The sequence below is a fragment of the Miscanthus floridulus genome, chromosome 10 (assembly GCF_019320115.1).
Source record: "Miscanthus floridulus cultivar M001 chromosome 10, ASM1932011v1, whole genome shotgun sequence".
In the NCBI taxonomy this organism is placed as follows: domain Eukaryota; kingdom Viridiplantae; phylum Streptophyta; class Magnoliopsida; order Poales; family Poaceae; genus Miscanthus; species Miscanthus floridulus.
In genome coordinates this window covers 21,824,920-21,969,098 of record NC_089589.1, presented here as the reverse complement: position 1 = coordinate 21,969,098, position 144,179 = coordinate 21,824,920, and the positions used below count along the sequence as shown (strand labels likewise).

At 43.6% G+C, this 144,179-nt stretch overlaps 3 pseudogenes; all 3 read right to left on the bottom strand.

The window, feature by feature from the left end:
* Positions 1 to 42,922: 42,922 nt before the first annotated feature.
* On the bottom strand, positions 42,923 to 49,439 carry LOC136488175 (uncharacterized; annotated as a pseudogene).
* A 5,415-nt stretch (positions 49,440 to 54,854) lies between these two features.
* Positions 54,855 to 59,417, bottom strand: LOC136488174 (uncharacterized; annotated as a pseudogene).
* Positions 59,418 to 62,988: 3,571 nt separating this feature from the next.
* LOC136485946 (uncharacterized) lies at positions 62,989 to 66,092 on the bottom strand (annotated as a pseudogene).
* Between the last annotated feature and the right edge of the window lie 78,087 nt (positions 66,093 to 144,179).

Genomic DNA, 144,179 nt, shown 5'->3' with positions numbered 1-144,179 from the left:
AAATAGCTCATCACTGCCGGTTTTGCTTGCAAATCGACAGTGATGGTGAACATCACTGTCGGGTCATCCCCCAAACTGGCAGTGATGTTGTGTAGTGGTTAGATTTAACTTAGGTGTTAAGTAGGATAAGTTTCCGTTTTCTTTCGAACTCCTACTGATGCAACTATTAAGACCCCTCAACTTAGCCCCCGAGACCCGTGTTCGAGTCCTAGGCAGCCCAATTTTTTTTGGTTTAATTTTATTATTTATTAAGCGGTCTAAAGGTCAAAAATCTAAAATAAATGTGTTGCATCCCTGAATCGAACCGAAGCCTACAAGTTCTAGAGCAGCGGACAAACCATTGAGCTATCGCCTGATTTCCGAATGTTTGAAGGAATTTATTTCTTTGAGTGATTATCTGTCCCTGCTTTGCGCGTAGGCCCCTTCAACTCCCCGGCCACGCTGGTCGCGCGGTTCCCATGAAGAGCCGCTGATTTAATTACCAAACGCTGGTCCATTGGCTGCTCGCGTCAGTTACCAAACGTAGGCGCGCTCCCAACGCAGGCGCAATGGTGGTTCAATGGCGTTTCCCAACGCAGGTGCGCTCCGTTTTCGAGGGGAGAGCCCTTCAGTTCCCCATGAAGAGACGCCACGATTACACGTCCATTGGCTGCTCGCGCCGGTTCCCAAATGTAGGCGCGCTCAACACAGGCGCAATGGCGGTTCAATGCCGTTTCCCAACGTAGACGCGTGCTCTGTTTCTGAGGGGGTGCGAGTTATTGCACCGTGATCAGTTCCACACCGACACACCTATATAAGCTAGGCCCCCATGCACACAGTCGGCCGCCACACCACCACGCGTCAAGAAAGCCAAGCACCGCCCTTCCCATGCACACCTCGCCCCGGCCCTCGATGTACCGCTGCCACGCACAATGCCTCGACGCTTGAAGACAACATGGATGAAGCTCAACCTATCGTCCTCATGTTGCCCCCCGACTCCACCGACAACGTCGTCCGAATCGGACCTCGAGGTGAACCTCAAGGACGATTCGGACCGAGAGACCACATCGGAGGAGGAACCGGAACCTCTTTCGGTGGAGGAGGTCGTCTTCAATTCGTTGGAGACGGCACGGAAGGAGGAGGATGACCGACACCTTGACGCCATCGCATAGAAGGAGTCCGACGACTGCATCCTGAAGCGCGTCGTCGAGATCTCCATGGAGGATGAGTGCCGCCGCGAGGAGGAGGAGCACTGCCACTAGGAGGAGACCGAGCGGCGTCTCGCGATGGACGCGGAACGGCGGCACCGGCGCAGGGCTGAGCGAAAGAAGCGCGAAGAGGAGCGCCATCGCCGGCAGCCGGGGGATGACGCATGCGGCAGCACCGACAGTAATTAGTAGCATAGTGATTAATCAATGCCTTTAGGTCGATGTAATAATTTACTGGTGCTGAAAAAACCATGTCATCGAATCCTTTGTTTGATCATCATCACTTGAATTGGGTTGATACTTTGCATTGCATGACCTCTCATTTTATTTGCTTATATATTGGATGTTGCATTTTGTATGACCTTGTTTTGCTTACGTCGTTGTCACGAAGACCGTAGTATATGATATGCTACGTACCGGAGATCGAGGGGGCAACATGACTGTTGCTCTTCTAGATAATACCGTGTTGCAGCATGTCTATCATCTGTCACATCACTGCTGGGCCATTCTTTAAACCGGCAGTGATTTCCATGTAGTGGTTACAGCATAAGTAACTTATCTTTTCTACTTCTTTTGAATACCTCCTACTGGCTCAACGGTTAAGACCCCGCAACTTAGCCCCCAATACCCGTGTTCGAACCTAGGGCGGCCCAATTTTTTTGGTTTAATTTTATAATTTATTAAGCGGTCTAAAGGTCAAAAAGATAAAATAAATAAATTATGACACACATCCTATACTAACGCAGCGGTTAAGTGTCTGAACTCTATGGCCCGAGACCCGAGCTCAAACCCGAGGGCTGGCACAATTTTTTTTAATTTTTTATATATCACTGCCGGTTTTCAAAATAAACCGACAGTGATAACATGCATCACTATTGGTTTCCTCTCATCACTGCCGGTTTCTTGAAACCGATAGTGATGTTTATATACATTAAAAAAATTCTTTCATATACTGAATATATAGAAGCATATGTATTCCTATGTCGAAATGGCTTGAAATTTTTTTGGCAAGCGTGTACACCCAAATTAAGATCCCACACATGATCTTAGGTTTTTCAAATCATTTTTTATTAATTATATTTTTCTGTGTGCTGAATGAGACAAAAGAGGGTGAATTTCATCTTGGACCCAACAGATTTTTTCATCCACCTCCACAAAATTCTTATCTGTAGGGCACATTAGAGCCTGCGTAAAAGTTTGGCACCATTCCGGATCTTTTCGTGGGTAGACTCAGTTCAACCTATAATTAAACGGTCTCGTCATGCGAAAATTCAATTAAACCTCAAAAAGTAGCAAACCTTCTCCGAAAAATCCCAAACTTGGTGTTTCCTTCACACGTGGCACATGCAAGCCTAAGAAAAAGTTTGAGACAAATATGACACCGGAATGCCTATGAACCACAGAAACCTTGATAACCTATATGTGTAGTCATGGTTCGATGAAAGGGCACATGTACCTCTGTGAAGCATGTATACTCCGCCTATGTCGACATGGCTTGAAATTTTTTTGGCAAGCATGTACACCCAAATTAAGACCCCACACAGGATCTTAGGTTTTTTTGTTCATTTTTTTATTTATTATATTTTTCTCTATGCCAAATGATACAAAAGAGGGTGAATTTCATCTTGGACCCAATAGATTTTTTCATCCACCTCCACAAAATTCTTATTCCTAGGACACATTAGAGCCTGTGTAAAAGTTTGGCACCATTCCAGATCTTTTAGTGGGTTGACTCGGTTCAACCTATAATTAAACAGTGTCGTCGCGCGAAAATTCAATTAAACCTCAGAAAGTAGCAAACCATCTCCAGAAAATCCCAAACTTTGTGTTTCCTTCACACGTGGCACGTGCAAGCCTAAGAATAAGTTTGAGACAAATACGACACCGGAATGTTACACGAATTACTTGCATGACAATAATTAAACACACAAAGCCGTACATATTAAAATTTGAACCCAATTAAACTACGACCTTGAAAACCTAGCTAAATAAACATTAATTACTATCAGAATCACTGCCGGGATCGATCGGGCCATGCACACTAACATGCCTTTGTAGCCATATATGGTAATTGATGTCACGGATTATGTATCCGCTTGTATCGATGAAGTCCAATGCCCATATGAGTGCACTGTCTCATGCCTCACAATACCAAAAGAATGGTCGGCCATAGATGTAACCTACTGAACGACCACTGCCCCTATTAGTAATCCTTATGCAGTACTAGCGTCCTTCTATAGTGAGCTGGCCGAGGTTTCCATTGCAGAAGTCCCAATCGTACCTGAGTTGCTCCATAGCTTGGTCTAGAACAGCCCACAAGCCACATGCAGCATAGGTAAGGTCCTGTAGCTCAATCTGCATATGGAGGAAAAGAAAAAAAATTAGAGAATGTTATTACAATATTAAACAACAAATAACCACGACTCAGGTATAATTGACCATTTTACCACATCCGCATGGTTGTACCTCGCAAACCATTCGCTTGCTTGCGGGACGGGGATATCACCAGCATTCAAAGCAAGTGCCTTGAAGTGCGAGAAATCAGGCACATCATAGCAAATACATCGAAGTGCCTCTAAACAAATGCGCACGGTTGTTAATTGGGCGCTTATCACGTCCGTGCTCTATATTCCGGTCTCGTGGATATGGTTCCGATGATTTGAACCCCTCATAGGGATGAAAAAACTGAGTTCACACGTCCATAGCCGACCACTTGCATTAGATGCTGTGTTCTCGACGATGTCCGAGATAAAGAACCAGCTAAGTGTTGTTCGCAGCCAATCTATTGGGGATATAGTCTGCGACATATATGCATGCAACAATGATATTAAACTAATTACAGTTATTTGTTAGCATCAAAAAACAAAAGATGTTGGAAAATATTTCATACAATAGCTAGAATAGGGAACCATGGAATGGCCACATTAGGAGCGAATGACTCATCGCCAGGGTGGAAACCTGGTTTTTGTGGTGGGGGAGGTCCGTTGTTCATACCACCTGATCGATAAAATGCAAAAAAAAATGAACATAAAATACATGCACAAAAAATTCTTCCAAGTAAAATGTGGCAACATAATTAAATATAGATCGAATGCAAGGAATAAGAATATATATAAATGTAGAATGCAAAGAAACATGAATATAAATATAGATCAAATGAATATAGATAGAATATTGGAGAAGACAACATATCAATACCATTGAAAAATGCAAGAGCCATGACCAAATCACGTAGAGAGAGAGTGGATGTCTTGAGAAGTGAGAGTGAAAAGTGAGAAATGAGACTGAGAGAGTTCGTGGGTGGGTGGGATCGATGTATGTGGCCGACAGTTTGTTTTATATAGGGGGTATGGACATCACTGCCTGTTTTTAAATAGAACCGATAGTGAAGGTGCATATATGTAAAGGATACATTTATTTAGATACTACAGTTGGAAAGTTTTAATAACAACGATATATTTATTTAGATAGTAATGAAATACATCAAAAAATTACAAAAAAATTAGAAATAAGTTACATATACGATAACAAAGACCTTACACTAAAATTCCATATACAATAACAAAGACCTATTTGCGTACAGGTCAATGTTACCATCAATGTGTATCAACACATTATAATCTAACCACGTCAGTAGCAATCTTCTAGCACCAACTAGGGTCAAACAACAGCAACGAGGTGGTCTATGAGCTATACCGGTTGGAGATGATAAGGTGGCATTGATGAATCAATGCCTCTGCAGGCCATGGCCTTTTTCTCGGTACAGTCTAGAGCACATCGGATTTAGCTCGGCACCTCACCGATGAACCAATGCCGCTTCGGGGCAGGAAATTGCCCAGAGCACACTAGGTCTCTCTGGACATACAGTCCAGAGCGCACCACAGCGGATGGCTCTGTGAACCTCATGGCATCTCCAATCTTCGGCGTTGCTCTATCTTCAGTAGCATTCTTCTAGTACCTCATGTGTGCACCATTTTGGTAGACTACGATACATAACGATATCTGTGGTTTGTTGTGAGAGGAAAACATTGTATCATGGCTGATAAGGCCTAGCTGAAACAAACATGCATGGAGAGGCTAGCTCCTGGCCGAGGGCCATTTTATAGGGGCCAACAGTCGTGGTATATTTTTATTTCTGAACTAAAGTTGTCGGGGTAGGTGGGAGCAGTGTTCCAACGGTTGTGGTCATGGGAGCACTGTTGGCATGTGAGGAGCATCTACACATCACTGTCGGTTTTAGTTTAAAAAACGACAGTGAATTGGTCCTTCTATGTCGGTTTGAGCAACCGACTGTGATTGAAGATATCACTGCCGGTTTTAAACCCAAAACGGGCAGTGAAGGGCCCTGCCGCCAACTTTAGGTAAAAAAATATAAAAAACAGTGTCGGTTTGGAGCCTGCCATCGTAGCCTTTTGTAAAAAAAATAAAAAAGCTTGGCCCGCCTGGGTTTCAAGCGCGGGTCTCAGAGTACAGAGTGCGCGGCCTTAACCGTTGAGCTAGAACAGGGAGTTCACTTAGTTTGCTTTTCTTTATTTATTTATTAATATAAATAATGCAGTTAGTTTATATTCTAAAATAACACAAATTTTTTTGTCTTGATTATTTAATTCTATGATAATGAATTAATGGTCTATAATTATTAAATAATAGTGTTTGTGAACATCATCTTAATATTTGATTACATAGTTAATAATTAAATTGTAGAGATGCGCACAAAATATAAATTAAATATTCAGTGCGAATTACTGATACAACATCTGCATAATGATTACATAGTTAACAATAATCTAACTATCTTTAGGTGCATCAACAATGAGGGCCTCATTGTGATCAATTCGTACGTAAGCAGGTTCGTCACCCTCTTGAAGTATAGGTAGGGGTACGTTCGCCCCGAATGGAGGCATTTCCTGATAGCCCCTGTAGTCTTCTTCGTCCGTCACTCCATCGACACCGACCATCTTTCTTTTCCCTTCTAGGACTACTTTTAGCCTTCCATTTGTCTTGTTGTCCCTTGGATAGAAGACTTGCATAACATCTCTTGCAAGGACAAAGGGGTCGTCTCTATATGCGGTCTTAGTGAGATCAACGGTAGTGAACCCTTCGCTGTCAGTGTTGATTTCCTCGAGCCGGACCCACTAGTAGCAAAAAAGAGCTACCTTCAATGGACTGTAGGCTAGCTCCCATATCTCCTCTATGAAACCATAGTATGTCGCCTGCATGTTGCCGTTTTCGTCGTGAGCATCAAAACGAACACCACAATTTTGGTATGTGCTCTTTCCATCTTGCTTTTTTGTGTAAAATGTGAATCCATTGATCTCATACCCTTGGTACTTAAGATATGTACTCGAAGGTCCCTTGGCTATGGCATCCAGTTGATTACCCAACTTTATTCCAAGCAAGCGACGTCGCAACCAGCTGACAAATTCCTCCTTATGTTTTTTATCCAGCCAAGCCTGTGACTTGCTCGGATACAGAGTTTGCAGCGATTGCCTGTGCTCGTCAATGTATGGCATCACACCCTTGGCTTGCTAGAGAATAGCGAACTGTGCCTGTCTAAAAGAAACAAGGTCATCTACTGTAACAGATTTGTCCCCGACCGTTCCTTTGCCACGTAGTCTTCCCTCGTGACGAGATTCTGGAACTCCGACCCTTTTGATGTCTAGATAATATGTGTAGAACTCAACGGCCTCCTCCGTTGACCATCCTTCAACCATGCCCCCTTCTGGCCTGAATCTGTTCCTAACATACCTCCTAAAAACTTTCATCAATCTTTTGAAAGGGAACATCTGATGCAGGTACATTGGGCCAAGGGCTCTAATTTGGTCAACAAGATGAATGAGCAGATGCAATGAGATATCAAAGTAAGTCGGCGGGAAATGCATCTCAAGCCTAATGAGAGTTTCGGCTATGTCCCGCTGCAGCTCTCTAGCGTGGACACATCAATGACCTTTTTTGAGATCGCGTTGAAGAACAAGCAAAGCTTTATGATTGGGGCACGGACCTTTGGGGGAGGATACCACGCAGGGCAACAGGGAGCAGCTGAGTCATAATGACATGACAGTCATGGACCTTCATAGGGCCATAGTTGAACTTGAGTTCTCTCATGTTCACTAGCCTCTTCGGGTTCGCACAGTAGCCCGTCGGGACTTTGAGTTCATTGAAGAAAGAAATAAGCGCACGCTTTTCTTCCTTCTTCAATGTCCATGACGCAACCGGAAGTTTGAACTGGCCATTCTCTAGCTCCACGGGATGCAGCTCCTTCCTGATTCCCAAGTGTTGCATGTCTAGGCGTGTGGCTAGTGAATCCTTCGATGTCCCCCCGGTGTCCATCAAGGTGTTAAGAGTGTTAGCGCACACGTTTTTAGTGATGTGCATGGGATCAAGACAGTGGCGTACACTCAGAAATGCCCAGTAAGGTAGTTTCCAAAAAACCGATTTTTTCTTCCAAATGCTCCCATCAGGCGCTGCTACTGCATTGTCCCCCTTCCCCAAGACAACCTCTAGTTTGTTGAGTTCTCGAAGTATCGCATGCCCGTCTCGATATTTTGGAGCTAAGCGTTTCTCAATAGTACCATTGAAATCTTTTCTGTTCCTGCGGTAAGGGTGATCCTTAGGTAGGAACCTACGGTGTCCCATATAAACTATCTTTGAGTTATTTGGCAAATTTACCGCATCGGTGTCGTCCAAGCACTCGACACATCCAGTATAGCCTTTTGTTTTCTCTTTGGACAACGAACCTCGACCTGACAGGTCAGTGATTGTAGCGATAAGTACTCCCTTGATCGTGACATGTTCCTTTTTATACTCGTCCCAAACATCCGGCACACCCTTTTCAAACATTTCCACTAGTTCATCGATCAATGGTTCCAGAAACACATCGATGTCATTCCCAGGCTGTCTTGGCCCTTGGATCAGTAGTGGCATCTGGATGTACGACCGCTTCATACAGACCCAAGGTGGAAGGTTGTATATACAGAGCGTCACTGGCCAGGTGCTATGATTGCTTCTAACCTGGTCGAAAAGATTCATCCCATCTGTGCTCAAAGCAAACCAAAGGTGCCTTACCTCTCCACCGATGTCCTTATAGAACATAGTATTGACAGTCCTCCAGTCATGCCCATCGGCGGGGTGCCTCATCATTGTATCTTTCTTACGCTCTTCGCCATGCCAGCGCAATAGCTTGGCTGACTTTGCACATGCAAACAACCTATGCACCCGGGGAGCTATAGAGAAATACCAAACGACCTTTACGGGACCTCCTCTGGTCTTGGTACCCTCATCTGATGGCCCTTCCTTATACCGTGGAGTTTCACACTTGGGGCACTTGTCTAAGTCTTTGTATTTTTCTCTACGGTACAATATGCAATCATTGGAACACGCGTGGATTTTTTCAACCTCGAGGCCGATGGGGCAGATCATTTGCTTGGCCAAGTATGTCTTTTCTAGCAACTCGTTTTTTTCTGGGAGCATTGTCCTTATTATACCTAACAACTGATCGAAGCCTTTATCGCTCAATCCGTTTGTCGATTTGAACTCTAACAGCATGATGTCGGCTTCCAGTTTGCTCATTGGATAATTCCTATACAATGGTGTTTTGCCATCGTGTCTCATTTTCTCTAGCTTTCTCAGCTGTCTTTCACTAAGACATCCGGTCTCTACATTACGTAGCAGCTGAGAAATGCCATCGTTATCCTCGGTGTCGTCAGCTAGCGTGTTCCTAAACACATTATTAACTGTGGCCATAGGTTCCGTGTTGACACCGGGTTCCTCATCAACATTGTGGATGGCTACGTCAGGCATGTCCACATCATCATCGTTTTCCTGTAGAACATTCACACCAACCTCGACATGCATAGTCCATATCGTATAGTTTGGCATGAACCCCCTGGTAATCAAGTGTGATCGTATAGATTCAATTTGACGAAAGTTCCTATGATTCTTGCAATCTTTGCATGGGCAGAAGACAGGGTTCCCATTCCCAGCATGGGCTTTGGCATCAGTGATAAATTGGCTGACGCCATGCATGTACCACTTGTCCGTTCGGGACAGATGCATCCACTCTCGATCCATCTCTGCACAAAAAAATAATGAGACAGTAATTACAAAGAATTAATAAGAAATCGAGCTTCATGAAAAATAATTGTAGCTCGAAAGTACCATTTTTGGAAAACATTATTGTACACTAATTATTGAAAAATTGAAATTGGTAGCCCCGACCCTGTAAATTGAAAATCGTAGTAAAAAACAATTATTGCACAATATTGAAGAACAACTATTCTACTCTACTTATAAGAACTAAATATAGCATCACATACTAACAATGATGATCTTGACCACCATGGAATAATTAGCTAGGAATTTAAATGTGTTCACAGACACCAACCTTTTGGATGATGGATTCACCACAATTTGAGCCTTGCACAAATGTCCAATTGGAAAAGTGCTCTCTAGAATGAGAATCAAGCAATGTAGCCATCAAAACGAAGCTAATTAAGCAACAAAATCAAAGGAGCGGATGTTTGTTACTAACCTTAAAGCAAAAAGATCAAGCCATTCTTCGAAATCCAAGCACTAGCTTCATGGTGAAGAGCAGCCGCAACAATGGAGCGAAGGGCCCAAAAGCGTGCCTCTGTTCTCGGGGTGGAAGAGGACGGCTGCAGCCTTTTTATGCTGTAGGCTTGTCACCATCGGCTCTTGGCTAGAACCAACAGTGATAGAGCACAATCACTGCCGGTTTGTCGCTTGAACCGGCAGTGATGAGTGCCCACCAAAACACTGCCGGTTCAAATCACAAACCGCAGTGATGTGGTCCTTCACTGCCGGTTTTAGCCCAGCCCCAATCATTTTTTCATTTTCAAGCTCATAACCGGCAGTGAAAGTACATCACTGCCGGTTCTCACAAATCTGGCAGTGATGATGCTCGCAGTGATGTGCAAATCTGGCGTAGTGAAAGAAGCGTTGCTACAAATCCTTTCTATAGTCACTACTATAGAAAAACATAATCAAGGTAGGAAAAAGTGATTAACCGGTATATCGATACATCAAATTTACAGTTAATCATTGCCTTATCTCTAGGAATATCGATATGTCCATAGGGTGCAAAAATGATCTGCAGTCCAAGAATATCGATATATCCATAGGGTACACCACTATCCAACTCCTCATGGCACCCTCCATGCCGACCGATGCTGATCCGACGGATGTAAGCCTCTCGATGCTCGTACGAGAGGACAAGCTGGAGGTTGTGTCCCATTCCTAGGAACAAGCTGAAGACACATTTCTGTTGGCCCTTAGACTAGGTTGTTAGGATCGATGTGTGTACCTCTGTGTAACCGTAGATCCGGGGAAGACCTCATCCTTGTCTTCTCCGTAGATGTACAACAGCGGGTAGACACCGGTGCCGCGGTAGCTCCGGCTCGATGGAGTCCGTGATGGTGGTGATCCAGTGGCACTGTGGAGACCCAGTCCAGTGGCACCGGCGGTGTCCCTGCATAGGCGACGATAGTGGTGGTGGGGCACATCCCATCGCTGGCAGCACGCTTTAGGATCGGATTAGGGTTATCTTTAGGTGGGTGTGGTGGCTCCGTTCAACCTCGTTCACTGAGCCCAGTCCCCACTCCTCTATTTATGTGCTATGCGACAGGGGCCCGCCAACCAGTTAGGGTTGGGCTCCCCCGATCAGGGAGCAGAGGCAAGGGCCCAATAGGCCGTTGGGCCTATTGGTGGAGATCAACTAACATTCTCCCCCTTGATCTCATTCCATCTTTCACTTTCATATCATTTACTTTTATTCATTCCATTACAGATTAGCTCATAGAGCATGTCTAATCGTCATGGTCCATTGCCGATAGACTTAACAGCTACAACTCACTACTCTGTTCTGAAATAGATACTTATCTCTAGGCCTTCTTTTGTCCAGGAATATTTTAGGCTTTCCCTTAAACCCAAGCTAGCTACATGTTCTCTGAACATGTTGGGTGGTAAGCCTTTTGTAAGCGGATCCGCGAGTATCCTTTCTGTTCTTATATGCTCAAGACTTATGACTTGATCCCGGACTTTATCTTTCACAACATAATACTCTATGTCAATGTGTTTGGCAGCACCACTTGACTTATGTTATGAGCATCCTGTACTGCCAGATTATAATCGCAGTATAACTTTAGTGGTCTATAGATGTCGTCAACCACCTTCAAACCGAGTATGAACTTCGTTAGTTAGTTCACCTGCCCGTTGCCTCATAACACGCTACAAACTGTCATACATTGTGGACGATGTAGTGACAGTTTACTTTGAGCTTTCTATGAAATAGCTCCCATTTGCGAGATGATAGAAAATCCACGTCTGGATATGCATTCACTCTCGCATAATCAGAATCTGAATATCCCACCATGTGAAGTGAATCAGATCTTCTATATGTCATCATGAGGCCTTTCGTTCCTTGCAAATAATGCAAGACTTTCTTTACTAATTTCAGTGTTCTATTCCAGAATTGCTCTGGAATCTACCTAGTAAAACCCGGTAACAAATGCCAAATCAGGGCGTGTACATACTTGAGCATGTTGCAAGCTTCCGACAGCTGAAGCATATGGAACCACTTTCACTTTATCAATTGAGCTCATATTGGTTCCTGGGGCATTGAAAATCCCCATATCTATCGCCTTTGACTATAGGAGCAGGTGAGGAACTACATTTGTGCATACTGAATTTCTTTAAGATCTTTTCCATGTATGCCTTTTGTGACAGTCCTTATACCCTTTTTCTTCTATCTCGGTGAGTCTCGATCCCTAGGACGAACGAGGCTTCGCCAAGATCTTTCATATCAAATTTCTTTGTCTCCAGTAGTAGACTGACATCACTACTAGCAAGTAAGATATCATCTACATACAGGACAAGGAAGATAAACTTCCCATTCTTAAACTTTGTATTGACACAATTGTCCTCTACATTATCTTTACTTTGTATAGACACAATTGTCCTCTACATTCTCTTTAAAACCCAAAATCCTTTATTGTCTGATCAAACTTCAAGTACTAGTGTCTTGAAGCTTGTTTTAATCCATGAATGGATTTCTTTAGACGGCATCCCGTTCATTCTTTTCCTTCCATAACAAAACCTTTTGGTTGTGCCATGTAAACATTTTTCTCCAAGTCTCTGTTGAGAAATGTCGTCTTTACATCCATATGATGTAATTCTTAATCGTAATGTGCCACTAATGCCATTATGATTCTGAAGGAAACTTTACATGAGACTAGAGAAAAGGTCTCATTGTAATCAATCCATTCTCTTTGCATAAAGCCTTTTGCCACAAGTCACACTTTATATGTCTTTATATTCCCTTAAGAGTCATGTTTAGTCTTGTAGACCCATTTACAGCCTACTGTTTTGACTCCTTTAGGAATTATTTCCAAATCCCAAACTTTATTGACATTTATTGATTTCATTTCATCTTCCATGGCCTCAAGCCACTTTGATGAATGATCATTTCTCATGGCTTCTTCAAATGAGGTGGGATCATCCTCCATTTGAAATTCCTCAGTGTTGTACACTTCATAATCAGCAGGAATAGCTGATTTTCTAACTCTTTAAAACCTTCTAGGGGCCTCCACTTTTGGCACATCTTCTGTTTGAGGCTGTTGTTGCTCCCCCTCATGTGTTGTAATAGGTTCTATAGGATCCTGAAGAATAGGTTCCTCGTCGTCATTCATTGTTGCCACAGGTGGGATAACAACAGGTGCTGGCACCATAGTATCTAGTACTGTCGGTGCAGCGACAACAGGTAGTGAGAAAAATGGCTCATGAATCATTGGAGCGGGCGCATACACCCGCTTCATTTCAAGGTCAATTTCTCGAGCTACCATGCTCCCCCTCATCAATTCATCCTCTAGGAAGACAGTGTGTCTCGTTTCCACAAACTTTGTATGTCACTCTGGATAGTAGAAACGAAAACCTTTTGACTTTTCTTTGTAGCCAATGAAATGGCAACTTACTATTTTGGGATCTAGTTTACCAATATTTGGGTTAAATACTTTAGCCTCAGCAGGGCTCTCCCCCATACACGCAAGTGGTTTAGTGAGGGTACTCTTTCTGTCCACAACTCATACGGTGTTTTGGGCACCGACTTTCTTGATACTCTATTGAGAATATGAATGACGGTTTTAACGCCTCCATTCATAGGCTCAACTGTAAGGTGGAGTAACTTATCATACTGCCCACCATATCCATCAGGGTACGATTGATTCTTTTAGCTACTCTATTCTACTGAGGTTCACCCAGTGTAGAATACTGGGCTACTATGCCATTCTTTTAGGGTATGCCGACCGTAGTACTCCCTCATGGTCAGACCTGACTATCTCAATCTTTAATATCTTAAATTTATCCAATACTTCTTTTCTTTCTTTGATTGGATAAATATAGCCGTAATGGGAGTAATCATCTGTGAATGTTATGAACGAAACATAACCATCCACACTCTTTACAGGAAAGCCAACCACAGATGTCAGTGTGGATAATCTGTAAAATTCCTGTGCTTCGTTTGTCATCTTTCTTTACATACTTTCCTTTTATGCATTCTCTGCATTGTTCTTAATATGAGAGCTCTAATGGAGAAAGAATATCATTCTTAACTAGTCTTTCTATTCTCCCCCTCGAAATATGGCCTGAACGATAGTGCCATAATTTCGACAACACATCGTGAGCTCTCTTATGCCACCTTTTCAAGATTAACACTCTGTGACCAGCTGCTTTATCAGCTAAGTGGCATATGTCTTTGAAGAGCCAGTGAACTGACTCTTTATTCTATCGAGGTATTCTGTGACCGTGTCACACTCTGGGATTGAGCCCATAATTGCAGGTTCAATCATGTTCTTTATCACAGCCAAACAATTCTTGTTGGTAGTGACCCACTTTCTATGCACAAAAGTCATAGGACTATCTTTTAGGATTCAAAATCCCTCTCTTTAGTTGCTCAAGTGGCATCATTCTCTTTTGTCTCCCTCACCGGTGCCACAAACTCAGTGGAACACGGTGAGGTGACTACCCAGTCCACCTCAAACAAGATGAAAACCAGGTCAAATCTTTTCTTAACCTAAAATTAACACCATTTGCATGCCTTGATTCCAACGTTGGTCAAAATCAAAACATACAACTATTCTTATACACTAATTCTACATCACCGTTGGGCAGAAATAGAATTAATGCATAAATCTTTAACTTTCATAACTATTCTTACACACTAATTCTACATCACCGTTGGGCAGAAATAGAATTAATGCAAAATCATTAAAATTAACATCTGTTCTTATACACTAATTCTACATCACCGTTGGGCAGAAGTAGAATTAATGCATAAATCATTAAAATTATCAACTTTTCTTATACACTAATTCTACATCACCGTTGGGCAGAAGTAGAATTAATGCATAAATCATTATGATATTGTTATTAACAACGTTGGTCAGAAAATAACAACATCATAATCATGTCAAAACTCTTTTTCTCCAATTAAATACCACATTGGTTCAAAATAACTGGAGATACAATAATTTCTTTAGCAGCGGAATAACTTTCACTCAATTTCTTGAGTTTTACCCATAGGGAAAAATTACCTTTTCTATTTTCTTTTGAGCCATTCATTCATTTTCCAGGAAATAAAAACTTATTTACTGACAATTTCTCACTGTTCTTTGATTGGGCTGGAACTACCACAGTGGCCCGGCCCATCATTCTTTCTCACTCTCGCGCGTGTGCGCCGCGCGGACCCAGGCCGCAACCTGGGCCTGGGCCAGCAAAACAGCCCGGTGTGCCCTCGCCCGCCTGGGCCGAGAGTGGCCCGATCAACCGGCGCCGTTGGATCAGATCCGACGGCTGCTCGTGGTTCTCGGGTGAACAAAAACGGCGACCGGCGCCGCTCTCCTGAAACCCTATCTCATTCGCCCCTCCCTCTTCTCTCTCTTCGCCTCGTTCTTTCTTCTCAGTGCAGCGACCACCGAGCGGCGAACCGAGAGCGAGCAAGACGGAGCAGTGGAGCAGCGAGCCCCGGCGCCGTCGCCGGCCCCCTTGCCGGCGTGCGCGCTCCCCAGCGGGTGAGCGCACCACCGTCTAGCGGCCTAGCCATGGCACCCGAGCGAGCAGCGAGCGAGCGGGCATCCATGGCGCCGCCGCTGGCCCCCTCGCCAGCGTGCGCGCTCCCTAGCGGGTGAGCGCGCCGCCGTCGAGCGGCCTGGCCGCGGCCCCCTTTTGGCCTCGCTCTTCTTCTCCCACGCCGGCGAAGGGCCGGCTCGGTTCTTCTTCTCCCGCCGCACGGCGAGGTAGATCCGTCCCCCTTTTTTCCCCTTCTTTCCCGTCCCCTTTTCTCTTCTGGGATTAACCCGTGGTGGGGTTGGGGTCAAAATTAGGGTTAGGGTTTGGGATGGGGTTTCACTGTTCATCTTCATACGTCGGCGAGGCAGTAGCCCTTCCCTTCTTCCCCTTGTTCTTTTTGATTTGGATTGATCTTCTCTCTTTCTGTTTCATTGTTCATCCGAAATCGAGATCTAGGGTTAGGGTTTGGGTTTTCAATTGATTTCTTTTCTTTTCTTTGATTTCTTTTCTTTTCGGATTTAGGGTTCAGCTCTGTTCATCTTAAGGCTGAAACCTTTTCTTTTCCCCCTTTCTTTAACCCAGTTAGGGTTAGGGTTAGGGAATCAGATCCGAAAGGAAGTGTTCGGTTCTTTACTCTTCTTCTTCCCCGAGCTTTCTGTGCGGGTTAGGGTTAGGGTTCTTGAGATCCTTTTCCCATTTCTTTACTTCTTCTCTGATCCGAACACGGATCTGTTCTTTCTTGCCGTGTCAGTGCGGCACTTTTCCCGTGCGGTGGCGGTGGTGACCGGGGTTTCAGTGACCTCCGCCACCCCCGGTCCCTTTTCCGTTTCTTTTACCCGGTTAGGGTTAGGATTACATAGAGGCAACCGGCTCCGATACCATTGTTAGGAACGTGGATTCGTACCTCTGTGTAACTCGAAGATCCGAGTAGACTTCTTAGGGTTCCTCTGCTCGCCTTTGCACGACAGCTTCCTGGAAGCCGGTGCTCGGCACGGTGGTGAGGAGGCGAGGTAGCGATGCCGTGGAGATCCAGAGGGGACGGTGGTGGCCCTGCAGGCGCGACGGTGGTGGTGGCGGGCTCATCCCGTCGCTGGCAGCACGGCCTTTAGATCAGTTGAGGGTTTCTCTGTAGGTGGGTGGCGGCTCCGGTCAACCTTGTTGTCCGAGCCCTCACCCCCACCTTCCTTTTATGTGTGCTGTGCGACAGGGGCCCGCCAAATAGTTAGGGTTGGGCTCCCCCGATCAGTCATGGCCAATGGCTTGGGTCGACTGGGACATATATAGCAGGGAAGCCGGTGTGGCGGTGCTCGTGGCACGACTCTCCAACTCCTCGTAGCATTCGCACCAGCAAACCTTATGCTCAGTGTCGCAGTCTATTGCAACTACAAGCGAAGCTAGCTAGAGCCCGCCACACACAGGATGTTTCACTGTTGATGCGCAGCTCCATGGGGGTGCTATGGTCAATACTAGTGGACTTGTATGAGTAGCTAAACTATCCTACAATGCACAGTCATCGACGGGCAGGGAGTGCCATGAATATGGCGGGTTTGGCCCGTATTTGGGTGCCATCAACGCACGGCTGGCTTGGAGCGTTGACACCAGACAGAAAGGTTTGTGGCACACCATGTCCATGGCAAGAAGGGCTAGTGACCTGGTGTCACCAGTGCATTTTTTCGGGAACAATGGTGTCAACAGTGCTTGTGCACTAAATCTAGCTAGATAGAAGGCATAACACACATTCACACAGGATCTGAAAGAACCAAGTCCACTTACAGGAATGCCAACACCAAGGCATGGCCAGAATACAAATATGGATTACAAGGGGAACATAGAAAAGGGCTGGGCTTCAGAGGCGCTGTCACTTGTGACTATTGGGCAAGTGATGACCGGCTCGATGTGGCAAAAGGAAACGTCAACAACCCAAGGTCCTCCATCTAGGCCTCCTTCATCGTGTGGCCAGGAACATCCTGTCACACCCTATTTTAAGGATAAAATGGGATGCATAATCTTATGTGTGCCAAGAGATCAGTCACACACATAAGCCGACAAATTATAGATAGTATCATCACAAGTGTTTATTACATCTCGTATAATGAGACAGAGTCTTCACATAAATATAGCAGAAGTATAAAGGAAAAATCTCTCACGGAAGCTCCATATCACAGGGACGTCAACTGGTTGACCACAAGTCTAGTAATCCTCAGGAAAGTCGTCATTACCATAGCCATCTGTTACCCATCCGGGATTTTTATCCAAATAATGAAAATAAACAAGCGTAAGTTTGTGTCGTACTCAACAAGTGTAACATGGGGTTCATGAGGCTCAAAATGCTTGACACAGGTTTAACAACATTCAGTTTTTAGTTGTCACAATTTTAGCATAAGAGTAGCAACAAGTTGTTTTAATCCCATAGTAAACACATGATCAATGTAAACATGAATAATGAATAGCTTAAACGGATAATTCGTAGTGATCATCTATTCCATAAGGGGTCCAAGACCTCTTGTGACCATGAGCACAGCTGATATACCAGTTTTACACTCTGTAGAGGTTGTACACTTTCACTTTGAGTCATGATACCCATATGCCCGGGTTAATTACTCCCAAAACACTTCCAAGGTGATCAAGTAGGGTTCACTATGAAGCCTTTCAAAGGTTCGTCAAACAAGTTAGGACCATTAGATTCACTCGACAAATAGATATAGAGACCCCTTCCCGATGGCACAATGACGCGCTGCCTATACTCACAGGGCCAGATGCCGCACTATACCCGATTTGTCAATCCATTCTTACGCCATAAAGGTAACCACTAACAAGCTAGAAAACATCCTCCTACTGAGCTAAAGCCAGAGCCATGTAGCCCTCACAGTTGTACTGTAAGTTCCGGATGATCACTTACAGATAAGTCCTTAGGGAGAGGAATATGAAGCATTTAGAAAGTAGTTAAACAATCCAGCCCCCTATTTCCATGTTGCTAAAAATCCATATTTTAATATTTATTGCATATACCATTAGTCAAGTTATAAGATCATGGTTTAGTTGAGCACTAGCAAAGCTACCCAATCCATATCCCATAGGAGACAAGGTATAAGTCCAATTCTAGGGAATTCCTATCAAGGCGACACATGCAATATGAATTAAATGTATTAAAGTTGATAGCAAACAAGGATGATCCCGTGCTATACTTACCTTGAACAAATTGTTCTTGCTGATCCTGTTCATCAAAGAAGTACTCTTGATCACCCATGAATTGCTCACCGTCTATACTCGATAATCACAGCAACATACGAGCATCCAAAAGCAATCATGCATAGCAAACAATGACTATAGATTAGAACAGTACACCAACAGCATAAAATCAAGATGAAAAGTTTGTAAAATAAATTTATGTCTTGCTACGAACACACAGACGCGAAGATCACAAAAATCAGAGGTAAAACGAAGAAGTTATGAAGTAAACATGATTTCCTTTAATAAAATAATAAATTAAATCTATCCTCGAGTTTCAAAAGTTGAAAACATACCTAACAGTTGTATGAACATGTAGATTACACAATTATGAATCTAACGCAACTTGAACGGATCAAATCGGAGTTAAAACGAAGATTTTAGGGCTAAAACAAGATAAGTGGCAAAATTGTAAATAAATGAAACTAAATTTTGGATCTAACCGAAGAAACTACGTTTTCAAAAGAAAAAAACGTATTTTAGGAATACGCTTTGGACCGTGGGTTAACACATAAAACTTCAGGGGCTTGTTTGCAAAAAGGTCGGCCAAACCTGTATCAATGAATGTCGGCCGTTAGATCACGATCTAACGATCCAGAACAGATCGGGCGGGAAAAAAACAACGCCAGCTGACTGGTGGCAACAACGACGACGGCGCCATCGATGGAGTCGGGCGGCGCAAGTAGTTTATGGCCTACGGTCTACGAGGAAACAAACCGAGGGCAACGGGAGAAAGAGGAAGGGAGGGCAAACTCACCAAGGCGGTTTACCATGGTGCGGAGCGAACGAAGGCGGCGCAGCGCTCGGCGAGGCGGACGGCTCGACGGCGGCGCTAGGGTTTCACGGTGGCGCAGCTTGAGTGAAGGCGGCTGCTATTCTGGAACGGAATATGGACGAGGCACGGTGCGTCCACTATTTATGGTGGGGAAATACTTGGAGCACATGCCAAGAACCGAGGCATGGCGACGGCGGAGTCGGGCGGCGGTAGAGTCCGGTGCGGACTTGTCTCGGGGAGGAAGAAGGCGCCGCTAACGCGTGGGGCCGGACTGTCAGCGACACATGCGGGGGAGAAGGGAACGGCGCGGGGGCGACTGCTGCTGGGCTGGCCTGCGGGGTGGGCCATGGGGAAAGCGGGCCACGCGTGGATGGAGGTAAGGCCGAGCTGGGCTGCTTGGGCCAAATACCAGGGAAGGAGAGGGAGGGAATGAGTTCTCTTTTTTATCATTTCAAATCTTTTTCAAATCCATTTTCAAAACCATTTGAATTCTTTTGAAGTTTGGTTTCAACCACACAATAAAAATAATATGCAGCAATATGTATTCACAAACATGTAGCTAAATCTTATAATTGATTTTAATTTTAACAAAGTTATTATTTTTCAAAGTTTGCATGCTCACAAAATGCATTAATAAATTATTTTAAGCTATTTTAAAAGACATGCAGCCTTAGTGTATGTCAGTCTCAGGTTCCTAGCATCCTTGGCGATGGCACGACTGCGTGTGGTGGAGGCGATTAGGCAAGGCTTCTCAGGTTGGCGGTTGCTGGGGCACTTTACCGTGCATGCAGAGGCAATTTAGGCAGCGCTTAGAGAATCAAACTTAGTTTAACTTGTATACCACAAAGGTTAACGACGAGAGTATAATCACTACTCAATTAACCGTCACTGCCGGTTTTTGGAACAAGCAGCGGTGATAATAGGGTTCTCACTGTGGGTTTTGTTGTCTTAGCCATGATGGATAGTCCCAAAAAAACATGAGTTTCTCAAGATTCAAAGCAATAACCTCAACTCTCATATCCATGTAACCATCTCAGCTACACAACTACATGTGAAGATATAACTGTTTCTATTTGAACTTCATGTTTAAGAACCTGGTATTGCATATTCGATGCTACAAACGATTTTCAGTGCAAAAAAATTCAAGTACAATGTTATAGGTATCATCGTGTGCTATAACTTTAATGTAGATTTTGTATACATCTGAGATTGCGTAATATAAATGAGAACTTGTATTGAAAATCTTTATGTTAAACCATTTCAAACAACATATTAACTAAAATGTTTTGGATCTGATTGAACTTTATAATTTTGGTATAAGGTATGTCTTCATGTAATTTTACATGAAAATTTGTATATGATTTTTTCATGCAAGCGAATAGGTTTTTACTGCCATTTCCGTGGTAGAGATAAGGTAATAGCTGGGAATAAAACCATAATGATCAGTGCTGGCTGTAGCCAGGAACTGACAGTGGTATGTGCTTCTATAGTGGTGCCACTTACATTGGTGTTTATTTTTCTATTGATTTTATGTTTCTATTCAGGGTTGCCATCAGGACACTCCACTCATGTTTTGGGAAACTAAAAAGGACCTATTCGCTTGCATGAAAATGGGTGTTTGGGAAACACTAAAAAGGGTGTCTTCATAGACAATGGGTGTTTGGGAAACTAAAAAGGACCTGAAGGAATAATGCGCTAAGGCGTCTCAGTGAGCTGGAGAGGGGAAGGAACAACGCCCAAAGATAATCGTTCAGGAGCACATTACATGGCATGGCGAGGTGCAGCCTAGCATGTGGAAACACTGATCACTCGAACAATGCGCTAAGGCGTCTCAGTGAGCAGAGAATGGTGCAAAGACTAAATTGCTCATGGGCCGAGAAAATTTACATGCTAACTCCAAATAATATTTCAGAAATATAGTGTGCAGTAGAGGAAAAAAAATTACTATCAACCCCTCATCAACTTTCCCATAAACTTCGAGTCACTCTAACTGATGACACGGACAATGATATAATTTGACTCCAAACTATGTTGGTCTGGTGTGACTAACAGTATGGGAATACACGAATAATAACATGCTTTTATTAATTGCACAAGGTGTACATACAGCTGTTGACTAACATGATGCACGCTGGATAGGTGCAGGAGCTTCACCAAGCCACAATGATCGTCTTCAATTGGTTCTCCACCTCACCTCAGGGATGGCCAGGGGCCCCCTGGCAGCAAATAGATGCCTCAAAAATTGGGAAATCGTCTGCTAGCGTGGTAATCTTCAAATGCGCGCACCCATCTGCCGAGCATCGAAGGGACTACAGATTAGGGATTTGGCTCATGTTCAGAGCATGCTGCAGTTTCTAGGATGGGTGGGCTTTGTGTGGGTGTACAATGTTCAGTTTATTGATAGAAGCTGGTTGGGCATCATGTCCATCTATGGACCACTTTGGCAGCACTCCCTCTGGTCTGCCGCACGTGAGAAGCCGACGAGCACTATGAAATGGTGATTTCTATATCGTCTCCTCATGGGAAGAGCTCCATCCACTCCTCACATTTTACACTATTATCAGTGGGGAGTACAAAAAAACCCACTGTCCATGATTCGCTCCCTCTCCGTCCAGTTCGATGTCGCCCCTTGTCTGCCAGACTGACACCTCCACTGTCGCTGCTCCGAGATGCGCTGCCACTAGTAGAGAACATACTTTCGGTTGGATCGATTTTTTGCATTAGTCTCGGCCATATTTGGGCCCGGGACTAAACAGAGGATTAGTTTCGGTTAGAGCAACCAACCGGGACTAATGTCCCCTGCCCAACGGCTAAGCCGCAGGCTTATGCTGGAGGGGACCTCTAGTCCCGGTTGGTGGCTCAAACCGGAACTAAAGGTCATCCTCTAGTCCTAGTTGGAGCTGCTAGCCATGATTAAATCTTTAATCCCTGTTTGGTAATACCAACCGGGACTTTAGTCCTAGATTCGCAATCCCGGTTGGGAAACCGGGACTGAAGGGGTTTCCCAACCGGGACTGATGCTTAGTCCTGCACTAGTGTGCCTCTCTTCCTCCTCTCCCGCGCGCCGTGGTTCGCTCTTCTCCATGACACGTGACTAAGTAAGACCTAGAGGAGGGCCACCATGCTCGACATGTATAGCCTGGTGAGCTCGATTCATGGGAGAAATCCTGATTTGAAGGTGTATGAGCTATCTTGATTGAAAGGAGGAAAAGCTTGATTTGGGGCAGTTGAGATCTACTCATCCACCACGCACTCCCAAGCCACTGACTCCAACCAAGTCATGCTTTGAGCAGTGAGCACTGCCATCGCTTGGAACTAGAGCCATAAGAAGGTCTACCAAACACTTTATTCGTGAAACTAAAGTGGTCAGAAGTGAGAGCAGCTCTGAGTTGGAGCAACAGAGGTTTGAAGTGCTACAATTTTTTTTTCTCTGTTGTGTAATTTCCCTTTACCTCCTATTCTTAACATAAAATGACAGTTTCTTCCAAACATTTGTACAGCTCCTCCATCTTCCCTGTCCGTTCTTCTGGGGCTCGCACTTGTTACGAGATGTTCAAGCAAAGGAAGACACAATATATATGCGGTCATACTTTACCAGCACCTGTGCTACTTTTTCTTATTTTAATTTTATTTGGCATTCCCACTGAAAATTTCTGGCAGTTGTTTCATTTCTTTGTACGTATCCACTTACTCACAAATGTGAATACACTTGGCAGGAGACTCCATTTAGCCTGCTCCACGTACTTGTAGAATGAGAGGAGACAGTCTTGATGTATATATAGATTCATATTTCTGCATGTCTGCATTTACCACCAACATCCAAGAAACATTGCAATTCTACTTTTGTTAGAAGTCGAACTATCTTAGGTTTGGCCACTTTTATAATAAAATTACCAACATTTTTGACAACAAATAAAAAGGACTATCAATATTATGATAGCTATTAGGTATGATAAATATTGGCAGTTTTACACAAACATTATCAAACACAGGATGGTTTGTCATGAGACAAACTCTAGAATTATTGCAGTCTGAAGAACTGAAAAAGGTGGTACGTCATGGACACTGGAAAACTTGAAAATGAACGGAAACATCGAGTGAAAGGCATATTTACTGCTCATTCAACTCTCTCCTTATCAACAACTCAATGGTGCAGTGTTCGGCTGGATTATAAGCACAGTAACATTGACAAGTTGCAATCCTCCTCTCTTCCCACCTGAGCTCATTGTCTGGCGTATAGTAGAGAACAGACCTTTGATCCTCGGCCAAAATGGGCTCTAGTCCCGGAATTTTTTGCCCCCGGGACTAGAAATACCTTTAGTCCCGGTTGGTGGCTCCAACTGGGACTAAAGGTCCCTGCCCAACGGCTACTGCGCCAGACAGAGGTGGCAGGGACCTTTAGTCCCGGTTGGAGCCACCAACCGGGACTAAAGGTATACTTTTACTCCCGGTTGGTGGCTCCAACCGGGAGTAAAGGTCTACTCCCGGGCCGTGGCTGTGCCCGGGGTTGGAAAGTTACCTTTAGTCCCGGTTGGAGCCACCAACCGGGACTAAAGGTCCCCCCTTTATATTCCGGCCGTCTCCTTCCTCCCCGAGCCCGAGCTTAGCACATTTTGAAGCTCACTGCAGTAGTGTCCTTGCTTCCTCCCTCCCTCCATTGTTCCTCCATCCATTCTTCGATTCCTCCGTCGATTTCTTCGATTTCTCCGTCGATTCTTCAGTTGTAAAGGTTACCAATCTCATACTCTCATTTTTCACCATTGTCTTATCTCATTTTGTTCACTATATATATGGTTCTTTATTGTGGTTTTTTTCATTTGTAAGCAATTTGAGCTTAAAATCACTTCAAGCTTGCATATTTACATGAAAGAAGGTTAAAGTAGCTAGTTGAACTTGCGGACCGTGTTCATCTCGGCGACCATGTTCTCTGCCGAGCGGTAACGGACGTCAAGGAGGAGCTTTGATTCTACGAGGGAGAGCGGCAACGGTCGTGGAAGACCGTGTTCCCTTCCTCGTAGAATCGGAGCTCTTCTATGGCAAGTACGGTGCCGTCCGGTGGAGAAATGCTCGCCGAGATGATCACGTAAGCAAGTTCAACTAGTATGGATGGTTATTTATTCATATGTCCCGATATCGTCGCAGTAGTCTGTCAATCACCGTACTTTTTATTTTAACTTTTTATGAAATAAAAACTTAGAAAATAGTTAGAAAATTATAGAAAATCCGTACTAGTTGAACTTGCGGACCGTGTTCATCTCGGCGACCATGTTCTCTGTCGAGCGGTAACGGACATCAAGGAGGAGCTTTAATTCTACGAGGGAGAGCGGCAACGGTCGTGGGAGACCGTGTTCCCTTCCTCGTAGAATTGGAGCTCTTCCTTGACCAAGTACGGTGCCGTCCGGTGGAGAAATGCTCGCCGAGATGATCACGTAAGCAAGTTCAACTAGTACGGATGGTTATTTATTCACATGTCCCGATATCGTCGCAGTAGTCTATCAATCACCGTACTTTTTATTTTAACTTTTTATGAAATGAAAAACTTAGAAAATAGTTAGAAAATTATAGAAAATCCGTACTAGTTGAACTAGCGGACCGTGTTCATGTCGGCGAGCATGTTCTCTGCCGAATGGTAACGAACGTCAAGGAGGAGCTTTGATTCTACGAGGGAGAGCGACAACGGTCGTGGAAGACCGTGTTCCCTTCCTCGTAGAATCGGAGCTCTTCCTTGACCAAGTACGGTGCCGTCCGGTGGAGAAATGCTCGCCGAGATAATCACGTAAGCAAGTTCAACTAGTACGGATGGTTATTTATTCACATGTCCCGATATCGTCGCAGTAGTCTGTCAATCACCGTACTTTTTATTTTAACTTTTTATGAAATGAAAAACTTAGAAAATAGTTAGAAAATTATAGAAAATCCGTACTAGTTGAACTAGCGGACCGTGTTCATTTCGGCGAGCATGTTCTCTGCGGAGCGGTAACGGACGTCAAGGAGGAGCTTTGATTCTACGAGGGAGAGTGGCAATGGTCGTGGAAGACCGTGTTCCCTTCCTCGTAGAATTGGAGCTCTTCCGTGACCAAGTACGGTGCCGTCCTGTGGAGAAATGCTCGCCGAGATGATCACGTAAGCAAGGTCAACTAGTACGGATGGTTATTTATTCACACGTCCCGATATCGTCGCAGTAGTCTGTTATGTGTGTACACTCCCATTCTTCTGTTAATTTGCGGAAATATCATGTGAATTACTTACCTGCCGTAGTAAAAGACGAGAACACAATGACCATTAAAAATATCATTGTTTAGAGATCTAGATAATTTTATAGTTTCTTAATTTTATTTGTTTATAAAAGGAGAAATTTATAGTGTATTAAAAAATGAGTATAGAGAGTAGATGGCAACTGCTTCCGGGTCCTCGGCCTCTCATGGGTTTCCAAAGCGACTTAGGCCGGGCCTCCCTCTCATTCCATGCGGCAAGTGTCGTGATGAGACGAAGATTGTGATGGAGTACCGAGTGAAGAAGGAGGGTCCCAACAAGGATCGTATCTTCTACAAGTGTCCGGATCGCAATGTGAGTTATTTTATCGTATTTAATGATTATGGTTAGTTTATACCTATTTTCATGATGGTTGTGATTAAAGTTCTAATTTTTTGTTTTAATTTCAGTGGGATGGCAGTGGACGATGTTCAGGCTTCTACTGGGAGGAAGAGTATGTTAAACTCGTGCAAAAATATCTTGCACAACAGGCAGATACGACGGCTAATGAGGCAGTGATCCAGCCGAAGAAGCCCAAAGATGTTGCACAATCGGGGAATCTATCTATTTTAGTTGAGATTGGTCGTGAAATCCTAGTGCTACTAAAATGTATTTTAGCTTTAGTTCTTTTAGTGGTAGTTGGGATTGTCTACATTGTAGCGATGCTTTCATAAATTTGTATCTTTTGTGGTGGCACGCATGTTGTATAAATAATTAATTATCATCTAGGTTTTAATATGGTATTTATGTCATGTAATGCAGATGAGCCGTCATTGGATGTATAATGCTGATCGCCGCTCCCAAGAGTTCATTGACGGTGTGCATTCTTTGTTACGTGCGGCCGAGGCAAACAAACGCGACGGTTTCATGTGCTGCCCATGTGCCATATGTAAGAATACGGTGGAATATCCTTGCTCAAGGACTCTTCATTCACACTTGTTCAAGTCGGGTTTCATGCCAAACTATATTTGTTGGACAAAGCACGGAGAAACCGGTGTTGTAATGGAAGAAGGTGAAGAAGAACAATGGGACGACAATGATATTATTCCCGATGGTGCATGCTTCAATGATACTGCAATGGGAGAAGCTGAAGAAGAGGTAGCCGCAGAAGATGAGCCGGCTGATGATCTTTCTCAGGTCATTCGTGACGCACAAAGAGAATGTGAAAGTGAAAAGGAGAAGATCAAGTTCGAGCGGATGCTAGAAGATGACAAGAAATTGTTGTACCCAACTTGTGATGCAGGGCACAAAAAGTTGGGAACCACACTAGAATTGCTGCAATGGAAGGCAAAGAATGGTGTATCTGACAAGGGATTTGGAGAGTTACTAAAAATTCAAAAGAAGATGCTTCCGAAGGACAATGAATTGCCCGCCACTACCTACGAAGCAAAATAAGTTGTCTGTCCTATGGGGCTAGAAATAGAGAAGATACATGCATGTCCTAATGACTGCATCCTGTACCGTGGCAAAGAGTACGAGAAATTGGATGCATGCCCGATATGCCATGTGTCGCGGTATAAGATCAGGCGAGATGACCCTAGTGATGTTGAGGGCGAACGTCCGCAGAAGAAAATCCTTGCCAAGGTTATGTGGTATGCTCCTATAATACCACGCTTGAAACGTCTGTTCAGAAACAAAGAACATGCAAAATTGTTGCGATGGCACAAAGAAGACCGTAAGGTAGACAATATGTTGAGACACCCTGCTGATGGGTCCCAGTGGAGAGCAATTGATAGAGAATTCCCGGAGTTTGCAAATGACGCAAGAAACTTAAGGTTTGCTTTAAGTACAGATGATATCAATCCTTTTGGAGAGCAGAACAGTAGTCATAGCACTTGGCCTATTACTCTAAGTATCTACAACATTCCTCCTTGGTTATGCATGAAGCGGAAGTTCATTATGATGCCTGTGCTCATCCAAGGCCCGAAGCAACCTGGCAATGACATCGATGTGTACCTGAGACCACTTATTGACGAACTTCTCATTTTGTGGAATAAAGAAGGTGTATGTGTGTGGGATGAGTACAAACAGGAACACTTTGATCTGCGAGCATTGTTGTTCATAACAATCAATGATTGGCCTGCTCTAAGTAATCTTTCAGGACAGTCAAATAAGGGATATAATGCATGCACACACTGCTTCGGTGATATTAGAGGTGTATTCTTGAAAAAATGTCGAAAGGTCGTGTACCTTGGCCATCGTCGATTTCTTCCTGCAAATCACCCCGTAAGAAAGAAAGGCAAGCATTTTAAAGGGAAGGCAGACCACCTGACCAAGCCTCACAACCGAACCGGTGAGGATGTACTCGATATGGTCAATGATGTGAAAGTCGTCTTTGGAAAAGGACATGGAAGCCAACCTGTTCCGAATGACGCTAACGGTCATGCACCCATGTGGAAGAAGAAGTCCATATTTTGGGACCTACCCTATTGGCAAGTTCTAGAGGTCCGCAGCTCGATCGACGTGATGCACCTGACGAAGAATCTTTGTGTGAACCTGCTAGGCTTTATGGGTGTGTATGGAAAGCCTAAGGACACATTTGAAGCACGACAGGACCTGCGTTGTTTGAGAGAAAGAGACAACCTGCATCCAGAGAAGACAGATGATGGACGCCATTACTTACGTCCTGCTAGCTACACTCTAAGCAAAGAGGAGAAGGAAATCATGTTTGAATGCTTAAACAACATCAAGGTACCATCTGGATTCTCCTCGAATATAAAGGGTATTATAAATGTTGCAGAGAAGAAATTCTATAACTTAAAGTCCCATGACTGTCACGTTCTCATGACACAATTACTTCCAGTTGCATTAAGAGGAATTCTACCTCCAAATGTACGTCTAGCCACCATGAAGCTATGTGCATTCCTCAATGCAATTTCTCAGAAGGCAATTGATCCAACTGATCTAGCTAAACTACAGAATGATGTGGTTCAATGTCTCGTCAGCTTTGAGTTGGTGTTCCCTCCTTCCTTCTTTGATATTATGACACACCTCCTAGTTCACCTAGTCAAGGAGATTTTCACTCTCGGTCCTGTGTTCCTACACAACATGTTCCCCTTAGAGAGATTCATGGGAGTCCTGAAGAAATATGATCACAACCGTGCTCGTCCAGAAGGAAGCATCGCCAAGGGCTATGGAACAGAAGAGGTCATTGAGTTCTATGTTGACTTTATTCCCGACCTTGACTCGATTGGTGTTCCTGAATCGAGACATGAAGGGAGACTAAGCGGAAAGGGGGACACTAGGGAGGAAAACATATATTGGTACGGATGATGATTATTTCAATAAAGCGCACTACACAGTTCTACAGAACTCCTCTTTGGTAGATCCGTATATTGAGACACACAAGGATCTCTTACGATCCGAGTTTCCAGGGAAGACTGAAGCTTGGATTACGCGTAAGCACATGGAAACTTTCGGCGGTTGGTTGCGAAAAAAATGTCAAGGTGACGAGAGCATCCATGAGCAACTGTATTTATTGGCTATGCAACCATCATGGCATATCGTCACATACAAAGGGTACGAGATAAATGGGAACATATTCTACATAGTAGCCCAAGATAAAAGGAGTACCAACCAAAACAGTGGTGTCCGCATAGATGCCACAGACCTGAATGGGAATAAGCAGACATATTATGGACGCATAGATGAAATATGGGAACTAGAATATGCACCTACTTTGAAGATCCCATTGTTCAAGTGCCAATGGGTCAAGGTGACCGGAGGCGGGGTAACAGTAGACAACGAGTATGGAATGACAACAGTAGACCTTAGTAATATTGGGTACAAAGACGAACCATTCGTCCTTGCCAAGGATGTGAATCAGGTGTTCTATGTCAATGATATGTCTACCAAACCAAAAAGAGGAAAAAACGATAATGACTCAACCAAAGAGCCAAAGCGCCACATAGTTCTTTCAGGGAAAAGAGTCATCATGGGAATTGAGGACAAGTCGGACATGTCAGAAGATTATGAAAAGGATGACCGAATTCCGCCATTCAAAGTGAACAAAGACCCTAGCATCTTGGTAAATGATGAGGACACTCCATGGTTACGACGCGATCATAACCAAGGGACATACGTAAAGAAGAAGTTCACTGCTGTGCCCACTTGATGATATAGTGATTTAATGTAGTGTGTGTTTGAGATATTATGTAATAATTGTGAATTCAGATGTTTATTATGTCATGTTTCAAATTAAATCAATGTTTGATTTGGTGGGATTTCTCTCTCAAAAAGGTAAATTAGGATATTGAGTGATGAAAAATTAAAATATTAACGTTAAAATGATGTGAAAACAAATTTCCTGTCGAAAACCAATAGTTTTAATAATTTTAATTAAACACTACATTTTTGCATTAACGAAATAATAAATATTAGTTACATTATGTTTTATAATTGTAACAAAAAATAAAAAAAGTTAGGTTATAGATTTTTCCTATGTGCAATAAAGAAAAAGAAAATCCATATTTTTAACAAAATAATTTTATGCCTTTTATTTAATTTACTATGTATTTAACAAAAACTATTGCATTTCTATTGTATTTAACAAGACTATTGCTTAAAATAGGCGGGAAACGAAACTGCAGGCCACCTTTACTCCCGGGTGGGAAGCCCACCCGGGAGTAAAGGTGGGCTGCAGTTTCGTGGCCCGCCAAAAAAAACCCTTTACTCCCGGTGCGTGTTACCAACCGAGAGTAAAGGTATACCTTTACTCCCGGTTGGTAAGACGCACTGGGAGTAAAGGTACCTTTACTCCCGGTTGGTAATACGCACCGGGGGTAAAGGACCTTTACTCCCGGTGGGGTGATGGCACCGGGAGTAAAGGGGTATGGCCTATATATACCAGGGCCATCTTCTTCCTTGCATTCTTCGTCGATTCCTCTCCCCTGCGCCCACGCCACACTGAGGACGCCGCCGCCACCCCGCCCGACGCCGGTCGTCACCACCGCCTCGCGCGCGTCCGCGGTCCCCACGCCACCCCACGCGCCGACGACCTCGCTGCTGCTGCCCGCCCCGGCCCAACGCGCGCCAGCCGCTGCTTGGTAAGTTTTGGTAAGTTAATTTCGTCATTAGCGCCGGCGACCTCGCTGCTGATGCGATCTTGAATGTGTTTCGTCATTAGCGCCGACGACCTCGCTGCTGATGCGATCTTGAATGTGTTTCGTCATTAGCGCCGACGACCTCGCCAGCCGCTGCTTGGTGTTGTAAAAATGTGTACCGCGCGCCGACGACCTCGCTGTTGATGCGATCTTGAATGTGTTTCGTCATTAGCGCCGACGACCTCGCCAGCCGCTGCTTGGTGTTGTAAAAATGTGTACCGCGCGCCGATGACCTCGCTGCTCTGCTGCTGCTGATATGACCTCGCTGCTTGGATGTGTACTGTGTTGTAAAAATGTTAAGTTCGTCGTCCGCGAGTGTGCACAAGCAGCTGTTGTCGGCCACCAGGCCATTCCTTAACGACGACGACAAGTGTAGTCTTCGTCATTAGCGCGCGTAACCGATGCGTGTCATCCAGCGACACCAACGAAAACGGCAAATTAAGCGTACGACGATACAGTGGCTAGTCACCATTTATCTTTAAAAATAGTTACAGATATTACGATTGATGTTTCAAGTTACCACCATAAATCGATTTATAAAGACGGTTGGTATATCACCCTGAAATCGATTTGTAGACATAGTTGGTAATAATGTGACCGGTCTCAAAAAGAAATACAGTGCAATGAAGTTCATAACCCTTTCAAGTTAGATTAAGAACTTTCTATTGAAGTTGTTGAGCTAGAAGACATGTACAACCTTTACTTGATGATATTTTCAATTAAAATAGTATATGGCCCCAAAATTATGCTTTAAATTTTTTAGTTTTTCAAATTCAATTTTAAAATGTACATTCTTGCTGTGATACCGAATAGATCTGAAACGTAGAAATTTGTTCTCCTAAACTGAAAACATTTCTCTTTTGAAAGTAGAACATTGTTTCATGAATCTAGAACATTGCCCGTTGCTCAATACAAGAATTTTTTCTATCTTCATAGATCAATGTTTGTTAACGAAATTTTATCCAAATATATTCATGTAGGGTCTTTTTTTGAAGGATTTGTTGTAGGATATATAATGGTCAAATAGGAACTCAATTTGGATACCCAGTTTGTAAACTAAGCGTTTTTTAGTTTATAAAAAATATCACATGTGATGATGTAAGCAGTTTTGGTTGGACTTGCATGCATGGCTAAAGACAATTTGGGCCACAAGAAAGAAAAGTCCAAAAAGAAGATAAATTCTTATCATTTCGGAAATAGTAATGGTTATATTAGCAATAAGACACATATACTTACATTTCATAATGACTTATACTTACATTATCAGCATAGAATTTTCTCATATGATGAATGACTACATGGTTCACATGGTACATAGGATCACAACATCACGCACCGACACCGCCCCAGCCCACCTCACGTCGTCGTCGTCAGCACGCCGGCCCGCCTCACGTCGTCGTCGTCAGCACACCGGCCACCGCGTCGACACGTATATATACGTCATTTGTATTCATATGCATGTATATATACGTCGCGAAGCAGCGCCGCCCTCATTCGCCCATGCATTTCTATGTATACGGCGGAGCACCGCCGCCCTCGTTCACCCATGTGTGGCGAATTGCGTCCGTGACCGAGGGGCAAGATTTAATAATGCATATTGTTCATAGATTTTACGCATGTAAGCAAAGATTTGATGTACAATATATTGGTTTTGTTTTTTGAAGCTAGATGGCTGACCCGAGAAACATGGATGAGGAGGAGTTGATGATGAATTTGATCAACACTGGCACTCAAGTTGCCGGCGATGATGGTGCTAAAAATAACGTGCAAGAGGATGCAGATGACGGGAGTCAGTACTTAGCTCTTGAACAAAATGAGCAACAACATATTGGCCAAGTATATATTTTTTATTATTAGCTATATATATTATCATATGTCTTATGTGTGCTTATGACATTAAAAATAATGTTTATGTTTTGTAGCCCTCTGGATCGACATCAACAACTACAATGAAGAGTAAAAATGTTCGAGGTCCCAAAAAGCCATTGGAGGGCCGCTTCATCATCTCGGAGTTCAATGTGGATACAGGAGAACCGGGGGGGGGGGGCGAATAAAATGAAATTTGTGCACCACTGTGGTTACCTTGTACGGGACCGACTCCCGATTAGTACCTATGAGTGGAAGAAGAAGACCAATGCTCCTCATATCAGTTTTGTCTCCGATCGTGACAAGACGTTAATTTGGAAAGATGTCTTGGTACATTTCACGCTCCAAACAGATGGTTATGATGATATAATTGATGGTGATGAATTGAAGGAGCGAGTTAGGGATTGGGCAATGAAGAAGATGGCCACCCAGTTTCAGACTTGGAAGAAACACCTATACACGACGTATGTCAAGAAGAACATAGCACCAGATTTTACTATCCCAGGCCCGATCTCAAAGCAGAGGCCCTATTGGGATGAGTTTGTACAGTACAAGACTTTGGAAGAGGGTGTGAGTCGGGTGATAAAGAACCAACGTAATGCCCAACAGAAGACATACCACCATAACTTGGGATCAGGTGGCTACCCGACTGCCATTAAGAAGTGGAACAAAATGGAAGCAGACCTTCTTGCCAAGGGTATCAGACCAGAATCACTCGAGTGGGCAGAACGTGCAAAGAATTGGTTTTTTGCTCATGGGGGAACACTAGACCAGGAGACAGGGAAGTGCGTTTATGGCGCAAGACTGCAAGAAGCAGCAGAAAGATTGTTTTATGCTCAGAGAGCTACTGCTAGTGGTGCGTTCAGGCCCAACAGAGAGAAGGATGAGCTGACATACGCCATCAGGACTATTGAACATGGTGGCCGAACTAGAGGCAAAGGAAGTGTCTCGTGGGAGCATGGATTCCCTCAGGACAGACCTTCCTACAGAAGCCGCCAGAGAAAGAAGGAAGAAGAGGCACAGCGGCTCCAGAGGTTGGAGGAAGCGGTGCGTGAAGCACAGGAGCGGAAAAAAAACCTTGAAGCGAGAATGCAGGAGGAAATCAGAAGGCAAGTGCAAATAGCAGTGAGTGCAAGCAAGCAGGCATCAGAGCCAGGAATCAACATTAGCCAATCTGTTCAGTTGAAAAGTAGCTGCGCTTCCACGGAGATACCAAATCAAGGGGACACAGGACTGCGCTTCCCTGTGGATGACGTCACTGAACCTTGTACAACGTGTGAGCTACACATTCCGAAGGGGAATTCCACAATCAAGGTGGCTATCGGTCTTGTTAATCTTATCGACCGAACCAAGACACCAAGGATTCATGGGAATATAATCCAAGAAGGATATGCTACCATCTCGGTAGATAAAGCTAAAAAAGGTTTTAGTGATTTGCCTCTTGACATTCCTGGAGGTGATGGCGAGAAGACTCTAGGAGAAGCGGAGAAGACATTCATTCTATGGCGCAAGCGCTACATTATCATTCTAGGGATGTCGGCTCCACCTCCTCCTGAACTACCTCACCATAGGTACGTGCGGATGAAAACACTACATCATTAATTTGTATTGGCTTAAATAATTAACAATCTGCTCATAATAATATGTCATTCCTTTTTTTGTAGCAGATCCTCCCCCAACCTAAATCCAATTGTTCAATCGCCAGATCATCATAGTGCTCTGTACGATGACATTGTGTTGGAAGGCGAGGCTGCATCCACACCATCTCCAAGGAGGTCTCCAACGCCGCAGCCGCCACCTCCAAGGAGGTCTCCAACGCCGCTGCCAACACCTCCAAGGAGGTCTCCAATGCCTCCCCCGCCCCCGCCTACCAAGAAGCCTAGCAAGAGGCCAGCCCCTCAAACAAAGAACCAGTCCCCGTCTGCAAAGAAAGCCACCGTGAAACCAAGGGCTATTCCCAAAATAATATCTGAAGAGAAGGAAGAAGGAACTGATGCATATAAAAAAGATATGTCTAGATTCTATGACAAACTTAAAAAGAATCAAGAAGCAAGGAGAAACCCGGAGAAACCGTACTTCTTCGTAGCTCCAGATATTCTAAGAAAAAGGGTGGCTTCTTACCAGCAACAACAGCGGGAATCTCGTAAGCCGTCCAAATCAACGTTATCGGACTATGACCGCACTCTCACCAAGTCAATTGAGGCGGCACAGAAAAAGAAGCGGGCAGGGAAAGGAGTTGCCCAACTCGGACAACAAGCGCACCAATCAGTCCCCCTGCTAGTTGTTGGTAATGAATATGGTTCGAATTTAGGATTAATGCATCAGGCAAACATACCTCCTGATGTCGATTTGGATCACCTTGGTGAATTTATTGATGAGACTGGTCTCGACCTTTACCAGATGTTTGGTGATGGAAACATTGAGAGTGCGGCGGAGGTTGATATTTGGAAGAAAAAATTTGTACTAGGCCAGAGTCTATACAACCCTCAAGCCTTATCTGATCTGGGGACGCAAATGTACCTGCTAAACAAGTGGTACATGCAGGCGTCTACCGGTGGAGACTTCTGCGTTGGTGTCAGAATTAGAGACGAACATTGGTTCCGTGGCGATGATGTTATGTATGTTGACTTTGCAGAATTTCATCAACTATGCCACCTGACCTCTCTGGACAAAGTTATCATTAGCTGCTATTGCCTGTAAGTAATAATTCTTTCGATCTATTATTAAACTCATCATATGTGTGTATATGCATATAAATTTTCCTAACAAGTACTATATATATATGTAGATTTACAATGACAGAGCTCAAAAAGGATGGCTGCAATGAAATTGGTTTTGTTGATCCCCATATAATATTCAAAGACCCAATTACTCCAAAGACTAATTGGAAGTCTGAGTCAGAGAGTAACCTCATGAACTTCTTAGTGAACCAACGCCACAAGAAGGATATACTCTTTCCCTATAACTTCAAGTGAGTGTTAATAATATCGATCATCCTTAATGGCTCATATGTTGATTCTAGTTAATTAATGAGTGTTATGCGTTATATCCTATAAACACATGCAGCAATCACTGGATATTGATGAACATCGATCTGGTGAAAAGTCACTTGATAATCTATGACTCGATGAGAAAACCACAACAAGACTACCAAGATATGATAGATATTATCCAGAGGTAATTTCGGGATCTCTAGCAACTATATATACACACAAACATGATGATTAACTATATCTGATGACGTGGCAAATTTTTTATTGGGCAGTGTTTGGAAAACCTTTATTGAGAAGCAACACATGGAAAAATGCAAAGCGCCACTGAATGTAATCCCTTTGAAAGTAAGTCCCCTGAATCACATCATCTTTATTAATTAAACATATAGCTTTCACCGGATCACCAGATTGGATGACAAATCTTTTTCTCGTAAAGTGGTGTCTGAGGCAGGAACAGGGGAACAACTACTGTGGTTACTATGTTTGCAAGTTTATCAAGGTGGTCTCCCAAAGAACTCCTACAGACAGACTCAAAGTACGTTAAAAATACACTATATATTCATTTAATTATTATTATTGATTGTGTTACTATGTCTTTATATAAATATATGTACATATATTAATTTATTTTCCTTTAATTCAAACCTGTAGACTCGATGGTTGGAGGAAAAGGTCATACGGCAAGACCAAATCAAAGCAATTCAAGAGTCTATAGCCGGATTTTTTAATGAGCAGGTCATCGATTCCAAGGGCGAGTTCTACTTCGACCCAACACTGCCATGGAAGCCAAGCTAGAGGATGAGAGGAAACTTGTTATATCACAACAACTGTAATACAATCTTTTTGTAATATATGCACATGAAATAATATAATGTAAAGTACACATATGCATGCATGCATGTAAATATATATACGATGCATGCATGCATATATATATATATATTTTTTTTTTCTATGCTTGAATTGTGTGATTTAATACGTTCATTGTGCTTGAACCGAAACATACTATACGCGCGTATAAATGTATAATTAGCAGCGTACAATACGACTTCGAAAACAAAAAAATGAAAAGAAAAGAAAAAAGAAAAAAACCTTTAGTCCCGGTTCGTATTACCAACCGGGACTAAAGGTGCCGGCCATCGTGGCATGTCAGGAGGCACCTTTAGTCCCGGTTGGTGTTACCCACCGGGACTAAAGGTCCTCCTTTAGTCCCGGTTCCTGGCCCGGGACTAAAGGACCCCCTTTAGTCCCGGATGCTTGCTCCCGGGTGGGGAACCGGGACTAGAGGGGGTTCCCCACCGGGAGTAAAGCTCGGTTCTCTACCAGTGGTATATGCCTAGCAGGTTCTTAGCTGGACACTGTGATGTGATCAAGACTAAGATATTTTACAAGTTGGTAGGTTTTGTTGTGCCATGTGCGTTGTAGCCTATGAGCTGTAAGTTGGATGGTTGCATTGACAATGTTGGATCAACATAGCTTGTCTGAGCTACAGGTACCAGTGGGTAGTCAGTTTTGTCAGTTTTACTACTGAAGTTGTTTTTGGTCAAGTGCAGCACATGCATCTTATTTATGTGGTTCTCATGAAACTTTTCCATTGAAAAATCGATCCATTTTTTGATTTTCTTCTCCTCTTTAAGAAACTAACATTAATGCTTTTGGTGCAACTTTTTGGCGGGAACATGCATGGTCAGCATATAGCCGTGCGACAATTATTGTGGTCATGAAACTGGACATGTAGCTACTAGAGCAGCAATGTAAAAAAAATGAGTCAGATTATTATAACCACATAAGTCCAAAACGGATTGCACATTAAGTAATGTGTACATTTTATATTCTTTTAGCAAGGTCACATGCTCATATCTGTTTCGAGACCATGATAATTAGTTTTGATCTTCTTGCATTGTTTTCTCCATCTCTATTCATCCACATTCGAACCACCCACAGGCTGACAAATTTCTCGTGACCATGCATCCGACAGTATCTTCAACGTGAACCCCGAGATTGTCTGCCGGCATGGAGTATTTGAAGTAGACACCAAGTGTAGCCCTGTTAAATCCAGCCCAAATGTTGTCTATTTGAAGTCCAATTAGTTGCAGCCCAATTATTAGGCCTATCATTACCTGCTGGCGGCTGCCACCACATGCTGCATAGGACTCTTCGTCTTCGTCTGATCGGAGTTGGATCGCTCCAGCTTCAGGAATCATGAACCATGGATCTGCTGCGTCGAGATACAGCAGGCTGGATGTCCGATTAAAGTGACTCTCACGAGGCCAAGCATGCTAGCAGGACAAGATGGTGACTCGCAAGTAGCTGACGCCAATTGCAAGTTGCAGATCGAGTCATCTTATTTCCTTCAGCAGTATATGTTACTAAGTGCTAGAATTTTGAGCCCAGCAGGATTATAGCTGTAGGTTGTAATCTTTGCATGACTTATTGAAAGGAAGCTGGAGGACGCAGAGATACAGTGCCAGCTTCCCTATTGTTCTTATTAATTTTACTGCAGCAAGCCCATACTCACTAATCAATCAACAGGCAACCAGGTAATCATTGAATCAGTTGGTTCAGCTCTTACTGTTGTTCATATTGCACCAAGATGTCGAATTCCTTGCTCCACCCCTGTGTGCAAGGCTCCAGAGTCACATATGGGAGGGGGACATACAGGGTCAAGCACAACAGCTACAACACCGCATTCATTGCACACGAGATGTCATCCGAGGATAAGCCCTGAAGTGCACTCCAGTTGGCCCTCACAATAGGTATCTAGTGTCCACTTTCCTTTGGCCTTACATTTCCAATACACCTTGCATGAGCTTTCTTTACAACTATCCATATATGTCCTCTTTCTTTTGGGCAATACTACTATGCTAGTGTTGCTTGGGCAAGTTGTTGAGATAGAAGTGGAACTAGAGACTACTACCAGATATATATTGAGCTGGTGGTGAATATTTACTTTTTCTTATCACTGCTAATATATTGGCAATTGTTGGTATGCTCTTCTATTGCTATATATGCATTAACTTGTCCAGATGTAATGAAGGTTTGCTCATCGGCACGAGGTTGGACTAGCTTGTGTCTGCCAGCAGCAAGGACGATTTGGGAGTGTCACAGTTAAGATCAAGAAATGCTTGTCATCCCATCTCATCATTACCAGGCCCACCTGTACTGTGCTGATACCAAGGGACGAATGGACAAGCGATAGTCATACCGTCGTAGACGTGGCATGTTAATTACTGTTCAGTACCTTTCGTGGCACTGAGCACTTGCTTGACTCCATTGAGAAGATCTCTCTCCATATTTTTTTATTGTAAGCATGGGAGGAGGACAACATGTTTTGCACAGATTTGCTATCTTGTATACCTAGCACCGAACTAGCATCATTTTTCATTATTTTCATATAATAGCCTAATGGCAAATATGGACAAACACTACGGGAATCAGTGGCTTTGCCGAGTGCCAGGGGCACTCGGCAAAGGCTTTGCCGAGTGCTGCACTCGGCAAAGAACACTCGGCAAATAACCCGTCGGCAAAGGCGTCTTTGCCGAGTGTCTTTTGTCGGGCACTCGGCAAAGCCTTTGCCGAGTGCCGACACTCGGCAAAGTTGAATCCGAAAAAAAACCCGAAAAAATGGGAATTTTTACCCAAAAAAAATGGAATTTTTTTTTATCAATGGAGGCCCCCACCGGCCAGTACCCACCCATCTCCGACATTTTTCGCGTGAATTTCATGGCTACACGGCCGACGCGATTCGAACCCGAGACCTCCCGCTGTGCACGTACCTCCTCTACCACTACACCACATTCTCACTTGTGTCTGGATTCTGTTTTAGTTCCCAATATATTATACTAAACCGAGTGTAAATTGCATGTTTGAGGCCCTAAACGAAATCAAATAAAAAAGTTGTAAACTACAAAGTTTCATAACTTTTCGAGATCTACACTTTTAGTTTAGGAAGTTTTCCATCCGAGGTCGTTTACAAAATTTGAATTTTAAAATTTTGAAATTCAAACGCAGTTTTGCATGACAAGATGTTTTCAAATCAAAAAGTTGTCAACTACAATGTTTCATAACTTTTTGAGATCTACAGAGTTTATTTTGGTTGTTTTTTTATCCGAGGTCGTTTGAAAAGTTCGAATTTTAAAATTTTGAAATTCAAATGCAGTTTTGCATGACAAGATGTTTTCAAATCAAAAAGTTGCCAACTACAATGTTTCATAACTTTTCGATATCTACAGAGTTTATTTTGGTTGTTTTTTCATCCGAGGTCGTTTGAAAAGTTCGAATTTTAAATTTTTGAAATTCAAACACAATTTTGCATGACAAGATGATTTCAAATAAAAAAGTTGCCAATTACAAAGTTTCATAACTTTTCGAGATCTACAAAGTTTATTTTGGTTGTTTGGTCATCTGTTCATCCGACATGGTCGTTCTAACATTGTTCACAAATCTTATATATCTCTCTTGTAGTTTCATAAACTACAAGAGAGATATGTTAGATTTGTGAACAAATTTATTTTCACTTTGTCGTATGAAGAAAATACCAAAACAAACATTGTACATCTTGATGAGTTATACAACTTTGTAGTTGAAAACTTTTTCATTTGAATTAATTTACTGCTTCAAAATATGCTTTGAAATTTTCTTTGCCGAGTGTCAAAAAAATAACACTCGGCAAAGAAGCTCTTTGCCGAGTGTCAAAAAAAACACTCGGCAAAGAGCCTCTTTGCCGAGTGTTAAAAAAACACTCGGCAAAGAAGTTTTTTTTGCCAAGTGTAAATTGCATGTTTGAGGCCCTAAACGAATTCAAATAAAAAAGTTGTAAACTACAAAGTTTCATAACTTTTCGAGATCTACACTTTTAGTTTAGGAAGTTTTCCCATCCGAGGTCGTTTACAAAATTTTAATTTTAAAATTTTGAAATTCAAACGTAGTTTTGCATGACAAGATGATTTCAAATCAAAAAGTTGTCAATTACAAAGTTTCATAACTTTTCGAGATCTACAAAGTTTATTTTGGTTGTTTGGTCATTTGTTCATCCGACATGGTCGTTCTAACATTGTTCACAAATCTTATATATCTCTCTTGTAGTTTCATAAACTACAAGAGAAATATGTTAGATTTGTGAACAAATTTACTTTCACTTTGTCATATGAAGAAAAGACCAAAACAAACATTGTACATCTTGATGAGTTATACAACTTTATAGTTGAAAACATTTTCATTTGAATTAATTTACTGCTTCAAAATGTGCTTTGAAATTTTCTTTGCCGAGTGTCAAAAAAAATAACACTCGGCAAAGAAGCTCTTTGCTGAGTGTTAAAAAAACACTCGGCAAAGAGCCTCTTTGCCGAGTGTCAAAAAAAACACTCGGCAAAGGCGGCTTTGCCGAGTGCCTGAAAAACAACACTCGGCAAACCACCTGGCACTCGGCAAAGAGCCGGTCTCCGGTAGTGATAGCATCTTTTGTGTAGACATACGTGTATAGCATCCATGACTTGATGAACAGATTAATAAACTAGCAAGGACGACCCACCAAACAACCCTTAGCCTCGCGGTGTTGCATTCCCGGGTGATCGTAGTTAGCCAACTATCAGTGTTGCATTGCCGAGTGTTGTAATTTTAATGATCTGGTCATAAATTCATTTGACTATATATAACCTTTATTGGCAACATTACTCATTTAATCTATAGTCTGTTCCTAAAAAATTACAATCTTGAACTTTTATGGAAAAAATCCTAATGTAACCCATAGTATATATATGTATTTCAATTACCCATTGCAAAAAAATAAACTATGTTGAGATCTAAATACTACAAGAATTATGGACTAGAATGTAAAATATAGTAGATATATAATAGGAAGCACCGAGAAGGATCTAGAGACCAAGAGTAAAAAACTTTTCCCGTTCTGACTTCTTTGCCTCTAGCACCAGACCCTGAAAATCGTCCAAATATCTCTAGTTTATCTAGAATATAGTATGAGAGCATGCTAATGTTGCTGATCGCAACCCGTTTTTACTGGTTTACTTGCTTTTTGTGTCACTGGGAGCCGCAATTTGGGAGAAGCCATGTCTGTGGCAATTTGGCACGTCAGTGGCGAGGACCCGTTTGGTGGCTCAGCATGGACAGCCCTGGCATCAGTGGCTTGGCTGGTTTGCCAATTCCCGAGTGAGCATAAATCAGCTGGAGGTGCTTGCTCTGTTCCTGTTTTAGCTACTGCTGTGGCTGGCCATTTCCTAAGCGGCAAGCAGTGGCAGGCACGTTCAAGCCAACAACTGGATCCTCTGTTGTAGGAACCCTTCTTGGGTAGGTTTCTTCTTTTTCACTACTCTGTTAATCACCTTGAACTTGAACGTGAGCCATCAATAGACTACTATTTCTGGCACTGCTCAATATAATGTCTGACCGAAGTGCAAAAAAGAAATGTAATAGCATTGACAAGTCGTGTGAGATTTTTAGCAAGATAATATATAGACCAACCCAGGGTGACTGCTGAAATTTTAAAGTATGTTGTAGAACGTAATCCGGTGAAATTGTCAGGACCAGAAAATTGTGTGAGTTGGGCCCATCAAGCTAAATTAATTTTTTGGTTCACATGGGTGTGCGAATTTACTTCTTGCTATTGATAGAGAAAAAGAAAAAGGGAGTGGCACAGACAACCACTACTGGAAACTCGAATTCTTCTGTGTGTGCAAAAACCCACGGAAAAATGCGAATACCTACGGAAAAATATTTTCTGACGGTGTAACCCACAGAAATAGAATGACAGAAAAATTGATTTTTTCCGTGGGTTCACCGTCAGAAACAATTTTTCTGTGCGTCTCACATGCACTGAAAAATTGTGTTCGCCCAGATTAAAAATAATTTTTTCGTGTGTTAATCATCACAGAAAAAAGAAAAAACCGACAGAAAAACGATTTTTTCTGTGCGTTTGTCCCATCAGAGTTGCAGAGGTGCACTCATAGGAAAATTGTATTTTTCTGTCGGTTAAAGGTGAACGCACAGAAAATGTGGGGCGTTAACAGACCACCGACAGAATAAATACACTTACCCATGTAGCGAATTGGATACAATAATTATATAGAAACAATAGCAACAACATATTAAAATATGGACTATCCATAGAGTAATTTCATCACAACATAGTAATATAGCATACATATAAAGATCCAAATGTTTAGCACATTCATTCATAGCATCCGGGCTACATATAGATGAGGTCCAAATGGTCCGGCATCAATACATTCAAAAGCATTACCATCTCAACTCAGCAGTTCAAGTCTCAGCCAAGATGAATAAAATAGCAGCATGCATCATTGAGTCATATTATAGCTAAAACTAAAGCTAACAGATTAGAGCCACCTACTAGTTAATGTGCAAAAGCACAACTCTACAAAAGAAGAAACCACCACCACATCCATGTTTTGCAACTAAACACAACCATCACATTATCGATGCATGATCTCCATTGTTGTTAGAACCTTGATTGTTGCCAACGTTTGCAGCATGAAGATCCCCATTGGTGTGTCCAACATCATTAACATTATTGGCAGATTCTGAGGCAACATGAGAAGAACCAGTTGCCTAAATGTGAACAAAGTTACAACAGTAAGTGGAATTGTCTCCCAACAATATAACACTTTTAGCAAAGCCTCTAAATTTGATGTGAAGTCATTTGAATGTGGTACCATGAATTGGACAAGGTTTAAAGTGTTCAAACTACTGGTTTTCAAGGTGTGAAACATTACAAACCAACATAAGGCCACTTCCTCACTGCAATAGCCATGCAAATTCACTACAGTAGCTATACAACAATCAACATGAGGCCACTTCCTCACTGCTGCCCTGTGTGTTGCCATTCTGAATAGTACCCCACAAAATACAAATTTGTTTCTACTTCCTTTCCATCTTAAAATCTCTAAGTGATGGATCTGACATCTACATAACATGTTGATAGCGGAATGAAGATATACTCACAATTGCTTGCATAGCGGACAAGCGTCGTAACGCTTCTTCTGGTACAACCCTTCCTGAGTCCTGATAAAGTTTCTACAAGTGTATTGCAAGCACAGATATTTCAGATTCAAATCATTAGATAATTCACATATAATCACTATAACACAACATACCTTTGCCGACACTTTCTATTGTAGGCAAAGGGCACCTTTGCCGACAGATAACCTCCCGCGAAAAGTTTTGCCGACAGTTTAGAAACAATCGCGCTAGAAGCCGTCGGCGAAACTTTCGCCGACAGTTAATGGAATCCCCGACACTTTTTGTGTAGCCAAATGGTGCACCTACGCCGACAGTTGAAACCTTTGCCGACAGTTAACACCTATGCCGACAGTTAGAACATTTCCCGACAGTATGTGTGTTGGCGAAACCATTTCCAAGGTATTTGTGAATCATGCCCTGTCCGGCAACTAAACTGTTGGCAAAACTCTATTGTAGATATAGATATAAATACAATTTGAATAATTTGATAAATCCACTGTTGTTCATATAGCTAGAAGGCATCACATTGAGCAAATTCACTTGATTTTATAGAAATAATATATTAGATCTTCCATACATACACCAACTGGATATATATATATATAGGTCAAGTGATGATCATAGTACATAAAGCCATACATATACAGGTCCACGATATAGATTAGTCACTAGCAGACATATATAGACATATACTACAAGTCTTGTACTAACTGGTTATGGCTAAAGCTAAGAGATCAATAGATCATGACTTGGGCACAAAAGTGGCATTCAACGCTTCCATGTCTATAGTAGGTGCAACCAAAAGAACATAACTGCAATTCATGTCTTCCTGCAGCAATTCTCAGACACTTATTGCCACTCCAAAATACTTAAACACCAACTTGGTGCACATATGGTTGCTGCCACTCCAGCTCTCTGATCGAACCTCAAAAGGTTGCCAATCCAAAATACTTGCAACACCACATAGCTTAAGTACCTAACATGAAAAAAGGCAAAATGTTAGTGAAATGTGCTCTATATCATTAACTCTTGCTTTGTTATTGGGTGCAAATAGTGAATCAATATTACTGTACAATGGGCAGATATGCTATCAACTATTTGGTGACACGGGCCCATTATATAATTCCATTCAATCTAGTTAGCAATGACGTGCCAACTACAAGCAGCGAGCTAGGTACCAACAGCTTAACAATGGTATATAATTGTCATCTTGGATTCAACAAGGTCAACATTATTAGCAACAGCAAAGGAAGTAAGAATTCAATGGAGTAACGCAAGCTGCAACAACCTGATACTATCTCTATATAAAGTAGTTATAGCTTGAGTGGCTACTAAACTTACTGAATCAGCACCTCAGTGTATATAGCTTGGGTGGAAATCTCTAGCCTTTGGAGCCTTCTCCGGGACCAGCCTTCGCCTGAACCTGGACGCCAGCTGGTTGCAGCCTTCGCCTTTGTTGGCCGAGCCTCCGCCCTTGATCGGGCTCGAGTGCCTCCACTCCTGTTGTGGGAGCCTTCGCCGCCACCCGAAGGCCTTCGCCATGCCTGGCCCGGCAGGTAAGGCTCCTGCCTGTCCACCCTGCACATCATTCGACAATCACCCATTAAATTGCTTAATTCGATCGTGGTTCCGGCCCGTAGCCTCCGCGGCTCAAAACTATGTCCCAACAGTTTGGATCACATATATAAATCAAAATGTTCAAGTAAAATACCTTCAAGCTGTGATGGCCTTCCTGTGCCACCACCTTTTGAGTGCTGCGGTGACTTCTTGTCATCCCTCAACTAGTAGGAAACAAATATATTACTAATTAGCAAAATATAATGATCATTTTTTTCAAGAATATAGAGAGGTTAGACCATTACTCTGTCATGTGGCCATGCAATGCATCTCCCACAAGCCTCTAGAATGGTGGTGACCCCTTCATATGGACGAGGCAGTACAGCGTTCCTCACAAACACATGGTTAACAACCACTTCACCAAGAGCAGTACCTGCAACAATAGCCCTTGGGTTCTTTGTTTGAACGGCAGCCTTTGCCACAGCGACATCATAGGGCCTTACTACATTATATAGTGTCACATCTCTGCCACCATGAAGCATAAAATATATTTCAGAACACCATACAAAACTGATTCTAAAAATCTATTGCTGCTGACTCTAAATATATTTCTGCCACCGTGTTGCACCACCATTTTTTGCGGCAGTCTGTTGCTTTTTCAAAGTGAATGAATTATTTATGGACGTAGATGCCTTTCGTGAATAAAGTATGGATACATACTTCAAAAAACAAAGTGAGTATATTTACATACTTACACGTACAAGAAGAGAGGAAGCAGTATGTGCACGTACTTATTTAAATATGCATACTTTTACTTGGGCAGTTGAATTTATCAAGTATGTCCATATACCTAAATTCATAGTAGTATGCGTGCATACCTGTACTATTGTTTTTATTAGGATGTATGTCCACATACCGATAGGAAATTTATTAGGAAGTATGTCCACATACCGATAGGAAATTTATTAGGAAGTATGTCTGCATACCTGTACAAATGTTTCTATATACTGCTGCTAGAATCGGGAGGGGCTCAGGACAAGGACAAGGAAATTACCTCATTACGTTGCTCCTCTCAAAGGCCCACTCGTCTACTCAGAAAGTCGTCATCATCATGTTGTAATCAATATGGTTTTAAGTATTGCATTAACCAGTTAGTTTAAATAATTCTTGAAACTGACAGTAAGGTGATCAATCTTGTTGTAATCATTATTTTCATTACTACATTGGGCAGCAGCAAAAATCATTTAAAGTAATTATAATAACATAGACCATACAGATCTGGTACTCATTTCTGATTTCCTATCAGGTGGCTATACAGTGTTTAACCTTGCTTATTTTGTATCAGATTGGTCCATTCTCGACCATGCATGAAAAATCACTTCATTCATGAGCAAATAAGTAGAATACTATGGTCACCTCACAATGTCAGCATTCGTCTCTAGACCTGAAAACAATGTGACATAAAACAGGAAATCAATCCCGTTTCATCAGGGGCAGGAAGACTAGAAATACATTTGAGCTGCAGTTACATTCCTGTAGACTACCAAGTACGTAACAAGTGGTGAATAATTAGAACGCTTTGCGCCAAGTATTAAATGATAATTTCAGGCTTATAAGTTTACATCAGATAGCTGGTAGACATACCAGGACTGAGAATGACTTTGCCAAGTCCTGTATACTGCTCGGTGTAGCATTATTAACTCCCCCCCCCCCCCCCCCCCCCCCCTCCCCCTAAAACATATTCTGTAGCAAATGACTGCCATTTAAAATGGAGAGGATGCTCATGAAGAACAAATACTAAGACCCAAGTTCAAAGAACAGTAGACAATCATGTTAGCCTTCATATGAGCCCAAAGTAAAATCTTAATTGCACATTCAGTAAGAGTATGAAACATCAAAAGGAAAAATATCACATAACAAAATTATAGCCGCATAAGGAAATAGCAAGCAGACAATGTTGTACTTGCAATAGAAAACCATAAAGTAAATTCTTAACATTAAAGGTGAAGTACAGTTCTTCATGTCAAAGAAGTTTCTAGAGTCACTGCTATATCCTAAAGTCAAGTGCAAATGTTATTACGACATTGTACAATATTAGACAGAAAGAGCAAGGGGTCATACGAACATCTCATTAGCTAATTCACAATCAATAGTCTCCAATATTTCATTGCACAAACTAAACGAAGGGCAGAGAGGTACCATTTGAGCATGAGCTAATTTCTTCAGTAGCACCACATAAGCATCAAGTAAGCACTCTGCAGATAGCCACACTTCCTGAAGAAAAGAAAGAACAAGCAATTAAAAATCACAGACAAAGATAATTTTATTGCGAGATTTTTAATTGCTTGTCACAATGTAACACCAAAACTGCTATCATGATTAATCGAAAACATCACAATACATTTGCACAACGGCTCGCAGCATTGCTAGCTACAACATCACCGAGAGTAAGAGAACAGATATCATCCTTGAGTGTTAGTCCATTAGACCGCACAAATACCTGATCATCCCTGCAGCCGAAATGCAGCATGCTGTTTTCGAGCATCGTCAGAATCGGGATTGCGACACCAACCTTCACTGCTGCCACGGCTGCTGAGGCCAGTGCGTCGATCAAACCCCTCGCAAATGCGGCATCCCCTTTCCTCACCAGTGAGTCACCACGGGGAAGATCACGAGACAGCCCCAGCTTCGTCCGCAAGAAGGCGACACGAGCGGACGAGTCAATCCCCCCACCCCCACCCCACCCCACCCCACCCCTCTAGCTCCCCTACCTCGCCGCCGCCAAAGCAGACCGTCGAACGTCCGCGCGGCTGCCGGGAAGGTGGCGGTGGGGCCTTCTCCTCTGGGTCGAGGGAGGCGTGGCTGGATCTAGCCCAGGCAGCCGCACACGCAGCTCCAGCAGTGAAGGCATGGTGGCATGTGTTGGCTGCAGCGTCCGGCGAGGTAGGCGCGGCTGGATCTAGCGCACAGGCAAGCTCCGCACGTGTGGTGCCCCTGGCCACCTGCCCTAGTGGCGGACGGTGTGTGTGGTGGCCCTTTGGCACGGGGGATGTTGGAGGCGGCGGCGGCGGCGTTGGGAGCGGCGGCGGCGGTGTTGGGGGCATCAGCGTGGGGGCGGCGGACGTTTTGGGGCAGCGGGAGATCGGAATAGTGTGCTGCGGGTGGGAGAGTCTTTGCTTTGGCTTCTCAGCTGCCGGCCCACATGCGGAGTACTGCTTGGCCCACACCTGGACAGTAGCCCTACATAGGCTACGCCGACACTTACTAAGTGTAGAATTTTTTGCCGACACATTTCTTGCTAGTAGATAAACGCCGATAGTTAACTTGTAGTCTTACATCCTTATTGCCAACAGATAATTTGATGTTAAAAAGATATACATTTTCCAACACATAATGGGTAGTCAAAACCTGACTTTTGCCAACACATAATTGTAGGCAAATGTGTGTCATGGTGTAGTGAATATTAGTGAAGTATTTACAGGAGCAGTGCACATACTAGTACCAAGTCTACAAGAACTTTGTTTTGCTCTAGTGCATTGTCCTTTTCACGATTCTCATGCTCTATCCTTCCATTTGCACGACATAGCTGTTCCATTTCACGAGACAGGTTTTGCATAGTCATTGAATTTTATGGACGCACATTCTTTCCCTTCCGGCTGCCCTGACATCTGAAGACTTAACCGCACCATTTGCTATGGCAAGACGCCCATGCTTTCTCGGGCCACCACTAGACACATCATATAGCGCCTTTCCATTCAAATATTCCTGCTGCTCAACCTCATGCCCATCCACTTCCATGTCTGCAGCATCTCCATCCTCTTCGTTGCACATTCTATCCTCTTAACAGCAGCAAGGTTGTCATCCCACAAAGACCAGATCAAGGAAACATGTTCTACAGATGTACAGATAGCCAAAACGTGCTAACGAAGTATTCTGAAATTTCTGGACAGGAGCAAGATAGTCAATTAAATAAATCCTAACTAGAGTTCTAGATCACAGAAAATTATGTTCTTTAGCACTTTTGAAAGCTTAAGAAGTTCTCCACATCTTTCTAATTATAACAGGGTGAAAAAGCACAAAGAATCATTGCTGTGCAGATATGAACATAACCTGACAGGAAACTTCAGAAAATTGTAACTCCCAAACCCGATGACCTGAAGTCATGAAATTTTAGGACAGTGAAGATACTTGAATTATCTACAATTTTTGTATTAAGAAGTTCCACAAAATATGTGATTTAAATACTCGAAGTAGTATACACACTAGAACTGTACAAGCAGACATTTTCAGCACACATGTCAATTTTCATAATGAGACATCACATAAATACCATCCGTGTTTCTGCTTTGCGGCTACTGATTGGACCACATCTACCATTGCTATCTAGGCTTTTCAAGCCAGATTTCATCGCAGCAAAAGTATTAATAGGGTTGCTTTCTATGGTCCAAAGTTAGCTTCCTAAAAAATAGTAAATTTTCAAATGAGATATGAATATACTATAGGCTACTAAGTTCCTAAAAAGACATTAAAGAATATACACATGCATACCAATAGTTGTTGTGTATCTGTGAATGGTCTAGATCCTCCTCGGTTTTGAGCAATATCTTCATTACTTGAGCGAGATGTTTGCCCCTCTTACGTTTTACCTTGTAGTCATCTGAGCACCAATAAGCACAAAGAAGGAGTCACCCCTCATCATTCAACCACTCAAGCTTTCCTTGCTTGTATTGCTCATACTCAAGGTCAATATGGCACGCTACTGCATCTTTGATTTCTATGTGTTTTATTTCCCTGTAGTACTGCTTGACAGCATCCACACGGACTTGATACATCATGTCCTTCACCCTTTTCTTCAAAAGGCCTTCTAAAATACAGTCCGCATCTTGCTGATCTCCTGCTGCAACTTGGAACAAACGCTGCATGTGTACAGAACCATGAACATAGGTTTCCGATTCTATAGATTTCAGAAATTTCAAGTTTTAGATGTTGCTCAGAAATTTCAGATTGAACATCTTACCCAAAATTTGGAAACCACATTTTCTCCCCTTGTCATTCCCTTAGCACCAGGATTTTTATGGAAATAATCAGCCCAATCCAGAGCTGGGCGCTTGAATTCATCACCGTTCTCATCCACCTCCACAATCACACTTGGATATTCTCTTCTAAGTATGACCCCAAGCTGAGTAGTGTATTTGTAAGGTGGTGGGTAGTAAATATAACAGAATTGCCTATAAATAAATATTATACAGTAACAGGTCAGCACAAAAGGTTGGCTGCATGGATTATGTGCATATGCTAGTAAAAGAACATCATGTGCAGCTGCTAGTAGATAAAAAAAACTGCACACTTAACTGAGACAGTGATAGATTGCTATGCAAAGAAGAATCAAGCTAACAAATTACTAGCACCAAAGATCAGGAGCCAAAGAACCAAAATGTTCAGCATTGGAATAATCGAAAGTTGATGCTGCTGTAGCAAGAAATGGCATTTGACAAAATAAAAACATTGCATGCCAAGCTACTGCTCTCAATCAAATTGCATAGTGCAAACCTGAAACTAAACAACACACTGAACTAGTGTACATATGTTCTGTTGCCTTTGTGAACCGCAAGATATTGACATACTTTTAGAAATTAGTAAAACAGAGTACTAATGAGCCAATAAGATTAGCATGCACTCACTCATCACCACTTGGTTTAAGAGCCACTTTAACACCACGTGGAGGCTGTTTAAATTTTGTTTGGGACCCTGGCTTCCTTCCTCTTTTTTGGGTGGCTCTATTGGGGGAGCTTCAACAACTGTTGTCGTTTGTGAGGCATCGCCTGCAGTTCTAGAACCTTCATTTGTTTGGGCTGCACTGCTGTTGGCTACACAGCGTGTGTGTCGAATGGAATGGACCATGGAACCGCCTGCACTTTCAGAACCATCATTCCTTTCGGCTGCACGATAAGTGGGTACACGTTTGTTTCGTGTACAGACCATCTACAGTTGATGCAATATGTTAGATCCATCTTAAAACAAATAGTGCATCAGACAACAAATTATTGGAGGGATAGCGAACTAGGAAACTGCTATATTAATAATTATGGGCTGCAGGCTGCATATTCACAAAAAATACTGGACTGCATATAATCAAATATATTTTGGACTGCATATTGCATTAGATAAAGGATTGGAGAGAAAACAACATGAATTCAGATTTAGTAATACTGAAGCACACATGCAAACTGCTATATTAATAATACTGGACGGTTGGCTGCATATTCAAAAATAGTTACATAGGACCTTATGCATAACAAATAGCATAACTAAAACATCTATTTTGGACTGCATATTCAAAAATCATTTGGATCATAAGTTTCTTCATCTTCTTCATCCATTGCTTCATCATCCTCTTCCATTTCTTCCTCTTCTTCAATAGCTTCTTCATCATATTCCTCATCCAGAACAACTTGTTTCTGTATTGCTTCCAAGTCTTTTGGGTCAGTAACCTCATCTAATCCCGTTGCAATTATAGAGTCCAAGGCATCACTCAAATAAATGACAAAGGTGCCATCCAAACCATCCGCTTGGTAGACATCTAGCACTACCCCTTCCATATTCATAGCTTCACTACTGCTTTCATTCATAGGCACACATCCATGTGGAGCAACATGGTAGACAACCCACCATGGAGACAACTCCCTGTTCTTACACGGGCATGACAGATAGTACACTTGAGTAACCTGACTAGCATCACAAATGGGTCAAAATTTGATAATCTTAATGTATGATTGATCTCTACCAAGCCTAGATCTTCAGTACGCCTTAATCCATTGGGTGTTGGATCCAACCCGGAGCAATAAAACAACACCAACTCTAGTTTCATGCTGCCTTCCCACTCAATTTTAATTATATCTTCTATGATTCCATAATACTCTAGAGCATTGTGTGATTCATCAAAAGAAGTTACACAAACACCACTATTGATAGTTGTTAACCCTTCTCTTCCACTCTCATATTTCTTTGAATGGAATCTATAGCCATTGACATCATAACACCCATAGGACCCTAACTCGAGGGCAGTAACCATAGGACATTTAGAATAGAGCATTGTGAATGCTAGCTGATTTCAAGCACTGAAAAAACACAAATTATGTGATAAGTTTTTTTATCATAATTCACAATGTTGGAACAGAACAAAGGCTGAAGTGCATGAGAAAATTACTTGCTCTTTGAACCAATAAAAAAAATTAGACCAGATTGTATACCATGGCTATTTTCCAACCATTTAACCTTAAATCACGATGTTGCTAGTCTGTGGGAGCTATACGGCTCTTGCACTGTTCATTATCAAAGTGTCTACATGAACAAAATTCTTGTTGTGCCTAGAAAATAAAAAAATCTATAACAGAACAGTAATGACGTTTTTGGCAGAACATACGTGAAGAAAGCATCCATCTCTGGCATGTTTGTCAATATGTATCGAAAAACAACCTTGTACTCCTTGTTTGAGAGTTCACGAACACCTCAAGGGCTCATGCAATGACACGGGCATTTAAAAATGTCAAGGTCACATGTACCTTGAAATGAAGATGCACAATCATCATAGCGAGGCACCTTATTTCTAACAGATGGAGCATGGGGTCTATGACTTAGTGTATTTGCAGCTTCTTCAACAAGAAATGCCTCAACAATGCCAGCCTCAACACGAGCCTTATTTCTTACTTTTTTCCTAAGTTTTTGGATACACCTACGAAGTGAGAGCAACGTGTTACAAATAGCTAACTTATGGTCAGTGACATAAATAAACTAGTTATTTGAATATTTCTAGATTTACCTCTCATATGGATAGCACCAACGTGCTAGGACAGGACCACCTAATCGTGCTTCATAAGGCAGATGTATGATGAGATGTTGCATAACATTGAAGAAACCAGGAGGAAATATCTTCTCCATTTTGCAAAGAAGCACGACAACATCTTTTCTAAGCTCTTTGGCACACAATTGCCGATAGAAGAAACTAAGCTCAGCCAAACAACTCCACACATTATCTAGTTAGGGAACCTTTCCATAAAGATGTGATAATCATGACTTTTTAGTTAGGGAACTGCAATTCTTTGAACCATTGCAGGATGGTTGGCTTAACATCTTTGTGAACACTGAATGTACCTCTAGGCGTATCCCACTGCCCATTGCTCTATTGCACCAAATGCATGGAAGGACGATTACATATAATAGCCAAATCTAGCCTAGCTTTCACATTATCTTTGCTCTTTTTAGCTATGTCAAAACATGTGTTCCATGTGGCTTCACCCATATTCTTTTCATTATGCATCACATCAATATTGTGTGGAAGTAGCAACTTATGGAAATATGGAAGCTGCCTAAAACAAAGTACATGTGTCCAATTGTGCAATCTACCATAGGTTTGTGTATCACCAGCAAACTGGTTCACATGGGCTTGCAATTCCTCCCCTGTTAAGTACCTAGGTGCCTCATCAAACACCTTGGTGTTCTTGCAAAAAGCATTAGCTTCATTTGTAAATGGATGATCTTCAGGCAAGAAATGCATATGGGTATCCTCGACAACCACACCCATATGGTCATGACACCCTACCTTGGGTGCTCCAGCCAGAAAAGTTCCCATATGCCATAAAGTCATGTACTGACCAAAGGAAGATTCCTCTCATTGTAAACTCCTTCAATGAAGCATCCCATGATATGACCCCCTTCCATTGTTCTTGAAATTCATCAACTAAGAGCTGCATTAAAATGTTCAATTTTCTACCAGAATGCTTCGGACCAGGAACAACAAGTGCGAGGAAAATATACTCAGACATTAAGAGTGTGCTAGGAGGTAGGTTCAATGTGGTCACAAAGACTGGCCAACAAGAGTAAGGCGCAACATTCACATCAAATGGTTGGAAACCATTTGTTGCTACTGCAAGGCGCACATTTCTTTTTTCCATTGCAAATTCTGGATAGTCGACATTAAATTGTTGCCAAGCCTCTCCGTCACAAGGGTGCACCATCTTACCACATTTTGTGGGACTATATGATCTCATTAACTTGGATGTCTCCCCATGTACATATAGCCTTTGCAACCTATCTGTGATTGGAAGATAGCGCAAAACTTTGCGTGCAACCTTTATTCGCCCTTCCACATATCGATTAGCACCACAAAAATCACATTTTTCTTTGTCCTTGTTATCTTTGTAGAATGGCATGCAATTGTTATAGCAAACATCAATTTTGATATATTGCATACCAAGACCCACTACAAGAATCATGTTAATCCATGATGGAAAATTTTCGTCACGGATCACTGAAAAACCGTCAGTAAACAGCATCTGTGATGGTTTCAGAAATCATCACGGATTGAGCATCATGGATTGACATGCGTGACGGTTTGTCGAAAACCATCACGGATTAACATAAACGGTGACGGTTTTAAACCGTCCCGATAGAGCCCGAGGCCTAGTTAGTCCAGCCCGAACCCATTTCCTGTGACGAAAAATAACCGTCACGAATCAATTGCCACATCAAAGATACACCAGCTCATTTGTTAACAGGCCAGAATCAAAGATGGGCCAAGTTTGGGCCAATTTCAGCCATTTTCGCATCAATTTTTCAGCCATTTTCACAGGCCCATTTCAGCATATTGCAACCCAAATTCATCACTAATTTGTAGCCCACTTTTCAGTCCACTACTACAGCACATATAGCCCATATACACAGCCCACACAGCTCAAATAATTACTGTTGCAACAATATACACAGCCCACACATTAAATAAAATAATACACAGCCCACACATTAAATAAAATAACTCATATTTCCATCCAACAATATATCACATAAATTTGCAACCAACATCAGATTACAAGTATTCATCCAACAATAGTTAACATACAGAAGTGCATACATCCATATAGTTTACCATGGCACAAGCCAACAACACAGAATGCATAGAAGCCCAGCAGCTTGATGCATGTAGCAGCAACAGCAAAATGCGAGCAGCAGCAACAAAATATATACCACCATGTATCGCTTAACTTGGTCGAAATTGACTTGACACAAGTTAGCAGCAGCAAAATGCATCAAGTTAGTGGCAAAAGATATGCACCATGCACGTCTTAACTTGGTCGAATTTGACTAAGCAAAAGGTTAAGTTTTGCTTCCATCTCAGATTGACTCCTCTTCATCTCCTCTCAGTCAATAATCCTTGCCTGCTCAGATTCTTGCACTTTATTTGACAAATCAACCACTTGTACACGAAGCTCAGCATTGGTCTTTTTCTCCGCTTCCAGTTCAGCACTCTGCTCATTGGAAATACGCCGGGCATTCTGGTACCCCACATTATGCAAGAACTGATTCTTCTTGGTGTTCTCAGCAAGCACATCAGCAACAACTTGAGCCGCAGACTTAAGTTTCACCTTCTATTGTTGTAGATAGCTTGTTTTCCATCTGAGTCTAGCAAACAAGTAGCAAAGATGGTTGATGTTGAGAGAATTAAAAATACAAAGATCAAAGTCTGAAAATTATCTTACAATAGCCTCTTGTACAATAGGGGTGTAGCATTTTTTTTGCTGTAGTGGCACTCCTTGAACAAATCAAATGCATTAGGTTCTTCATCATTATATTTGTCATCCTGAGAACAACATATATGCATTAGGTCCGGCATGAATTAAGATGTTACAAAATTTTGGACAGCTACTATTCAACTAAAAATCTAGAAGAACATGTTCAACTATAAATAGGATTAACCTGAATAGTTACTGTTCAACTAAAAATCTGGAAGAACATGTCCAACTAAAAAAAAGACAGTTGCGGTTACAATAACAGCAGTAGCTTATTACAATAGCACCAGTAGCTTGTACCAAATTATACAAAGACAAATCTAAAAAATAGCAGCAGTAGCTTGTTACAATAGCATATGCAGCAGCATGTTACAAATAGCTTAATATGGTGGTTAATAGCAGCAGAAGCTTAATATTTTTTTATGACAAAGGAACCTTTATTGATTAGCAGCAAGCTGCTGCAACAAGGGAGAACCACTCCTGGTTTACATCATACAAAGCCTCATGAAGAGGACATCTACAAATATGTTCGGAACTGATACATGTGAAAACAGCAAGGCTACAATTATCTGGTGAGGCTCTAAAGGCTTGGGAAGATAAAATATGCTTAATATTGTCATCACAAGAGCACAGCATGTTAAAAACACAATATTCTGTAAACTTATCCTTACATTAGAGCAGCAGCATGACAAGTAGTTGTGTTCTTACATAAATCAATACATCTCAAATTCCCTTATGTAAAGTGAGAAAACATTTCAGCAATATGAAAATTATTGATGAGCTTCATATAGAGAGCTTTATCCCCCAGCATGCTTAAGTAACAGTTGCATACATTTATTTATAAGGTGTTTAACATGGCTCACTTACCAAATTCTCAACATGAACCATGTAGGCACGGGATCCGGTTGTGTGATGGTACTTAACTTTCCCTCGGTTGTCTTTGTTCTTTTGACACATCTCCTACATCAAAGACAAAAAATGCATGTAAGGTTGGTGATAGATTAGCATGTACAAGGCATCATTTTGGTTTTTCAGAGAAAACATACCATCTTTTTGGGACTCTTCCATGATTCTAAAAGTTTAAGCCACTGTTCATCAGTCATGCATTTGACAGGAGAAGTTTTTGTAACCAAATGTAGTGGAAAAGGATCAAAATATTCTGCCTTCAGCCTGTATCTTTGTTGGCGGACCGCAGATTGCATCATCTCAATACAACCCTTTTTAACTGTGTTATCCTCCGTGTTTATGTCAAACTTGGCCTAATTGAATGGAAGAACATGTGCAGAAAAGAATATCAATTCAGTAACTTATGGCATAAAACAACAAACAATGGTTCTTATATTGAGACTAAATGTGGAAGGGGCCAAAGAATGTATTTACCTTTAGTTTTCCTAAGAATAAATCAACATACGCAGATGCAGGTTCTTTCTCTTTTGGTTCTTTCTCGTTTGGTTCTTTCTCTTTTGGTTCTTTCTCCTTTGAACTTGATGCAGGTTTTTTCTTGTACAGCTTCCAATGCGGGAGTATAGGCACATGGTTCCTAACTATGATGTTGCATTCACTTGCAAACTTTGCAGCAACAAGAGGAACCACCGGCCTTATATGCCCTTCAGTTATGACAACTTGCAGCTTGCCACGGCGCGCTCGGTTTAACCTTTGGAGACCAAGTCCCATATTATGTCCCCAGGTCCCTTCTCTCCTCTCCCCCTAGTTGTAAATGTACATTGAAATTAAAATTAAGTAGGTGAAGCAAACATTGATCCATTGAGGCAATATGGAATATGAAAAATAGAGGAACAAACTATCACCTTCGTTGGCAATCTGGTTGTCGTCACCATGTTGGGTAATGCCATCAGCTATACCAGCCACGATGGTGTTGTCATCATGCTGGGCAAAGCCATCTAAAAAGGGCAGCCAGTAAGAATGCATTCATCATACAAACCTAACTTATAGAATGACAGTAAGAAACCATCACCTCCATCATCCATTCGGCTATGCTGATTAGGCCAGTCAATTGCATCAGCCCCAGTGGTCATGTGTGTGTTGTCAAGTAGAGCAGAGTTATTACCTATAATTATTGGCAATAATTAAAGGTTAGTTCATCATGTTACCTAGTAAACAAGGCACACAAAGGAAAAGGTCATCTGCTATACAAATCTGATGCCCAGACAAATTAAGAAGTACATACATGCTATAAATAGCACATTGCATAAATTACATCAGATTTGGATACATATATTTTTTTTTGAGGGGAATCAGATTTGGATATATAAAGCATCATACAAAAAGGAGAAACAAAACAAGTTTAGACCCACTTAAACAAGTTCAGCCCACTTTTTAGTGTCAAACAACAGATTTCAAAAAATAGTGAAAATTGGTTTCATGAATCTTTTATACCTAAAACTCTAGTTAACATTTTCACAAGCTAAACAAGCATTAAACTTGGATAAACAGGTACAACACATAGACAAACTTCATAGATCAAGTTAAACATTTTTCATAGCTGAGTCATGGTAATGGAGTGAGACTAAGTAATGTGGCAGTAGAACTGGCCTTCAACAGCATCCTGTGCTTGGTCATCTAAGTTGCCAACAAGTTCTCCAGCGTGGCTCTCATTAGCTTGCGATGGAGGTGGCACAGAAATTTCACTTGGTGTTAGCCTTGCATCTTGCTGGGCATTGTTTTTCTTTGTCCTTGTAACTCTAGGAGATGTTTGGTCTGCAAAAACTCTCTTGCGAGACTGAAACTTGACTCCACCAGGGTGGATTCTTGAAGGTTGGTTGTTAGTTTTCTTGTGAGTCTTCTCCTTAGAGCACTGTTAGAAATGAAAGCATGTATTAGTCCACATAGCATTAGAGTTAGATTGAATTAGGAAGGGAAGAAAAACAAGTTAAGACTTGACAACATGGAGGAATTAGGACCTTAGAATTCTCATCGTCAATCAAATCTCCTTCATAAGTATTATCCTGCAGGCCGTACTCGGCCAACATTTTGGCATAGGGATCAGCAAGTCCAAGTTCCTTCAGCCTTGCACTGTTCTTCATGCATTCTCTCAGGCGCTCCATTTCAATTGGAAGCAGCCCTGGTAACAAGATGGAAAAAAACAAGACCAACATATCAATAATATTATATAGTTCACAACCAAAATGACTAAATCAAAGCATCAGTACTTCAGTGAAAGTTTGTGTAACAAGAAATAATTTTGGAACACCAGAATGACTGAATCAAAGCATCCCAAACTATGCTGAATACTCTACAACAGGGATTCACATTAACATTTCTGTAAAACAAACTAGAACTGAAGCCCCCTAAATATTTGGGATATCTATGATACATGCTGACATACAAAAGAAGAGAAGAATTGATATATCAATCTGGAGTGCACTCAGATCTTTCAACAAGGATTTTATTCAGGAAAGCATTTGCCAAACAAGTACACATGCTACAGACATTATATCTAAAATTAACAATAGTGAAACACATCCAGATGTAAAATGTCAAAAAAATTTCCAGCCTGGGCAAGACAAGGCTTCCAAAGTACCATTGGTTCCTCAAACCAGCAACTAAAGAGGTGATGTTAGGACTATACCTGCTATCCGGCCTCCTTTCGGTTTATTTGGCACACCCTTCGGCGCCATAACAGCTTTTTGCGGCCTGGGATGCTGGTGGCAGCGTTCTGATCCTCCCAGCAGCAACGATGGGCATGGCGGTGGAGCAGTCCTTCCAACAGCGACGGCGGCGGGTTGAGATTGAAGTCGACGACGGCGGCCGGCGGGGCTTGAAGATGATGATGGCGGTGGATCTCCCGGGGCGCCCGCGGCCATCGAGGAATGGCTGCTCCAGCAGGTGGCCGGCAGGACGTGACTTGGAGGCCGAACCCAGGCACCCTGCTCCTGGAGGTGTGTGGCGGCCTCCTGCTCTTGCTCCTGGAGGTGGCTGGAGGCCGAACTGAGGTGGGTGGCGGCCTCCTGCTCCTGGAGGGTGGGTGGCGGCTGGAGGTGGGTGGCAGCTGGGAATTAGGTTTTGGAGCCAGAGAGTGTCGACACATATATGTGGGTGGGGAGTGGAATTGGGAAGACCAAGGTACCCCTGATAAAATCTGTAATAGCATTGCCTATATATTTTTAATCTGTATGCAACTTAGGGTAGTAAGGTCAATTTGAACCACGAAACATTTGGGGCTGGCGCACATTTCACTTGAAAGCGCGCTGAGCCGCTTGGGCGTGCGGGAACTTTCTTTTTTCCTGAAGCTGAACATTGCCTTTTATATTTGGAACCTTCTAGATAAGTATATGTTTCATAGGAAGGCTATATTTGAGATTTGCTATTATGTAAAATAATAATTGATAAAACTATAAGGGTTCATAATGTTGTGAATGACGACGATCAAACGAGGAAGAACGCAAAATCAAACCACAGCGAGACACAAGATTTAACGTGGAAAACCCTCCCAATGCGGAAGGTAAAAACCACGGGCGCCAGCCAGCAAACACTTCTCACTATTTTCAAGAGTCGGGTTACAACGCCGTATGGCGGCTTTAATAAAAGTGGAAACCCTAACACAGGGTATATGTACCGTACCGCGGGGGGCCTCCGCTTCGCTTCGTCAGAAGTCGGCCAAAAATGATGTGGACTGAATTTGGAACATATTCAACACATAATTTCAAAATTAGTGCTTCTAGCTAGTAAGTACTGTAAAACAGTGCATGATGCAAATTTGTTCCCCTTGAATTTATCCCATTCTTTTCTCAAAAAAAAAATTATCCCATTCCATCGCTATTAGTCATATTCCACTAATTATTTTGTCGGAATTAGGAATTTGGGCCAAACAAGCATCATGTAAGTGCATACACATAGTTTATCATGTCACGATCCCTTTATGTTGATAGTAAATTTGGTCGTATTCCACCAATTCTTAGTAAATCGGGCCAAACAAGTGGCATATATGATGCACCCACATAATTCATGCATGTTATGATCCTTTATGTTGGTAGTACATTGTGTTCTCATTCTATAGCTATTATATATAGTCGTATTCCACTCATTTCCGGAGTTTTTTTGGAGTAAGAAAATTGGGCCACACAAGTAGCATGCATGTATGATGCATAGACATGGTTCATCATGTCATGTTGATCTCTTTATGTTGGTAGCGTGTTCTAGTTTGCATCATTATTGGTTGTATATTCTGACTATTTTTTGAAATTACTAAACCAGGCCAAATAATTAGCAATATATATATATATTGCACACATGTATGTAAAGTGTTTGGTTTGAGCAATGACTCTATTCTAAGTGAGGTGGTGCATTATGAGAGCATTCCTCCATTTTTTTTGAATTAGTAAATCAGGCCAAACAACTAGCAACATATGATCCACACATATATATAGAGTGTTTGGTTTCACGAATGACTCCATTCTAAGTAAGATGGTCATCCGTCATCATGAACCTAACCCTTTATGTTTGTAGGATGTGTTAACAACCGACTCAAGCAATGTTTTAGTGCCCAAGCACGTTGGCATGAGACAACGACAACAAAATCCATGCTAAATGTTCTAGTGTTGCATCCATATACAATTTTCATGTTGCCACGTTCGTCATCACAGTATTGAAAATCCAAGTTCAAATACATTGAGTCGTTGATGCATTCATTTTATTGATTCATAATTTTGTGTCCACTTTAGCATGAATTGGTGTAATATATTTTTTAAATATTTTGAGGCTCAACTAGCAATATATGCGAGATTTGGTCCAATTTTAGATAGTGAGGCCCCATCAGTCATTGACCACTATGGAGATTGTTTTCCCAAAAAAAAGGACAAAGAGAGAAAACACACCAAGCTTCCTTCAATCCTCCTCCCCCGACTCCGCCGTCTGCTCCCGTCCGCCGCCGCCTCCCTCCCTGCCCGTCGGACGGCCCCCCGCCGCGCTCCCCTCGGCCGCCGCGCCGGCCGCATCCGTCGCTCTCGCGTCCACATCCGCCGCCATCCGCAACACCCGCCACCTGCAGCGCCTGGCCTCTCCCCAATCGCCCTGTGCAGCTGCTGTCACCGGCCGGCCGGCTGCCCAATCCCCATCTCGCTGAGCCACCGGGTCACCGGGTCCGCCGCTCCCCAATCCGCATCTCTCTCAGGCCACCCGTCCGCCGCGCATCCTGTCCGCCGAGCCACCAGGTCCGCCGGTCCGCCACGCGATGAGCACGGCAGCGAGGAGGTTGGTGAAGCACCGCCGGCCAGGTTCCAGCAGGTACGTGTGCTGCGACAGCCGGCCCCGGCTCTCCAGCAGGGTGAGCACCGCCGGCCAGGTTCCAGCAGGGTGAGCGCCGCCCTTGTCCTCGATCATGAACATGCCGAGCCTTCCTCTGATGGACGACAGTAGAGGCCCTTCTTCTTCGAGCACCTGCAGGAAATTAACAAATAAGTGATCGATCATGCAGCTCTTCCCTTTGTTCTGACATATGTTTTGGTTAAACTGAAACTGAAGAATCGAAGGTTGTCTTTGCAGGTGCCGGGAAGTTGCAAGCTCTATTTGTTTGCTGACAAAGATGATTGAGGACTGATGCAGAATGGACCAGATGATGTGATTACTGAAGATGTCAAAGATCATCATGAATGTATTTCTTGTTGTCATTGTTGTATTAGGCACCGAGCTGTTCCTGCCAACTGCCATAGTACTGAAGAGAACAGCCGAGCGTATGTGTCGACAAGGAGATGTCAAAAGATTATCAACATAGGGCAAGCTGTAGAATGAACCTGTAGATTGACAAATGAGCCTGTATATATATATATATATATATATATATATATATATATATATATATATTTGTGAATGCATTGTTATTTTGAGTTGTAATGGCTTCTGAAATGAACCTCTGCTGATTGACAATGCAAGTGCATTTCATGTACTCCTGTGATTGGCAATGGCCCAGTGAAATGAGCCTTTTGTAATGACTTCTGGAATGAAAAAAATGATGTTTTTGGCATGATTTCTGGAATGAAAAAAGTGCTAGTAATGACTTCTGAAATGAGCCTATCTTCTTGACTGATTGAGTCATTTTCATGAATACTGTAATGAAAAAGTGCATGTCAAGAACTACCTAGCTGTGAATTTTTTGCATCCAACAGTGAACCAAAACTTGAAAAAAAAATCTGAGTAACCATTGGTTACTTCGGCTTTGAACCAAAACTAAAAAGAAATTATACATAAATTCCATAGCTGAACATGATCTCAAATACAAATTGAGGCTATCCATAGCTGAACATGATCTCAAATACAAACTGAGGCTATCTAAAATAGTAGAACATGGTCTCAAATACTAATTGGGGTCTCAAATACAAATTGTGCCTTACAACAGAATATTAAAACATAAAATTCCAACAGAGCCTTGCAGCAGAACAACTATTCATCGTCACTGTCGACCTCCATAAGTGTGTCGTCTTCTTCATTAAAATACTCCATAAGTGTGTCGTCTTCTTCATCTTCATCACCAATGACGACATTCACTTCTTTGCTGGACGCTTTCATCAACCGGGCAATTTCAGCAGCTTCAAAAACAGGGCCTGGCTCATCCTCTCTATTTAAAGGCTTATCATATATAATGTTAGAAACCGGTTGTCGCGGACCCTCCTCATCATAGCACTCGTCCTCTTGATATGCAGCAGCATTAACCTCAGTCTGACTTACATTGTAAAGATGCCTATGGTCAAATGTCTGTACAACTTGCCAATTTTCACCCAGCCTTGTATCTGGCAAATAGAAAACCTTTGTAGAATGAGTGGCCAATATAAAACAATCATTCTTGTACCACAGACTTCCAACATTGATGCTTCTAAAAAAGCCATCATCTTTAAGTGCAGTCCTCTTCCCATCTAGTTTGAACCAGTCACACTTAAACAAAACTACGGACCTCTCCTCTAAGTTATAGTCCAACTGAAGTATCTCTTTTATGTTTCCAAAAAAATCAATTATCTGTCCATTATGTGTAGCTTGTGACATTACTCCACTGTTTTGTGTCTTCTTGTTCTTGTCTCGGTTAACAGTGTTAAACCGCACACCATTCACTATGCACGAGGAGTATTTTCTAACTCTCAAATCAGGACCACATGCCAAGGAGAAGATATCAACATCCACCACTTCTGGATTTGTACTATACTTCTTCAAAATCTGCCACATGCATGCAACACACATATATTAGAAAAATAGAAGTTAAATTATGCAATATATAACTTGACAATGAACACTAACATGGTTCCTAAACCAGGTCTGAAATCCTTGTCGAAGCATTCTTTCAATGTTAGGCACCCCCTGTGTCTCTAACTCTTCTCTGAACAGACTGCAGAAAAATTATAAATTACTGTACAACACAAAAGTATCATATAGATGTCTAGAAGTAAGTTTATAGAACATACTTGACGTAATCCTCAACTTGGGCACAGTTGTTCAGCACAAACCACACCATTTGATCAATGCCATTTTCATCAAATACATATTCAGGTGCAGAAGTAAAATTAACTCCATGCCCAAAAACATCAACACCATAAGCTTCTTCATTGGAGAAACCTTTATTTCATGGCTCCCGATTAAATCTTGTTTCAACATCGTCCATGTATTTAGAGCAAAATGTCAGACACTCATCAGCAATATATGCCTCAGCAATTGAACCTTCTAGTCGTGACCTATTCCTCACATATCGCTTCAAAGTATATAGCCGCCTTTCAATTGGGTACATCCACCCATATTGCACAGGACCCCTGAGCAATGCCTCATCAGGTAAATGTACAGCAAGGTGTATCATCACATCAAAGAAAGCTGGAGGGAAAATTTTCTCAAGCTTCACCAAAATTATAGGGATTTCTTTCTTCATTTGATCTAGCACATCCTTGTTAAGCGTTCTGCTGCACAATTCCCTAAAAAACCTCCCTAACTCAGCTATTGCTTCATAAATATCCCTGTCCAGAAATCCTCTCATGGCAGCTGGCAAAATTCTTTGCAAAAGAATGTGACAATCATGTGTTTTTAGCCCTTGTACCGTTGTTCCCTCAGCATTTAAACATCTTGAGATGTTGGACGCAAATCCATCTGGAAACTTTACCTCCTGTAAAAAAGCACAGAAAGCCTTCTTCTGTTCAGTGGACAAGGTATATCTAGCATGAGGCATCTCTCCATCCTCTCTAAATTGCAGCTCCTTTTTAATACCCAAATCTTTCAAATCAAGCCTAGCTTTAGCTGTGTCTTTTGTCTTGCCCTTTACATTGAGAATTGTCCCAATTTGGTTCTCACATGTTTTTTTCAATGTGCATCACATCAAGATTATGTCTCACCTTTAGCTTTTTCCAATATGGTAACTTCCAAAAACTAACCATCCGGCTCCAAATTTCCACATGACCGCCTTCAGAGTTGGAACGCTTCCTTTTCCCAGTTCCTTGTGGCTTCCCAGGTCTGACGTCTTTAACTCTCTCCAATTCAGCCAGTAGCTCTTCCGTACAGAATTTACCCGGTGGATCGTTGCTTTCATGAAGTCCGATAAACTCATTGTTTCTCCTCAAAGAATGTTCCTTTGGAAGGAAACGGAAGTGCCCAAAATAACCAATCTTGCTTCTTAGGGCATATGAAAGAGGATGCTTGTCACAATGGAGACAAGCAAAATAGCCCTTTGTTGTACGCCCTGAGAGAGTGCTCAACGCTGGGTAATCATGGATGCACCACAAAACTGCAGCACGAAGTTTAAATGATTTGCCAGTAATAGCATCATAAGTATCGACACCTGTCCAAAGCTCAAGTAAATCCTCTACAAGAGGCTGTAGAAATACATCGAAGTCCTTCCCGGGTGATTTCGGACCTGGAATAAGCAAAGCCATCATAAAGGTTGATTCCTCCATGCACTCCCACGGTGCTAGGTTGTATGGCACAACAAGCACAGGCCACATGGTGTATTTTGTGTTCTTTTCTGAAAATGGATTGAACCCATCAGTAGCTAGGCCAAGTCTAAGGTTTCTTGGATCCTTTGCAAAATCTAGATATTCGAGGTCGAAATCTTGCCATGCCTCACCATCAGCTGGGTGGCTCATATTCTTCTCATTGGGCTGCCGCTTTAACTTGTGCCATTGTGCCGCTTCTGATGCTTCTTTGGTCGAAAACATCCTCTTTAGCCTAGGTGCCAATGGAAAATGCCGCAACACTTTTTGTGGAATCTTCTTTCTTTCTGCATCTTTCCATCTCGAGAGACCACAAACCGGGCAATTGTCATGCTTGTCATATTCCTTTCTGAACAACACACAATTATTGTAGCACACATGTATTGATTCATACCCTAGACCTAGTTCCTTTAGAATACCCTTTGCTTCATCATATGATTTTGGGAGTGTATTGTGTTCTGGGAAAGCATCAGCCAATACCTTCATGTGTGCAGTAAAAGCAGAATTGCTAATTCTATATAATGACTTCATATGTAGAAGCCTTACCACCAAAGAGAATCTTGAAAATTTGGAACATCCAGGATAAAGTTGGCGCTTTGCCTCTCTCATGACAGTTTTCAAAAATGAATCTTTATCACAAGGTTCTTCAGCACCAACTTCATTTTCTACATCTGGCCTTGCCTGTGCCGCTGCATTCTGTAGGTCTCCTAAAATCCCTTCCAAACGATCACCATAGTTGTCATCCTCTGTCACACCGACCCCATGTGTGGAACCATCATCATCTTCATGCATATCAATAGGGGAAAATAGTTTGCTATGCACCCAACTTCTATCCATCTAATCAAACGTCGCAGATAAACCACAATGAGCTAACTGCTATAATTCAAATGCTACATCCAACAAAATCAACAAAAAAAAGAGAAGAGATATATACCTTGGCTGTCAGTAGGAGTTCAGGTGAGGCAGATGGGGATCCCCTCGGAGAGGAGGCAGCTGCTTAGCGTTTGACGATTTCAGGCGTGCTCGAGGCCGTAGGAGTCCACTCAATAGTTGGATTTGTCACCAGGTGGATGCATGGCCGCACTCGGCATCTCTCATTGGTGCGGCAATGGAGGGCAGCGGCGCTGCGGAGCTACAAGATAGGGTTGGAGCCTTGAAGGGCGGCGGTGATGCGAGATGTTGCTGGTGTGCAGCGGTGATGCGGGAGGACGCGGCAAACGAGGAGGCGACGGTGCTGGACGGCGCGGCGGTGGTGGGCAATGGCACGGCTCTTGCCTAATCTCGCTGTCGGCAGCAGTGTTTGAGTCCAGCGGTGGTGGCTGAGTCTCTGAATCGCGGCTGGTGTCTAACTGAGTCCGTGAAGGAATTGAGGAAAGGGGAAACTTCTACATTCATCAACAAAAAGAAACAGAATTGTACTCGGTCACACACAAGTTGCTAGCACAGTGGTGAGGCGTACGTGTAAGTACCTCAAATGGTAAGACATGTTTCTATTTTTTTGCAACTCTTGTGTTCAAATCCCATATATATAGTTATAGGTGTAAAGTTGTTTGTTCCCATCCACAATAAATGGAGAACATTTTTAATTTTGCCAAAAAAAAACATGTAACAAAGTAACAAAATTATTTTGTTCAAATAATTTAACAAATTGTCTTTTGGGTTTGATACTTTTTGCAATCACATTTTCTACTTTTCTTTACACTAAATATTGATAGCGGGCCAACTGTCTTGGGCTAACTAGCGTATGACGAATTCAAAATCATACACTGTGACGATCCTGAGAAAACCGTCACGAGTTAACGGGCTGGGAATATCCAGTGGGCTCATCCATGACGAAAAAATGAATATCATCACCGATTACGTCTGTCAGTGGCTGTCAGTGACGGTTTGTAAATCCGTCAGCAAGAAATCGTCACGGATTAACAAGTTTCTTGTAGTGACCCTCTAATAATTTCCTAGATTGGTAGAAGTCATTAGGTAACTTGGAGTCAGGAGGAAGGAGTTCATGTACTATGCCTAGTATATCATCATATTCTGCGACGGACATGTTGTACCATGACTTCACAGCAAACAAGCGAGCTACAGCAGACAAGCATGAGTGTGTGGTTCTATCATGCACCAACTCATCTGCACTAGCAACCATTCTATAGAAAGCTTTGGCATATGTTGTTGGTTCAGCATCCAGTATAGGTGGATGGTGCCCAGCAAGGTCAACCAACATTTGATCCATCTGATCAACTTCATCACACTAGTAGAGAACAGACCTTTCATCCGAGGCTAAAATGGGCTCTAGTCCCGGCATTTTTTGCGCCCGGGACTAGAGAGACCTTTAGTCCCGGTTGGTGTCTCCAACCGGGACTAAAGGTCCCTGCCCAACGGCTACTGCGCTCGGCACAGTGGCAGGGGACCTTTAGTCCCGGTTGGAGACACCAACCGGGACTAAAGGTGGACCTTTACTCCCGGTTGGAGCCACCAACCGGGACTAAAAGTCCTCAACCTTTAGTCCCGGTTGGTAACACCAACCCGAACTAAAGGACCCTTTAGTCCCGGTTGGAGCCACCAACCGGGACTAAAGGTCCCCCGATGGGTTAGTTCAAAAGGGAAGCATCCCATCCATTGTCAGATGTGTTGTGTAGGTGGGGTGGTAAGCTACGCGCGAGGCAATGCATGAGGTCTTGGGTTCGAATCTCATGGGACGCAGCGGTGGGAGGTATTATTTTTTTTAAAGCTGGGAGGACCTTTAGTCCCGGTTGGTGTTACCCACCGGGACTAAAGGTCCCCCCTTTAGTCCTGGTTCCTGACCCGGGACTAAAGGACCCCCTTTAGTCCCGGATGCTTACTCCCGGGTGGGGAACCGGGACTAAAGGGGGTTCCCCACCGGGAGTAAAGCCCGTCTCTGTATTAGTGTCAGTGCCCTCTCTATTTCACACACCATCATATCCATCATGTGAAATCAACCCCTCACCATGCTCAGTCCAAGTTTCATAGCCTTCCTTAAAACCATGCCTACACAAATGCATCTCTATAGTATATCTTATATGCCTAAAGTAGTTTCGACATTGTGGACAAGGACACTTAATAGTATCATTTTCAGCTACACTAGGAATTGAAAATGCACTATTCAAGAAATTATTGGTTCCACCAATCCATTCATTTGAGGGAGCTTTGCCATGTTGCCAACCATTATACATCCATGTTTGGTTTGACATATTAACTAGTTCTATTTCAAATATTAATATATTAGATATCACAACAAAGGAAGCTCAATTATTTTTGGTGCAAGGACAGACATTCCAAACTCAGACAAGTGGGCACCCAAATAAAATGTAGAATAACAACATCATCATACAACAAAAAAAACTAGTGAAGAAAGAAGTGTACCTTGAGTCTCACAGGTACTCAACAACTCTTCATTGTCTACCTCCAATAGGAACCTTCAGTCCTTGCTTAGCCCAAAATCTTTACTGAAGTACATTAGGGACATGAGATTAGAATTTCTAGTAAAAAAAATTTCATGCTATTAGCGAGGCCACTATGGCTGATATGCTGCCTATAGGTATTGAACAGGTACATGTCATGAAAATATCAATAAGAATCATAGATACTCTAAATAGACAAGGAAAACATGCTTTACTTATCCACACATTTTAGGGGAGAAACATATAACCTGAAAACTCAATTTAGATTTGAAGCAGATAGCACCGGTGACCAAATCTTGAGGGAAGCAGACTTCAATTGAAAATTCATACATGTGGACACTCAGATAAACCGGCATCTCATACAAAAAATAGAATCAGTGAAGAGAGAAGTGTACCTTGATCTAAGTGCAGTGCACTGGTGGCCAGATCTGGAGGATGGAATAGCAGGGGCGGGGGAGACCAACAGGGAGAGGAGGGTTGTCGCGCTGAGACGAGCAGTGGAGGGGAAGGTCCCGCGACCCTGTACAGCCAGCGGAGGGTCTGGGGAAGCGCCCTAGAGCATCGGCGGCCAGCGGCTGGCACCCAATGGCCAGCGCCCAGCGGCCGGCGGACTGAGGAGAGGGAGGGCGCCGAATCGGTGGCGGAGGGGGCATGGCTGCCGGTGGGCTGGGGAGAGCGAGGACGCCGAATTGGTGACGGCGGCCGGCGGGGAGCTTACGGAGGCACGGATCTAGAGGCTGCCGACCTGGTTGCGGCGGACGGCATGGGTGCGGAGCTGCTGCTGCGACGGGACGGGCGCGCGTGCGTAGCTACGGTGGCGGCGCAACATATGCGTGCGTGCGTGAGGAGTCGAGTGGGCGAGTCCGCGAGTGCGTGAGTGCGAGGGTGTTTGGGGGCGGCGGCCGGCAGGTTAGGATTAGGACTTCTTTGTTTATTTATTTATTTTATTAATTAAAGTATTTTCTTTTCATGAGAACGAGTGAATGCCAAAATGGAAAGCGCGAACGCCAAGACGGAGAGCACGAACGCCAAATCCTAGTGGTCGTTTGAATTTTTCCGTGTGTGTATGTTTTTTCTGTGTGTTTTAAAATAACCGACATAATAATAACATTTTTCCTGTGCGTGCATATATTTTTTTCTTTGCGTTTTTCTGTGAGTGATGATTTTTTCTATTAGTGTACTTTTACGTACAGAAAAATTATACAATTATTCTGTGGATTTTTGTATTTTTCTGTCGGAATATTTTGGAACCGACAGAATAATCGTAATTTTTCTGTGCGTACCGAAAAAAATGCACAGAAAAATTCGTCACCCACGGGGCAATTCGAGTTTCCAGTAGTGTACACACGGATTAATGATAGAGTGCTTGTGTGCATCCCATCCCTAGCAACCATTTGTGTTGCCACCCACAGAGAGCCCAAAGCCGACAACAACAACAACACACGAAGCTATTCGTTAATCAAGAGACATTGACAACACACTTGCAATGCTACATTGTTATGGTGCCTACTATCTGCTTTAGCTGATCTAGGTGTCGGCTATGAGAGATGGGTCTGGATTGGTGGTTATAGTGTTGGCCTAGGGCAATTCGACCACCAGAATAGGTTTTACTGACTTATATCCGTTGGTATGATACTGGATGGCTATATATGCAGCTACTTCTCGCAATGGTATCTTCATCTCTAGTCACCGGTTTCTATATTGAATCGGAGGCTGGAGTTGATTACCTTGGTACTGCCTCATGGAATCGCTTACTCGGCCTAAAATATTATGACAATAATAGAAACCTTTTAATTGGGCCAAGTATTATAACTTATATATCTTAAGGTTTTAGTCAAATAACAACACAGGTTAATCAATTAATGCATATTGATTCTCAACTGGATCAAACATCACACCCAGAATAGACATTGGAGGCCCATGTTGTCTTTCAACAGTTATTTCTTGGCGTACATAACTATGGCAAAGATTTTCGAACATGACCAGAAAAGTGTACATGGAGTCGGCTATAGCTGCCACCCCTACCAATGGATTGTGCTACTGTAATGTTTTGTTCCTTCAGTTCAAGAATATCAAATTGGGACTTCCTTTTTGCCTCCTATTCAATAGTAAAGCCATGTTTCAGCCTCATCATTCCATAGTGTCCTGGTTCCTCTAGTCTACTGACTGCTGGTGAGCTGGCATTTTTCTTTTTTTTTTAATTTCTTGTAACACCAACAACACTATATATATTTGTGGCCATCTTATGCCTGCAATACTACTGGAAGAATTCATTTTCATTTGTATTAGTTTTCAGTTGCTGCCAGTGTTGCATTAGATGTTTGATTTAATCCGCGAATAGTTCATAATTCACTTGTCTATATTAAACGATCATAGTTTGCACTGAAGAAAATTGCTAGTGACAGTGTGAATAATGTCTAGTAGCAGAAGGTAGTTGATGATCCTAAATTAGAGTACCAAAGTCCATATTCCACAGGAGCATATATACAAGCTGAACATGCGTGATGCCAAATGCATTCCCCGGCTTGGTTCGCGCTCTCACTCCTAAATAAAACACATATTTGGCACGTTACAAGAATGAGGAGGATCAGTGAAAACAAAACTGAAATGTGAGATGCGCCATATTGTCCTTTCTGCTTTATTTTTGTCAGAAAAGTACTGTTTTTATTATAGCTTGCTTGAACACCAACAGTAACCGGAGACATTTGGGTAAAAAGTATAGTATATATCTTTTCTACATTACTTTCCAATGATCCTCACTCAATAGTTGTCAATGACCCAATCCTTTCACTAGACAATTAATACTGCTACTGCGTGCACGCCACAAGGGGTGCCGTATTACCTTAGGTTATCATAGTGCCTTCATGCAGTCTCAACTTGAGCCTGCTATTCATGTTCGGGTCTAGTTCAGGGAACAAATTGTCAATCCAATACCCTTTGGCGCAGCCCTACTATTGTTCTTCAATAATCCCAGTAGGCAATTGCATACAAGTACAAAGTTCAGAGGTTCTTCTACTCGATCTAGCAACGTATACTGTGGTTACAGATACCTGAGGCGATGTCTCATGTAGCCTATATATAGGGTTGGTACATACCCTGCTACAGAGACATAATTCTAAAGTCATAAAGCTACTGCTGTAAAAAAATTCACGAAAGAAGTTTTTCCTATAGTGAAGGGAAGAAGTCACTTAATTCATTTGTGAACAACAATTTTATGTGACTGTATAATACTAGTCCATCAACTCATGCTCCAGCGTGGGCTACAATCTAATGAGTGATGAGCATTAGAAGGTAGTGATTAACACCTATAGCTAACAAAAATTAGATTTATTTCTGTGCCCTATTAATTTTTTAACACAGTATGCATATAGATAGTATGTAACTACTCTCTATATATTGTTTCAACGAAGTCTATAGTCTTTTCCGAGTCTGCATGGTACCTCCATGTGTCTTCAATTGTATTTTGTTGTCAGTTACCACATTAACTTATTATAGTGGCTTCTGTTGTCGCTCAGATTTCATGATCTCATAAATAATCTATATTTTGAATTTATGTTTCTATCTAATTGTTCCTGCATAGTTTTTTTTTATCACAGAGTGAAATTGGAACACACATGTGCTTACTGTACCATCTGATTTTATGGTAACAAGAATAAGGATTGTAGGCCTTATACTGCATTCTTATTGCTACAACGGAATAAATGATCGTTTAAGCAGGGGCACAAATGCATTGGACTACTACAGGAGACTCTACCGAGGCGGGCATAATTGATTAACCGAGGCGGTCATTGCAACCGCCTCGGAAAAAAGGTCATGGTAAATGGGATCTTTTCCGAGGCGGTTCGATGCCCGCCTCGGTAAATCGAATAAAAAAACAAAAAACAAGAAAAAGCCCGTATCTAGCCCTAACTGGACCTGGATCTGGGCCTAGCTCTGCCACCCCTGCGCGCCGCCGGGAGAGCAGGCCCCACTCGGCGCACCACCGCAGCCGGGGGGTGCTCGATCCGCCACCCGCGCGATCCGCCGCTCCTCCCTCCGCCCTCACCGCCGTGCCTCGATCTGCTGCAGCCACGACCGGATCTGCCGCGGGTAGATCCGCCGCGTGTGTGGGCGACCTCGCGCACCGCCGCGGGTGTGGGCCGCCCAGCCCCGGATCCGCACCGCCACGCCCTCAATCTACGCTGCCCCACCCTCGATCTTGCGCCGCCCGGCCCTGGATCTGTGACACCCCGCGAGCCGCTGCCGCCCTTGATCCACCGAGAGGTGCGGCGCCGCCGTCGCGTGACAAAGAGAGGGAGAGGGTGCCGCGCCACGTAGGAGAGGGCGACGAGAGAGAGAGTAGCGAGAGGAGAGAGAGAGTCTGAGATTTTTGTTGCTCAAACCCTAAGTCCCATATTTATATGATGGGGATGGTAGTGGCCTGGTGTGGGCTAGCAGGCTGGGCCTAATTTGCGGAGGTGGGCGCATTATAAATGATCGCCTCTGTAAATGATTTAATGAGGCAGATATTTTTGACTGCCTCGGTAAATCGATTTATCGAGGCGGACATTTTTTACTGCCTCCGTAAATGAAATGTCCGCCTCGGTAAATCGATTTTGCGATGTGGTTAATGTGACCGCCTCGGTTAATAAAATTGACAACCTTGGTTAATCGCAGGCATTGACCGAGGCGGTTCAAATGCCTGCCAGCCTCCGACGCCATTTTTAAAACGCCTTGCATAATTTTTCTGTAGTAGTGTTGTCCATTAGTTTCAGCCTCTTTACAAATTGTAAAACTATTTTCTTAATAAAAATAGCATATGACTTCAAGAGTAAACCCAGTGACACCGGTGATACCAAATTCTTGCTCTTTTAAGCCCACACTGCAGTGCTCAAGATGGATATAACGCAATTTGAAGTGATGAGATCCATGAGGAGCCAAGGTGCTAACCTCAAAAGACCAGGGTACACGAGAATATTATTATATGTAGGTCTAATAATCAAAGCTCAGTGAAAACAAATCTCAAGGACTAGGCTATTTATAGCTCACGTTGGTAGAACTGACGTCCTGTACTTCTCATGATATTAAATTTTAGGATTTCATGTCCAGGATGTTCATAGCTAACGTTCGTTGCACCCCCCAAATTGATGCCCAGACCTTTCATTTTCTTGAGATATTTTAAGGTTTATCCTTTTTCTATCATGTTCGATCAATGTGGAGACTCCAATTAGTTAGTAATTTCAATACAGAGCCTCGTACAATACAGCTAATAATGTTGGCTACCAAATTTTTCACATAGAAATGAAATAATAATGTATTTCAACAAAACATGCACATACAACTATTGGAAGAATAACAAAGATTAGAACGAAGCAAACATATTTTTAACCTTTTTACATATCAGAAATCTACAAAACTAAATAGCTAGAGTAGAATCAGGTCATTTGCATTCGTGTTTTTTTTTATTGATTTAATATACTGGTCGTTCTGGATATGCAAATACTAGCAACGCTTTACTGCACAAGGCTGTTCATGCTCACGCAGTCATTCGACAGAGGTGAAATTCCAGTTGCCAAGCTACTGAGAGGGAGCTTAGCAGCAGCAGCGCAGCAGCCAGTACATGATGAAGGTATATGAATGACAGGTGTGAGCGAACGAGAAAGCAATGAACTGTAGAGGGACGAAGCTGGCTTTCACGGCTGTTTTTTGCTGTCAGAGGTCGGTGGAACTACCAAGGATTCAGCATCGACAGCGGCATACAATGTCGGATTGATTGATGCATGGATGCTAGCTTGGTATCATGATCTTCTAATATCCAACACTTTTCTGATGTGCAATTTCCCTTTACCTCCTATTCCTAACACGAAATGGCAGTTTCTTCCTGTACATCTCTCTTCTCCCCTCTACTTTATATTCTTCTGGTACAAGCTCTTGTTAGGCAGTGTTTGAGCTAGGAGGCCAACACATCATATATGGGGTACTAGCAACACCACTGCTACTTTTTGTTGTGTTCGTATCAGCATTCTCAATGGAAATTAATTGCTGACAGGTGTTTATTTATTTTTACTTATCCAAATATATCCATATCTTGCACGGAACGCTCGTTGGCACTATCAAATGCAAATATATACCTCATAGGTGGCAGTTGGCACAAAATGAAGCTAGTACTCAATTAGGTACCTCAACTCCATTGAGCTCGTTCCAGAAGCATGGAGAATAAGAGAAGACCGCCGGACTGATGTATATATTATTCATAGTTATGTATATACGTTTGCATCTACCAACTATACGCAAGAATTATATTCTTGTTCTGAGTCAAAATATCTTATGTTGCACAATTTTACATTACAAAATTATGAAAACAGATAGCAAGGTGTGTGCTATGAAAATTATTACACGATAATGATACTTATTTAGCATCATATTTTTGATGTAGTTCCGTAGAATTGAAAATGTGTCATGTGAAACTCAAAAAATGAGGAGTTAAAGACATATGGAATACTTATTATTGCAACTTTCACCTTATCAAAAACTTAATGGTGCAGCATCTCGTTGGCTGGTCATGAGCATGTCAATGTTGACACGTTGGCATCCTCCTCTTCCGAGTCATGGTCGGTTATATATCCCTAGCTGGTTTGGTGATAAACAGGCTACCATAAACGGGCTACCATATGGGACAAGATCAGTATCCTCCTTTTCCCACTCATGGTCAGTTGATGTCTCTGGAATCACATAATAAGTTGTACATTCTCCAAAGCTCTTAGTTGGACTGTGATGGAATCACGTAATAAGCTTCATTTGAACGGTGAGCTGGGTGGTTGCATTGACAATAATGGATTGGAATATATAACTTTTCTTGTTAGTGTTCTATTACCGCACATCTCCTAGTTACGTGGTTATCATTACAAATTTGCACAGAAAAGATCCATCCATTGTTTTTATTTCAATACTATAGAAATGATTTTAAGCAATGGAAGCTTTTTCTTTAGATAGAGGTGGCTCAATCTACAACCATCTGTATAAATCGGTCCGAACCAAGCCTTGTCACACCCGATTTTAAAGATAAAATGGGATGCAAAATCTTATGTGCTCCCAGAGATCAGTCACACACATAAGACGACAAATTATAAATAGTATCATCACAAATGTTTATTACATCACGAATAATAAGACATAGTCTTCACATAAATATAGCGGAAGTATAAAAAAAATCTCTCGCGGAAGCTCCATATCATAAGGATGTTAACTGGTTGACCACAAGTCTAGTAATCCTCAGGAAAGTCGTCATTACCATAGTCATCTATTACCCATCCGGGATTTTTATCCAAATAATGAAAATAAACAAGCGTAAGTACGTCTCGTACCCAACAAGTGTAACATGGGGTTCATGAGGCTCAAAAGGCTTGACACATGTTTAACAGCATTCAGCTTTTAATTGCCATAATTTTAGCATAAGAGTAGCAACAAGTTGTTTCAATCCCAAAGTAAAACACATGATCAATGTAAACATGAGTAATGAATAGCACAAATGGATAATTCTTAGTGATCATCTATTCCGTAAATGTTCCAAGGCCGCTCGTGACCGTGAGCACGGCTGATATACCAGTTTTACACTCTGCAGAGGTTGTACACTTTCACTGTGAGTCATGATACCCATATGCCCGGGTTAATTACTCCCCAAACACTTTAAAGGTGAGCAGGCAGGGGTCACTATGAAGCCTTTCAAACGTTCGTCTAACAAGTTAGGGCTATTAGATTCACTCGGCAAACAGATGTAGAGCCCCCCTTCCCGATGGTACAATGACGCACAGCCTATACTCAAGGGGACAGAGGCCGCACTATACCCGATTCGTCAAGCCATTCTTACGCCAATAAAGGTAACATCTAACAAGTTAGAAAAGTTTCTCATACTGAGCTAAAGCCAGAGCCATTTAGCCCTCACAGCTGTACTGTAAGTCCCGGATGATCACTTATAGATAAGTCCTTAGGGAGAGGAATCTGAAGCATTTAGAAAGTAGCTAAATACTCTAACCCCCTATTTCCAGGTTGCTAAAATGTCATGTTTTAACCATTAGTCAAGTTACAAGATCATGGTTTAATTGAGCACTAGCAATGCTACCCAATGCATATCATATAGGAGACAAGGTATAAGTTCAATTCTAGGGAATCCCTATCATGGTGACACATCCAACATGAATTAAATGTATTAAAGTTGATAGAGAACAAGGATAATCCCATGCTATACTTGCCTTGAACAAAGTGCTCCTGCTGATCCTGCTCGTCAAAGTAGTACTCTTGATCATCCACGAATTGCTCACCGTCTATACTAGATAATCACAGCAACATACAAGCATCCAGAAGCAATCATGCATAGCAAACAAAAGCTATAGATTAGAACAGTACATCAATAAGCATAAAATCAAGATGAAAAGTTTATAAAACGAATCTATGTCTCGCTATGAACACACATATGCGAAGATCATAAAAATCGAAACTAAAACAAGGAAGTTATGAATTAAACAAGATTTTCTTTATTAAAATAATAGATTAAATCTAACCTCAAATTTCAAAAGTTGAAAACATACTTAACAGTAATATGAACATGTAGATTACTTAATTACGAACCTAACTCAACTTGAACGGATCAAATCAGAGTTAAGACGAAGATTTTATGGCTTACAGAAGGTAGTGACAATTATGTAAATAGATGAAACTTAATTTTCAAATTTAAATAAATAAAATCAGATTTTAAACCGAGCCAGGGACTGTGGATGCAATTTAAAGAAAAGACAGGGGCTCTTTAGAATAAATGCAGGGACGACGGGTTGAGATCAAAGCAATTGTAAGGGCCTTTTTGCAAAACGACACTCAAAGGGGTATCTTAAGATCTAGACCGTTGGATCAAGATCAGATGGCGCAGATCAGATCGGAGGGGAAGAGAGCGAAAGCGGCAACTGGAACAGGACCGGGCATGGCAGATCTCCATGGACGGCGACGAAGAGCTCATCAGCATTTGCGGTTTAGGGCCTACGGACCATCACAGAGCAAAACGAGGGCACGGGAAGAGAGAGGAGATCAAGTCGAACTCACCAAGACCGAAAACAAGGACGGGGATGGACCGACGACATGTGGTGGCTGCTCAACTCGACGGCGGCGGTGGCGCTAGGGCTACAGCTTCGCTGCAGCTCGAGCGAGGGCGGCGCTGGGGCTTTAGAGTTGGGTGGAGGCAGCACACTCCTGGGGCGCTATTTAAGGGGGCGGCTTCGGTGTGCGGTTCACGCCAAGACGCGGCGTAGAGGAGGCAGACACGGCAGTGATGGTAGTGTCTGTGCTAGACACGCGCGGAGGAAGAAGACAACGCAGCTGACATGTGGGCCCGGGTTGTCAGCGAGACACGGCGGGAGGGCGCGGGCGGCGCGGCAAGGAACTGGGCCGCCTGTTGGGCCACTGTGGGAGAGAGCGGAGGCCACACTGGAAGGCAGGTCGGGCTTGGCTGCGACAGGCCAAAATCCTAGAAGGTAAGAATAAAATCCTTTTCTATTTTCTAAACTAATTTTCCAAACAAATTTTGAATACAAATTCAAATCAATTTGAAATTTGATTTCAAACCACACAATACAAAAATAATATGCAGCAGCATGAATGCATAGACATGTATGTAGACCTATATTTGATTTTAATTTTAACAAAGTTATTATGTTTCTAAATTTCACTGCTCACAAAATGCATATTTAAATTATTTTCTCCTATTTTAAAACCATACAAATTTTAGGGTGTTACAAGCCTCCTCTAGAAATGCATTTATAGAGGCGGCTGCTATTTTCATGTGCCTCTACAAATGCCCATATTTTTAGAGGTGTCTCTATTGCCGGACGCCTCTAAAATGTATTTTTAGAGGCACCTGAATATATAGCCACCTCTAAAAATAGGAGCTACATAGTAAAATTAAAAAAAAAATCAAATGACCTCGGATGAACAAATGACCCAAACCAATGTTGTTGATTTCAATGGAGGTATAAAAGTTTGTGGATGATAAATTTTTCATTTGAAATCACATATCCAAGGAAAATTACGTTTGAATTTTTTACATTTGAAAGAAATTCAAAATTTTCAAGCGATCTCTGATGGAGAAACGACCAAAACTAAAGTTGTAGACCTCGATAATATCTACAACTTTGCAGTTGAAAACTTTTCAATGAATTCGTTTAGGGTCCCGGATACTATTTTCAAAACCGGATAAAGATGATATAAGGAGAATGAATATGTTTTATGAGTCTTTGTGGTGGAGTGGTTAGTGAATTAACACGTGAAGCATGAGGTTGCAGGTTTGATCCCCAAGTGGCCATGAAGCGGGCTCCCCCTCGTGCATACCCTCCTCTACCACTGTACCTCACTCTCACTTTGTCTATATTGGATTTTGGTTCCCTACATATTATTGTATCTAAGTTTATATTGATTGTTTGAGGCCCTAAGCGAATTCAAATGAAAAAGTTATCAACTATAGAGTTGTATAACTTTTTGAGATCTACAACTTTCATTTTTGTAGTTTCTTCATCCGAGGTCGTTTACAAAATTTGAATTTCAAATTTAAGAAATTGAAACGTAGTTTTCCTTGATAAGATGATTTCAAATCAAAAAGTTGTCATCTATAAAGATTCATAACTTTTTGATATCTCCAACTTTTGTTTTTGCTGTTTGTCCATTTGAGGTCCTATAAAAAATTCAAAATTCAATTTTTTGGAAATTCAAATATAGTTTTCTTTGACAGTATGATTTCAAATCAAAAAGTTATCAACTACAAAATTGTATAACTTTTTGGGATCTACAACTTTCATTTTGGTTGTTTCTCCATCTGTGGTCGTTTGAGAAATCCAAATTTCAAATTTAAGGAATTCAAACGTAGTTTTTCTTGATAAAATGAATTCAAATTAAAAAGTTTTTAACTACATGTAACACCCTAAAATTTGCTTCTTTTGAAATAGAGCTAAAATGATATAATTTTTTATTTCTGTGCTCCTGAAAACATGTGAAAATAATAAATTTTTATTAAAATTAAAATTTATCTTAAGGTAGAAACAAGTTTGTTGCATTCGTGCCGGTTGCACCTTGTGTTTATATGTGCAAAATATTCTCTTTAAAAATACGTTTAGGAGATGAATATCTATCTCTAGAAATTTTCCAGATTCTTTCTGGAATTTAATTCCTACCTCCTTGACCTTAATCTTTATGTTCCAAGTTCCCAACAATCTTTTATTGAGCTCCAAATATTTTGTCTGAGTACCTCATCTTTCAATTTATCTCCAGGATTTTTTTCAGTGATTTTTCTAAGCTTTGGAGCATTTTTCGTGATATAAAAGGTAATTCTAGACTTTCTAGAATTATTTTTATTTCTTGATATTAATTAATTTCAAAATTGGAAAATCCGAGCCCAATTTTCCACCGACTCTCAAAGGCCCATGCCTTTATTTACTAACGGGCTTAAATGATAATTTAGGCCTATTAGTGGAGGTGGATGGTGCAACATCAATTTGTACCATATTGCTAGTTGATGTGAAGGTGGGGAGTTTTCCTCCCTATATTTATTTGTAGGAAAAATGGTGTTCTTGCCCCTGTCCAGCAGTCCAATTGTGATTTTGCCCTTGTTTTTTTAACTTTGTGATTTTGCCCCTGTTATTTTAAAACGAACTCTCCGTTTGCCCCTGGTTTGGATGTCTGTTAGATGGACATGGAATAAATGAATTAAAAAAAATCAAAATCCCTGCAAACAGAGGCAAAAAGACCATGTTGCCCCTCATCTTATCTTCATTTCCTGTAGATATTCCAGTGTTGGAAAATCCAAAAAGGGGGGCCGGCCGTCAGTAGTATGGCAAGTGGCTGCGCAGTGACTGCGACGCTGTTTTTACCTCCAGTGGGCAGTGGCAGCAGGACTTGTGGGGTTGGTGTACGGCGCCGATGAGGTCGTGCATGAGCACGCTGTCAGCAACGGGCAGCGAGCAAGCAGGCAGCAGCGCGAGGGGGGCCGCCGAGCTGGGGCACGGCACGCGTACCTGTGGCCGGAGAGCCGGGGAACCGTTGAAGGCAGATCGATTCCTTACCGGTATGTATGACGCACGGACGCCATTGCCAGCAGCTCGCAGTACGTACGTGGTGCACTTGACAACAGTAGCGCCGGCCGGTAGTAGTACTCCTAGTAGCTACCGAGGCGCCGGCCGGGCGCGACGTAGAACGACAGAGCTAGAGTGGGCCACGGCCGGCCGCGTTCCCCCCGTACGGACCTACACATGCCGGCCGGGCCACCAGCGCAGCGCAGCGGCGGCAGTCGGCACCGGCAGGCAACGACAAAGCCCGGCCTGGACCAGCTAGCGCGCCGTCGCGAGATCCCGAGCGCGCGACAGCGAGCGAGAGAGGGGGGGCCTCCTCCGAGGTGACGGATCGACCGACCGCGAGAGGTAGGCTTCCTGGACCATGCACGCATGGCGACGGGGCTGGCCCAGGCTTGCCGCATTATTATCGCAATGGCAGCAGCACGTCGTCGCTGCGGTTCAGGAGGTCCCCGCCGTTAATCACCCATCCATAGGCCTGCGCCTGCCCGTGCCCGTCGTGACTCATGCCCGCCCGCCCGGCTCCGCGACGTGCGGCGAGCCAGTGACAGAGACATGCGGCCGGGGGGCCCCGAGCGAGTTTCTGCAGCGGCAGTGTGGCGCGGCGCGGCGCGTACGACGACGACAACCGGTGGACGGACGGACGGACGCGCTGCCGGCCGGCCGGCCTGGCCGCGCCTGCCCATCTTGCCCCGGAACCGGCCAAAAGCCAGGGGCCGCGCGTCACGCGTCGCCACGCCGCCACGCCCACCCCGCCCTGTCGCGCTGTGGGCTGGACGGCTGGTGCAGGCTCCTGCTCTGCTGGAACGCTGGCTGCTGGGCGACGCTAGCGCTCGCTGATCGATCTGATCCGACGCGCCCCACGCCGTGGTGCCGCCTACCGGCTACTGTGCCTGGCTCTGCTGCGCTGCGCCGATGAGCTCACCGCCCCGTGGGCTCGGTCGGCCGGTCGGCTAGCTGTGCTGCCCCGCCCGTCCTCCGGCCTCGCTTCATTCGCCGGACAGGGGTAAAATCACAATTAGTCATAAAAACAAGGGGCAAAATCGCATGAGCATTCATGTCTTTTGTACAAAGTTTAACACCGTTAGGGGTGGATGACGGAGCAGGGGCAAACCGGTGCTTCGTGAATGGCACAGTAGGGGTAAATTCACAAAGTCAAAAAAATAAGGGCAAAATCACAATTTCGATACAAAACAAGGGTACAAACGCAAGAGCCCCTTATTTGTACCAACCCCTTAGCACACCAAAACTAACCAAAACTACTGTATGGAGAGCCCCTGGTTTGGGAATTCTAAAGCATTAAATAATGTTTTTCCCTTCCTTGCCGTGTTGACGACGGCTGACCACGGCGCAAGCCTATGTTGCTACTTAATTTCTTCTTCGTTTGCTAATTCATCACCATGGGTCGTCCATAGCCGAAGGTGAGCACACTGTTGGATTCTTGCTCATTCTCTAATCGTCTAGTTTTGCATCTCAATGGTGTCATCCTCGTGCCCTAGGCAATGTCAGCACCGTCGACCACGAATTCATCTTAGCGTGTTCCTAGGCCCTGGCATGCCGCTTCCTGTCTGGCGCCAGGACAACAGCCCCGCAAGCACGCCGAGCCGAGCGCCGTCGAAGCCGATCCTGGAGGCCTAGATCATCATCGGATGTGGAAATTAAATGAACCAATGCACCTGGAGCCGCTCTGCTCTTCTCCGTCACCGGTTATATCTTCTGCATGCTCCCCTCACCTGAACGCTTTTACGTGTTGTCATTGAAGCATCGTCAGTATCCATAGCTTTTTATTTGCCAACCGCCCCGTCATCTCCCTGTGCCTGCACTAGCACGCGGCTTCGATCTCTTGCTGGGCTGCCTTGCTGCTGCGTCTAGATTTCCAAGCCATCTATCACCCGCATGCGAGCAAAAGTCAGAACCATCATCGTGTGCAGGTGCAGCATACAAGCTTAGTCTTGCTGGGCTTGGAGAGCAGAATGTCCGTGGTTAACAAGCCATCCGCACCTTTATTAATTTCCTTGCCATATATACACTACCACAGATCTGGACATCACTGTCGGTTTAAAAACCCCCTTCACTGCCGGATTTTGAACCGACAGTGGCATACTGGCAGTGATGGGGGGTTGACATCACTGTCGGTTCTTAAAAATCGACACTGATCTACAAGCAACAGTGTCCGTTCATGGCTCCATCTGACAGTGTCTAGTTGAACAACACTGCCGGTTTGTAGTCCCAACCGACAGTGATGGTTGCTTCAAGAGTGTCGGTTCTTGGCTCAAGCCAACAGTGTTGAGCAAGCATACACTATCGGTTCATGGCTCAAGCCGGCAGTGTTGAGCAAGCCACTACCGGACTCCTTGAGTTTGACGAGTGTCCCAAACACTCGGCAAAAGGCAAAAAACACTCGGCGAATTGTTCACCGAGTGTAACACTCGGCGAATCACACTCGGCAAAAATTGACTCGGCAAAGACGTCTTTGCCGAGTGTTTTTTGTCGGGCACTCGGCAAAGACTTTGCTGAGTGCCGAACACTCGGCAAAGGGCGGACACTCGGCAAAGTTGGAACTGAAAAAAAACCCGAAAAAAATGGGAATTTTTACCCAAAAAAAATGGAATTTTTTTTAATTGATGGAGGTCCCCACCGGTCAGCGCCCATCCATCTCTGGCTTTTTTCGCGTAAATTTCACGGCTACGCGGCCGACGGGATTCGAACCCGAGACCTCCTGCTACGCACAAACCTCCTCTACCACTACACCACACTATCACTTATGTCTGGATTCCGTTTTAGTTCCCAATATATTATACTAAACCGAGTGTAAATTGTTTGTTTGAGGCCCTAAACGAATTCAAATAAAAAAGTTGTGAACTACAAAGTTTCATAACTTTTCGAGATCTACACTTTTAGTTTAGGAAGTTTTTCCATTCGAGGTCGTTTACAAAATTTGAATTTTGAAATTTGGAAATTCAAACGCAATTTTGCATGACAAGATGTTTTCAAATCAAAAAGTTGCCAACTACAATGTTTCATAACTTTTCGAGATCTACAGAGTTTATTTTGGTTGTTTTTCCATCCGAGGTCATTTATAAAATTTGAATTTTAAAATTTTGAAATTCAAACACAGTTTTGCATAACAAGATATTTTCAAATCAAAAAGTTGCCAACTACAATGTTTCATAACTTTTGGAGATCTACAGTTTTTATTTAGGAAGTTTTTCCATCCGAGGTCTTTTGAAAAATTCAAATTTTAAAATTTTCAAATTCAAACGTCGTTTTTGCATGACAAAATGATTTCAAATCAAAATGTTGCCAACTACAAAATTTCATAACTTCTCAAGATCTACAAAGTTTATTTTGGTCATTTGTTCATCCGACATAGTGGTAGTAACATTGTTCACAAATCATATATATCTCTCTTCTACTTTCATGAAACTAATATAAGAGATATGAAAGATGTATATTTTATGAACAACGTTATTATCGCTTTGTCAAATGAAGAAATGACCAAAATAAACTTTGTAGATCTTGAGAAGTTATACAACTTTGTAGTTGAAAAGTTTTTCATTTGAATTCATTTAGGGCCTCAAAAATTGCTTCGAAAAACTGATTTGCCGAGGGCCAAAAAAAAGCACACGGCAAAATACCTCTTTGCCGAGTGCCAAAACATAGGCACTCGGCAAAATACGGCTTTGCCGAGTGCCAGACAAAAAGGCACTCGGCAAACTGAGAGTAAATTGCTTGTTTGAGGCCCTAAATGAATTCAAATCAAAAAGTGGTCAACTACAAAGTTTCATAACTTTTTGAGATCTACAATTTTCATTTAGGAAGTTTTTCCATCCGAGGTCGTTTGAAAATTTTGAATTTTAAATTTGAGAGATTCAAACGTAGTTTTGCATGATAAGATGATTTCAAATCAAAAAGTTGTCAACTACATAGTTTCATAACTTTTGCAGATCTACAATTTTCATTTAGGAAGTTTTTCCATCCGAGGTCTTTTGAAAAATTCAAATTTTAAAATTTTCAAATTCAAACGTCGTTTTTGCATGACAAGATGATTTCAAATCAAAATGTTGCCAACTACAAAATTTCATAACTTATCAAGATCTACAAAGTTTATTTTGGTTATTTGTTCATCCGACATAGTGGTAGTTATATTGTTCACAAATCTTATATATCTGTCTTCTACTTTCATGAAACTAATATGAGAGATGTAGATTTTATGAACAACGTTATTATCGCTTTGTCAAATGAAGAAATAACCAAAATAAACTTTGTAGATCTTGAGAAGTTATACAACTTTGTAGTTGAAAAGTTTTTCATTTGAATTCATTTAGGGCCTCAAAAATTGCTTCGAAAAACTGATTTGCCGAGGGCAAAAAAAATGCACACGGCAAAAAGCCTCTTTGCCGAGTGCCAGAAAAAAACACTCGGCAAAGATGTATTTTGCCGTGTGCCAAAAAATAGCACTCGGCAAAGACATATTTTGCCGTGTGTTTTTGTTTGCAGAGTGTATTTTTCTGGCACTCGGCAAACACGGTCTTTGCCGAGTGCCCGATAAAATACACTCGGCAAAGCCTCCGACACTCGGCAAATCGTCGGTTTCCAGTAGTGAGCCAACACTGTCGGTTCATGGCTCAAGCCGGCAGTGTTGAGCAAGACAACACTGTCGATTTGTTGATAACCAGCAGTGATGGTTACGACAACACTGCCGGTTCGTTGCTAACCGGCAGTGATGGCCCATTCGCATTTTATTGTTTTATAATTGATTTTAATTTATATTTTTTTATGGACTCGGGTTTCGCTTTATATACGCTACATAGACGACTGGTCCATCAATATTAAACATCACAAATGTTACAGTTACATTTAATGTTCTTATCCAGATCTCGATCCCTCAAAATAAAAAAGAAATGTTCTCGGACTTCACAGATTGTGCAATGCTTCTCGGACTTCTTACAATAATCTGGCGAGCTGCTCTGGGCCATACTGGTCCTTGTACTTCACAAATTGTGCAATGGAAAATACTCCATCTTTTTCCAATACCTCGGCGAAGATGAATTTTGCGAGCTCCGATTGCAGTGCGACGATCTCCATGTCTAACCGCCTTTGGTGGTTATATTTCTTGCGATGTTGTTCAAAAAAGATGATATCCAAAGAGGAACAGTAAATCATTTTGTTGAATTATTAACAGACATAAATGAAATGGGGATTATACACACCAACTTATCGGCTTCTTCTGATTTCCCGCCGATGTAGCAAAGCATTGCCCTCATTACATAAAACTAGCATTCATTGTTTCCCGTCGGCTGTGATAGGTACTTTCCCTCCATTTTGATAATCTTGAATGAGACCTGTGTCCCACCGATATGTCTTCTTCGGACACTGAGGAACATTAAAGGGAAAAACATTAGAAAGCGGTATGTGTGATTAGAAAATAATATGTTATTAGGATCGCTTACTAATTCAACACTGCCACCAATGCATCCAGATGATGAAATGGTTTTTTCTTCGAGTCCCTCACCTCGATCAGATTTTTGGCACGATTGACACAAATGAAGACGAAATGGTTGCTGCAATCTCAGAATCCTAATTATCGAATAATCTTAACAAAAAAAGAACATAAAATTAAAAGCCGAGAACACATACTCGCAGTTGTAGGCTAGAAGTATGTGGGTTTTCTTCTTCATCGTGAATTCGTCGAAAATAGCAATCAATCTCTATTTCAGGTCTTCCACGTCACATCCATGGAGGCCTAGATATGTCCTCTCATTGACTCGCAAGGGGTCCAAGAAGCCTATGTAATCCCATTTGCTTTTTAGAATGCAAAATTTTGCTATACACCTACATAAAATCGTGGGAAGTGCTCAAAACTTAACAATTTGTGTCTCGAGAGAGTAGTTAATTGTAATATCGTGCATTTAGGGTACTTACATAGTCCACAGCGTCAACATTTGAACATTGAGAGAGCATTTCTGGTATAGCTGGAACAAGCACTCTCACTCGACATTGAACTTCTCTTCTTCAGGATAATGGAAAACATGTGGCGAACGGATAATAACCTCAAAACCAAAGTCGTCTGTCTTTGTTGCTTGAGCCATGTAATATTCGTGTAACTGGCGCATATATGTTGTCAGATTTTTATACTCATGATCGGGAACCAAAAGATTGCCCCTTTCATACTTCATTGCCGGTGTTCCCATCCCTTGTACATCATAATAGATGTTCACGGCCTCTTCCATGGTTAATCCTGGGTTGTCTTCGACGTACTTCTGTATGTTCCTTAAATCTTTATTGTGTATTTCTTCGTCTCTTGTTGTAGCGTATTTATTCTGTGTTTGCCTTTCGAATTTGGACTTCAACAAAAACAAAGGCAGTGAGGCACAGAGATTGAATAAACTAACACAATCTTCCTTCGAGATGTGTGCTGTAATTTTTTTCTTTCATCAAGGTGGTAACGCTGCCACTGAATGGCCTTTTTCTTTTCTGTTGGTCCACTTTGGGAGCATTAGCGACCGAATCCAAGGACCTTTTCTGCGATTGCGAGGATGTCCTTGATCTTGTTTTGGGCTGAGGTGGAGGAGGAGGAGGAGGATGACAACAAGAATTCTGTTTTCCCGGCGCTGATGAAGATGGAGGAGGAGGAGGAGGAGTCTCTTTTTTCGGGGCTGATGAAGATGGAGTCGGACGAGGAGGAATAGAAGGATACCTCTGTCTTCTCGGGGGTGATGGCTCCGGATGAGGAGAGGAGTGATCTCTGTTGGGAGATGGTGAGTGATCATCGCGGGTGGGCGAAAACCCGCAGTCGTCCTCATCATCAGAGGACAATTGGTGGTCAATCTTAATGAAGCGCTTGCACCAGGCCACTTGAGAGCCCTTGTTTTGACCAAGTTTTAGCCTATCTTCAACTACGGGGTACTCAATTGGTATCTTGTTATACTTCTTATCAAGTATTCTATCAATGGTGACATGAGCGTACCCCTGTGGAATTGGGCGGCCATTAATTATCCCATCTCCTGCAGGCCAGGCCTGGCCGAGCGCCACCTTGTCCTTTGTCCATTCCTAACAGATGTACAACTTGACATTGACGGGTTCAGTGATGCCATCCACCGGATGAGGCAAATTCACCTCTTCTTCGTCGAGCGGGGTCGATCCGCAGCTGCTGCGACCCCTAAACTATGGGCTAAAGGAAGTAGGAGTAGGGTTTTGTGGTACTCCTGACCCCTTGAACAGCAAAATTTGCTCGACTCGCGCTTCAACAGTCGCCTCAATCCGTGCATCCATTCTGTCTTCCATCTCTTTTAGTCGCCTCAAATACTCTGCCTCATGTTCCGCTCTACCCCTCGAGCGGCTCCGATAAGTGTTAGATTCTTGGGGGAATGCTAGTTTCCAAGGAACAACACCGGTTCCTCTAGTGTGACCAAGGTGCTCTTTGGTTTTGAGTGCTTGGGTGAGCACGTCTTTCTCCCTATTAGAAGTGCGAGTCCCTTACCTCACCTCCTCAGTTACCTGGGAGATCCTCTAGATGAGTTCGCTCATGGGTTGATTTGTGGAGCAAAAGCTCCCATCCTCGGCATGCCGTACATTCCTCCCCATACAGTATAATACCGATATGGCCTCCCAATCGATGGTCTCAACCTAAACGCCTTCCTCAGCAAGGCGATCCATCTTTTGAAGTTCTACTTTAAATTCTAGCATATTTTTGGCGTAGCCATGAGAGCCGAGATGATGAGGATTCGTCACTTTCTATGAGTTCTCCTTATTCTTCCTGCTCAGTGCTAAGTACTCCTCGGATAACCTGTATTCCTTGAAATCCTGCCATAAGTCCTTCTGCTTGCTAAACTGTCCACCATCGAAATCTAGTTCTTTATTTTGGAGGACAAAATTCTTGTATAATGTCCCCTTGAAATTCTTGAAGCATGTCCCCATGATTTCTTTTGTTTTTTTCTTGACTAACTCCCTGTCATACTCGGTTGGGAAAGTGAAATACTCTAGGATCTTGACATCCCATATGTAATCCTTCTCACTTTCGGGAACCCTCCACGGGTCATCATCTTTCCCAATCCACTTCCTATACCTAATCGGGATGAAGTCCCTAACAAGTAACCCGAGGATAGTCTTGTATTTGGTCAAAGCTATAGGCAGTGAGAGTGGATCCCTGAATTCATCGAACTCAGTAATGTACCAGTGTGCATTCCTACCAACAGGAATCTTTGACACGCCTCGCTTGGATCTGGCCTTCCTTCTACCTGAACCCTCTGGCTCCTCGGCCGGCGGAGGCTCCTGCTAGAGACACCAAGTAAGCTATGACCCTCTTAATTGATTAGCGTGTGTGGCTACATAGTCACATGATACCAAAGTTACCTGGCCATCTTGGTCATTTTGACCCAGATCGAGTAGGCCGGACGTGGTCCATGGCTGCTCATTCTCACTGACCTGATTGACACCGTCACCGTTTGTCGGATCATGCGGCTCTCCTGTCCCAGCGATATTAGTCGCTTCTTGTTGCCGATCTATTCTTCGGCGATGGGGTAATAGGCGACGATGAGTCTTGGCTGTGACACGATCGTGGTTAGTTTTGGCCGCGGACAACTACTAATAGCATATGTTCATATATATAAATATAATATGTTTAATGCAAAGTCTAATAATAAGTCCACATACAACAAAGTCAAATAATAGCATATGTTCACCTCGAACAAATTCATTGTTTGATTGACCACATACAACAAAGTCCACCTACTGTTCTATGAAACTAAGTCTACATCAACATCCAAATAAGAAAAGCGATGACCATAGCTATAAATAAAAGCATGACATCTTTCCAAGACCAAGGAGCAATTCTCCTAATCTTCATATCTCAGGCGGGTGGCTTCTCTTCGATCTCTAGTGCCAGTGGATGACCATGGTTTGCATTCATTGGACCATAGTAGGCCGGTTGCCCATGGTTTGCAAGGTTGGCCGGTTGACTATAGTAGGCCCTCAAAGCTTCAGCTTCTGTGTTGTATTTTTATGCAAATTACTAGGGTAGCGATTGACTTGTGCATAGCAATCTTCCCAGGTTCGATAAATCTTAGGCATGTGACCAACATGCACTACATACCATGCCATGGTTGCCTATACATTTAAGTAAATTAGATTGTCATTGAAACATGATGTATTCTTATAAAATTTAATATATTTATGAATAACACACAACCATTGCATAGATAGGAGTGTTTGGAAAACAGCTATTCACGTGCCTCAGTAATAGTTGTTAGATGTAGGAAAGATATGAAGAATATTTTGTATTCGTTAAAAACCAAATGATGATTTAGAGAGCCAGTTTAAGACTTTTGGATATACTCCTAGAGATGTCTCAGAGTCTTCAGTCTCACTATAAATCCCCCAATCATCGACGCGAGGTTCTTTCACAAGTATCAGTGCAGGTAAGCATCTTTCCAAATTAGTGATACTTTGATCTGAATCTTACATGGTTGGTAGGGGCAAATATGCATCTCATACTATCCCAGGAAAGTGACATGCAAAAACTCATAATAAGATAGGATTGTTGGAAAATATTCCCAGTTTAATGCACAAGGCTACATAACTATGTATTACTTGTAATCTTGCATAAGTTAATAATTATGCATCTTTATGCTGATAGCATGGAGAATTCCATGACAAGTTTGGACATATATTAGTTCTATAGGTCTAAAATATATATACTCCATCCTCACATCCAAAAACATTGAGCATCGGTGGCACTATAGACTAGACATTCATGATCAAACTATATGCTAGCATTGCAATAAAGTAGCAGTAACATAAATTATGGCAAGTAAATTATCATATCAAACAATAAGTTGTAGTACTTGGTAAATGAAAAGCCTCTACTAATTCAAGTAAGCAGCTGTGGGACATTTCATCAGACACGTAGCGGGCAGTGAGCCACGCACTCATCGTGGGGGTGGGAAAGCAGCTGTCCGCGCGCTCCTAAAGGCCCCGGCGGTGGGACGGACGGCGCGGTCTTCCGGCTTGGCACGGATGGCGCGGTGCTTCGGCTTGGGGCGGTGGACGGCGTGGCATGGTGCTCCGGCTTGGCACGGACGGCGTGGTGCTCCAGCTTGGAAGGCCTCGGTGGTGGGACGGACGACGCGATGCTCTGGACGGTGCGGTGCTCCGGCTTGGCACGGACGGCACGGTGCTTTGGCTTGGGGCGGTGGATGGCATGGCGCGGTGCTTCGGCTTGGCACGGACGGTGCGGTGCTCCAGCTTGGGGCTGTGGATGGCGTGGGGTGGTGTTCCGGCGTGGGGCGGAGCTCCGGCATGGGGCGGTGGACAGCGTGGGGCGGTGCTCCGGCGCGGGGTGGTGCTCCGGCGGCGCGGGGGGAGGGGTTGGCACGGGTTGAAATGAATTTGGATAATTTCAACCCACGTCTCTTTTATAGCATTAGCTCATCACTGCCGGGTCTGCTTGTAAACCGACAGTGATGGGGCACATCACTGCCGGGTCACTCCCCAAACCAGCAGTGATGTGCTGTAGCAGTTAGGTGTTAAGTAGGATAAGTTTTCGTTTTCTTTCGAACTCCTCCTACTGGTACAATGGTTAAGACCTCTCAACTTAGCCCCCGAGAACCGTGTTCGAGTCCCAGGCGGTCCAAATTTTTTTGTTCTATTTCATAAATTATTAATTTATTTTAGGAAATAGCTCATCACTGCCGATTCTGCTTGTAAACTGACAGTGATGGGGTACATCACTGCCGAGTCACTCCCCAAACTGGCAGTGATGTGCTGTGTCAGTTAGGTGTTAAGTAGGATAAGTTTTCGTTTTCTTTCGAACTCATACTGGCACAACGGTTAAGACCCCTCAACTTAGCCCTCGAGACCCTTGTTCGAGTTCCAGGCGGCCCAATTTTTTTATTCTATTTTATAATTTTTTAATCGGCTAAAGGTCAAAAGGAAGAAGTAAATAACCTTGGCACACATCCTATACTAGCGCAGCGGTTAAGTCTCTGAACTCTGCAGCCTAAGACCCGTGCTTGAACCCGAGGGCTGGCACATTTTTTTTTAATTTTTTATATATCACTACCGGTTTTCAAAATAAACCGACAGTGATAATCAGTGTCACTGTCAGTTGATTCTCATCAATGCCAGTTTTTTGAAACCGACAGTGATGTTTATATATATTAAAAAATTTCTTTTATATACTGAATAAACAGAAGCATATGTATTCCTATGTCGAAATGGCTTGAAATATTTTTGGCAAGCTTGTACACCCAAATTAAGACCCCACACAGGATCTTATGTTTTTCTGATCAGTTTTTTTATTTATTATATTTTTTTGTGTGCTGAATGAGACAAAAGAGGGTGAATTTCATCTTGGACCCAATAGATTTTTTCATCCACCTCCACAAAATTCTTAATCCTAGGGCACATTAGAGCCTGTGTAAAAGTTTTGCACCATTCCGAATCTTTTAGTGGGTAGACACATTTTAAATTATAATTAAACGGTCTCGTCGCGCGAAAATTCAATTAAACCTCAAAAAGTAGCCAACCTTCTCCGAAAAATCCCAAACTTGGTGTTTCCTTCACACGTGGCACATGCAAGCCTAAGAAAAAGTTTGAGACCAATATGACACCGGAATACCTATGAACCACAGAAACCTTGATAACATATATGTATAGTCATGGTTCGATGAATGGGCACATGTACCTGTGTGAAGCATGTATACTCCGCCTATGTCGACATGGCTTGAAATTTTTTTGGCAAGCATGTACACCCAAATTAAGACCCCACACAGGATCTTAGGTTTTTCTGTTCATTTTTTTATTTATTATATTTTTCTCTATGCCAAATGATACAAAAGAGGGTGAATTTCATCTTGGACCCAATAGATTTTTTCATCCACCTCCACAAATTTCTTATACCTAGGGCACATTAGAGCATGTATAAAAGTTTGGCACCATTCCGGATCTTTTCGTGGGTAGACTCAGTTCAACCTATAATTAAATAGTGTCGTCGCGAGGAAATTCAATTAAACCTTAGAAAGTAGCAAACCATCTCTGGAAAATCCCAAACTTGGTGTTTCCTTCACACGTGGCATGTGCAAGCCTAAAAAAAAGTTTAAGACGAATACGACATCGGAATGCCTATGAACCACATAAACCTTGAAAACCTATGTGTATAGTCATGGTTCGATGAAAAGGCACATGTACCTCTGTGAAGCATGTATACTCCGCCTATATCGAAATGGCTTGAAATTTTTTTGGCAAGCATGTACGCCCAAATTAAGACCCCACACAGGATCTGAGGTTTTTCTGATCAGTTTTTTTATTTATTATATTTTTCTCTGTGCCGAATCAGACAAAAGAGGGTGAATTTCATCTTGGACCTAATAGATTTTGTCATCCACCTCCACAAAATTCTTATCCCAAGGGCACATTAGAGCCTGTGTAAAAGTTTGGCACTATTTTAGATCTTTTCGTGGGTAGACTCAATTCAACCTATAATTAAACGATGTCGTCGCGCGGAAATTCAATTAAACCTCAAAAAGTAGCAAACCATCTCTGGAAAATCCCAAACTTGGTCTTTCCTTCACACGTGGCACGTGCAAGCCTAAGAAAAAGTTTGAGATGAATACGACACCGGAATGTCTATGAACCACAGAAACCTGGATAACCTATGTGTATAGTCATGATTCGATGAAAAGGCACATGTACCTCTGTGAAGCATGTATACTCCGCCTATATCGAAATGGCTTGAAATTTTTTTGGCAAGCATGTACACCCAAATTAAGAACCCACACAGGATCTGAGGTTTTTTTTATCAGTTTTTTTATTTATTATATTTTTCTCTGTGCCGAATGAGACAAAAGAGGGTGAATTTCATCTTGGACCCAATATATTTTGTCATCCACCTCCACAAAATTCTTATCCCTAGGGCACATTAGAGCCTGTGTAATAGTTTGGCACCATTCTGGATCTTTTCATGGGTAGACTCAGTTCAACCTATAATTAAACGATGTCGTCGCATAGAAATTCAAGTAAACCTCAGAAAGTAGCAAACCATCTCTGGAAAATCTCAAACTAGGTGTTTCCTTCACACGTGGCACGTGGAAGCCTAAGAAAAAGTTTGAGACGAATATGACATCGGAATGTATATTTCTAGTTGCCCAACAAATGTTACACAAATTACATGCATGACAATAATTAAACACACAAAGTCATAGAAATTAAAATTAGAACCCAATAAACATTAATTACTATCGGAATCACTGCCAGGTTCGATCGGGCCACGCACACTAACATGCCTCTGTAGCCATATATAGTAATTGATGTCACGGATTATGTATCCGCTTGTATCGATGAAGTCCAATGCCCGTATGAGTGCACTCTCTCATGCCTCACAATACCGAAAGAATGGTCGACCATAGATGCAACCTACTGAATGACCATTGCCCCTATTAGTAATCCTTATGCAGTACTAGCGTTCTTCTATAGTGAGCTGGTCGATTTTACCATTGCAGAAGTCCCAATCGTACCTGAGTTGCTCCGTAGCTTGGTCTAGAATGGCCCACAAGCCACATGCAGCATAGGTAAGGTCCTGGAGCGCAATCTACATGTGCGGAGAAAAAGAAAAAAAATTAGAGAATGTTATTACAATGTTGACTGACATATGGGCTGTGGGCTATGGGCTGGGCTCCTTCACGTATTGTGAGCAGGGACTACAAACTGGTTGGGGACCAGTGGCGTCGAGGAGCTGTGGATCCCTCACTACTAGTAGTAGCTCGGAAGAGAATGGCCGCCCTAATGTCCTTCTATCGAAAGTCTAGAGATATATATTTATATTTATATTTAGCTGGTGTTTAAATTCAGAGAGTAAAGTTTAGAAATGATACGTCAGCATATTTGATGAGTTGGCAGAGTATTAACGAGGAGGAGAGAGGAGTTGAGAGTTTCATCAGGATCAAACATCCTTCACGGTTATGTGCATAATGATTACATAGTTAACAATAATCTAACTATCTTTAGGTGCATCAACAATGAGGGCCTCATTGTGATCAAGCCGTACGTAAGCAGGTTCGTCACCCTCTTGAATGATAGGTAGGGGTACGTTCACCCCGAATGGAGGCATTTGCTGATAGCCCCTGTAGTCTTCATCGTCCGTCACTCCATCGACACCGATAATCTTCCTTTTTCCCTTCTAGGACTACTTTTAGGCTTCCTTTTGTCTTGTTGTCCCTTGCATAGAAGACTTGCATAACATCTCTTGCAAGGACGAAGGGGTTGTCTCTATATGCGGTCTTAGTGAGATCAACAGTAGTGAACCCTTCGCTGTCAGTGTTGATTTCCTCGAGCCGGACCCACTAGCAGCGAAAAAGAGCTACCTTCAACGGACCATAGGCTAGCTCTCATATCTCCTCTATGAAACCATAGTATGTCACCTGCACGTTGCCATTTTCGTCATGAGCATCAAAATGAACACCACAATTTTGGTATTTGCTCTTTCCATCTTGCTTTTTTGTGTAAAATGTGAATCCATTGATCTCATACCCTTGGTACTTAAGATATGTACTCGAAGGTCCCTTGGCTAAGGCATCCAGTTGATTACCCAACTTTGTTCCAAGCAAGCGACGTCGCAACCAGTTGACAAATAACTCCTTATGTTTTTTATCTAGCCAAGCCGGCGACCTGCTCGGATACAGAGTTTGCAGCGATTGCCTGTGCTCATCAATGTATGGCATCACACCCTCAGCTTGCTGGAGAACAGCGAACTGTGCCTATCTAAAAGAAACAGGGTCATCTACTGTAACAGATTTCTCCCCAATCGTTCCCTTGCCATGTAGTCTTCCCTCATGATGAGATTCTGGAACTCCGATCCTTTTAATGTCCAGATAATATGAGCAGAACTCAATGGCCTCCTCCATTGACCATCCTTCAACCATGCCCCCTTCTGGCCTAAATCTGTTCCTAACATACCTCCTGAAAACTTTAATCAATCTTTCAAAAGGGAACATCTGATGCAGGTACATTTGGCTAAGGGCTCTAATTTGGTCAACAAGATGAATGAGCAGATGTAATGAGATATCAAAGTAAGTCGGCGGGAAATGCATCTCAAGCCTAACAAGAGTTTCGGCTATGTCCCGTTGTAGCTGCTCTAGCGTGGACACATCAATGACCTTTTTTGAGATCGCGTTGAAGAACGAGCAAAGCTTTATGATTGGGGCGCGGACCTTTGGGGGGAGGATACCACGCAGGGCAACAGGGAGCAGCTGAGTCATAATGACATGACAGTCATGGGCCTTCATAGGGCCATAGTTGAACTTGAGTTCTCTCAAGTTCACTAGCCTCTTTGGGTTCACATAGTAGCCCGTCGAGACTTTGAGTTCATTGAAGAAAGAAATAAGCGCATGCTTTTCTTCCTTCTTCAATGTCCCTGACACAACCAGAAGTTCGAACTGACCATTCTCTAGCTCCACGAGATGCAGCTCCTTCCTAATTCCCAAGTGTTGCATGTCCAGGCGTGTGGCTAGTGAATCCTTCGATGTCCCCCCGGTGTCCATCAAGGTGTTAAGAGTGTTAGTGCACATGCTTTTAGTGATGTGCATGGGATCAAGATAGTGGCGTACACTCAGAAATGGCCAGTAAGGTAGTTTCCAGAATACAGATTTTTTCTTCCAAATGCTCACATCAGGCGCTGCTACTGCATTGTCCCCCTTCCCAAGGACAACCTCTAGTTTGTTGAGTTCTCGAAGTATCGCAGGCCCGTCTTCATATTTTGGAGCTAAGCGTTTCTCAATAGTACCGTTGAAATCTTTTCTGTTCCTATGGTAAGGGTGATCCTTAGGTAGGAACCTATGGTGTCCCATATAAACTATCTTTGAGTTATTTGGCAGATTTACTGCATCGGTGTCGTCCAAGCACTCGATACATCCAGTATAGCCTTTTGTCTTCTCTCCAAACAACGAACCTCGGCCTAGCAGGTCGGTGATTGTAGCGATAAGTACTCCCTTGATCATCACATGTTCCTTTTTGTACTTGTCCCAAACATCCAACACACCCTTTTCAAACATCTCCACTAGTTCATCGATTACTAGTTCCAGAAACACATCGATGTCATTCCTAGGTTGTCTTGGCCCTGGGATCAGTTGTGGCATCTGGATGTATGACCGCTTCATACAGACCCTAGGTGTAAGGTTGTATATAGAGAGCGTCACTAGCCAGGTGCTATGATTGCTTCTAACCTGGTCAAAAGGATTCATCCCATATATGCTCAAAGCAAACCAAAGGTTCCTTACCTCTCCATGGATGTCCTTATAGAACATAGTATTGATAGTCCTCCAGTCATGCCCATCGGCGGGATGCCTCATCATTGTATCTTTCTTACACTCTTCGCCATGCCAGCGCAATAGCTTGGCTGACTTTGCACATGCAAACAGCCTATGCATCCTAGGGAGCTATAGGGAAATACCAAACGACCTTTATGAGACCTCCTCTGGTCTTGGTACCCTCATCTAACGGCCCTTCCTTGTACGGTGGAGCTTCACACTTGGGGCACTTGTCCAAGTCTTTGTATTTTTCTCCATGGTACAATATTCATTCATTGGAACACGCGTGGATTTTTTCAACCTCGAGGCCGATGGGGTAGATCATTTGCTTGTCCAAGTATGTCTTTTCTGGCAACTCGTTTTTTTTCTGAGAGCATTTTCCTTATTATACCTAACAACTGATCGAAGCCTTTATCGCTCAATCTGTTTGTCAATTTGAACTCTAACAGCATGATGTCGGCTTCCAGTTTGCTCATTGCATAGTCCCTATACAATGGTGTTTTGCCATCTTGTCTCATTTTATCTAGCTTTCTCAGCTATCTTTCACTAAGTCATCCGGTCTCTACATTACGTAGCAGCTGAGAAATGCCATCGTTATCCTCGGGGTCGTCAGCTAGCGTGTTCCTAAACACTTTATTAATTACGGCCATAGGTTCTGTGTTGACACAGGGTTCCTCGTCACCATCGTGGATGGCTACGTCAGGCATGTCCACGTCATCATCATTTTCCTGCAGAACATTCACACCAACCTCGCCATGCATAGTCCATATCGTATAGTTTGGCATGAACCCCCTGGTAATCAAGTGTGATCGTATAGACTCAATTTGATGAAAGTTCCTTTGATTCTTGCAATCTTTGCATGGGCAGAAGATAGGGTTCCCATTCCCAGCATGGGCTTTGGCATCGGTGACAAACTGGCCGATGCCATGCATGTACCACTTGTCCGTTTGGGACAGATGCATCCACTCTTGATCCATCTCTGCACAAAAAAAATACTAAGACAGTAATTACAAAGAATTAATAAGAAATCAAGCTTCATGAACAACAATTGTAGCTCAAAAGTACCATTTTTAGAAAACATTATTGTACACTAATTATTGGAAAATTGAAATAGATAGCCCCGGCCCTGTAAATTGAAAATCATAGTAAAAAACAATTATTGCACAATATTGAAGAACAACTATTCTACTCTACTTCTAAGAACTAATTATAGCATCACATACTAACAATGATGATCTTGACCACCATGGAATAATTAGCTAGGAATTTAAATATGTTCATAGACACTAACCGTTTGGATGATGGATTCACCACAATATGAGCCTTGCACAAATGCCCAATTGGAAAAGTGCTCTCTAGAATGGAGAAAGAACTAGAATGAGAATAAAGCAATGTAGCCATCAAAATGAAGCTAATTAAGCAACAAAATCAAAGGAGTGGATGTTTGTTACTAACCTTAAAGCAAAAAGATCAAGTCATTCTTCAAAATCCAAGAGCTGGCTTCATGGTGAAGACCAAGTCATTCTTCAAAATCCAAGAGCTGGCTTCATGGTGAAGACCAACCACAACAATGGAGGGAAGGGCCCAAACGCGCGCCTCTGTTCTCGGGATGGAAGAGAGGAGGAAGAAGAGGACGGCTGCAGCCTTTTTGTGCTGTAGGCTTATCACCGTCGGTTCTTGGCTAGAACCGACAGTGATATAGCCAAATCACTGCCGGTTTGTGGCTTGAACCGACAGTGATAAGTGGCCGCCAAAACACTGCTAGTTTAAGCCACAAACCGGCAGTGATGTGGCCCTTTACTGCCGGTTTTAGCCTAGCCCCAATTATTTTCTCATTTTCAAGCTCATAACTGGCAGTGAAGGTACATCATTGCTGGTTCTCACAAATCCGGCAGTAATGAGGCCAGTAGTGATGTGCAAATCTAGCATAGTGATATGAAATATATGGCTGATGTCATGCCACCTCGCCCTTGCATAGTAATCCATCTTTCTCTGTTCACACCCAGTCTTCTTTGAATTGGGATAATTCACATGAACCTTAAATTATACTTTCATGTGTGACTGACCCAACTTTTAGTCTATGCATCCTTTCTAGTAGACCCCCGATGAATCTTCAATCCTCTGCCATTCTCCTGTTATAGATCAGTTTAAACCTATTATGTTTGCGTTAGATTCTGTCGGTGCGAAAAGTGACCAACTAGTAAATATTTGTCATTTTGCCGTACGTTGTGATCGGATGTGGCCTAGCACTCAATGACACAGGGATTATACTGGTTCGGGCAATGTGCCCTACGTCTAGTGTGAGTCGGTCGGTGACTTTATTCCTGAGCCCAGGTGCTCGAAGTTTGCTATGGGGTGACAAACAAAAGGGAGTAAGATGGGAGGTATTAGAGGTCCGGTCGGACTCTGGACCGAAGGGCTGAGAGTGACGGGAGCTCTGATGTGCGCTAAGTGTTCGAACATCTGTTGTTCATTAGAATCATCCTTCGTTGGTTGTTCTGATCGATCCTCCTCTTTTGGAGAGAGCGCATCCCCTTTTATAGATGAAGGGGACGGCTTTACAAGAGAGAGAGTGTGAGAGAAAGAGAGTGTGTGTGCTACCTAGTCTTGTTGCCCACGCCATCAAGTACAAGACGGTTTGTCGGTGCCTACAATACTGTTGATGCCCAGACACATGTGGTAGGCTCCATCATGATCTTTTGGTATGGCCAATGTTGGCGCCTACGATAATGTAGGTCAAATGTTGGCGCCCACAACAATATTGGTGTTCTGACATGTCTGGAAGGTTATAAACTACCCTTCTGACATGACCTGATAGTACTTTCCTACAAGTGTGTAGGGTACGGTCCATGATATTGCGGTTGACTATAGCGCCCTACCTTACTTGCTCTGTCCATTTCCTGGGTCTTCACCGAGCGGGCGTCCCCGATTGGTCGTTCCCCAGTCAGCTTCGGCCTCCCAGTCGGAGAAGGGCTGTAAGCAGAGGTTCAATGTACTCCTGGTCAGAGAAGCGAGTCGAAGTCTGAGGTGAGCGCTGGTCCTCCTTGGCCAAGCCTTCTAGTCGGAGAGGCAGGTCGGAGTCGGAGGCGAGCGTCGTCCCTTCTCGGCCAGGCCTTCCGGTCAGAGATGCGGGCCGGAGTCAGAGGCGAGCGTCGGTCCTTCTCGGCCAGGCCTTCCAATCGGAGATGCTGGCCGAAGTCGGAAGCGACGAAAGGGAGCGCTGCTAGGCCTTCCGGTCAGAGTGGCGGGCCGAAGTCGGAAGCGAGCGTCGTTCTTCTTTGACCAGGCTTCTAGTCGAAGACTGGATCACCTTTCTGGCCTGTCGTTAGGTTTTTGGGCTAGCCCAGGAGTTGCACGTCGTTCGTAACATTGTCTACTGGGCCAAGCTTTTGCTGGGAAGCAGGTCCTTGAGGGACCCCAGGTTTTTGAACCCGACAGGAGCCCCTGAGCCCTTGGGCGATTTGGGTAGAATCGTCTGGTGGATTTTTCATCTTCACGGCGGGTGCACCCGAGCACACCTGTGGGTGTAGCCCCCAAGCCCCTGGGTGATTCAAGTAGAATCGTCTGGGTTTTTTTTGTCTTGGCAGCGAGGGAATTTTTCGTTTTGACAGCAGGTGCACTCGAGCGCACCCGCGGGTGTAGCCCCTAAGCCTACATACGACTGGTGTGTCGGTTGGAGGCTGAGCATCTTGGTACTCTTTTCCTAGGGCCTAGACTGTCGTTCGGGGTGTTCACCCATGTTTGTCCCGCCTGTGACCTATGCGGTCAGTTGATTTCCTGAGTCGGTGTCAGGCGACCTAAGCCCCTGAGCCCCATTGGGTTTGGTAGGGGTTGCTCTAGTTCCGTGCGTTACCCCGTTCGTGGTTTCCACAACTAGAGGAGCTGAGCTAACATCGCTTGCCTCGATGGCTCGAGTGATGTGCTCGGTGAGCTCGCTAACAGGCACGTTCGAGTGGAATCCAGGTTTGTCGTTTGTGACGGGGTCAGCATAGCCCTCATGTGGCATTCCACTGCTCCTTAACCCGTGTCTCGGTAGATGCCCAGGTCATTTCGAAGACTGACTCAGGTGGCCCGTTGGCCTTCCCTCGATGGAGATTCTGTGGGCATGGCTCTAGGTTAGGATCGAATGAGAAGGTTGAGATGACCATGTCTGCTTCGGAGCAGATTGGGCGAGGGCCACTAGGGCTCATCTATGTTTTCTCCCCTGGCTCTGTTTGATGCGAGGCAGCCTCGAACCCTTCGCGGGCTAGCCTTCGAACCCCAGTCGATCGTTGCTCATGTCAAATGAGGCAACTACCACTTCGTGATGTAACACGGAGTGTTGTGATGCATTTAACTGCATATGTGATGCTTCGGATATATGGGATGAATGACTGTATGAATGAATGTGTGAATACATAAATGAGTATGGATGAATGAATGATTATGCATCAGAAAAAATAAAGTAAGAGGGATTGGTAGAGTTACCTTGATGACCCGAGTGACAGGCTTGAGGAGTTTTTATCGGATATGTCCGAGTAGGATCCGTGCTCGTCGTTCGTGACGGAGTCGGCATGGCCCACATAGGGTATCCCTCTGCTCCTTACCCGTCTCTTAGTATTTGCCTGAGCTGTCCGATCGACTCAGGAAGCCCATTGGTCTCTCCTATGTGGAGATCCCGTTGTTGGCCCCTTCCAAGTCTTGCCTAGGAAGGCGGAGGGCTACCTACGTGCGGTTGCGCCTTGTTTCTCGTGCCTAGCGTGCGGTAATGGTGGGCCATGCCCAGGCCATGTCCTGTCTAACTAGGCGCCATATCATCGGGCAGGACGCATCCCATCAGTCAGGGCGCATCCCGTCGCATTCCCATCCGCGTTGAATAGGGGAAGGGAGAGGGTTTTTCACCCCAATCATTCGCCTTTCTCCAATTGTTGCGTCTTCTCCTTAAATAGGGGAAGGGAAAGGGCATTTGTCCCATTCCTTCGCCTATTCTCCATCCGCCGCCTCTCCTCCTTCTTCTTTCTCGCCAAGTGCGTTCGTGTCGTGGTGGTTCCTAAGTTAGAGAGGGTAGAGCGAGGGAGAGGAGAACTCAAAGATCTATTTCATGAATCTGGAGCGCACTGTCGAGCTGGAGGCCATCCAATGTGGATGAGTCGGTGCTAGCCACCTTCGCCGGGAAGGGGCTACTTCCGCCGAAGGAGGTGGCGCACTGGAGGGCTCCTATGGGGCAGGATTTCCGGTGACCTCGGGCCGGCAAGGTTGTCTCCTTCCTTGCCTTCCATGAGCGCGGGCTAGGATGCCCCACGCACTGGTTCCTGCACGGGCTCCTCAATGAGTGGGGCCTAGAGCTGTAGGACCTCAATCCGACTGGGGTGCTGCACGTCGTCGGCCTCATCACCATGTGCGAGTCCTTCCTCAGGATGGAGCCGCACATGGACTTCTTCCGGCGGATCTTCATCGGGCGAGCTTTGTCGAAGGGGAAGCTGGCTAGGACCACGCCAGTTGGTGGCTTCGACCTACAGAAGAAGCCAAGCTCATCGGGCTCCTACCCCGCGTACACACCCTGCGACTCCAATCAGTGGTGGTATGGGGAGTGGTTCTACATCCGGAACCCATTGGAGGCGTTGTTCCCGCCGTTCACCGGAAGGAGACTAGAGAGGGGGGAAAGCAGGTCGTGGGGGCGCTCCAGCCGGCAGAACAAGCTAGAGATCATCGGGGCGGAGCTCCAGAAGCTATTGTAGCATGGCCTCGATGGGGTGCGGGTGTTCCACACCTTCTTCCATCGTCGGGTCGCCCTACTGGCAGAAAGGACGTGGCCGATGTGGCTGTACTCCGGCCCGATAGACCCCGATCGCGTGTTGCCAGTGGAGTTGGCAAAGGACAAAGTCTAGAGCCGACTCGACCGGGTGATGCAACTGAATCCTTGGGAGACCCTTGAAGGAAAGTCCAGACCTCTCCTCACTGGGAAGTTGCCAAATCTGGTACATTCTCCTTTCCTTATTTCGTGTCCCTTTCGATCTCGCTCTCCTATAATTTGACTTCAAGTCGTTCGTTTCGCAGGGGCCGAAGGGCGTGGCTTGGCAAGACGCCCTGAAGGAGGCAGTGGATGGCTGGAAGAAGAAGAGAGCTAAGAAGGCTTAGAGGAAGCACCAGAAGGAGCAGGACATCGCTCGACGTGTGCGGGCCGGGGAAAATAGGAGTGACGTCGAGGCGGAGCTCAGGTCGGAGGACCCCACGGAGATGTGTGACCATGTGATCTCCTCTGAGGATGAGGGAGGCTAGGAGGTTGTCGTGATGTCCTTGGAGCATCGCGAGCCTGCGGCTGCATCCACCGGCGGTGGGCGGGAGGTAGAGAGGCGCGACGATGTTCCCGTGCCAAGGAAGCGCCCCACGAGCTCGGATGCTGTCAGTGAATGGGAGGCAAAGAGGACGTGGTCGCTGCGCCCTTTGGAGGCATCACCGGCCTTGTCCCCACCTGCTTCGGGTGTGGCGGGGCAGGCCAAGCGGTCGGAGGAGCGAGCTCGCACCCGCGCATCATCGGGGCCGGCGCCGGTGCGTGACCCACAATAGGGGGATGCCCCGCCAGCTGCCCTGGTTGGCATGCCTTGAGCCAGCGACCACGACGACGCTCAGGCTGATCAGGAGCCAGCTGGGTCGACTCCCCCCTCAGTCCAAGTGAGGGGGCGTGGCTCAGGACCTGTGAATAGCCCTCGTCCAGTGGTCCCATTGCCAGCAGGTTGGGGCTTCAGAACCCTGTTGCTTGTGTCACGGTATGCTTTCTTTGTTTCTTTTCGATCTTATAGTTGAGTTTTTGGGGTGCGACTGACCTGTATTTTTTCGATAGTGGCCAGATACTGATGGCATTAAGCATTGCCCCCCCTCCTATGCGGGAGGAGTGGAGGCCCACCTTGCAGTGTGTCTCAACGAGCGGCGGTGAGAGTAGGGTGGCGGTGGTGCGTCCTTCCCCTCCGGGGGTGGTGCCTTCTCGGTCGATCGCAAGTATGGCGACAGTGGCAGCAGAGGTGACAGCGGCGATCCCGGTGCCGACGGCAGAGGCTAGGTCAGAGGTGACCCTCATGATCCCTCCTGCACCGATAGCGATGGAAGAGAGGGAGGAGACCTGGCTCCCTGCCTTGCCTGGTGAAGGGATGCACGGCTCGCCCTCCTGGTCAGAACTGTTGAGGTCTAGAGGAGATGCGGCTAGACCATAGGCAGAACAACCGCCGGTAGGCCACGAGGTCGAGGAGGTGGAGATCCCTTGCCCCAGCGAGTTAGGCACCAGGGTGGAGCCACCAGCCATCCCGCCATCGCAGGAGCTAGCGGTGGTCCGGTCATCGGCTGGGCCTTCCAGCGGGTTGGGGGTGACCACCGACCTAGTGTGGCCCTACCCTGGTGACCCGAGGAAGGTGCGGTTCATCCTTCGGGATTTGGAGGAGGTGCAGCTCTGGGACATACTTGGGGGGAGAGGACTCGTGATGGAGTCCGATCTCGCCAAAACCAGGGCGAGGCTCGACGAGGCCCTAGAGCGGGTCAAGTCCGTCCACCAGGTGGTTACAGTCGACCTACCCCGAGTCATAGAGTTAAGTTTTCTGCGTTTGTCCTTAACTCCTTGGTCTGTCCTTGGTTGCTTCAGCGCGTTGGCTTCTTGCTCTACATGGCTTGGAGGAGATGTCGAGGCACAAGTCCCGTTTCCTCCGGGAGGAGCATGGTCGGATGGAACGGGAGGCTGCGGCATCGCAGCAGGTCGCCGAGCTCGAGCGCCAGCTAGAGTCCACCCACCATGAGTCTTAAGACTGGGTGGCCGAGGTGATAGAGGCACGGGCGGTGGAACTGCTCGTGGTGGAGCGGGCGACCACCGCTGAGCGAGGACTTGAGGCAGCGAAGGTCCACTAGGCGGAGACCAAGGTGGTGCTCTAGATATCCCTAGCAGAGACCAAGGTGGCGCTCTAGAGTTCCCTAGAGGCCCTAGAGTCAGAGCGGAAGGCCCAGTCAAAGGTCGACCAGGAAGTGCTCGCGCTCCGGGGCCAGATGCTTGGGAAGGAGGAGTCGAACGCTCGGTTGCATGACCAGGTGACTCAGTAGGAGGAAGGACTCTCCAACAGGATGTTCTATGGGATGTCAGGGGTGTTGACCTCGGTGGCGACGCACCACCCGGACCTTGACTTCGCTGCCATCTGCAGCGGGTACACCGATGGCTAGAGCCCGGACACCATCCATGCGCTCGGGGAGAGCTTGCTGCCATGCGCACAGATGGTGGCAAAGCAAGTCTCCGTGCAATGGGTGATGGAGGCTCATCGTGCGAGCACAGCTGAAGGCGCACACCAGGAGGACGTTGTCCAACCTACAGTTGGAGTGGCGCCTGGGTCGGAAGCAAACGTCGCCCCACCTCTGACCAAGCCAAACGTTGTCCCGTCAGAGATCGAGCAGCCCCTATCTTCGCTAGTTGAGCCTGTAGCCGATGCCATCGGGCAACCATAGTAGAAATTAGAGTAGAAGTACTTAGCATATGTAATGGATAAGTTCGTGGGGGAGCCCCCTGTGTAAACATTTTTGTGTATCCATGAATACAGTAACTTTATTTTTGTGATGAATCACTTCATTCAGGAAGCTTGTCCCATCCGTTCCTTGTTTTTACCCTAGCATAGCTCTGTTTTTATTGTTTATTTTTTGCACCTGCTCGTTCATCCTATAGGCTGCAACCTTAAGAGCCCAGGCGTGGCCCGCGAGGCTCAGCTGCTCATAACCGTAGGTAGTGGCGGGGTGCGATCGGTTGGAATGTTTAAGGCAAAGTCACGTAAGGTAATCCAAGGAACGGACTACCCTTTCGTTCAGGTAAAAAAGCATTTACCATATGATAGTAACAAAGAGAGGTGGTATCACTTCGGGCCAAAAGTGTTTGGGCCGAGGTGCTTTGTAGGAGCAAATGTTTGAATGAAAGAAAGTGGTAAGACCGAATTTTTAGGGGAAGAAACGACGTAACTGTTCGATGTTCCAAGTGTTGGTGAGAATGTCGCCATTGTCGTCCTTCAATCAGTAGGTGCCCAGTCGGATCACTTCGGTCACCGTATAGGGTCCTTCCCAAGGCGAAGAGGGTTTGCGTTTCTCTTTGGTTGATTGAGTCCTTCGAAGCACGAGGTCTCCGACCTCGAGGATTCTCCCTCTGATTTTTCTTTCATGGTACCTACAGAGAGTCTGCTGGTAGTGAGCAGAGCGGGTGACGGTCATCTCGTGGGCCTCCTCGAGCAGGTCGACTGTGTCTTGTTGAGCCTCCATGGCTCGGTCATGGTCGAAGGCCTTCACTCTTGTGGTGCCGTGGTCGAGGTCGTAGGGCAGCACTACTTCAGCTCTATAGGCCAGGAAGAAAGGTGTGAACCCTGTGGATCGGTTCAGGGTTGTTCTTAGGCTCTAGAGGATCGCTGGGACCTCTACGACCCATTGCTCGGTGTACTTGTTGAGTCAGTCGAAGATGTGTGGCTTAAGTCCTTGGAGGACCATGCCATTGCCACGCTTGACCTGACTGTTAGTACGTGGATGTCCGACCAAGGTCCAGTCGATCCTAATGCTGTATCCATCACTCAAGTCCAGGAACTTCTTCCCAGTGAAGTTAGTTCCGTGGTCAGTGATGATACAATTAGGAACGCCAAACCGGTAGTTGATGTCGAAGAAGAATCTGACCGCCTCTTCCAAGCGAATGTTGGTGATGGGCTTGGCCTCTATCCATTTGGTGAATTTGTTGACCACTACGAGTAGGTGAGTGATGCCGCCCGGGCCCTTTTTGAGGGGTCCTACCATGTCGAGGCCCCAGACCACGAATGGTCAGATGATGGGGATGGTTTGGAGCTCTTGTGCCAGCAAGTGCGTTTGCCGATCGTAGAACTGGCATCCCTCACACCTGCGGACGACCTCCTCTACATCTCGTAGCGTGGTGGGCTAGTAAAAACCTTGGTGAAAGGCTTTTCCGATCAGTGACCTCGGGGCCGCGTGATGTCCGTAGACTCCGGCATGGACCTCGAGGAGGAGCTGCTTGCCTTGCTCGGTAGGGACGCACTTCATGAGTACTCCCGATATACTTCATTTATAGAGTTTGTTACCGATCATGACGAATGTCTTGGTGCATCGAGTGACCCATCGTGCTTCAGTCCTTTAGGATGGGAGAGCCTCCTCGACGAGGTAGGTGAGTAGCGGCGCTCGCCAGTTGGCTTGATCGAGTGCCACCACAACGACGTCAGCGGGCGACGTCGTCACAGAGGCATTGGGGTTGGAGCCCCCGAGCGCCAGGTCGGCATTAGGGTGTGTCTAGATCGGACCTTCTAGGATGCAGGCAGACGGTTCGTGAAGGTCGTTGATGAAGACCCCATCTGGAGACGGAACCCGCCTGGCAGCCAATTTTGCGAGAAAATCGGTGACATCATTGTCCTTTTGGGGGACATGGTGTAGCTCGATCCCCTAGAATTTGTCCTTGAGCTTGTGCACCTCCTGGCAGTATGCTAGCATGAGGGGGCTTTTGCAAGAGGACTCCTTCATGACCTGGTTGATGACCAGCTCCGACTCGTCGCGGACATAGAGCCACGTAGCGCCGAGCTCGATGGCGATGCACAGTCCATTGATGAGGGCCTCATATTCTGTGGTGTTGTTTGAGGCCAAAAAGTGGAGGCAGATTGCGTAGCAGAGCCTACTCCTGTCTGAGGAGATCAGAACCACTCCAGCCCCCGAGCCGGGCGCCATTACGGACCCGTCGAAGTACATCGTCCAGTACTCGTGGGTGACGTCCGGGGTTGGGTGCTGGACCTCCGTCCATTCGACGACAAAGTCCGCGAGAGCCTAAGACTTAATAGCAGTATGGGGGATATACCTGATGTCATGGCCCATTATCCTGAGTGCCCACTTGGAGATCCGTCCTGCAGCGTCGCAGTTGTGGACGATGTCTCCAAGCGGTTATGAAGTAACGACCGAGACTTCGTGGCTGGTGAAGTAGTGCAGGACCTTGGGGTACCAGACCTTAGGGTCAGTGAGTACCTCCCCGATAAAGTATACAGGTCGTTGGACCTTAAGGTGGTGTCCCGGCTCCTCCCTTTAGATGACTAGGGTGGCGCTCACCACGTGGTTGCTTGTCGCGACGTAGAGGAGGAGGGGTTCTCACCATTCGGGAGCAACAAGGATTGGGGCTGACGTTAGTGATGCTTTGAGGCTCTCCAAACCCTGTTGTGCTTCCTCGGTCCAGATGAAAGCGTCTGTCTTTTTGAGAAGCTTGTAGAGAGGCATCCCCCGTTCACCGAGCCGGGAGATGAATTGGCTCAGGGTGGCCAAACAGCCAGTGAGCCTCTGTACAACCTTGTCGTTGCGTATAGGGCCCATGTTGGAGATGGCCATGATTTTTTTGTGGTTGGCCTCGATGCCGTGTTCGGACACGATGTATCCAAGCATCTTCCCCTTTGGAACCTAGAAAACATATTTTTTAGGATTCAGTTTGATGTTGAACCTTTGGAGGCTCATGAATGTCATGGCCAAGTTTGCGATCAGGTCACAAGCTTGAGCTGTTTTGACCACTATGTCATCAACATAGACGGCAATTGTTGGTTTTGGCTGCTCGACTTAGTCAGGCTGATCGAGCGAGTCGATTTGATCGGCGAAGCATTGCTGCATGCACCGTTGATAGGTGGCGCCAGCGTTCTTCAGACCAAAAGGCATGGTTACGTAACAGTACGAACCATACGGGGTGATGAACAAAGTCGTGAGCTGGTCGAACTCTTTCATCATGATCTGGTGATAGCCTGAATAGGCATCCAGAAAGGAGAGGATTTCGCATACTGAGGTGGAGTCGACTATCTAGTCTATGCGTGGTAAAGGAAAATAGTTCTTCGAACACGCCTTGTTGAGGCTAGTATAATCAATGCACATTCTCCATTTCCTAGTCTTTTTTTTAACAAGAATAGGAATGGCAAGCCAGTCAGAGTGGTATACCTCTTTGATGAATCCGACTGCCAGGAGTTTGGCGACCTCCTCGCCTATGGCCCTGTGGCTCTCATCGTCAAAGCGACACAGGCGTTGCTTGGTAAGCTTTGAGCCCAGGACGAGGCATAGTGCATGCTCAGCGACCTCCTGTGGTATGCCTGGCATGTTGGAAGGTTTCCATGTGAAGACATCGCGATTGGCGCATAGAAAGTCAGCGAGATCGCATTCCTATTTGGCAGGGAGTTGGGTCCTGATCTGTACCATCTTGGTAGGGTTAGTGGGGTCGATCCCCACCGCCTTAGTTTCCTCGAGTGGGTGGAAGGCAGTCGAGGAGGTTGGCTTGTTGCAGTCTGGGACTGCTGGGGTTGACAACTCCCCAAGCCACAGGAGCTCGGAAGAGTTGATGACGGCAGTGGTGAGCTTGTAATGCTCACGGTCGCATGTGTAGGCATGCGAAAAGGTGCTACCCACAGTGATAACGCCGTTTGGTCCTAGCATCTTCAACTTCAGGTAAGTGTAGTTGGGGACCACCATGAACATAGCGTAGCATGGTCGCCCCAAGATGGCGTGGTAAGACCCCGGGAAGTCCACCACCTCAAAGCTAAGTACCTCTGAGTGGAAGTTGGCTCGGTCACTAAATGTGACGGGCAGGTCGATCTGCCCGTGCAGGTATGCCTGCGCTCCCGGGATCACGCCGTGGAAGGGAGAGCTCGCCAGGCGGAGCTCCGACCAGGGGATACGCATGGCGTCGTGGGTGTCGACATAGAGAATGTTGAGGCAGCTGCCTCTGTCCATCAGCACCTTGGTGAGGTGCTTCTTGTGGACGATGGGGTCAATGATGAGCGGGTAGCGACCTGGTCTGGCGATGTGGGAGGGATGGTCCCTCTGATCAAAAGTGATCGGAGATTCTGACCAGCGAAAGAAGGAGGGGACGGCCGTTTTGGTGACACATGCCTCTCTATAGCGCACTTTGTGTTAGCGCTCAGAGTAGATGGCATCGGATCCCCTGAAGAACATGATGCATTCCTTGGGATTGAGAAAGGCATCCCCATCATTGCCTGCCGTGCCTCCTTTCTTGGCTGCTGCCTCCTTTCCCTTTCCTTCTTTCGACCCGCTGGCCTGTCGCAGGAAGCATTTGAGGAGCTCGCAGTCCTTGTAGAGGTGTTTGATGGGGTAGGCGTGGTTGGCGCATGGGCTATCCATGAGCTTGTTGAAGTGGTCAGGCTAGCCCTGCTGGGGCTGTTGCCCACGCGATCAGTTGCGGTGACCAACGCGGAGTTGGCCGGTCGACGTCGATCCTTCTTGTTCTTTTTGAACAAGTGCGTGGAGGGGCCCTCATTTTGGTCCTCGCGCTTAGCCTTGCCCTTGTCCCGGCCACCGTTGAAGACCGCTCCGACCGCCTCCTCGCCGGAGGCGTGGTTCGTGGCGACGTCGAGCAGGTCACGGGTGGTATGGGGTTTCAAGCAGCCAAGCTTGTGGATTAGGGACACGTAGGTTGTCCTGGAGAGGAATGCGCTGATGACGTCTGCGTCGACGACATCAGGAAGGGAGTTGCATCGTTTCGAGAACCTACGGATGTAATCCCATAGGGACTCGTTGGGCTCCAGTTGGCAGCTCTTGAGGTCCCAGGAGTTCCTAGGGTGGACATACATCCCCTAGAAATTCCCAACGAAGATCCTCTTCAGGTCCGCCCTGTTATGGATGCTGTCATGCAGGAGCAATTGGAGCCACACTCGAACATGTTCCCCCATGCAGATGGGGAGGTATTGAATGATGAAGTGGTCATCATCCACTCCACCGGCTCGGCAGGCGACCCGGAAGTCTTTGAACCATATACCGGGATTCGTCTCCATAATATACTTGGCGATGTTGTGTAGCACCCGGTTTTAAGAACAAAACTAGATACACACCATATGTGAGCCTAGGAAGTCAAATCTCAGATATAGCTACAAATAAGGGTAATATCAATAGACAATGCTTAATATATAACGTACTTAGTATAGAGAATATAACCTTAGATAGCAAACAACGGAAAGACAACTCTGATCTTCGGGTGAAGACTCCAATTCCACAGGGACAACTGACTGGTTGATCACAAGCCTAATTCTCCAAACTCTAGCAATCTGGTACCCATCTGGGATTTTTATCCATATGTGAAAAATAAAGCAAGCGTAAGTACATGTCGTACTCAACAAATATAACGTGGGGTTCATGAGGCTCAAAAGGCTGACACTGGTTTAACTGCGATTAGCTTTTAATGAGTCATCTTTTAGCAATTGAGTAGCAACAAGTTTATCACAAGCCATATAAACACAAGATCAGGTAGACATGAATAATGAATAGCATAAATAGTAATCATTAATGAGAATCTTTATCATCAGTATCATCAGTGTTCATCATCTATTCCATAAATGTTCCAATGCCGCTCGTGACCGTGAGCACGGCTGATATACCAGGTTTACACTCTATAGAGGTTGTACACTTTCACTGTGAGTCGTGATTTATCCTTTCGCCCGAGGCAGCCTACCTCTTGACCCACTACCAAGGAAGGTCGACAGGGTTCACTATGAAGCCTTTCAAAGGTTCGTCTAACAAGTTAGGGCCATTAGATTCACTCGGCAAACAGATATAGAGCCCCCCTTCCTGATGGCACAATGACGCGCAGCCTATACTCAAGGGGACAGAGGCCGCACTATACCCGATTCTTCAAGCCATTCTTACGCCAATAAAGGTAACCACTAACAAGATAGAAAATGTCCTCATACTAAGCTAAAGCCAGAGCCATGTAGCCCTCACAGTTGTACTGTAAGTCCTGGATCATCACTTATAGATAAGTCCTTAGGGAGAGGAATCTAGAGCAATAATACAATAGCCCAATGCTCTAGCCCCCTTGTTCCATGTTGCTAAAAAGCATCTTTTAGTGTTTATTGCATATTACATTTGTCAAGTTACAAGATCATGGTTGTAGTTGAGCACTAGCACCATACTACCCAATGCAATACCCCATAGGTATCAAGGTACAAGGTAACAAAGTACTAGGAAATCCTTAGTGGCAGTCAAGGTAGACACATGCAGTATGAATTAAATGATTAAAGGTGTATAGAACAACAAGGATGATCCCATGCTATACTAGCCTTAAACACCGATCCTTCGGTAAGCTTTAATCTTCAATGTTCTACTTGTTCTTCTTCTTGATCACCACGTATATCTCATCGACTATACTTAATCATAAAGCACCACACAAGCATCCATACAATCATACACGAAGCAAACAATAGAACTAAATCAGAATAGTACACCAATCATAGAAGAATAAGTGAAAGAGTTTCAAACACGATTCTACGCATCGCTATGAACACAGACGCGAAAAGCACACTAATCGGAGCTATGGTTGAAAACTACTAGCTTCATGAGTTTTAATTATATAAAAACATATATAAGATATTTTATAGATAATAGAAATTAAGTCAAGTTTAAGTTTGAAATATAATACTAAAATAAAACAAATCATATTTTATTTATAAAACCCAGTTGCATAATTATTATTCAAATTAAAGTTTAAATCATGAAATTCTAGAAATAGTGACATGGTAACCACCGTTACTAACATGTAGATCTCATTCCTATGAACATAACGCAACTTGAATGGGCTAAAACAGAGTTAAAACGTAGAAGATATGAAATAAACAAGATTTCCTTTAATAAAATAATAGATTAAATCTAACCTCAAATTTTAAAAGTTGAAAACATATCTAACAGTAGTGTAAACATGTAGATTATAGAATTACGAACCTAATGCAAGTTGAACAGGTCAAATCGGAGTTAAAACGGAGAAGTTATGGCCTAAAGAAAATAGTGGCAAAACTGTAATTAACTGAAAACATATTTTTGAAGTCAACCAAGCAAAATACACTTTTAAAAGAAGAAGGCATAATCAATCTAATACGTAGTGGACCGCGGGTTTTATTTTGAAGAAACCAAGGGGCTCTTTAATAAAAATACCAGCGAAACGGTATCTTCTAATCTGGACCATAGATCTTCAGATGGATGGCTCAGGATGATCATAAGTATATGTGTATTTCCATTGTATTTCTGGATTTGTTTTTTAAAGGAAAACAGCCACAAAGCGTACACATGATGTCATGTGATGTCATCGAGCTAGCAAATTGGAACATGGCAAAGCCATGCACGGCCGGGCTGCTCTGCTAACTCTGCTCGCTCGCGCGGTGTCACACGTTTGCGCGCGTGCGTGCCGAGGGAGCGTAGGAGTTGTGTGCTCGTCTCGGCTGTGGGTTGGGCACGGCGCTGCTGGAGCAGCCGGCACCGGTGAAAGCGCAGGGTGGCTGTAGGTGGCATGGTTTGCCCTACAAATAAACGGCGACGTCGTGCTACCGCTACAGAATGAGAGGGAGCTCATGGGAGGCACCTACGGCATCTATACCTCAACGCGAACCTCAGCTGAAGATCCTCGACGACGGCAAGGCAGCTGGCGAGATCAAGAGCGGCGGCGGCGCTGTAGCTCTGAATGGTGGCTGCGCTAGGATTATGCGAGGAGCCGCGGGTGCTCGGATGGATGCGGGCGGCACGGCGCAGAGGCTCGCTATTTATGGGGGATAGCGGTGTGGGGCGCACGCCACAAAGAGGAATCGGGATGGAGACGGACACGGCCACATAACAGAGTCCGCGATGGAGAAGGAATGAGGTAGGAGATGATCGACAGGTGGGGCCAGGCGGTAAGCCAGAGAGAGGAGAGGGGATGCGTGAGCATGCTGCCGTAGAGCGGGCGGCGACGAACTGGGCCAAGGAGAAGGGACTGGCATGCGCTGTAACACCTCTGGTGTTTTGACCTAGCACTAAAACTTGACATGTCATCATATGCATTGCAAAGCATTCATAAAGTAGAAAATGTTGAATGCATTCACTAAATAAGCTTTATTTCATAATGTTGTTATTTTATGTGATGTGATTCAAAACCCTAAATAAAGATCATGACCACAAGAGTCAAAATTCATGTGATCATGTGAGACCATGTGTTAATTGACTCAAATAACCCTAATGGGCCATGTTACTGGTCAAAAATCAAAGTTAAGTCAAAAGGTAAACAAATCAAATTTGAATTCAAATTCCAATTATAAAGGTCTTTTTTGCCCCTTTTGTCTATTTTAAAATCCATTTAGAATTTGGGGTTGTGACAAAAAGCAAAGTTGAAGCTTATTTAATAAGGATCAACTTTGGTATTCAAAGTTTTTCAAGTTTACATATAAAATTTGGAGTAATATTGAAATGATTCAAATACTCAAATGCACCCCAAATTCAAATTTCAAAATGGGGGCAGAATTTGAAAATGTGCCTTAAAGCAAAGTTGTAGAATTTGAAAAGTTGAACAACTTTGATTTTTGGAGATTTTCAACTTCTTTAAAAAATTTGTGAGTAATTTGCCAAATTAATGCCGTGGCAATTATGTAAATACTTCAAAATTGAAAATCAGCCGAGCGCCACCTCTCTGCTTGCCGCCGGCGCCACGTAGTTGTCACCGCCGATCGGTTTGCGCCGCTTCCTCATGCATTGACATGCAGCCGGTACCGTGGCGAGTCCGTTCGTGCACTGTCGACGCCGGGCGTCTCCTTCCCGCCTATAAATAGCAGCAACCGCCGCCGTCGCTCTCCGTTTTCCCCCTCTGCTCTGCTCCGCCGCTAGTCAGCTCCGCCGCTCGCCGTAGCCACCATCGAGTCGCGTCCGTCGTGCCCAGCTATGCCAACGTGATCGCCTCGGTCTTGCGCTCCTCTTTGGCCTGCTCGCATTGCTTGGGTTGGCCGGAATCGCCGGGCGCAACACCTTCTTCCTTGGAGCCGGCAGAAGTACCGCCACCATCGACCTCGCCGTGGCCAGGACGTTCCAGCCCATCTCCGTCTTCATCATGCACATCGGCGTGATCATGGTGAGCTACAGAACATGATGCTCGCTTCGTTTTAGACTCTACTGCATCGTTGCCGGGGTTACGCCGTGCGTCGTCGTGACTGCGCCGCCATGGCCGGCGTGGAGCTCCCTCCGGTGCGCCTGCTGCCGTTCTAAGGACTGGGATGGATTCGTAGGATGGTGTAGATGGTGCGGTCTGCCTCGTCGGAGACTCGCCGTCGGCGCGTTTTGGGCCGGCCAGTGATGGCAGCGCCGCCGTGTTCTGTTATGTGTCACTGACGAGTGGGGTCGGGCTGTCAGTGAGCCAGAGAGAGAGAATAGTGTATTTTGATATTTTCTGATTTTGAATAGTGCTGGATCTTTGGAAATTTGTAGGAAAATAATCATAGCTCCAAAAATTCTAAAAATTTGTGTGTAGCTTCTGCACATATTCTATTATGGTTTAAAAATTTGAAACTTGAAATTTGAATAAATGTTTAATGTTCAAAAATTCAGTCAATTAATTGATAAATGCAATTTCCATAATTTTTGTAGGTCACTGTATAGCTCCAAAAATTATGAAATTTATTTTGGTAAACTAATTTGTTACGAGGAAACTTACATAAAATTTTGAGGTCATTTGGAACAAGTTTATTTTTGGGCTTATTCCAAATTAATTCAAAATTTAATAAAAGCAAACCCTAATTGTTAGGGTTAGGGTTTGATCTTGTTTGGGTCATGTTGTGTGACCAGTAGGGTTTCAAGATCAATTTGGTCAAGTCGCTTAGGTCATAAACCCTAGATGTTAGTGTCAAGTAGTTTTGTTGACTTACAACTGTATCGTGAAGGAAAGTTGTATTCAAGGTGTGATTACATTTCATGTACCATGAAAGCATCATGTTTACATTATCATCATATTGAAGCATATGTTATTATTTCGTGTAGAATCCGAGAGTGAAACGATTCTAGTTGAGCAAGTTGTGGAAGAATCCCCGGTTGTCACGGGATTCGATAATTGTGATACTAATCCGGAACCAGAGATCGTCAACGAAGGTAAGCCCCGGTTTATACATTAAACCATTACCTTGTTTACTTTGAAAAGTTTATCACCTATGTTACTTATTGCATTAAGTTGATTTATTCAAATGTTACCTACTTTGATGCATTGCCTACCTTGTTAATTGTTTACCCTCCTTGAAGATGATTTCATTTACAAAGGCGTAGAATTGCTTAGTATGCTTTGTGGTAGGCTTTCAAAGTAAAAATTTTGATACAATCAAAGATGGCATACTGGCTAAAGAAAGAAACAAAGAAGATAGAATGAACTAGAGACTAGTCGGGTGACTTATCTCGAATGTTGGGTAATGTTGCCGACTATGTCGCTTAAAGGCCACTCATTGTGGATCTTCTGAACGAGACACTTTGTAGTACTGGTCACATACTCCGGTAAGCCTACTTCGGCTAATCCGATACTAAGACGAATGCCCACGCACAGGGAGTGGTGAGATGGCGGGAGTAGCGTGTACCCTCGTGGCTTGAATGTGGCCGGATTTGAGGCGTGCTGTGCTCTCGGGTGGCGTGGAGATGGTTTAGTATGGGAAGATCTGGTAGTGAGGTTGATATATGCAAGATTAAGTTCTACCTATGTCGTGTGATAAGGAATCCCTAGCTGGGACTTGAATCAATTCGAATTGCCGATGCTCCGTGGATATGGAGGCTCGATTCATTACAGAAGCAATGCAGGACTGGTGAATTACTAAAACATGAGAAAAAGAATGGAATGAGAAGGATTGGAACATGGGATATGAACACTTAGTTGGAGATAATGAACTAAAGTACTTAGGGGTAAAACTTCAAACTAGGATCAAGAATAGTAAGCTTTTGGCAAAGAACTTTTGAATTTTGCTACATCCTTACCTTGACCCAACACCTGCATCCCTAAGACCTTCGCCCTTTTTCATTGGGTCAGTCTTGTTGAGTACTTTTGTACTCAGGGTTTGTTAACCCTTGTTGCAGGTGAGTCGCATGCGTAGGCTTGTTTTGGTCCCTGCTGCATGTCAGTGTTTGAAGTTGATGACGGTGAGGAATGATGAATGGCCTTTGGACAAGGCACTAGTTTGTGTGAAATAAATAATGTTAATGTAATATTATCCCGCTACTATGGTTGTATGACACTTATGGTTTTGTAAGTTTGAAACAACTGGTTTGTAATATTAAAACTTAAGTCTTCCGCTTTATAATCTCTTGTATGTATATTGAAAACTGTTGTAATTTGCAATGACTGTGATTGGGATCCTGTTTGTAAAAGATTCGTGGATGATTCGGGTTTCCCGAGGACACTCGATAGACCTGTTAAGTTGTTGGGAACTCGTGTACGCTATCAGCGGTCTGTTGAGACATCGATAGGTGCATGTGGGCCCGATTTCTTAGGAGGTTCTGCCATAGCTGGTATCAGAGCAGGTCCTATCTAAGATCATTGTGGGTTACTTTTGAAAACCTTCAAATAGATTTGGATCAAAGAAATTAAACTAGATATTTTGAGTTCAAATTTCTTTCTTCTTCCCTCTAATCTAGCCTCAATCCTATCTTATTTGAAAGTTTGTGGCGGATAATATGATTAGGTTTGTCCTATGTATTAAAAATCTAGTACTTTTGATTGTATAAATCTTTTGTACTCAGATTCGTAAGATCGATTCATGCATCATGCTTGAACACCGTGCATAATAGTTCCCCTTAAAAGTGGTTGGGTAAGTAATGTCAATCCCATTCTTGCTAGCCTCCATTATCCTCAAGCTATCCTTATAGTCCTACCCTAACTTCTACAGGCTATGGCAAAGACCAAGATAACTGCACGCAAGTCCACTGGACCTCACGGAGTCCCTCATCACCAGTTGGCACCACGTAACCATGAGCTTGGTGAAGGAAGTTCCAAGGCCCTAGGAGATGAAGGATCTTCAAACAATCCTGCCAACATCGAGAACCTTACCAAGGAGCTCAACACTCTTCGTCGAGCTCATGCCAAAGATCAAGAGAAGCTGGCGGAAATGGAAAGGGCCATCAACATGACCATGGAGCTACGGAATGAAGCCTAGACACAAGAGGATGCAGCCAATGAACGCGTCCATGAGTTGGAGTTCTACGTAGAAGACCTGGAGATGGACAATGCCATTCTTCATGAGAATGTCCACATGCTGTATGCTCAACTTCATCCTCTTCATGGGGATGGTGAAGTTACAGATGAAGAAATGATTGTAGATCCAGGAGAAGTCGAGAATGAAGAAGAGGAGGAGGATCCTGAGGAGTTAGTGTACTTCTCAGATGAAGATGAGGTTTCATCCGATATGGGCACGAACGCCGATGACTGAGAGCTGGGAGTAGTAATAGTTCCTTTACTGCTTTTCTAGTCAACCAGGGTTGTCTTGTGGGATACAAGACATGTAATATAAATAAGTAACCTTTGTAGCACGAAACCTTTTAACTGCTTTCAATAAAATAATAATGTGAATAAATGTGTCTCTCTGACAGATGTCTCGTATTAACACCCGAACTGGTGCAAGTACTTCGCAAGACAATGATGAAGTCCCAAATCCTCCACCAATGCCTCTGACTATGGCAGATGCCATAACTGCACTCGTCTATGCAACGGCCGAGAATGCTAGGTTGTTAAGGGAAATGGCTCAGAACCAACAAGCACCACACCCTAATCATGGCCGCCGTAATAATAGAAATGACGAGACAACCTATATTGATTTTACTGACACACGTCTGCCTGTGTTCTCTAAGGCAGAAGAGCCTTTAGAAGCTGACGATTGGCTCCGGACAATGGAGCAAAAGTTTGAGCTAATTCGCTGTACCGAGATTCAGAAACCAAGGTTTGCGGCACAGCAACTCCGAGGAGCTGCTGGTGCCTGGTGGGAAAATTTGGTAGCTATACAGCCCGCTGGTCACCAAATCACCTGGATGGAGTTTAAGGATGCCTTCAGGGCACACTATATTCCAGATGGGGTGATGACCATGAAGTTAGAAGAGTTTATGGCTCTTAAGCAAGGGGAGCACCCGGTGATGCACTATGTTGGGCGTTTCAATCACCTATCGTAGTATGCTATAGAGTATGTGAATACTGACAGGAAGAAGAAGAATCGTTTCATGAGAGGTCTAAACACCAAACTTCAGACCATGATGGCAACTTGTGGCAATGCAACTTATCATGAGACTGTCAACATTGCTATCGCTTCAGAGGAGAATTACCGCCGACACAACGAGGCGAAGAAAAAGAGAGCATTTGCTTCTGGATCGTCGAGTGGAAAGCGTCAAAAGGTGGTCTACCATCCTCAGAATCATGGCCATGCACCATTCCGCCCACAACAAAGCCAAAGCAGGCAGCAAATCTTTATTCGCCCTGCAACTAATACGCCTTATCCTAATCAAGCACCGCAGTAGCAAAATAATACAAATAATGCAAACCACACTGCTACTTCCTAGAATCACAATTATCCATGTTATAATTGTGGAAAAACTAGACACTTTTCCCGAGAATGTCCATATCCCAGGAAGAGTAATCCTAATGTACCTAAAGCCCCTATTACTCAAGCTCAGAATCAGTACAAGGGCAATGCTCAGAATAGTCAGAAAGGTCAGGCTGAGAAGAAATCTGGAAGGGTCTTCTATACTTAGGTGGAATCTATTCCAGAAGGAGAACCAGTAATGATTGGTATGTTTCCCGTTGCTAAGCACCCTGCAATTACCTTATTTGATTCCGGTGCATCCCATACATTCATCAATCGTATATTTGTTGTGAAGCATGGGATAACTATTGGGGAAACAAAAGAACCATATCATATACAGTCGCTCGGGGGACGACTCTGTACAAGGGAGATAGTTCAGCATGTACCTAATGATTTGGGAGGACATGAGTTCCCTACCAACATGCTGATATTAAAGGATCAAGATATAGATGTGATCCTTGGTATGAACTGGTTAACTCAACACGGGGCTGTCATAGATGTCATGCGTAGAACCATAAAGGTAAATGTACCTGGCAGCAAAACCCAACTTCTCATCCAACTTCCCTTTCCTAAGAGTACAGTTGGAACAGTCTGTGCAACTACTGTGGAAGAAGCCGAGAACATTCCTATGGTATGTGAATTTATGGATGTTTTTCCCAATGATCTGCCTGGACTGCCACCAGACCGAGATGTGGAGTTTAGAATTGACCTGAAACCAGGAACGACACCTGTGTCCAGAAGAGCATATAGGATGCCACCCAAAGAACTAGCAGAATTAAAAATGCAACTACAAGAGTTGTTAGACAAGGGTTTCATTCAACCCAGTTCATCACCTTGGGGATGCCCTGCTATCTTCGTGAAGAAGAAGGACCAAACCTTAAGGTTATGTGTTGACTATCGGCCATTAAATGAAGTCACCATAAAGAACAAATACCCCTTACCCCGAATTGATTTGCTTTTTGACCAACTTGCGGGAGCTAAGGTGTTCTCGAAGATAGACTTGAGATCAGGCTATCACCAGATTAAGATCAGACAAGAAGATGTGCCGAAGACAGCGTTTACTACCCGATATGGTCTATATGAGTATTTAGTCATGTCCTTTGGGCTGACCAATGCCCCGGCTCATTTCATGTACCTGATGAACTCAGTTTTCATGCCCGAGTTGGATAAGTTTGTAGTGGTATTCATTGATGACATTCTTATCTATTCTAAGAGCAAAGAAGAACATGCGGAACATCTCCGCATTGTTCTACATCGATTAAGAGACCACCAATTATATGCCAAATTCAGTAAATGTGCATTCTGGTTAGAGGAAGTATAATTTCTTGGTCATGTTTTATCTGCTGAAGGTATAGCTGTTGATCCGAGCAAGGTAGAAGAAGTCCTTGACTGGAAAGCACCAACCACTGTTCATCAAGTTCGTAGTTTTCTAGGGTTGGCAGGTTATTACCGTCGGTTCATCCCTGACTTCTCCAGAATTGCGAAGCCAATTACTGGATTGCTGAAAAATCAAACTAAGTTTGTATGGTCAACAGAATGTGAGAAGGCCTTTCAAACATTAAAGAAGTTGTTAACAATTGCACCAGTATTAGCACAACCTGATATCGAGAGGCCGTTTGATATCTATTGTGATGCGTCTGGAATTGGTATTGGCTGTGTTCTTATGCAAGAAGGCAGAGTCAGCATATGCTTCCAGACAACTTAAGAAACATGAAGAATATTATCCTACCCATGATCTTGAATTAGCCGCTGTTGTTCATGCACTCAAGGTTTGGCGACATTATTTATTGGGCAATATCTGTCATATCTATATGGATCACAAAAGTTTGAAATATATTTTCACTCAGTCAGAACTGAATATGAGGCAAAGAAGATGGTTGGAACTTATCAAATATTATGACTTAGAAGTGCATTATCATCTAGGCAAGGCTAATGTGGTTGTCGATGCCCTGAGTCGCAAGAGTCATTGCCATTGTATGACTGTGAAACCTATGCAACGAACATTGTGTCAAGAGATGGAGCATCTGAATTTACAAATCATAGAACAAGGTTCCCTGTCCAATATTGCAGTTGAGTCCACTATCAAAGATCAGATCATTGCTGCTCAACAGAAAAGTAAGGGCATAGCCCATATCAAGGATAAAGTCAGATCTGGAAGACCAACATGTTTCAAGATTGATGAATCAGATGTTGTATGGTTCAAGGGTAGATTGGTAGTACCCAAAAATCCAGAGCTGCAAAAGCAGATTCTTGATGAAGCTCATTCTACAAGATACTCCATTCATCCAGGTAGCAACAAAATGTGTCATGATCTGAGAATGAGATATTGGTGGACCAAAATGAAAATAGAAATAGCTCAATATGTGGCCAAATGTGATACTTGTTAGAGAGTCAAAGCGATTCACATGAAGAATGTGGGTCCATTACATTCCTTGCCAGTTCCATCTTGGAAGTGGGAAGATATCTGTATGGACTTCATAGTGGGGTTGCCTAGGACATCTGCAGGCTACAATTCAATATGGGTTATTGTTGATCGCCTAACCAAGATAGCTCATTTCTTACCAGTCAGAGATAAATATCGAGCAGAGCAGTATGCAAAGCTTTATCTTGATAGAATCTTCAGTCTACATGGGGCACCCAAGACCATTGTCTCTGACAGAGGGTCATTATTCATATCCAAGTTTTGGAAAAGTCTACATGAGTCTTTGGGAACTAAACTTATCCGTAGTTCTGCTTATCATCCACAAACAGATGGATAGACGGAAAGGGTAAATCAAATTCTTGAAGATATGTTAAGAGCATGTGATCTCTCCTATGGTGCTATATGGGATGAATGCCTTCCCTTAGCTGAATTCTCATATAACAATAGCTATCAAGAGAGCATTAAAATGGCACCATTTGAAGCATTGTATGGCCGTAGATGCCAGACACCTTTACATTGGTCAGATGTTGGAGAACGTTGGTTCTTTGGACTGGATGTGGTCAAGGAAGCAGAATAGAAAGTTAAACTCATACAAGCTAATATGAAGGTAGCTCAATCCCGATAGAAAAGCTATGCTGATAAGAGAAGGCGACCGCTAGAATTCATAGTGGGAGATCATGTCTACCTCAAGGTATCGCCAATGAAAGGAGTTCATCGTTTTGGTATTCGGGGAAAGTTGGCGCCCCGTTATGTCGGTCCGTTTCAAATCCAACAACGATGTGGACTAGTCGCCTATCGCGTCAAGCTACCAGATCACATGTCAGCTGTGCATGATATTTTCCATGTATCCCAGTTGAAGAAGTGTCTTCAAGTACCTGACCAAGTGATCGACTTTGGTGATGTAGAACTAGAACCTGATTTGACTTATGCTGAGTACCCCATTAGAGTCTTAGATCAGAAAGATCAAGTCACTCAAAGACGTACAATCAAGTTCTACAAAGTACAATGGAATCAACACACTGAGGATGAAGCTACTTGGGAGTCCGAGGATTACTTAGAAGAAAATTTTCCTGACTTCTTCGTTTCTATCTAGTTGCAATACCTTGTCTATATTGTAACTTGTCTCATTTGTCAAAAGAATGGAAAACCCCCTCACTAGTCTTTTGAATAAAGTTATGATGTGTTAGCTTGACACATTTCCTTTTCCATTACTTAATCCTAAGTTTTAAATCTTAGGACGAGATTTCTTTAAGGGGGAAGGGTTGTAACACCTCTGGTGTTTTGACCTAGCACTAAAACTTGACATGTCATCATCTGCAATGCAAAGCATTCGCTGGTACCGTGGCGAGTCCGTTCGTGCGCTGTCGACGCCGGGCGTCTCCTTCCCGCCTATAAATAGAAGCAACCGCCGCCGTCGCTCTCTGTTTCCCCCCTCTGCTCTACTCCGCCGCCAGTCAGCTCCGCCGCTCGCCGTAGCCACCGTCGAGTCGCGTCCGTCGTGCCCAGCTACACCAACGTGATCGCCTCGGTCTTGCGCTCCTCTTCGGCTTGGTCGCGTTGCTTGGGTTGGCCGGAATCGCCCGGTGCAACGCCTTCTTCCTCAGAGCCGGTAGAAGTACCGCCACCATCGACCTCGCCGTGGCCAGGTCGTTCCAGCTCATCTCCGTCTTCATCAAGCACACCGGCGTGATCGTGGTGAGCTACTGAACGTGATGCTCGCTTCGTTTTAGACTCTACTACATCGTTGCTGGGGTTATGCCGTGCGCCATCGTGACCGCGCCGCCATGGCCGGCGTGGAGCTCCCTCCGGTGCGCCTGCTGCCGTTCTGAGGACTGGGATGGATTCGTAGGATGGTGTAGATCATGTAGGTGCGGTCTGCCTCGCCGAAGACTCGCCGTCGACGCGTTTTGGGCCGGCCAGTGATGGCAGCGCTGCCGTGTTCTGTTATGTGTCACTGACAAGTGGGGTCGGGCTGTCAGTGAGCGAGAGAGAGAGAATAGTGTATTTTGATATTTTCTGATTTTGAAAAGTGCTAAATCTTTGGAAATTTGTAGGAAAATAATCATAGCTCCAAAAATTCTGAAAATTTGTGTGTAGCTTCTGCACATGTTCTATTATGGTTTAAAAATTTGAAACTTGAAATTTGAATAAATTTTTAATGTTCAAAAATTCAGTCAATTAATTGATAAATACAATTTCCATAATTTTTGTAGGTCACTGTATAGCTCCAAAAATTATGAAATTTATTTTGGTACACTAATTTCTTATGAGGAAGCTTACATAAAATTTTGAGGTCATTTGGAAAAAGTTTATTTTTGGGCTTAGTCCAAATTAATTCAAAATTTAATAAAAGCAAACCCTAATTGTTAGGGTTAGGGTTTGATCTTGTTTGGGTCATGTTGTGTGACCAGTAGGGTTTCAAGATCAATTTGGTCAAGTCGCTTAGGTCATAAACCCTAGATGTTAGTGTCAAGTAGTTTTGTTGACTTACAACTGTATCGCGAAGGAGAGTTGTATTCAAGGTGTGATTACATTTCATGTACCATGAAAGCATCATGTTTACATTATCATCATATTGAAGCATATGTTATTATTTCGTGTAGAATCCGAGAGTGAAACGATTCTAGTTGAGCAAGTTGTGGAAGAATCCCCGGTTGTCACGGGATTCGATAATTGTGGTACTGATCTGGAACCAGAGATCGTCAACGAAGGCAAGCCCTGGTTTATACATTAAATCATTACCTTGTTTACTTTGAAAAGTTTAGCACCTATGTTACTTATTGCATTAAGTTGATTTATTCAAATGTTACCTACTTGATGCATTGCCTACCTTGTTAATTGTTTACCCTCCTTGAAGATGATTTCATTTACAAAGGCGTAGAATTGCTTAGTATGCTTTGTGGTAGGCTTTCAAAGTAAAAATTTTGATACAATCAAAGATGGCATACTGGCTAAAGAAAGAAAGAAAGAAGATAGAATGAACTAGAGACTAGTCGGGTGACTTATCTTGAATGTTGGGTAATGTTACCGACTATGTCGCTTAAAGGCCACTCATTGTGGTTCTTCTGAACGAGACACTTTGTAGTACTGGTCACATACTCCGGTAAGCCTACTTCGGCTAATCCGATACTAAGACGAATGCCCACGCACTGGGATTGGTGAGATGGCGGGAGTAGCGTGTACCCTCGTGGCTTGAATGTGGTCGGATTTGAGGCGTGCTGTGCTCTCGGGTGGCGTGGAGACGGCTTAGTATGTGAAGATCTGGTAGTGAGGTTGATATATGCAAGATTAAGTTCTACATATGTCGTGTGATAAGGAATCCCCAGCTGGGACTTGAATCAATTCGAATTGCCGGTGCTCCGCGGATATGGAGACTCGATTCATTACAGAAGCAATGTAGGACTGGTGAATTATTAAAACATGAGAAGAAGAATGGAATGAGAAGGATTGGAACATGGGATATGAACACTTAGTTGGAGATAATGAACTAAAGTACTTAGGGGTAAAACTTCAAACTAGGATCAAGAATAGTAAGCTTTTGGCAAAGAACTTTTGAATTTTGCTACATCCTTACCTTGACCCAACACCTGCATCCCTAAGACCTTCGCCCTTTTTCGTTGGGTCAGTCTTGTTGAGTACTTTTGTACTCAGGGTTTGTTAACCCTTGTTGCAGGTGAGTCGCATGCGCAGGCTTGTTTTGGTCCCTGCTGCATGTCAGTGTTTGAAGTTGATGACGGTGAGGAATGATGAATGGCCTTTGGACAAGGCACTAGTTTGTGTGAAATAAATAATGTTAATGTAATATTATCCCGCTACTATGGTTGTATGACACTTATGGTTTTGTAAGTTTGAAACAACTGGTTTGTAATATTAAAACTTAAGTCTTCCGCTTTACAATCTCTGGTATGTATATTGAAAACTATTGTAATCTGCAATGACTATGATTGGGATCCTGTTTGTAAAAGATTCGTGGATGATTCGGGTTTCCCGAGGACACCCGACAGACCTATTAAGTTGTTGGGAACTCGTGTACGCTATCAGCGGTCTGTTGAGACATCGATAGGTGCACGTGGGCCTGATTTCTTAGGAGGTTCTGCCACATGCGCCAAGGGAGAAAGGATAGAGCGCGCTGGGCCGGCCTACGAGCGAAGGCGCAGGCCTTCATGAAAACGGCCAGCTAGGCCGAGCGGGAGAGAAAGATGAGAGAGGGAGGGAGCAGGCCTCCGGCTTCATTGAGCCTACGAGGAAGAGAAGGACGGCAGGCTGGGCTGCTCGGCAGAAGGAGAGCGGGATTGAGAGCTTTGTTTTTTTTTCAAAGCTATTTTGTAAATTGAATTCAAATCAGTTATGAATTTTTTTGACAAAGACCACTCACTACAAAAACACAAATGCAACAGCATGAATGCACCACTTGTTTCTAAATCTAATGATAAATTTTAATTTAATGATTTTTTTTATTTTCCTATATTTCATGTGCACAAAATCCACAAAATAATCATTTTAATCCTATTTTCAAAAGTGAAAATTTTTGGGTGTTATAATTCTACCCCCTTAAGATGAATCTCGTCCCCGAGATTCAGAAGACGTCGACTAAGAGATAGGGATACTCCATCTTTAGATTCTTCTTTGCTTCCTCGTATAGTTCTATTTCCTTGATAAGGATCTCACTTTACTTTGCATACTTGTTAATCTTACTCCAAGTAACTTACCAAACTGATTTGCAAGATTCTGACAGTTACTCCAAACATTTCTCAAGTAACTCCAATCTCTATGCCACCTTTTCCATTTTAGACCGTAATATCAATTCTCTTTCTTAAAATATTCACCTTCCAACGGAGTCTAACGAATCTCTTGATCAGAAGGAGATTCTACTACCAATCTTCAAAACATTAACGACTCCGGTTATGTTGCTCGAACTTTGAATACATTTCTTAGTTCTTGGTGTCACCCGAACCTTCTTAGCACAACTCTCTGTTGCTAAGGCATCGGCCATGACTTTGCTTCTCCAAGTGATAGCACTTTTCCAAGTCATAATACCTTGATTACTTCAATCCAACAATGATGTCGCAAGCTCTTTCCAACGAGGATTTCACAAGCTCAAGACCACCTTAGTGAAGATGTCCTGTAGATTCTTGTGATCCACCAAGATGTCACTCTTACTTCCAAAAAGATAGTACTTCCATGCTTCACAATAGATAACTTCCAAATCATACGTCAGATGTTCCATCTCATGTTTTTCTTTTATAAGCCTCTACTTTTCTTCTTGCATAAGGATACACCCCCAACTTGACAGGGTGCATCATTGTAGATATGAAGCTCTTGTCCGGATCTGGCAAAGCTAATACTTAAGTTTTACTTCAACCTCTTCCTAGATTCCTTCAAACATTTAGCTGAGGTGTCTTGATCCAAACTAACTTGAAAAGTTCTCCGGTAGCTCTACCAAAATCATGATGATCTTGGATAAACCTTCGTTGAACCTTTAATCAAACCTCCTTAAAATTCTTAGTTTCTCTCACATCCTTGGGTACCACCACGCTTCCGCTGCGCAAACTAGAATGTAGGATACTTCATCTTGCAAATTCTTCAACTTGGCTACCCCCTTAAGAAAAGATAAACTAGGGAACACCAAAGTATAGCTTGCATCTCCTTCTAGATGAGCTAACTAATATCAAGATGTTCTAACATCCCAATGATACTCTTGTATATGGGCAAGAACAAGAAATCTGAAATTCCTCGCGAGCAGAAAAATAGCAACACAGTAAAACAGATATAACTCTCATTCCGTTAATCCAATGAAGCTGTAGCTTATACCGTTGGAAAGCTTATAAAATTTTCCACAACTTCCTTATAGAACACTTTTCCAAATTCTATAGTTAACTTGGTCAAAAACAGTACACAAGAGAAATTGTTCCAAGTTCCAAACAGCACAGATGCATCGCCTTGTGATTTTCGTATCTCCATAATTGAAATAGCTATCAGTCTGATTCTTACGCTCAGAGAAATATATTGAAGTCTACTATTGTCCAGAATTTTCTCATGATTTTTTATCACCCAAAATCCGAGATATAAGCCGAAGAGTGCAGACTGCTCTGAAAAGATAGGATAGAGGAAACAGAAGAAAACCATAACCCAACTATTTATTGCACTAATCCTTATACCTTAGGCCTATAAACTAAATGAAATTGTGGGAACACCCAACAAGATCATTGCAATCATTACAAAGATGTGAAACAATCATAAGCATTAAGACAATTCAACAAGCAATAAAGGTGCACAACTCAATCATTGACTCAACTTGTGATACTATCGTCCTTTGTTGTACTAGGGGTAACAATCATAGGACTCGTCTTTATATTACGCAAGAAGGTGGTGAGGATTAGTTCTAAAAGTATATCAAATCAAGGAGTGAATATGAGAACAAGGACTTCAAAATAAGCACCAAGGAGGAGATAAATATCAAGGATAGATATATAGTAGAGAAGAAAATATCAAGATTTAAAGAACAAGGATTTTTAGCAATTTCAAAACCTTAAGACAGCCAATTTCTAACTAGGGTTACGTCCTACAGTCAGCATTGCTCTGATACCACTTTGTAGCACTCGGTTTTAAGAATAAAACTAGATACACACCATATGTAAGCCTAGGAAGTCAAATCTCACATATAGCTACAAATAAGGGTAATATCAATAGATAATGCTTAATATATAATGTACTTAGTATAGAGAATATAACCATAGATAGCAAACAACGGAAAGACAACTCTGATCTTCGGGTGAAGACTCCAATTCCACTGGGACAACTGACTGGTTGATCACAAGCCTAATTCTCCAAACTCTAGCAATCTGGTACCCATCCGGGATTTTTATCCATATGTGAAAAATAAAGCAAGCGTAAGTACATGTCGTACTCAACAAATATAACGTGGGGTTCATGAGGCTCAAAAGGCTGACACTGGTTTAACTGCGATTAGCTTTTAATGAGTCATCTTTTAGCAATTGAGTAGCAACAAGTTTATCAAAAGCCATATAAACACATGATCAGGTAGACATGAATAATGAATAGCATAAACAGTAATCATTAATGAGCATCTTTATCATCAGTATCATCAGTGTTCATCATCTATTCCGTAAATGTTCCAATGCCGCTCATGACCGCGAGCATGGCTGATATACCAGTTTTACACTCTGCAGAGGTTGTACACTTTCACTGTGAGTCGTGATTTACCCTTTCGCCCGAGGCGGCCAACCTCTTGACCCACTACCAAGGAAGGTCGACAGGGTTCACTATGAAGCCTTTCAAAGGTTCGTCTAACAAGTTAGGGCCATTAGATTCACTCGGCAAACAGATATAGAGCCCCCCTTTCTGATGGCACAATGACGCACAGCCTATACTCAAGGGACAAAGGCCGCACTATACCCGATTCGTCAAGCCATTCTTACGCCAATAAAGGTAACCACTAACAAGCTAGAAAAGGTCCTCATACTAAGCTAAAGCCAGAGCCATGTAGCCCTCACAGTTGTACTGTAAGTCCCGGATGATCACTTATAGATAAGTCCTTAGGGAGAGGAATCTTTTAGTGTTTATTGCATGTTTTAGTGTTTATTGCATATTACATTTGTCAAGTTACAAGATCATGGTTGTAGTTGAGCACTAGCACCATACTACCCAGTGCAATACCCCGTAGGTATCAAGGTACAAGGTAACAATGTACTAGGAAATCCTTAGTGGCAGTCAAGGTATACACATGCAGTATGAATTAAATGATTAAAGGTGTATAGGACAACAAGGATGCTCCCATGCTATACTTGCCTTAAACACCGATCGTTCGGTAAGCTTTAATCTTCAATGTTCTACTTGTTCTTCTTCTTGATCACCACGTATATCTCACCGACTATACTTAATCATAAAGCACCACACAAGCATCCATACAATCATACACAAAGCAAACAATAGAACTAAATCAGAACAGTACACCAATCATAGAAGAATAAGTGAAAGAGTTTGAAACACGATTCTACGCATCGCTATGAATATAGACGCGAAAAGCACACTAATCGGAGCTACGGTTGAAAAGATACAATTACCGCGAGCTCTACTCATAAAACTACTAGCTTCATGTATTTTAATTATATAAAAACATATATAAGATATTTCATAGATAATAGAAATTAAGTCAAGTTTAAGTTTGAAATATAATACTAAAATAAAACAAATCATATTTTATTTATAAAACCCAGTTGCATAATTATTATTCAAATTAAAGTTTAAATCATGAAATTCTAGAAATAGTGACATGGTAACCACCGTTACTAACGCGTAGATCTCATTGCTATGAATCTAACGCAACTTGAATGGTCTAAAACAGAGTTAAAACGTAGAAGACATGAAATAAACAAGATTTCCTTTAATAAAATAATAGATTAAATCTAACCTCGAATTTTAAAAGTTGAAAACATATCTAACAGTAGTATAAACATGTAGATTATGGAATTACGAACCTAACGCAAGTTGAACGGGTCAAATCGGAGTTAAAACGGAGAAGTTATGGCCTAAAGAAAATAGTGGTAAAACTGTAATTAACTGAAAACGTATTTTTGAAGTCAACCGAGCAAAATACGCTTTTAAAAGAAGAAGGCATAATCTATCTAATACGTAATGGACCGTGGGTTCTATTTTGAAGAAACCGAGGGGCTCTTTACTAAAAATACCAGCGAAAGGGTATCTTCTAATCTGGACCATAGATCTCCAGATGGACGGCTCAGGATGATCATAAGTATATCTGTATTTCCATTGTATTTCTGGATTTGTTTTTTAAAGGAAAACGGCCACAAAACGTACACATGATGTCATCGAGCTAGCAAATTGGAATAGGGCAAAGCCATGCACGGCCGAGGGAGCACGGGAGCTGTGCGCTCGTCTCGGCTGTGGGTTGGGCACGGCGCCGCTGGAGCAGCTGGCACCAGTGAAAGCGCAAGGTGGCTATAAGCGGCATGGTTTGCCCTACAAATAAATAGCGACATCGTGCTACCGCTGCAAAATGAGAGGGAGCTTACGGGAGGCACCTGGGGCATCTTTACCTCAACGCGAACCTCAGCTGAAGATCCTCGATGACGGTAAGGCAGCAGGCGAGATCAAGAGCAGCGGCGGTGTTGTAGCTCTGAACGGCGGCTGTGCTAGGATTATGCGAGGAGTGGCGGGTGCTCGGATGGATGAGGGCGGCACGGCGCGGAGGCTCGCTATTTATGGGGGATAGCGGCGTGGGGCGCACGCCACAGAGAGGAATTGGGATGGAGACGGACACGGCCACATAACAGAGTCTGCGATGGAGAAGAAACGAGGTAGGAGACGACCGATAGGCGGGGCCAGGCGGTAAGCCAGAGAGAGGAGAGGGGATGTGTGAGCATGCTGCCGCAGAGCGAGCCACGGCGAACTGGGCCAAGGAGAAGGGACTGGCCTACGCCAACGGAGAAAGGATAGAGCGAGCTGGGCCGGCCTGCAAGTGGAGGCGCGGGCCTTTAGGAAAACGGCCAGCTGGGCCGAGCGGGAGAGAAAGATGAGAGAGGGAGGGAGCAGGCCTCCGACTTCATTGGGCCTACGAGGAACAGAAGGAGGGCAGGCTGGGCTGCTCGGCAGAAGGAGAGTGGGAGGGAGAGCTTTGTTTTTTTAAAAGCTATTTTGTAAATTGAATTCAAATTAGTTTTGAATTTTTTTGACAAAGACCACTCACTACAAAAACACACATGCAACAGCATGAATGCACCACTTGTTTCTAATCCTAATGATAAATTTTAATTTAATGATTTTTTTTATTTTCCTATATTTCAAGTGCACAAAATCCACAAAATAATCATTTTAATCCTATTTTCAAAAGTGAAAATTTTAGGGTGTTACATGTTGGTAGGCGGACGGAAGCGCTGCGGGAACGGCGCACTCTGGATGCGCTGACCAAAAGCTCGTGGTCCCAGGCCATCCGGGCTGGGACTCCGGTCGTTGGGTCGGCGACCATGCCTAGGGCGCATTTCACCGCTCCGCTTGATGGTCCGGCCGGGGCCCATATCGCCTGCTCTCACCGCCGCCCGATGGACGTCATCATCATGCTGGGCCCGACACTAGTTGCTGATGACACTGCGAGCGTCCCGGTTCGGTCCGAGCCACTCGCGCAGAGGAGGTCGATGTGGAGCGGGCACCGAGTCAGGCCGCAGTGTCGCTGTGGCCTCCTGTTCTGCGCCCGGTGACTGTAGTAGTGATCGGATGGAGCGATTCGTCTGGTGCGTCGCCACTCCCCTGGTGGGGAGAGAGGCCGCGAGTCGGTGTTGCGACGTGGAGCTCTCTGCCTATTGAATGGCGGCGGTCTCCATTAGTGCCCGAAGGTTCCGGTGGACCGCCTGCTCCTGTGGGTCGACAGGCTCGGGAAGGCCGTGCAGAAGCATCGCCGTCGTGGCGATGTTCTGGCCAGCCCGAGCGAACTGTGGGGGATCATTCCCCCATCGATGATGTTGCGCTGAACCTGGCGGGTGCGACCCCGGGCGCCGCTCGATGGGTTACGCGCGTGGGGCGCAACGTGGTGTGATGAGCGCGCCGGTGCAGCTGGCGGCTGGTTCTGCCGCCTTTGTCGTAGCTCCTCGCCGTGCTCCTGCGCACACGCGAGGGCCTTCGCGCGAGAGTCTAGAGGGGTGTGGGTCTATAGAGACTCCACTACCACCACCAGCTATCTTGTGGCGTCCACCATAGCGCACTTCCAGGACAGAGGGTGGCTAGGTGTCATGACATCGCCGATGCTGGAGCCGTCGCTCTCGACATCGTCATCCAGAAGGTTGTGGAAAGAGGCAGGAGCATAGCTCGCCATCCCCACAAATTCAGATGTGAGAGGGGGTGGCGCCAGCATGTTTCGGAGCCCCGGTGCGTATGCATCCACGGGGGATGTGAGGCCATAGGGGAACCGGTCGTATGGCGGTTGCGACAGGGACATCGGAGTCCCTCCGAAGAGTCGGCTAAAAATATAAAGAAGCGAGTAAAGAACAGTATATACGTTACTCACAGTGGGGTTTGAGCCTAGCGTAGGCTCGGAGCGAAGCATGGGTGCCTGGTCGTTGAAGTCGTCGGGTGTCCTGGAGTCAACGGGGGACGCTCCTCCTTCAACAGGTGCTGGGACAAGTGCCTCCTCATGGAGGCAAAGCACGCCGAGCCAGTTGGCGACGAAGTCCAGGCTTCCAAAGAGGAAGTCCTAGGATGGCTCGAATACGGGAGGAACACACATCCCAATAGGTGGGAGCATGGGAAACTCTAGTGAGCCAAAGCGAGTCGTATCGTTTGAGCCTGCTATGCCGAAGATTGTGGAAAGGTGGGCCATCCGATGACCAAAAGTGTGAACGTACGACGTCTTCCCCACGGACGGCGCCAACTATCGGTGCAAAAAGTGACCAACTAGTAAATATTTGTCGTTTTGCCATATGTAGTGATCGGATGTGGCCTAGCACTCAATGACACAGGGATTATACTGGTTCAGGCAACGTGCCCTATGTCCAGTCTGAGTCGATCGGTGACTTTATTCCCGAGCCTAGGTGCTCGAAGTTTATTGTGGGGTTACAAATGAGAGGGAGTAAGATGGGGGGTATAAGAGGTCCGGTCGGACTCCGAACCGAAGGGCCGAGAGTGATGGGAGCTCCAACATGTGCTAAGTGTTCGAATATCTGTTATTCATTGGAATTGTCCTTCATTGGTTGTTCTGATCGATCCTCCTCTTTTGGAGAGAGCGCATTCCCTTTTATAGATGAAGGGGACGGCTTTACAAGACAGAGAGTGTGAGAGAAAGAGAGTGTGCGTGCTACCAGTCTTGTTGCCCATGCCGTCGGGTACAAGATGGTTTGTCAGTGCCTACAACACTATTGATGCCTAGATGCATGTGGTAGGCTCCATCGTGATCTTCTGGTATGGCCAATGTCGGCCCCTGCCACACCATAGGTCAAATGTCGGCGCCCACAACACTGTTGGTGTTCTAACATGTCTAGAAGGTTATAAAGTACCCTTCTAACATGACCTAACAGTACTGTCATGCAGGTGTGCAGGGTACGGTCCTTGATATTACGGTTGATTGGAGCGCCCTGCCTTACTTGCTCTGTCCGTTTCCTGGGTCTTCACCGAGCGGGCATCCCCGGTCGATCGTTCCTAGTCGGCTCTGGCCTCCCGATCGGAGAAGAGCTATAAGCAGAGGTTCGATGTACTCCCGGTCGAAGAAGCGAGTCGGAGAGGCGGGTCGGAGTCGGAGGTGAGCGTCGTGCCTTCTCGGCCAGGCCTTCTAGTCAGAGAGGCGGGCCGGAGTCGGAGGCGAGCGCCTGTCCTTCTTGGCCAGGCCTTCCAGTCGGAGAAGCTGGCCGGAGTCGGAAGCGATGGAAGGGAGCGCCGGCTAGGCCTTTCGGTCAGAGAGGCGTGCCGGAGTCAGAAGCGAGCGTCGTTCTTCTTTGACCAGGCATTCCGGTCGGAGACTGGATCGCCCTTCTAGCCTGTCGTTAGGTTTTTGGGCCGGCCCAGGAGTTGCGCATCGTTCGCAACGTCGTTTGCTAGGCCGAGCTTTTGCTGGGAAGCAGGTCCATGAGGGACCCCGGGTTTATGAACCTGACAGATTCATAACCACATAATCTACATGATTGTAACAGTGTTTACCATGTAACTTGATATGTAATTTCATAGTTCAAATCCTAACTTAAATAATGATTATACAACTGGATTTATAAATAAAATATGATTAATTTTACTTTAGTATTCTAGTTCAAATATAAATTGACTTAATACAACCTAGATATTTCTCTGAAATATCTTGTACATGTTTTATATGATTAAAGTAAACAAAGCCTATAGTTTTTCTCTTTGCTCTATAAAATAATCCTATGGTAGTTGTTTCTTTTGCACCGTAGCTCCGATTAGCGTGCTTTTCGCATCTGTGTGCTCGTAGCAATGCGTAGATTAGTTTTGAAACCATTTTATTAATTGGTGTACCATTCTAATCTAGTTATATTTGTATGTTATGCATGCTTATGTGGTGCTTTATGATCTTGTCCAGTCGATGAGTTTTACGTGGTGATCAAGAAGGAGTTCCTTTGAAGGTTTGGACTTCAAGGATCTGAGTTTAAGGCAAGTATAGCATGGGATCTTCCTTTTTATCCTATACACCTTTAATCATTAAATTTATGTTGCATGTGTCTACCTTGACTTCCACTAAGGATTTCCTAATACTTTGTTACCTTGTACCTTGATTTCTATGGGTGCTTACAGTACATCCATGAGTGATATATGGTTCTGGCGTTAGTCAAGTATGAGGACCTTTTCTAGCTTGTTAGTGGTTACCTACATGGCATAAGAGGGGTGTGTTTCGGGTTGGGTGTAGTGCGGCCTCTATTCCTAAGAGTACTTCTGCGTGAGTGTGCCTTTCAAAAGGGGGGCTCTACATTCATAGGGCACAGAAACCTAGCGGCCCTAACTTGTTAGACGAGCTTTTGAAAGACTTCATAGTAAACCCTGCCGGCCTTCCTTAGTAGTGGGTTAAGAGGCTGATCACATCGGGCAAAAGGGTAAATCACAGCTCATGGTGAAAGTGTACAACCTCTGCACAGTGTAAAATTGTTATAACAGTCGTGCTCATGGTCATGAGCGACCTTGGAACTCTTACGGAATAGACGATCATTAAAGGTTAACTGTTTATGCTATTCATTATTAATGTTTACCCGATCATGTGTTTATATGGGGATTATGATAAATTTGATGCTACTCAATTGTATAAATTGTGACTCATTAAAAGCTAATCGCAGTTAAACCATTACCAGCCTTTTGAGCCTCATGAACCCCATGTTATATTTGTCGACATGTACTTACGCTTGCTTTACTTTTCTATACTTTGGAAAAATCCTGGATGGGTACCAGATTATTAGAGTTTGGAGGAGTTAGGCTTGTAATCAACTAGTCAATTGTCCCTGTGGATTTGAAGTCTTCACCTGAAGATCGGAGTTGTCGATCTGTTGTTTGCATATAAAGTTATCTTCCTTGTACTAATATGTAATATATTGAGCATTGTCTAATGATATTACCCCTATTTGTAGCCATATGTGTGATTTGACTTTCTAGGCTTATATATGGTGTGTATTTGGTTTTGTTCTTAAAACCGGGTGCTACACTACAAAGTTCTATAACTTTCCAAGATCTACAACTTTTATTTTGTTCATACGACATAGTGGTAGTAACATTGTTCACAAATTTTATATATCTCTCTTATAATTTATGAAACTATACGAGAGATGTAAATTTTATGAACAATGTTACTATGACTTTGTTGAATGAAGAAATGACCAAAATAAAAGTCTGACGAGTTCCACAACTTTTATGTTCATGACTTTTCAGCTAAAATCATTTAATGTTTCAAAATGATGTTTGAAGTTGCCATTTTATGAAATTCAAAATTCAAATTCATAAAACACAGTCACATGAAAGGACGAAATAATATATGTAAGAACACAATAAATTGATAGAGTATGATTTTAGAAACTTTTAGGAAAAAAATCATCAAATTTGAAGTTAGTATGAGGGAGAAAGACTAGTTACATGTTTTAGCCAGAGATTAAAAAGAGAAATCAGAGTTCTTTAACAATTTCAGAATTGAATTTCAAACAACATTTTCAAGTAGTAAATGATTTCAAATGAAAAAGTTGTAAACAACAAAGTTTCATAACTTTTTGAGATCTACAACTTTTATTTTTATCATTTCTCCATCCGAGGTTGTTTGAAAAAATTCGAATTTTAGTGCTTGATTTTCACTATTCGGCGTCTATTTGTAGGGGCGGCTGATAACACCAGCAGCCTCTACAAATGAATTTGTAGGGGCAGCTCGTTTGGGCACCATTTGTTGGGGCGGCTCAATATAGAGCCGCCCCTATAAAAAGGAAAAAGGGGGCATTGCTACAAATCCTTTTTGTAGTAGTGCTACTTAATTATAAGTAGCCAGACTCCATTGAACCAGCTCCAGATTGGCAGATACTTGTACAATGAGAGAAGACTAGCATGGTGTTTATATTTATAGTTTCGTATGTTGGCATCTACCACTGACACCAAAGAAAGAAGGTAGTTCTATTCTTGTTCTAAGTCAAACTATCCTATGTTTGATTTTATCATTTTACAAGAAAACATATCAACATATCTATGAAACAAAAAGCAGGTGTACTATAAAAGTTCATTACACAATAAACCTAATAATGATACTTATTTTGTTAGATATCAATATTTTTATATGAACTTGGTCAAATTAATTATAGATTGTGATATCTTTATACAAACTTGCTCTCTCGAGGCAAAAGCTAGAATTGCATTATTTGTAGATCAGAGATAGTTCTGTAGAATTGAAAATGTGTCATGCCCTGGATTCTGCGAAACTTCGAAAATAAATAGAAACATTGAGTTACACGCAGATTGACTGCTTATTGCAACTTTTGCCTTATCAGCAACTTAATGGTGGAGCATCTGGTTGGCTGATGAGCATGGCTGATGAGCACAGGGTCAGCCATATATGCCCAGCTGTTTCATGTTAGAGATGCTATGATGGGACAGGCTAGGCAACGATGACCAATCCTTCAGGTTCTTAGTTGGGGTTCTACTAACTGGTAAGTACTCTGTTGGACTCTGATAGAATCACAGAGTAAGGTTTGAGCTGTGAGTCAGGTGGTTGCATTGGCAATATCAGATCACTTTAGTTTGTCTAAGCGAGTAGTATGTGTTGTTTAATTGGGTAGTTACGTTTGTTAGTTCTATTACCAAACTAGCTTTGGGTGAAATGGAGCTCACGTGTCCTAGTTATATGGTTATCATGAGTAATTTCAACAAGTAAAAATGCATCACTTATATTTATTTTCTTCACCTATTTGGGTGGACAAATCAGTGGCACATGCATGCATACAACAATTGTTGTAGCCAGGAAATTCGACATATGAGCACTGATGCAAAAAGAAACGAATTAGGCCATTGAGACATCAGCCTGAACCCATTGGATGAATAACAGATTCCACGTTAAACACTCCATACATTTTCTGTTCTTTTAGTATGGTCACCTGCTCATATAAGTTTGGAGACCATGGTGATTTTGATCAACATGTTTTCTTTGTCTCTATTCATCCATATTCATACCACGCAACCAGCTTGTTTGGATGCACTACAATCCACATGAGTTGGGTTGTGATAACTTCTACGTGATTTGGATTGATTACACGAGGTGGCTAGGCTCTCTATGGTTTGACGATGGTTTTAGTTTGCATCTGAGCTCATTATCGCATTTACATTGTAGAGCTCCATGAATGGGAGGAGGGAGAGAAAGCAAAAAACTAGGGAGGGAGAGGAGGCAGGCTTTCAACGCGGTTCCATGTTGGCGGAAATGGGTGGACTATAAGAAATTTGGATTGATTGATCGAAGCTAATAGTTTCTTCCTAACTCTAATGGCCATCACTTCTATGATGTGCAATTTCCTGTTACCTCCTATTCTTCACACAAACTACCAGTTTCTTCCTAAATCTTGTACACCTCTCTTCTCCCTCTACTCTACATTCATCTGCTGGCCCTTGTTACGTGCTGTTCGAGGAGGAAAACACATTATATAAACTAGCACCAGTGCTACTTTTTAATATGTTTTTATTCCCAATATAAATGGCTGATAGGTGTTTTATTTCTTTGTACCTATCCATTTACTCACCAAATATCCATTCTTGCATGGAAAATGTGAATAGAAATGCCTGATAGTTGGCATAAAAAAACGTAATTGAGTACCCAAACTCCATTGAGTGGGCTCCACATACTTGTAGAATGAGAGAAGACTAGTATGATGTATATATTTATAGTTTTGTATGTTAGCGTCTAACACCTCACTCAAGAAAGAAGGCAGTTTTATTCTAGTTCTAAGTCAAACTATCTTATGTTTGACCATTTTATAAGAAAAATTATCAACATATCTATGAAAACAATGTAGAAGGTGTACTATTTAGTATCATAGGTATTGATATTTGTATACAAACATGGTCAAACATAAGATGGTTTGTCTCAAGACAAAAGCTATAATTCCATTATTTCTAGAACAGATCTAGTTCTATAGAATTAAATATGTCATGTCCTAGATTGTGTGAAACATAGAAAATGAATAGAAACAATGATCATGTGGTTGGCCAATAACATAATGCCGCAACTTTCACCTTATCAATAACATAATGCCGCAGCATATGGTTGGCCAATCATGAGCATGGAAATGTTGCCATTTTATTTGGCGTCATCATCTTCCTTCTCATGTGATAAAGAGGCTATGATATGGGACACACTCGGCAATGGTGGCTAATCCTTGAAGTTCTTAGTTGGAGTCTCTGATGGAATCACACAATAAGTTGTTGTGCATTCTGGTAAGTTCTTAGTTGGACTCTGATGGAATCACAGGGTAAGGTTTGAGCTGTGAGTCGGGAGGTTGCATTGACAATAACGGATTGGCACATATAGCTTGCATTGTCTGAGCAAGTAGTATTGTTGCTTAGTTTTTTTTTTGGTTAGTTCTATTACCAAACTTGCTTTGGGTGAACTGGAGCGCAAGTGTCCTAGTTACGTGGTTATCATAATAACTAATTTGAAAAAAAAGGATCCATCAATTGTTTTTATGTTCTTCTCATAATTAGAATAGTGTTAATACTTTTGATGCGATTCTTTTGCAGGGAAAATAAATAGCACATGGATAGTCCTGTCACAATTATCGTGGTCACCAAACTGGATATGTGCATCTACTAAATCATCGAGTGTAATAAACAAATGAATCAGATTACATATGGACATTAGATTGAATCATATGTCTAAAAAACGCATTTGCTTGTTAAACACTGCGTATATTATCTAGAGTAAATTAGGTCCACCATACAATTAAGTATTATATTATCTATTCTTTTTACTAAAGTCATATGCTCATATCTGTTTCGACACCATTGTGATTTTGATCATCTTGTTTTCTTTGTCTCTGTTCATCCACATCGGTACCACCTCACCAGACCATAGTGTATCACCATCTGACTGTATATTCAACATGAACGCTGAAGTTTGGCAGCATGGAGCAAGATAAAATGCCTCTACATATATCCATAGGATGGAAAATTCTATGCATTCAGTCCACAAATTAAAGTGGACACAACTGTGTTCTCAGTGATGGCGAGCCCCTTTAATGATGACCGATGCTGCAACACCAGTATGCTAGAAAGCTTTGCCCAAAAAATTTTGGTAGGGATTGCACTGAAGAGCCACATTGCCACATCCCTTGTCATCGAGGACAAACTCGGACCGTAGCCAAGACGTGTGTTTCAGTTGGCCCTCAGACTAGGTAGTGTCAATTTTCCTTTTGGCCTCTCATTCTCAACACATCATGCATGAGCCTTTATTTCTAATTGTACTATTCATCCATCTATCCTCCTTCTTTTGGCCGCCAATGCTATCCTCATTATTTTGGTCACACTTTGTTGAGCTAGAGGTGGAACTGGAGACCACTACTGTATTTATATTGAGCTGGAGGTGATTATTTGCTTTTTCTTATCAATGGTATATACATTGCCAATTTCTGGTAGGTGTTATTATGTTGCTATGCATTTATATTCATCTAAATGCCCATATCTCTTGCAATGAAGGATTGCTCATCTGCACCACGAATGCCCTTATCTCATATTGGACTATCACGTGTCTGCCAGCAGCAATGATTTGACACTGTCACAATTAACATCAAGCATTGCTAGTCATCCCAACTCATCAATGTGAGCAACCATCTGTGTCGATAACAATGGGTGAACCAACAAGTGCTAGTCATTAAGTGGCAAGTTAATTACTGTTGTATAATACCCTTCAGTAAGCAATTTCGAGTGCCGTGAAGCACTGGTCCATGACGGTATCGCGGGCGACGCGAGCGAAGTACAAGTTGGCGAAGCAACGCTCCCACTTGGCGTCGTGGTTGTCGAATTGGCAGCCGAATTCATCGAGAACCGGCTTCAAATTCAGGTCCACGGTGCCACGGGAAGCCTGGAACTGCATGAAGTGGTGGTGGAGGGATCGGAATCAGGGTGGACGAGGAATCTGATACCATCTTTCAAATTGTGAGAATAACATGGAGATGAGGACAGAGCAGACCAAGTCTAGCAGACCAACACTCCGACACAGCTGACTGTCGAGGTCAAGCAGTTCTATCTGATTAATGCCACTCATGGCACCAAGACTCAGATCCTTCATGCTTCTTTCTCACTAATTTTATTATTGCAGCAAGCCCCCAATCACCATTGACCAATCTGGTACTACGCAGCCTGGTAATCATTCATCAGCTTGGTTCCCCTATCCGGCAGAGGGCATCTCAGAAAAAAAGTGATTGAACTGAAGAGCCACATTCCCACATCCAATCAGCAAGTGGACAAACTCAGACTTTAGCCAGGATGTGCACTTCAGTTGGCCCTCAGACTAGGTATAGTGTCCATTTTCCTTTGGCCTCCCATTCCTTACAAATCATGCATGCGCCTTTGTTTCCAGCTCTACTATTCATCCATCTATCCTCTTTCTTTGGCCAATTTGTTTGGACACTTTGTTGAGATAGAGGTGGAACAGGAGGCCATGTACTACCGTATATATATTGAGCTGGAGGTGATTACTTATTTTTTCTTATCAGTACTGTTGTATATTGACAATTGCTGGTAGGTGCTTTTCTATTTCTATCGTCTAAATAAATACCCATATCTTGCAATGAAGGTTTGTCTATCAGCACCGTGAATATATCTGCAACAAAGTAGCTAGTTGATCCCATATTGGACAAGCATTTGTCTGCCAGGGATCTGAGTGTCACACAGAGAAGATGAAGCATTGCGAGTCATCCAAACTCATCAATACAGGCAGGGACAATCTTATGGATACCAACGGGTGAATCTACAAGCCCTAGTCGTAGGAGTGACAAGTTAATTACCCGTGAATACCCTTCACGGAGCATGTAATAGGATAGTATTTGGTTCGTGATTTTTGTGACATAAACAAATTACATACATTACTTGTGTTTGTTTCAGCACGGTCAGTGATCAGTTTCCCTGTAATCGGATACTAGCCCATTAAAAATTGATATGCTGCTCCTCTGCTGTATTTGCTTCATGGACAGTGCCTTGACTGGACAATTCGTCTTCCCCGACAAACATCATTGAACTCGAAGACTCAAAAAGAGTTGCCTCATGCTCCATACGGCTTCACCCTCAATTGCACGAGCAGATCACATGGTCTTGTCACAGGTAAGATATCGCACGCTGTCTTTTCCCTCACCTCTCTCTCCCTCTCTCTCTCTCTCACACACACACACAAGCCCTTTCCAATCCTTACCAAAATCTATTATTCTTCAGCAACCTATAGCGGATCATTGGAATGATTTGAACAAGAGTAATGGCGGAGAGAAGAGGAAGGAACATGACAAGCCCATTGGAATTTCTTGACTGGAGCTCAGCTGCAGCAGTGCAGCGACCAGTACATTGGTGGCTTTGACCACCATTTCTTGTTGGCAAAGATCAGTTGAACTCCCAAGGAGGCAAGGATTCATCGTCGATGGCGGCACACAATATTGCATCGATTGATAGAAGATAGTTCGGTATCATATACCTCTAATATCCGTCACTTCCAGGGGCGCAGCTAGGATTTGTACGTCTGGCACACTGTTTGGGGTGCCAGGTTCCTCTCTGTGTCGTGTGCCCCGTCCCTCCATTTGTAACCTCAGTGACACGAAATTTCACTTTACCTCCTATTCTTAACCCAGAATGGCAGTTTCTTCCTAACTCTTGTACACCTCTCTTCTCCCTCTACTCTACATTCTTGTGGTGTTGGCATTTTTTACACGTTGTTCGAGCTAGGAGGCCAACACAATATATATATGGTCATATTACTGGCACCAGTGCTACTTTTTATTATGTTATAATTGGTGTTCTCAATGAAAATTGCTGACGGGTGTTTTATTTCTTTGTACCTGAATCCATTTAATAACCAAATATATACATATCTTGCACGAAATGTTCATTGGTACTGTGAACTGTGAATATAGCTCATAGGTGGTAGTTGGCTTGTTTGAGCGAGTAGTGCTCTTTGGGTAGTTAGTTTTGCTAGTTCTATTACTGGACATGCTTTGGGTGAAATGGAGCACCATGTGTCCTAGTTATTACGTCATTTTATCATGACCAATTTCCACAAAAACAAAGATCCGTCACTTATCTTTATTTTTCTCTTCCCTTAATTGAACTAGAATTGATGTAAAAAAAACGAATCATGCCTATGAGACATCACCTTGAACCACTTGGGTGAATAACAGATTCCATGTTAAACACTATGTAAAAAAAAGCAAATAGCAGACACCCATTCCAGTTACATGAAATTGAGCCGAGCTTATGATATGTGATAATAGACGCATCTAATAAGCACGTCTCTGATGTGTTGGTCCCCAAAGAAACTAGTTGTATGAAGGCATATATCAGAGACGCGGATCAAGAAAATACGTCTGTGATATATGAATTAGACACGACTGTGATATGGTTTTATATCAATGACGCGTCTAGATTGATTCACGTCTTGGCATTTTTGCCTCGGACCTGAAAATTATAAAATCTAGCTAACTCTCGAGTACGTCACCCCACACCAGACCCTCCACTACTGGAAACTCATTTTCTTCTGTGTGTGATTATTTTTTCTGTGCGTTTTTGGCGATACGCACAGAAAAATTAAAATTATTCTGTGCGTTTCAAATAATCCCGTCAGACAAATACAATAACACACAGAAAAATGATATGTTTTTTCTGTGCGTGGCAATATACACACGGAAAAACTTCACACTCACAGAAAAATTTCAATTATTCTGTCGGTGGTCTCGATACGCACAGAAAAATTATGTTCACGCACAGTAAAATTGATATTATTCTGTCGGTTTTTTTTAAAACACACAGAAAAAACATACACACGCACAGAAAAATTGAAACGACCACTAGGATTTGGGGTTCGCGCTCTCATTTTGGCGTTCGCGCTATTCGTTTCGGTGTTGGCGCGTTGTCACGAAATGAAAATACATTAATGAATAAAAAAAAAGC